This window comes from Papio anubis, chromosome 2 (genome assembly GCF_008728515.1).
Source record: "Papio anubis isolate 15944 chromosome 2, Panubis1.0, whole genome shotgun sequence".
NCBI lineage: Eukaryota > Metazoa > Chordata > Mammalia > Primates > Cercopithecidae > Papio > Papio anubis.
In genome coordinates, this window is record NC_044977.1 from 106,810,060 (window position 1) to 106,931,955 (window position 121,896).

A 121,896-nucleotide genomic window follows, 5' to 3' on the forward strand; every position below is an offset into this window, starting at 1 on the left:
CTGCTGTATAAAAGAACTAGTGCCAATGAACTGTCAAATAAGAGAGGTTATCAAAGGGAAAATCAGAAATAGAAGAGGAGAAAAAGGACAGGTTTGAAATAATGCCTGTGGCTGCACACCTTAGAGTAGACCTGAAGGAAAGGGCAGGGGAAGCAAACATGATAATGAGACAAATATTCTAGCGTGCGGTTAATCCGGAGCCAAAAGAAAGATTAAACATGGAAAAATGATTTTTTTTTTTTTTTTTTTTTTGAGACAGGGTCTCACTCTGTCACCCAGGCTGCAGTGCAGTGGCGTGATCTCGGCTCACTGCAGCCTTGACTTCCCAGGCTCAAGAGATCCTCCCGCCTTGGCCTCCTAAGTAGCTGGGACCACAGGTGCATGCCACAGTACCCTGACAATTTTTTTGTATTTTTTATAGAGTTGAGGTTTAGACTGTTGCCCAGGCTGGTCTCGAACTCCTGAGCTCAAGGGATCCGCCTGCCTTGGCCTCCCAAAGTGCTGGGATTACAGGCGTGAGCCACCATGCCTGGCTGAAATACTGCTTATAATGGTTTAGCTAATGAGAAAGTGAACATGTGAGAACCACAGGATAGCACAGCAGATAAATGTACAAAGTGAGGAGCCGCCAGGCAGAAACGGGCCATCAAATGCAAGGTGGCACAGGCAGGACCAGTGCCTATAAGCAAGGTTTCTAAAGAGGTCATAAATTACCTTGCAAAGCCTTTCAGAGGTTTGCCAGATAACAAGAGGAAAGTCATTAGCACAAAGTGTACTTATCATATGATTCTATTATAGGTGGAACAGCGAAGCAGCAGGCACACCTGTTAATTTTGTGGGAGAGCTCCAGATTCAAAGGTTCTGTACGATTACCATTGATGTTAGGATCACATGTTCAGATTTTGCTTGTGGAGAAAATAAAATCACTATAATTATATCATGCCTTACTAAAAGGAGATATATAGAATCTTAATCCATGTGTCAAAAAAGATAAACTGCAGACTTTCTGTTAAAATAAAACTTAAAGCTACATTTTGGGGAAAATGTGAAGAAATGAAGCAGAGAAATATGTACCCGGCTGGGCACGGTGGCTCCTGCCTGTAACCCCAGCACTTTGGGAGGCCAAGGTGGGCAGATCACCTGAGGTCAGGAGTTCGAGACCAGCCTGGCCAAAATGGTAAAACCCCATCTCTACTAAAAGTACAAAAAAATTAGCCAGGCATGGTGGTGCATGCCTGTAGTCCTAGCTCAGGAGGCTGAGGCAGGAGAATTGCTTTAACCTGGGAGGTGGAGGTTGCAGTGAGCCAAGATTGCACCACTGCACTCCAGCCTGGGTGACAGAGTAAAACTCCTTCTCAAAAAAAAAAAAAAAAAAGGAAAAAAGAAAGAAAAAGAAAGAAATATGTACCTGAAGATGGGGGGAAGACAAAATAATGCAAATTGATCTTAAATAATTTCAGAGCCCCTCAAAAGCTGGGTAAACAAGCTACTCCGAAAAAGTTTAGGATGAGTTTCTAAGTGAGAATGACCAACTCAGGATGGGGTTATAGGAGTGGAAGGTCCACAAGGGTCTGGCAGTAGAACGTACATTAGCAGCAAAAAAACTAAATCCAGAGGGAGCACAGAGAAAAGATGGATTGCTCAGAGTCGATTTGGGAAATACACTCTCCAGAAAGGAATGGAGAAAGTATAAATAGTGAACTTAGGTGCTGGGTCTTATGACACAGGTGGGGAGGTAGTGGGTAAGGGATAGGGGTGAGACTCGGGGAAGTAGGGGAGAGAGTAAAAGGAAATGTAAAAGAAAGTTTGTCTTTGGGATCCTGATCAGGGCCTTGCTCTTCCTGTTTTAATTCTCCTCAAGTGTCAACCGATAGAGACTTGAAGTGATACTGATGTCTCCACATGGGACTCTGAGCACCTCTCTGGGTTTCCTCCTCAATTTGGAAAGCAGTGTAGCAGACAGGTTAGGAGTCCAGCCTCCAGGAGTCAGCCAGCCTCGGGTCAAACTGCAGCTCTGTCACTTAACTAGCTGTGGAGCCTTGTGAGACCACTAACTGGCCTCTCTGTCTTCATTTTCTACGGGTAAAAAATGGAGACAATAATACGAAACCACAGTTCTAAAATCTAAACGGCTTGGAAAACCAAATGATTTTTTACAAATATTTGGTGGCGGCCGGGCGCAGTGCCTCATGCCTGTAATCCCAGTACTTTGGGAGGCCGAGGCAGGTGGATCACCTCAGGTCAGGAGTTCGTGACCAGCCTGGCCAACATGGTGCAACTCTGTCTCTACTAAAAATACAAAAAATTAGCCAGGTGTGGTGGCGGATGCCTGTAATCCCAGCTACTCGAGAGGCTGAAGCAGGAGAATCGCTTGAACCCGGGAGGTGGAGATCACGCCGAGATCCCGCCATTGCACTCCAACCTGGGAAACAAGAGCGAAACTCTGTCTCAAAAAAAAAAAAAAAAAAAAAAAACGCCAAATATTTGGTGGCAAAATCAGACCAGAATTGACGCAAAGCTATTCGTAGTTTTATTTTTTCCACCTAGTGTGAATATTCATATATTTCATTGCAGAAATATTAATGTGCTTGGTTACAGGGTGCTGCTCCGTACCCTAGTTGGGGTGTCAGTAATACATAGTAAATAAATACACACTTATGACCTTTTTAAAACGTGAAAAATTCTGAACTCCAAAACGCATTTGGCTCCAAAGGTTTTTGAATCTATGGTTCCTACTTCATAGGGTTACTATAAGTATTCATACAGCGCACTTAGAGTGCCTGCCACATATTAGTAACTCAATAACTGGTGGTTATTATTATTACTATTACTGTGTCTTTTCTGAAGGCCCACCTTTTAGAAAGCTGTGAGTACAGGAACTGCCAAAATAATGACAGACACAGCAATTTACTTAGGTGAATGTGAGGGTTGTATTCTCCAGGTTGTGGATATGCCTGGAGGATGGTGATGGTGAAAAGAATGTGTGACAGCGTTCTGGAAACTGAGGAGCAAAAGACCTTCGAAACAAACAAACAAACAAAAATGCATCCTACAAAGAGAATGAAGGGACACAATTTGGTTTGAAGACCATGGGCCTGAGTGACAGGAAGGATTCAGAGTATTGCAGGGTATTTCTGACTTAACACCCCAGATGCTCATGGGCCCCTCCGGAGTCCCAGTGGAACTGAAAGAAAAGAGCAAGTGACAGCTGGTCCTGGGGTTGCAGCATCCAGTTGGGAACCTCTGTAGCTCCAGGATCCAGTCCCCACCATGACTTTGGCTCTGAGAGAGCAGATCCTCTTGCAGCCAACGTGGGGTAGAACTTTTGGCAGGCACTACTAGCAGCACCTCTAGTGGACGTTATCAGCCTTGCCACCCTTTGGGCATCTACAGTGATCAGAGGGAGCTGAAGGAGTTTGGGAAAGAGCAGTGGAGAGGAGAAGCCAGAGAAATATTATTTAGTGAACCATTTTGTGAGTCTATTTTTACTCCTAGATGGTCATGATTTGGGAAATATAAGCTACAGACAGAAAGTAGCAGAATAAAGGAAAGAAATGGAAATAAATCGTTGCGAAAAAGAAAATATGATGTTCGAGTTGTAGTTAAGTTGCTCTCAAATAGGTGCTTTCTGAACCAACAAATGCCTTAGCTCGCACGTCCAAGGGCACAGTGGAGCCTCTACTTGTGCAAGGCAGCTAGTGGTCCCTAGGAAGAGACCTTCAAAATAATAAGGCAAGTGTTAGGAAAAGGCACTTTCCAGTTCATACAAGGGCATTTGTGTTCCTCCCAAGTAAAGTAGATGTCATTTTCAAATGTGCTTCCCTTGACCTTATGTTCTTTTCTTAGCATGATTAAGGGTAGATCAACTCAAATTGCAACACAGACACTTTAACGGTAATGCAGGATTATGTTAACACTCTAAGTACTTAATGATGAATGAGTCACATGTCAGGCTGTGACAAAAGGCTGTGCTCCTTAAGCAGGAGAGGCCTAGTTTTGGCACATTAATTTCTGAAGCTTAAGTCCAGAGTAACTGGATTTAGGAAGTTAATCTCTGTTTTACTGTAATTCCTTCTAATAGATTTTGGCCCCTTCTTTCTCTTCCCTACACTTTACATGTTGTCTGATAGACTTAAAAAAACACACATAAGAGAAAATCCTTCTTACTTTGGCTAATGAAGAGAAGTTTCTGCAAGAAGACTCTCAATCCCAAGATTTTTCTTTTTTTACCGTAACAGAATTCAGGGAAAAGCCAATACTTTCTGCAAATGGGCGTATTGGGGTGATTTAATCAAGGACGTACCCTAGGAACCTGAATCCTGAGGAGCAAGGGAGGTATGGGAGGGCTGAGTGGGGCTGATGGCATGCAGTAGCAAGGACCCAACTTTTGGAGGGCATAGGAGACTATTCAGGTCTGGTCTGAAACTACACAGAGGACTGGGTTAAAAATGAGGTGGTTGCCAGGGCTGCGAGGCTGAAATTGGGACAGGCGTGAGAGCCTGGCTGGTTTCTGGAGGCAAAAAGAACTCCAGACTGAAGTTGGCAGCTGAGCACCTGCCTAGGTGTTCCAGAGGCATATGACAGTGAGGATGGAGGAGGCCATGAAGAGCAGGTAGAGGCGGAAGAGCAGGGCGTCCATCACGTGACTGAACTGCACCCACAGCTCCACCGAGTGCTGCTTCTGGGCCTCACGTTCCCACTGGGCCCTTGTCCATTCTGAGCCCCCTGTCAACTCTGCCTCCTCAGGGCCTGGCATCTGCCCTGCTGATACTTCTGGCTCCTTCACACTTACAGAAAGACAGAGACTCAGCCACGGGCTGCAAATGTCACCTATACAGGGAGGGAGACAGGGAAGGAGGCAGGAGCAGAGAAGTGGAGGTGGGGGAAGGGGAAGTGTGACTTCCCTCACCAGGCAGGTGGGTGGGGGTGAGACCCAGGCCCTTATTTCCCTTCTGGGGCGCAGTGGGACAGCATCTCCCTGGGCTGGTGCAGTGGAGCAGCAGGGAGTGGAGCCACCGAGGCAGGGGTGGGGGATGGGTGGTGGCCACGTGCAGCAGGTGGGTGATGAAGATGGTGTCCGGCAGGCTGTCTACCATCAGGGAGAGGCACAGGGCGAAGTAGACACCTGCAGGCAAGGGGGTCTGCAAGAGGGCCAGAGGCGCCACCTAGGATTTCTTGTTTCTTTCCCAGAGGATCTTTTTCTGGGATCCCTTTTCACTTCACCTGGTTCTGCCGGTCCCTCTCCCCATCCAACCCACACCTCGCTTTTGCTCTCTTGATGGAAGAGGACGTACTGATGAAGTGTGTGATGAAGTGCCAGTGGCTGGGAGCAAGTCATTCATCATGAGCAAGAAGACGCTGTAGCCCAGCAGAACAGTCGTCTTGAATGGGGCATAGTTCCTACTTTCCAGTGGCAGGTAGAAACTGAGGATGTCGATGGCAACCAGAATGGCACTGGGCACCAGAAAGTTCACCACGTAGGGGCTGGGCCTGTGCCTGCACCTGATGACCACCTGGTGGGGAGGAGAGGGAGGGGCAAGTGAGGAGTAGAATGGGAGGCTGTCAAGACAGGTAATAGCAAGAACTGGAATTTGTCCCAGGCCAAACTGTCTAGTAAGGAAATATTACCTCCCATCCCTTTCACTATCCAGTCTCTCCATCCAAAGGCGTCTCACAAGGTTAGAGTCTTCCATGCTGCTTACCACTGAAATGTATCTCATTGCTTTTGGCCCAAGGTGTCAACTTTCTCCACTTAAATTTTTATTCCTACCGATGTGCTCTTAGCCAGACTGTGGAACCACCGACTTAGGTGTCACGTGCATTTTATCTTTTCATTTCTAATTGCTGTTCTCATCAAGGTCTAATCTCTAGTGACTTTGCAGGAGGACATTTGAGACCAGTGGGAGGGAAAGCAGAGAGTAGCATATATTTTGGGGTTATCAGAATTTGGAATCATAATATCCCTAAGACAGTGTTTGCTAACTCTTTCTACCATATCTTTTTAAAAATAACAAAAATTCCTGCCTTCCAAAAAGTTCTGACAGCCACTGCGGAAGGGGGAGCTCACCCTCGCTGTGAATCACCGGCATAGAGACTTTGTTTCTTCCTCAAGGGATGCTTTGTTTAGTAACTATTTACTGAGTGCCAGGCATTGTTTCAGTACTGAAGGTTTATCAGTGAAAAAAGTGACAAAAGGCTGGGCACAGTGGCTCATGCCTGTAATCCCAGCACTTTGGGAGGCCGAGGCAGGCAGATACCTGAGTTCAGGACTTCGAGACCTGCCTGGCGAATGTGGTGAAACCCCATCTCTACTAAAAATACATAAATTAGCTGGGCATGGTGGCGGGTCCCTGTAATCCCAGCTACTCAGGAGGCTGAAGTAGGAGAATCACTTGAACCCGGGAAGTGGAGGTTGCAGTGAGCCGAGATCACGCCATTGCACTCCAGCCTGGGTGACAAGAACAAAACTCTATCTCAAAAAAACAAGAGTGACAAAGGCCAGGCTCTGTGGTTCACGCCCGTAATCCCAGCACTTTGGGAGGCGGAGGCAGGCGGATCACCTGAGGCCAGGAGTTCAAGACCAGCCTGGCTAACATGGTGAAACCTGGTCTCAGCCCCTGAGCTCACATAGAAGATGGCTTGTTCATACCGGTTAGTGGCCATGGTCACTTTTATTGCTCTTTGGTAGATACCCAGCAGTACGCACTCCCTCCCTGCTCTGAATGAGGTTCTGTGATGTATCTGAAAGCTCCTGGACGTCCTTCTCCATGCCCGGGCCCGTGTTCTCCACTGCAAAGCAGGCCCCGATGACTCAGCCTCCCCAAATGCTCCCAAGTCCCTTGCCCAGACTGTTGGATCCCTCACTCCTTAGCATCCAGGCCCTTTTCAGCAAGATTCCCTCACTGTTCCCAGCTTTCTGTCCTCTTCTCAATCAAAGCCCTCTCTCTGCCTCTCAACAGTCTACTTTAGTGAGCCCCACTAACCTGTGTAGGTGAAAGAGTTGAAGGAGAGCATGCAGCTCTGTTCATGGAAGGGGAAATAGAAGGTGTCCAGTTTACAGATGCTGACCACCCCCATTGGCTTATTGTATTTGATGTGACCTTCACTATTGACATACAGCCCTGAGACCTGCAGGTGTCTGATCCACACTGATGCTGTGTGGGAGAAGGACAGAGAGGTAGGTGCTGTGGGTTTCCCCATCAGACTTGACCTTCTTTCTCTCTCAGGTCATCCCATTCTTGAGCTCCAGTCCCACTCAGATGACTTCTTTCTTCTACCTATAATCATATTCTGGGGGTTTATAAGTTCTTCAATTCAGACCCGGCTCTTTTCTAAGTTGAGTCTTTGTGTGGCCTTATTGGTAACATCATGTCCTTCCCTGTAGATGTGGTTTCCATTTTGCATTTTTGGCCCTGAGACTCACGACTGCTCGATGAAGACATCTGAAAGCCATAGGTTCTTAGTTGCCATGCCGGACTTCTTGATGCCTCTGCATTCATCTGGGTTCCACTGCACAAATTGATTGTGCCCAGGCCAGGCACGGTGGCTCATGCCTGTAATCCCAGCACTTTGGAAGGTTGAGGTGGGTGGATCACCTGAGGTCAGAAGTTCGAGACCAGCCTGGCCAACATGGTGAAACCCTGTCTCCACTAAAAATACAAAAATTAGCTGGGTGTGGTGGCAGGCCTCTGTAATCCCAGATACTCAGGAGGCTGAGACAGGAGGCAGGGAAATCGCTTGAACCCAGGAAGTGGAGGTTGCAGTGGCCTGAGATTGCACCACTGCACTCAAGCCTGGGCAACAGAGTGAGACTCTCTTTCAAAAAAAAAAAAAAATTGATTGTGCTAGATCTGTAGGAAACCATGGCATGAGAGAAACACGGGGAGGGAGCTAGTTTTAGTTTTGCTCTGTCTTCTGCACCTTCCCATTCCCTTTTTTCACCCATTTCTTTACTCTCCCACCACCTATCTAGTGACAGCCATCACACTAACAAAGCCTTGTTTGTTTACCTCAGTATTCTCAAGACAGAGCTTGAGCTCGGTTCAGGATTCCCTGAGATGGAGCCACATTGGCTCCCGTGGCCTTAGTGTATGCCACCTTCCCCCTGTGCCCCTTGTCTGCCCTCCTAAACCAGCAGAATAATCAGAAAGTTTTATATTTTCATTATTGGTCTGATCATTTGACCTTGTCTAATTTATGGATATTTTCAGCTTTATCCAATATACTCTGCAAAACTGGACCTAGCAGTGGAAAAAAGGGAGGTACCCTTTTTTCCAGAAGTACCAGAGTACAGGAAAGGGGAAACTGAGTCTGTCATACCATATTTAGCCACAGGAATGATGTCACCAGTTGAAGATGTGAATCCTGGAAAAGCAGCTTTCATCTAGATGATTAACTCCAGGAAGGCAGGTCCCATGCCGCCACCCCCTCCTTGCTCACTTTCAAGTCTCTTCCATGTGGCAATAATGATTTTTGATCTAAGCCATGGAACTATACAGGTCAAAACAATTCAGTACATGGAAAATATAACCAAAAAACCTAGTAAGAAGGTCTATTGGGAAAATGTTTCTTGACAGCAGTCTAAAAAAAGAACAGATTTACCTGCAGTACCACAGGCAGCATTTCTCATGCCTTCCACTCCCAGTTTCCAGCTCTCCCACTTTTTTTTTTGAGACGGAGTCTCGTCGCCCAGGCTGAGCGTGTGCCTGATCTCAGCTCACTGGGTAAGCCCCGCCTCCTGGTTCACGCCATTCTTCCTGCCTCAGCCTCCTCCTAAGTGAATGCACTGCTAGGTTTCACCACCTCGGGCTAGTTTTTTTTTGTATTTTTAGTAGAGACGGGCTCCCCTGTTAGCCAGGATGGTCTCTGACCTCCTGACCTCGTGATCCACCCATCTCGGCCTCCCAAAGTGCTGGGATTACAGGCTTGAGCCACCGCGCCCGGCCTAGCTCTACTTTTTAAAACACTTTTAAGTGTCATTTTTTCTTTTTTTTGAGGCAGAATCTTGCTCTGTCTCCCAGGCTGGAGTGCAGTGGTGCCATCTCGGCTCACTGCAAACTCTGCCTCCCGGGTTCAAGCGATTCTCCTGCCTCCTGCCTCCTGCCTCAGCCTCCTGAGCAGCTGGGATTAGAGGCATGTACCACCATGCCCAGGTAACTTTTTGTATTTTTAGTAGAGATGGGGTTTCGCCATGCTGCCCAGGCTAAAAATAATTTTTTCAATATTTTATTGTGACAAAAATATATAACGTAAAATGTACTCTCTTAACCATTTTAAGTGTACAGTTCAGTGGCATTAAACACATTCACATTGTTGTCCAGCCACCACCCTCCATCACCAGAGATCTTTTCTTCTTGCAAAATGGAAACTCTACACCCATTAAACAGTAATTCCCTTTTTCACCCTCTCTCCAATCCCTGGCAACCGCTATTCTACTTTCTGTCTCTATAAAATTAGACATATACACCATTTGTCCTTTTGTGACTGACTTATTTCACTTAGCATAATATCCTCAAGGCTTGCCCACATTGTGGCAAGTGTCAGAATTTTGTTCCACTTGAAGGCTGCATAATATTCCATTGTAAGTACGTACCACATTTAATCTGTCCATTCATCTATCAATAGACACTTAGACTGCTTCCGAGTTTTAACTATTGTGAGTAATTCTGCTATGAATGTAAGTGTACAAATATCCTGTTTTCACTTTTTTTGGGTATTTATCCAGAAGCATAATTATTTGGTTGCATGGTAATACTATTTTTAATATTTTGAGAAATAGCCATACTGTTTTTCCACAGTGGCTACACCATTTTACATCCTCACATGCAGTGCACAAGGGTTCCAATTTCTCCACATCATCACCAACACTTGTTATTTTCTGATTTTTTGTTTTGTTTTGTTTTTTTGAGACAGAGTCTTGCTCTGTCTCCCAGGCTGGAGTGCAGTGGCACAATCTTGGCTCTCTGCAACCTCCACCTCCTGGGTTCAAGCAATTCTCCTGTCTCAGCCTCCCTAGTAGCTGGGATTACAGGTACCTGCCACCACACCCAGCTAATTTTTGTAGTTTTAGTAGAGACAGGGTTTCACCATGTTGGTCGGGTTGGTCTTGAACTCCTGACCTCAGGTGATCCACCCACCTCAGCCTCCCAAAGTGCTGAGATTACAGGCATGTGCCACCTTGCCCGGCTTCTGTTTGTTTTTAATAGTAGCCCTCCTAATGGGTGTTAGATGGTATCTTATTGTAGTTTTGATCCGCATTTTCTTAACTATTAGTAACATTGAACAAACATCTTTTCTTGTGCTTATTGGCTATTTGTATATCTTCTTTGGAGAAATGTCTTTTCAAGTCCCTTGCCCATTTTTGAATTTGATTGTTTGATTTTTTTGTTGTAACCAATTTTACAAAATCCAATCAGAGGGCCGGGCATGGTGGCTCACGCCTGTAATCCCAGAACTTTGGGAGACCAAGGCAGGAGGATCACCTGAGGTCACGAATTTGAGACCACCCTGGCCAACATGGTGAAACCCTGTCTCTACTAAAAATACAAAAATTAGCTGGGTGTGGCGGCACATTCCGGAGGCTGAGGCAGGAGAATCGCTTGAAACTGGAAGGCAGAGGTTGCAGTGAGCTGAGATTGCACCACTGCACTCCAGCCTGGGTGACAAGAGCAAGACTCCATCTCAAAAAAATAAAAACAAACAAAAAAAAATCCAATCAGAGGGTCCACTGCTCACCACTAGATGACTGCAGTGTTGGGTGAGGACTTACCACTTCCAGATGGCAGACAGGGTGAAGGTGATGTTGACATGAATGGGGATGCTGCAGTTGGTGACTGGACCGACAGCCTTTCTGTCAAACACTGCTTGAAAGGCAGCAGGGGCCGGGCGCGGTGGCTCACTCCTGTAATCCCAGCACTTTGGGAGGCCGAGGTGGGCGGATCACAAGGTCAGGAGTTCGAGACCACGGTGAAACCCAGTCTCTACTAAAAATACAGAAAAATTAGCCGGGCGCAGTGGCGGGTGCCTGTAGTCCCAGCTACTTGGGAGGCTGAGGCAGGAGAATGGCAGGAACCCGGGAGGCGGAGCTTGCAGTGAGCCGAGATCGCGCCGCTGCACTCCAGCCAGGGGACCAGAGCGAGACTCCGTCTCAAAAAAAAAAAAAAAAAAAAGAAAGGCAGCAGGGTCCACCCCATGCTGGCCAAAGCCTGAGCAATTGATAATTAAAGTGTTGCCCTTTCCTGTAGTGAGCAGAGACTCTGAGAGAGGAGGGCCAGGGCTGGGGGGCCTGGAGAGTGTTTCTGCATGGAGAGAAAACAGGGGGCACTGGGAGAAGCAAGTGAGCTCCTCCTTCCTGGTCCAGGAAGGGTGGGCTGGGCTGGTAGGCAAATGGTGAAAGTTGATGAGGTGAGCTGAGTCAGGGATCCATCCTTAGTGCCACTGTTTTATCCCCATGCAAAACCTGTCCAGATGTGTACGCAAACTCAACCCTAACCGCCACTTTACAGTGTCCTGCCACGTCCTTAAAAATCTCACTGCAACCTCTCCACCTTCCCCCAGGGTCCTTCTCTTGCTTACCTCCAATGTGGAGCCATGCGAGTGATGTCAGTGACAAATTTTGCACTCACAGTTCTCCGCCTCACTGTATTAATATGTCATAGATGCTAATAAATTAATGATAAGGGAGGTAATCAGGTAGGTAGTGTGAGACATATGAGATCTTAAGAAAACAAATCAATTTCAGTTTTTCAATTTAATGAGTATTTACTGTGTCTTTACTATGTGCTGTGATTGTTCTAACATTTAGTAGTCTTCATCACTGAGATTATCTTAAAGAATTCTCAGGCTGGGCTCAGTGGCTCACGCCTGTAATCCCAACACTTTGGGAGGCCGAGGCGGGTGGATCACCTGAGGACAGGAGTTCGAGACCAGCCTGGCCAACATGGTGAAACCCCATCTCTACTAAAAATACAAAAATTAGCTGGGCGTGGTGGCGGGTGCCTGTAATCCCAGTGACTCAGGAGGCACGAGATCGTTTGAACCTGGGAAGTGGAGGTTGCAGTGAGCCGAGATGGTGCCACTGCACTCTAGCCTGGGTAATAGACCAAGACTCCATCTCAAAAAAAAAAGAAGAAAAAAAAGAAAGAAAGAAAAAAAAGAAAAGAGTCAACTAAATGTTAGGATCCTAGGAAGAGGTACAAAGTTGTCAATGACATGAGCATCATTTTTACCATAATGAACATCCAATCATTGACTATCTAGGCATAACAAATATTAGCCTGTTTTCTCGGCTTCCCAGGAGTTACATGTCTGCTCAGCTCTTACTCTTATGTTATGGTACCTTGCAGCAGCAGGTGGAGGATGAAGCCGAGGAGGAATCCTTTCCCATGGAACCAGCCTCTTTCCATCTTCCTCTCTTTGGCACTTCTCTGGGTACTTGATGATGATGTTAACCTTAAAAAAACTCAGACCACAACTGGAGCCCTACCTTTGAATAATACATATATGAGCTGGCATTAGCCACCTCTCTAACAAGACCCCTTGGTGACAAGAGAATGTCACAGAGGAATAACTCACCCGGTGCTTTAACTGGGCCTGAATCTAGCCTCCAAAAGTAATATGGCAAATCAGTTTGGAGAAGAGGAAGAAAAATATGTGGTCACTGGAGCAGTGCCAATGGCTTCCTCATACTTTAAAGTCACTCTGGTGCACAGTGCATCACTGAGAAGGCACGTATGACTACCACTGCCTCAAGGTGCCACATGCACTTGTTAGACCCTGCTGCCACCTTTCTCTCTCTCTCTGTCTTTCTTTTCTTTCTTTCTCTCTCTCTCTCTTTCTTTCTTTCTTTCTTTCTTTCTTTCTTTCTTTCTTTCTTTCTTTCTTTCTTTCTTTCTTTCTCTTTCTTTTCCTTCCTTCCTTCCCCTTCCTTCCTTCCTTCTTTCCTTCCTCTCTCTCTCTTCCTTCCCTCCCTCCCTCCCTCCCTTCCTTCCTTTTTTTTTGAGATGGAGTCTCGTTTTGTCTCCCACGCTGGAGTGCAATGGTGCGGTCTTGGCTCACTGCAACCTCCACCTCCTGGGTTCAATTGATTCTCCTGCCTCAGCCTCCCAAGTAGCTGTGATTACAGGCACCTGCCACCATGCCTAGCTAATTTTTTGTATTTTCAGTAGAGATGAGGTTTTACCATGTTGGCCAGGCTGGCCTCAAACTCCTGACCTCAGGTGATCTGCCCACCTTGGCCTCCCAAAGTGCTGTAATTACAAATGTGAGCCACCACGCCCGACCCCCTGCTGCCATCTTTCAAAAAAGAAAAATGTTGGGGGGGTCCCCATTAATATAAGCAACTTCATACATTGAGGCTTTAAACATGACTTCAGTATAGTTAAGACTTTAAAGTATGAGGAAGCCATTAGCACTGCTCCAGTGACAACACGTTTTTGCTTGCTCTTCTCCAAGCTGATTTGCCATGCCTTTTTAGTGTTTCAAAAGCAATCTGGACCCAGGTCTACCCAAAGAAGGGAGTGATTAGTGGATAGGGGGTGGTAGCAGAGGTAATACTTTTTTTTAAATAAAAGCTGACTTATGATTTTTTTTCTTTTAAAACGGAGTTTCTCTCTTATTGCCCAGGCTGCAGTACAATGGTGCGATCTCGGCCCACCGCAACCTCTGCCTCCCAGGTTCAAGCAATTATCCTGCCTCAGCCTCCCGAGTAGCTGGGATTACAGGCATGCACCACAATGCCCAGCTAATTTTTTTTTCATTTTTTAAAATTATACTTTAAGTTCCAGGGTACATGTGCATAACATGCAGGTTTGTTACATATGTATACATGTGCCATGATGGTGTGCTGCACCCATTAACTCGTTATTTACATTAAGTATATCTTCTAATGCTATCCCTCCCAGATCCCCCCACCCCACGAGAGGCCCCAGTGTGTGGTGTTCCCCACTCTGTGTCCAAGTGTTCTCATTGTTCAGTTCCCACCTATAAGTGAGAACATGCGGTGTTTGGTTTTCTGTCCTTGCGATAATTTGCTCAGAATGATGGTTTCCAGCTTCATCTATGTCCCTACAAAGGACACAAACTCATCCTTTTTTGTGGCTGCGTAGTATTCCATGGTGTATATGTGCCACATTTTCTTAATCCAGTCTATCATTGATGGACATTTGGGTTGGTTCCAAGTCTTTGCTATTGTGAATAGTGCTGCAATAAACATAAGTGTGCATGTGTCTTTATAGCAGCATGATTTAAAATCCTCTGGGTATATACGCAGTAATGGGATGGCTGATGCCCAGCTAATTTGTGTGTGTGTGTGTGTGTGTGTGTGTGTGTGTGTGTGTGTGTGTGTGTTTAGTAGAAACAGGGTTTCTCTGTGTTGGTCAGGCTGGTCTCGAACTCCCAACCTTAGATGACCCGCCCACCTCGGCCTCCCAAAGTGCTGGGATTATATGCGTGAGCCACCGCACCCGGCTGCTGACTTATGATTTTAAAGAAAAGGTCATGAGCTATTAGCCTGAAAGTTTATGTTGTTTTTGGCCCTGCTAGTGTTTTTTTCTTTCTTTCTTTCTTTTTTTAAAGTTAGTTGTGTAACACTTAAACATTGAGAGATTTCATATAAAAACTGTTTCTGGCTTCGTTTGAAAAATAAGATCTAGTAACACGAGGCTCATGTTTCTGCTTGACAACAATCTGCCAAAGCTCAGAAGTGGCAAAACCCTTTGGATGGTTCATATTTGCTCTAGATCACCACAGTCTCCATCTCCCCTCCTGTCTCATTCCTGAGCAGCTTTCCTCATTTATGTTACCTCCTTGGCCTCTGTAGATGTTTGACTTTGGCTTCCAATGTTAAGATTTTCTTGCGTGATTCTTTTTTTAACTTTTTTTTTTTTTGAGGAGTCTCACTCTGTAGCCCAGGATGAAGTGCAGTGGATCTCTGCTCACTGCAAGCTCCGCCTCCTGGGTTCACGCCATTCTCCTGCCTCAGCCTCCCGAGTAGCTAGGACTACAGGCGCCCGCCACCACACCTACCTAATTTTTTGTATTTTTAGTAGAGATGGGGTTTCACCATGTTAGCCAGGATGGTCTCAATCTCTTGACCTCGTGATCCACCCGCCTCAGCCTCCCAAAGTGCTGGGATTACAGACGTAAGCCACCGTGCCTGGCCTCTTTTTTTAACTTTTAAGTTCAGGGGTACATGTGCAGGTTTGTTATATAGGTAAACTTGTGTCGTGGGGGTTTGTTGTACAGATTATTTCATCACCCAGTTATTAAGCCTAGTACCCATTAGTTATTTCTCCCTCCTCCCACCCTCCACCGTCTGATAGGCCTCAGTGTGTGTTGTTCCCCTCTATGTGTCCATGTGTTCTCATCATTTAGTTGGTACTTGTAAGTGAGAACATGCAGTACTTGGTTTTCTGTTCCTGTGTTAGTTTGCTAAGGATAATGGCCCCCAGTTCCATCCATGGTCCTGCAAAGGACATGAACTCATTCCTTTTTATGGCTGCATAGTATTCCATGGTGTGTGTGTACCATATTTTCTTTATCCAGTCTATCATTGATCATGTTCCATGATCTTTGCTATTCTATGTCTTTTCCATTTGCTATTCCAGGTCAGTTTCATGTCTTTGCTATTGTGAATAGTGCTGCAGTGAACATATGTGTGCATGTGTCTTTATAATAGTGATTCTTAAATAGCCTTGGGAAGTAATTTCAAAATACCATTTCATGCCTAGGTAAGCATAGGTCTTATCAGATTAATGTATGTAATTAATCGGTTCATGATGGAAGCCAGACATGATAAGATTAATTGGGCCAAGGTCATCAGTGGTTTAACCTGTTTTATTCTAGAATTGTTTCTGGAAGGGAAGGCTTTAGGGAAAGTAATAAGTGGCTTACAGAGCAAAGAGAGAGCAGTTGCCTCAATGAAGGTTTACAGATTGAGGTAGCACAATGCAGTAAGAAATGTCTAAGACCAAATCCTTTCTACAAGAATCATGTCACTCTCTCTCAGCCTCAGTTTCCTTATCTCTAAAATTGGGAGGGTAAAATCTATCTTGCAAGAGTCTTATGTGGTTTGAGATAATGTATGTATAGTGCCTTGCCCATCTTAAGCAATTAATAGCAGTAAATTGAAGCAGAAATAACAGTAAAAATGGCAGTAACAGTTATCCTGTTGAACCTAAGATTGCCCAGGTTGCTTCAGCCTAAATGGACTATTCTGGACTTAAAATGTCTGGGTTGACTGCAGCAACCCCAGTTCCTGTAAGCATAAGGCCCTTCTCTCTTAGCCTCGCTCAGCTGGATACTGATAGGATTCACCCATCTGCTGTCCTCAGCATCACTCTTTATCCTGGAGAATCTCTGACCCTTTGGGAAGTTTGTTGTAGCTGTTTTTTCTTTTTTTAAAAGGTGACATTATTCTTTTTCGCAACAGGTTTGCCACCAGAACACAAGTGTCATGAAAACTACCAAGCCAAATGGGAAAAGAAAAGACTCATATCAACATTAGTGTCATTGGACACGTAGATTCAGGCAAGTCCACCACTACTGGCCATCTGATCTACAAACGCGCGTCATCGACAAAAGAACCATTGAAAAATTTAAGGCCGGGCGCGGTGGCTCAAGCCTATAATCCCAGCACTTTGGGAGGCCGAGACGGGTGGATCACGAGGTCAGGAGATCGAGACTATCCTGGCTAACACAGTGAAACCCCGTCTCTACTAAGAAATACAAAAAACTAGCCAGGCGAGGTGGCGGGTGCCTGTAGTCCCAGCTACTCGGGAGGCTGAGGCCGGAGAATGGCGTGAACCCAGGAGGCAGAGCTTGCAGTGAGCTGAGATCCGGCCACTGCACTCCAGCCTGGGCGACAGAGCGAGACTCCGTCTCAAAAAAAAAAAAAAAAAAAAAAAAAGAAAAATTTAAGAAGGGGGCTGCTGAGATGGGAAAGGGCTCCTTCAAGTATGCCTGGGTCTTGGATAAACTGAAAGCTCAGCGTGAACATGGTATCACCATTGATATCTCTTTTGTGGAAATCTGAGACTAGCAAGTACTATGTGACTATCATTGATGCCCCAGGACATAGAGACTTCATCAAAAACATGATTACAGGGACATCTCAGGCTGACTGTGCTGTCCTGATTGTTGCTGCTGGTGTTGGTGAATCTGAAGTTTGGGCAGACCTGAGAATATGCCCTTCTGGCTTACACACTGGGTGTGAAACAACTTATTGTTGGTGTTAACAAAATGGTTACACTGAGCTACCCTACAGTCAGAAGAGATACAAGGAAATCATTAAGGAAGCCAGCACTACATTAAGAAAATTGGCTACAACCCCATCACAGTAGCAGTTGTGCCAATTTCTGCTTGGAATGGTGACAACATGCCGGAGCCAAGTGCTAACACACCTTTAGGTTTAAGGGATGGAAAGTCACCAGTAATGATAGCAATGCCAATGGAGCCACACTGCTTGAGGCTCTGGACTGTGTCCTACCACAAACTGGTCCAACTGACAAGCCCTTGTGCCTGCCCCTCCAAGATGTCTACAAAATTGGTGGTATTGGTACTGTTCCTGTTGGCCAAGTGGCAACTGGTGTTCTCAAACCTGGTATGGTGGTCACCTTTGCTCCAGTCAACGTTACAACTGAAGTAAAGTCTGTCAAAATGCACCATGAAGCTTTGAGTGAAGCTCTTCCTGGTGACAATGTGGGCTTCAGTGTCAAGAATGTATTTGTCAAGGATGTTTGTCATGACAATGTTGCTGGTGACAGCAAAAACGACCCACCAATGGAAGCAGCTGGCTTCACTGCTCAGGTGATTATACGGAACCATTCAGGCCAAATCAGCTGGTTTGCTGGCTATGCCCCTGTACTGGATTGCCAAATGGCTCACATTGCATGCAAGTTTGCTGTGCTGAAGGAAAAAAATTGGTTGCCGTTCTGGTAAAAAACTGGAAGATGGCCCTAAATTCTTGAAGTCTGGTGATGCTGCCATCGTTGATATGGTTCCTGGCAAGCCCATGTGTGTTGAGAGCTTCTCAGACTATTCAACTGTGGGTCGCTTTGCTGTCCATGATATGAGACAGACAGTTGCTGTGGGTGTCATCAAAGCCGTGGACAAAAAGGCTGCAGAAGCTGGCAAGGTCACCAAGCCTGCCCAGAAAGCTCAGAAGGCTAAATGAATGTTATCCCTAATACCTGCCACCCTCGTCTTCGTAATCAGTGGTGGAAGAACAGTCTCAGAACTATTTGTTTCAATTGGCCATTTCAGTTTAATAGTAAAAGACTGGTTAATGATAACAATGCATCATAAAATCTTCAGAAGGAAAGAAGAATGTTTTGTGGACCACTTTGGTTTTATTTTTTTGCATGTGGCAGTTTTAAATTATTAGTTTTAAAAATCTATACTTTTTAATGGAAACACTTGACCAAAGATCTGTCATAGAATTTTGAGACCCATTAAAACAAAGTTTAAGTGAGAAAAAAAAAGTGACTATTTTATTTTATTTTTTGAGACGGAGTTTCACTTGTCGCCCAGGCTGGGGTGCAATGGCGCAATCTCGGCTCACTGCAACTTCCACCTCCCGGTTGGTTTCAAGTGATTATCCTGTCTCAGCCTCCCGAGTAGCTGGGATTACAGGCACCCACCACTATGCCTGGCTAATTTTTTGTATTTTTAGTAGCCATGGGGTTTCACCATGTTGGTCAGGCTGGTCTCGAACTCCTGACCTCAGATGATCCACCCACCTCGGCCTCCAAAGTGCTGGGATTACAGGCGTGAGCCACCACACCTGGCCTAAAAAGTGACTTTAGATAAGCATTTGCTAAAGCATTTTCTGTAAAACACTAATTCCAGAGGGTGTTAAATTCTGTTTCTAAAATAATATTTTTGTTATTTCATGTTTGATATGGTTTGGCTGTGTCCCCATCCAAATCTCATCTTAAATTGTAGCTCCCATAATCCCCACGTGTCATGGGAGGGACCTGATGGGAGGTAATTGAATCATGGAGGCGGGTTTTTCCCCGTACTGGTCTCCTGATAGTGAATAAGTCTCATGAGATGTGATGGCTTAAAAAAAGGCAGTTCCCCTGCACATGCTCTCTTGCCTGCCACCACGTAAGATGTGCCTTTGTCCTTCCTTTGCCTTCTATCGTGATTGTGAGGCCTCCCCAGCCATGCGGAACTGAGTCCATTAAACCTCTTTTTTCTTTATAAGTTACCCAGTCTCAGGTATTTCTTCACAGCACTATGAAAATGGACTGATAAAATATTCAAATAAGTCTGAGAAATGCTGAACTAAACAAGACTAACCAGCTTTCATTGTTGCAGGATTTCTCAGAGTATTTAGCTTATATTATAAATATATATTTATATATTATGTATATTTATATTTACATATTATATAATATATATTTATATATTTGAAAAATATATTTTACATATATTAATATATAAAACATTTTATATAAATATATTAAAATGTATAAATATGCAAATATATATTTACTATATACAATTATATATATATTTACTATATACATAATATATATATATATTTAGATATGGAGTCTCACTATGTTGCCCAGGCTGGCCTTAAACTTCTGGGCTCCTAGCAATCCTCCTGCCTCAGCCTCCCAAAATGCTGAAATTACAGGCATGAGCCACTGCACTTGGCCTAGCTAATATATTAATGTAACTTTTGACTATGATATACACAATTTTCCAAACTTAGTTGATTTTGGAAATTCTCTCTTTTTTTCAGAATATCTTGCAGGGCTAGTATTTCATGGATTATTTTGTGGAAATACTGTTTTAAGTAAATAGGAATGTAGAAAAAAACTTGAAATAATTGTCTCAAATGTGCTACAGATACAATATAAAATGCAAAAAGCATATATACAAATAAATGAAGAAATTTTTAAAAACTTGATAAGTATTTTAAAACCTAAAGATTGTTGAGAACTATAAGCTGCAAGCAAGTAGAAAGTAAAATAGACATAAATTTTAATCCCTGAATCCTTGAGCAATTTAAACTTAGACCGACTCAAGGAGGAATCTTTTTTCCCCTTTTCCTTTAGATCAATGACCTGACAGCTGCAGGCCACATGCCATCTACCTAGATTTAATATTAGGATGAAAGTTTAAAAAGATGCTTTGGTATCATGACTTATCAAATACACCTACATGGCAACTTTAGTTGCTGAAAAACAATGTTGATTTTTTCTCACTGGTGGTCTCCTATAATCAATAAAGTATACAATTTCTGTTTTAAGAATACATACGTTTTCCTCAGGGTCTCAACAATTGAATTGTTTTGATTGAAGGAAACTGTAGCCTACCGGGTGCAGTGGCTCTTGCCTGTCATCCCAGCATTTTGGGAGCCCGAAGTGGGCGGATCACTTGAGCTCAGGAGTTCGAGAGCAGCCTGGCCAATGTGGCAAAACTCCTGTCTCTACTAAAAATACAAAAATTAGCCAGGCTTGGCGGTGTATGCATGTAATCCCAGCTACTCCAGAGGCTGAGGCAGGAGAATCACTTGAACCCAGGAGGCAGAGGTTGCCGTGAACTGAGAGAAAGAGAGAAACAGAGGGAGAGAGGGAGCGAGGGAGGGATCACTAGTGATAACAATCTTTACACCAAAGTTGTTTATCTCTTCTTCTGGTCAAAAGTCCATAGTTATCAAGGAAAACGCTTAAGAGAAGTATTGCGGAATGACTGGGATTGACCATTCTGTCTGACAACGCCTGTTTTTTGGAGAAGGCTCTGTTTTGTCTGGACTATTGGTCCTGCTTCTCTGGCTTAGAGGGATCCTATTGATTCCCAGGTGCTCAGTCCATTCTTCACAATATGATGTGGCAGAATTCTCCATATACATCTCATCATGAGATGTCAGACATATTCTACCATTTTATTCCATTGAGTAAGTAAGTATCTAATTGTCATTCTGGGAGGATTAAAATCCCAAGACCTGCCTATGGGCTGTGATGTATTATTTTAGCTGAGTGGATTTAGAGGGGTGTTCTGGGGAGAGGGAACAGCTAGAGTAAGAACATGGAAATTACGTGGACTTCAGGTTTGACTAGGAGAGTGACAGGAGACGAAGCAGTGTTATTATGAGGGCCAGATCACAGAAGACCTTGTATACCCAGCCAAGGTTTGCTTTAATTTTATAACCCAGTGTTTCCATAACTCAAATAAGGCTCAGACCCCTTTTAAGACAAACAATTCTCTCAAACCCCTATGTTGACTTCTTATTTACATTATAATATTACTTAAATATATCCATTCATAAAGCTGTGTGCAAAGTCATTATGCTTATAGTTCTTATAGCACTATAAAGTTAAAATGAATTTACAAATATTGTTTTGCTAAAATTAGATAATTGCTGTCAATTTATTTCCTGTTTTTAAAAAGGAGCTAGTTTTTGAACACCTATCTGTTATTGTTGGGCCAATGAATTCGATAGTGCTCAATGTAATAGTACTTTAAAAAAATTTTAAAGCAGGCCGGGCCTGGTGGCTTATTCCTGTAATCCTAGCATTTTGGGAGGCCGAGGGTGGCAGATCACCTGAAGTCAGGAGTTTGAAACCAGCCTGGCCAACATGGTGAAACCCCATCTGTACTAAAAGTACAAAAATTAGCTGGGCGTTGTGGCATCTGCCTGTAATCCCAGCTACTAGGGAGACCGAGGCAGGGGAATCGCTTGAATCTGGGAGGCGGAGGTTGTAGTGAGTCGAGATCACCCCATTGCACTCCAGCCTGGGCAACAAGAGCGAAACTCCGTCTTAAAAAAAAAAAAAAATTAAAAAGCAACTCTTCATACTAACTACTACCCATATTGCTAATGAAGTAATGTAACAATGAAATAACAAGGGAAGTTGCTACCACAAAGGAAATGTGCAATGCTTTCCTTTATAATGATGAATGTGCAATTATGACTGATCATAACATGCCTATACTTCTGTGTACTTTAGGAAGACTTGGCTTCTCTATGAAAATATGTGAACCCTTTGGCTGTAGAACATGCTATCACGTCATCTGGCTTTCATCTGATATTATTTAAAACTTAAATTCTCTTGTTTTCTGATTTGCCTGAGGCCATTAAAGAGGTGCATTATTCTTTTACACTACATGATTTCCATGATGTCAAATATAAAACTTAGGTTGGGCATGGTGGTTCATGCTTGTAACCCCAGCACTTTGGGAGGCCGAGGCCGGCGGATTGCCTGAGGTTAGGAGTTTGAGACCAGCCTGACCAACATGGTCAAACCCTGTCTCTACTAAAACTACAAAAAATTAGCCGGGCATGGTGGTGGGCGCCTGTAATCCCAGCTACTCGGGAGGCTGAGGCCAGAGAATCATCTGAACCCGGGAGGCGGAGGTTGCAGTGAGCCGAGACTGTGCCATTGCACTCCAGCCTGAGTCACAAGAACAAAACACAGTCTCAAAAAACAAACAAACAAAACAAAAAACAAATATAAAACTGATTAACTAACTTTAAAAAAGGTCTTATTCCATGAAAATGCCTTTCATTGAAAAATTGAACTGCAAAGGGAGCTTCTGTCTTGATCACTGTTAGAAGAATTCAACATGAGTATCAAAGCAGATATAGGGTGATTGTTAGCATTTGACATTGGCTCTAGACAAGCTAGGTAGAGGAGGGTGTCAGGCTATTGCAGTAGAGCGCTTCTGCCAATGAATAAACCACCGTCTATCCAGTTCCACAACCGCCCACGTGTTATCCTTGACATTTCTTTCTCATTCCCCTGTACCTAATCCATCCACATGTTCTGTTGATTTCACCTCTTAAATTTCTCTTGAGTTCACCTTTTTCTCTCCATCTTTTCCATCACAACCTTAATCCAAGCCACCATGATCTCTTTCCTAGATAACAACAGTCGCTCCTAGGTGGCCTCTTCTCTCCCATTCTAGTGGTCTCAAATTTTTTCTCGTCTGCCAGCCACAGTGCAGTTTCCAAAAGGTACTTTTTTTTTTTTTTTTTTTCTGTTTTTTGTTTGTTTGTTTTTTGAGACCGAGTCTTGCTCTATCACCCAGGCTGGAGTACAGTGGCCAGATCTTGGTTCACTGCAACCTCTGCCTCCTGGGTTCAAGGGATTCTCGTGCCTCAGCCTCTAGAGCAGCTGGGATTACAGCTGTGTGCCACCACGCCCGGCTAATTTTTGTATTTTTAGTACAGATGGGGTTTCACCATGTTGGCCAAGTTGGTCTCGAACTCCCAACCTCGGGTGATCCACCCACCTCAGCCTCCCAAAGTGCTGGGATTACAGGCCATGAGCTGCCACACCCGGCCCCAAAAGGTAAATTTAATTTCTCAACTCCTAACATATTCACCCTTTTAAAACTTTTCAGTGGTTGCCTTTTGCTCCTGAAGACCTGTAACAATATCTACATGTTTGGAGATGCTCCCTTCCTTCTACCACCACCTGGTCTTCATTGTTTCCTCTACTTCAACTGCTCTCTCTGCTGCCTACTTCCACTGTCTTCACTTCACAAACTCCTCCTTCCTTCAGATGAAACACACACCTCCTTTCCTTGCACTTACTACAATTATTTAAATTTTGATTAGTGTTTATTTGGGAGTCTAAGCCCCACGAGGGCTGGAAATGTGTTTGTTTTAGCTCCATTGCATCTCCATCAAATACTTAATGAATATGTTTAGTACATTACACAACATAAATATTATTTAGAAATACCCACAATTCTGGCCGGGCGCGGTGGCTCACGCCTATAATCCCAGCACTTTGGGAGGCTGAGGCGGGTGGATCACTTGAGCTCAGGAGTTCGAGACCAGCCTGGCCAATATGGTGAAATCCTGTCTCTATTAAAATTACAAAAATTAGCCGGGTGTGGTGGGACACGCCTGTGATCCCAGCTGCTCTGGAGGCTGAGGCAGGAGAATCAGAATCACTTGAACCCTGGAGGTGGAGGCTGCAGTGAGCCAAGATCTAAAAAAAAAGAAGAAGAAAAGAAAAGATATACACACAATTTTACGCTGCAACATAGATTCTCTAGCCCTGTTGCCTGAGGTCCGGGAAATATCGCCCCTCTAAACATTTCACAATACAAACATTTTTAGGGGGTAATTTTGTAAGTATAATTCTTTCACTCAGACTATACTTGGACAGACCAAGACAGTACTACAGTGTATTGAAGCCTGCCACCAGGGCTGTCTGGTGTCCATCTATTCTTTTTCAATAAAAAACAAACTATAATCGACATATATGAAGTATTTCAGGGGGATTTAGAAGCTTTTTAAAAAATATGACCATATCAGATCTGCAGTTTTGGGTGTTACAGTGTTTGAGGCATTGTTGGAAGGTACTAGAATCTTTGGTGAGATGGTATCTCATTACTATTTTAATTTACATTTCTGGACCAGGCATGGTCTCACACCTGTACAGGGGTCACGTCTGTAATCCCAGCACTGTGGGGGGCCGAGGTGGTCAGATCACAAGGTCAGGAGTTCAAGACCAGCCTGGCCAATATGGTGAAACCCCATCTCTACTAAAAATACAAAAATTAGCTGGGCGTGGTGGCGGGCGTCTGTAATCCCAGCTACTCCAGAGGCTGAGGCAGGAGAATTACTTGAACTCTGGAGGCGGAGGTTGCAGTGAGCCGAGGTCGCACCACTACACTCCAGCCTGAAGGACAGAGAAAGACTCTGTCTCAAAAAAAAAAAAAAAAAAAAAAGAAAAGAAAAAAAAATTTCCATTTCCCTATTAACGAGATTGGGTGTCTTTTCATATTTGAGTGGCTGCTTAAGTTTCCTATTCTGTGAGCTGTCTGTTCAGGTTATTTACCTATTTTCCTACTGGGTTATCTGCCATTTCTTACTGAACTTAGACATTATTTTGAGTATTTTTTATTCAAAAACTTTGTCAGTTGTAACTTGTGGTTTATCTTTTCAATTTATGCCATCTTATACAGAGGTATTACTTTTAATATATGAAAAATTATCAACCTTTCTTCCTTTATTTTTTGTTTCTTGTTTAAAAAGTTATTTCCTACTCCCAACTTCATAAAGATATTTCCTGCCTTCTTCTAAAAGTTTTTAAGTTTTCCCTTTCACATGTAAGCGTTTGAGCTACCTGAAATGGGTTTTTTTCTGTGCAGTATGAAGCGGTAATCCCTGATTGTTTTTTCATATGTACAAACAATTGTTCCAGTACTATTTATTGACTGTTCTTCCTTTCCCACAGATTTGTAAGGTTTTCCGTCACAGATCAAGTTACATGTATGCAACAGTCTTTTTGGGGGCTCTTTATTCTATTGCATTGGTCTATCAATCCGTGTGCAAGAATACACTGCTTTATGATACAGTAGTGTCTTCACACTAGCTAACTAGCTAGTTGTTATAAAGATGGACAAATCACTTTACCACCTTCTTCTTCTCCTTCTTCTTCTTTTCCTCCTCCTCCTCCTCCTCCTCCTCCTCCTCCTCCTTTGAATTAACAAAAAATACGGCAGGGTGCGGTGGCTCACCCCTGTAATCCCAGCACTTTTGGGAAGCAGATTACCTGAGGTCGGGAGTTCGAGACCAGCCTGGCCAATATGGCGAAACCCTTCTCTACTAAAAAAATACGAAAATTAGCCGGGCGTGGTGGTGGACGCCTGTAATCCCAGCTACTCGGGAGACTGAGGCAAGGAGAATTGCTTGAACCCGGGAGGCGGAGGCTGCAGTGACCCGAGATCGCGCCATTGCGCTACAGCCTGGGCAACAGAGCGAAACTCCTTCTTAAACAAACAAACACACACAACCTCATAATACCTACTCATAGGGCTGTAATGGAGATTAAAGGAAACAAGAATGGTATGTAAAGCATCGGATACAGGGTAGGGAAGAACTCAACAGTGGCTTTTATTTAATGATGCTGAAGGTACCGATGAAACAGGGATCGATCTTTGATAAAGGGATCAATCTTACCGGGAGCCTCAGTTTCATTTATAAAAAGAAGAGGATGAGTTAGCATACCATTTCTAAGTCTCTTGCCACTTCTAAGACTGTGATCCTGGCATTTTTATTATCTAGAGACCAGGCAGCGCGACATTGATGGGCAGTTGGTGTTAAAGTGAGAAAGGCGGTATCTGCGCAGAATGCAGGGGCGAACCATGAGCAAGCAATCATATCTGCCACAACAGACAAGAACTGGGGCTGGCCGGCCTGACGACTCTCAACGGGTTAGACGCGGGCTACGATGACCTTCACGATCTTTTCTGGCAGCTGCACGGCCACGCAGGGTCGGGACTGCCCTGCCTACGAAGAGCACTGTGTGCGAACACAGGGCTACGGTTAAGCCTCCCGGCTGACTGCCCCCGGGAACACGACCCCAGAGAAGATTCCAGACAGGCTCGCAGAGGCACGGGCAAGGATGGAACGGAGCCGGGAGCTCGGTGGGAAGAGGGGCAGCCCGCACCGCCCCCGGGATGTCACCGGCGCTTCTGGGAAATGTAGTTCTTAGCCGCATCCGCAGCCCCGGGCTCTCGGAAGGCGGACTACAGTTCCCTTCAGCCTTGGGAATGCTTTGTGCAGCGCGCTTGCGCGGTGTGGCGGCCGATGCCGCTATAAAGGCTTGTTTTGCTGCGGGGCTCATGCTCGGGAGTGTGGTTGAGCGGCCGGCGCGGCTCTCCTGGAGGAGGGGCGCAGGTAGGTGATGGCTGCTGCCGCACCCCTGCCCTCCAGCTCGGTTGTCACGGGGATCACCGCTTTGCATTTCCTTGGGGCGTGGCGGGATGTGGCCAGGGCTACGAGCAGTTCGGGGGATACTGCAGACTTGGGGAACGGGGTATGGCCTCCCCTTGGTCTCCTGCCGCCGCCTCCTAGGCCTGTGAGCCCGGGGTCTGGTGACGGGGTCGTGTGCTGGAAGACAGGCAGGTAGGGTTGGGATGAGCGGGCAGGGACGCGGGCTACGTCTCTGGCCGCAGCCGCCAGGGGGCGCTGCGCCCGTGGGCCGTGGGTGTGGGTCGCGCTCGCCTGGCCAGGCCGGAGCGGGCTGTGGGAACGCCCTAGGGCCCGGGCATCCCAGGCGAAGCCCGTCTGAGAGAAGCGCCCACCCGGGAGGCTGTGCAGCGGGCGGCTCAGGGCACCATGCTCAACCCGCAGCGGAGCCGCCAGCGACCTTCGAAGTAAGTCATCCCCTTCGTTTTTGCAAGCGGGTAAATGGAGGTACGTGACATAAGCACGCGCAGCAAACCCGTGGCTGAGCCGGGAACGCAGCCCAGATCTCTCCACGGTCATCCAGTGCTCTTTTCGCTTCTGCCACGCAGAGCTGCGGGTGGCTTTGTGTTTATCACACAGGGGTCATTTGGTTTCTGCACAGACGGAGAGGCTGGAGGCAGGTGGGCACAGGAACGACCGGGAAAGTTTCAGGAGGTCTTGGAGGAGGAGATGGCTAGGTTTTACTGGGGTCTGCAGCGTGCATGAAAGGTGAGGCTGCTTGGAGACGCAACAAGTGGATTACAGTGGGTGTGGTAAATACGTATCCCTTTAGCGTGGTGTCTTCCTTGTGTAGCTTGAGGGCCTGGAGGTAATGGGAACCTACTCAAGAGTGTTGGGATGACTGCAGCTTGCACACACCAGTCTGGCTAGGCAACAGTTCGTGTAGTCCCGTGCAACTCTCCTGCTGCCATGCAGTTGAATCAGTATCATTGTGTAGGGAGACTGTCTACACTTTAATCAGTGGAAAGAGAATCTTGGTAAAAAAAAAAAAAAAGGGCAGCTAAGTGGCCTCAACCCTGTTGGGACTTCTTTGGGGTTCTCCCACTTTGATTATTCTGCTTCTACCCTTGTACAGGTCTGGACAACAAGTTTGTTTTCTACAAACAAAAATCCCTTCTCTTTCTTCCTCTCTTGATAGCTGAGGCAAGCGACCATTTAAAAAAAGATTTTCCAACAACTTCAAAGGAGAACACGAGAAGATAGGGAAATATAAATAGTATCAATAAAAAGGCTGACCTGGGGATCCATCCTTGCTTGCTTGCTTCAGACTGGGGCTTTGTTTCTTTCCAAACCTGTCAGGATTCCCAGCTCTTCACCGGCCTCCACGTGGGGTGCCCTCTTTTATGTTCCAGATACACAGACGATGGTGTCCTTATGTTCAAGGCCATAGACAGTAACTTTGTGCCTACTTTGGGCCTGCCTGCTCCCTTGATTGTGCCTCTTTTTCCAGGAAAGTAGAGATGAGTGTGTTACAGATAATGGAACACTGTTCCCCACACCCTTCATACATAGAATAACTTAGTCCCTTAGGATAGTTTAGCAGTGTCTACCACAGCAGTCACTCTGGGCACAAAACAGTCATTATTTGTGCCATAACAGGGAAGTCGTTTTGTCCCTGCCTCTCTCTGCTCCTGTGCTCCACTGATTCTGCCTTATCCTTTGAAATAAACGTGGTTGAAAGAATCTTTGGTTATCATGGGTGCTTAGATAATTGAGATGATGTTCGTGTTCTTCTTGACATGGCATTTTGTATAGTGGATGAGTTCCAGTGACCACCTCTCTTTCAAACCGCTCACCGCCCCAACCCTCACCTTTAAAAAAGGTAGCACTAATCTTTTCCTTTTCCAGATAATCAGCTAAGCTAGGGAACCCTTGAAGGGGAAGGTTAGACTTCCGTGATTCTCATAACAAGAAGGTTACTCTGATCTACAGCTACAGCTCAACGCTGGGGACACTGGCAGATGCCAGGTCTGTTTATAGTTTAGCCTTAATGAGGTCTCAATGACGTGATTGCTGCGCTCTGGCTTGGTGAGCCGCTGTTCTTTATGGTGTAGTTTGTCATTGGACAAGGTGACTTTTTTTTTTTAAAGATAAGTAACAGCTATAACAACTTAGGGTACTTGAACCAGAATTCTGAAAGGTAAGAAGTCAAGCTTTCTTTGGACTGGAAACCTGTCTTTGCGGAGGAGATTTAGTCTTTTTTATTTAGAGGATTACTAAGTGTTCTCTTTTTATCTGACACCCTCAAAAATGCATTATAATGGTTAGAATTTTGTGCTGCAGAAGTAGTACTTTTAAGTCACAGCGATAGCTAGGGATTTATGGAATCCAGAAAGCAACATGGCTACACGTCTTTAATTTCCGTTGGAGGCTAGTCTGAAAGGTGTTTTCTCAGCTTGTCTCTGGAGGGCTGTGACCCTTCTTAGAGGGGGAAACATTTTAGAGAAGTATGTATGTGTTTTTTGTTTTTAAGTGACCTGAGTTGACACAGGATATTGATTAGACTTAGCCAGGCAAGCAGTGGTTTAGAACAGAGTTTCAGGTAAAAACTAGGTAAGACTTAGTAATACAGGGTGGGGAATTTGTTTTTGTTATTGTTTTTTAATAACAGCTTTATTGCCGTAGGATTTATATGCCATGAAATTCACTCTTCTAAAGTATACAATTCAGTGGTTTTTTTTCAGTGTATTCACTGCATTGTGCAACCATTAGCACTATCTAGTTTTAGAACATTTTCAGTACCCAGGGAATTTGTGTTTGAAGTTAAGTTATAATATTGTTTTAACTGTGTAACTTCATGGAGCTTTAAAATAACACCAGCTAACCCATTAGTTAATTATAAAAAGGCAGAGATGGAATATATCATTGGTAGAATAAGTGTTCGGTAAGTTTTTATTTAGTAAAATTTAGTGGGAGAAATGATATCCACTTTAAAATTGTGGAGTTTTTAATACTTGGGACAAACTGAAATTGTTTCTATGAAGTCTTTAAAAAAAAAAAACGAACCTATCTATATGCTGTATACACTGGATTTGAGCTTAGTTGAAGAGAGTGGGTGTCTCTTTACTAGTGTGTTTACTTTTTCTAAATTTTTTTCCCTTAGAAGTGGGAGAAGGTAATTTTTCTTGATTCTCTTATACTGAATCTTTTCCTTTAAAAAAAAATGAAACGAAAATCTTTGAACATTTTTTGAAAATTAATTTTTGTAGCTATAACAGTAGAAAGTTTTAGTACTTTTGCCTTTTTTTTTTTTTTTTTTTTCCCCGTATTTTAAGGCACTTGAACATATGGTTAAGTACTGTTTAGGAAATAATCTATTTCTTGATGAATTTTTAATTTCAGGAATTCTGATGTGAAACTAAGAGTCTATGAGCTCTGGAACCTCCACTCAGAGAAGATGAAGGATATTGACATAGGAAAAGAGTATATCATCCCCAGTCCTGGGTACAGAAGCGTGAGGGAGAGAACCAGCACTTCTGGGCCGCACAGAGACCGCGAAGATTCTAAGTTCAGGAGAACTCGACCGGTCAGTTTCCTTTCCTAAGAGTCTCTTATCTGCTTATTGTACTAAAACACGTCTTCTTTTTTTCATATAATGCGTAATTTAGAAACTTATTTTTTGGCCGGGCATGGTGGCTCATGCCTATAAACCCAGCAGTTTGGGAGGCCGAGGTGGGTGGATCACCTGAGGTCAGGAGTTCGAGACCAGCCTGGCCAACGTGGTAAAACCCTGTCTCTATCAAAAGTACAAAAATACCAGGCATGGTGGCAGGCGCCTGTAATCCCAGATACTTGGGAGGCTAAGGCACACGCATCGCTTGAACCCGGGAGGCAGAGGTTGCAGTGAGCTGAGATGATGTCACTGCACTCCAGTCTGGGTGATAGAGTGAGACTCAGTCTCCAAAAAAAAAAAAAGTATTTTTCTTTATTGACTTTAGGTTACTGTTAAGAATTTATGGTTATTTATGAGTCTCTGGTCCATAGTAAGCACTCAATACGTGGAAGAGAGGCTGACTTTCAGCCTCCCACCTGACCTGTGCTGAGCATTCTCCTCTTTTTCGCTTTTACTCTATGTTGGTGCCTTCTGAAAAGGCTGTGCTTAAGAGAAGACAACTTATTGAGGAGGAGGGGGTCGTGGGGGCGACGACAGAGAATATAAAGCCAATTAAGCTTCATTCATGTACCTAAACAAACTTGGTGTTTTCTTCTACTTTCTGTCATCCGTGTTTAAAATGTGAATCTGGCCAGGTGCGGTGGCTCACGCTTGTAATCCCAGCACTTTGGGAGGTTGAGGTGGGTGGATCACTTGGGGTCAGAAGTTCGAGACCAGCCTGGCCAACATGGTGAAACCCTGTCTCTGCTAAAAATACAAAAATTAGCTAGGTGTGGTGGCAGGCACCTGTACTCCCAGCTACTCAGGAGGCTGAGGCAGGAGAATCACTTGAACCCAGGAGGTGGAGGTTGCAGTGAGCTGAAATCACGCCACTGCCCTCCAGCCTGGGCAACAGGTGAGACTCTGTCTCCAAAAAAAATGAAAAATAAAATAAAATATGAATCCTTTGGAGAGACTCAGATTTCAGAACAATTCTAGATAGTTGTGGGATAATCAGTATGATTTTCAAGCGAATTCATAAGTTAAGCAGTCTTTAGATAATTAGTTTCCTCCAAGGGAAATAATGAAGATGCATTTTCACCTGGAGAAAATATTCTTTTTCCTGAGGAAAAAAAATATATCTTTTCTTACAAAAGTACCTAATAAAGCAGAATGGACTAGGTTTAGGAAGTTGAGGTTTATGTTGGTGTATTTGTTATGCGAAAATTTGAGAAAGGTACAGACTTTGCAGCTGGCACTGGCCTTTCTTTAGCCTGATACTATGTTTCCCTCTTTGGTTGTGTTAAAGCCATTGCTTTATTAATTAACATTTTCTTGCTAATGAGTCTTCTCTGTACCCTACTGTGTATTATCAAATGCTTTTCCGTTCAGGTTTAACTTCAAAGAAACAGGCTCAATGTAATCAGTGTCAAATACTTCTCGTGGTGCCAGTTTTATAACTTCCTCATGTCCTTTTGTCTAGACCTTATGTTGATTAAACATCTATCGAATACCCTCTGAGTGCTAGACACAGTTAGTGTAACAGTTAAGTCTAGAAAATGTTAGAAGGTAACATTGGGGCAGGGCCTTAAAGGGCAATTAGGTGGGGAGGCTTTTTAGGCAGTACAAGTATAGACCCAAAGGTATGGAAAGAGCATATGGCATGTTGGGACTTTGGATAAGCTACTTACGTCATTTGTATATAAAATGGTGTTGACAGTAGTACCTGACTCATGGGATCACTGAGGAGTAAGTGAGATAATACATATAAAATATTTAAAATGGTACCTGGCACATGGCCAGTGCCCAATAAATGTTAGCTCTTAGAACTAGTTGTTTAGGGTGTAGGATGTATAAAGGGATTATAGGTTGGGGGAAATTCTGCATGCCATGCTAAGAAATATTTCACTGTGGGCATTGGGGAACTATTGGAAGTTAATGAGATTAAAAAAAAAAAACCTTCTTATTTTGAGCTAACTGTAGATTTATATGTAATTATAAAAAATAATATAGAGATCCTGTATATCCTTCATTCAGTTTCCCCCAGTGGTAACATCTTGTATAACTATAGTCCAATAAATATCACAACAGGATATCAATGATTGACATTGATATCAATGACATTGATTGACATTGGATATCAATGATTGACCTTGATACAATCCATTGACTTTAGGATTTCACCAGTTTTATATGCACCCTTTTTTGTGTTTGTGTGTGTGTGTTCTATGCATTTATTTAAAGGTGTAAATTTGTATGACCGCTTCCACAGTCAGGATGCAAAGATTCCATCACAAGGATCTCTCGTTACCCTTTTATAGCCACAGCCATGTCCCCTCAACCTCAGTCTCTGGCAACTGCTAATCTTTTCTCCATCTCTGTAATTTTGTCATTTTAAGAATGCTATATACATTGAATCATATAGTATATAATCTTTCGAGATTGCTTTTTTCACTCAGCTGAATTCCCTTGAGAGCCACCTAATTTTGTTGTGTGCATCAATAGTTCTTTCCTTTGTATTGCTAAGTAGCATTCCATGTTATAGATGTACCATAGCTTCTTTAACCATTCATCTGTTGAAAGACATACGGGTCATTTCCAGTTAATGGCAATTATAAATAAAGGTACTCTGAACCTTCAGTTATGGGATTTTGTGTGAACATAAGCTTTTATTTCTCTGGATTAATGCCCAGGACTGCGATTGCTGGGTCATATGGTAAGTGCATATTTCGTTTTGTAAGAAACTGCAGTACTCTTTCCCAGAGTATCTGTGCCATTTTACATTCCCACCAGCAGTGATCTAGTTTTTCCACATTGTTGCCAGTACTCAATGTTATCATAATGTTTATTTAAGCCATTATTATAGATGTGCCTGGTATCTGATTGTGGTTTTAATTTGTAGTTCCCTAATGGCTACTGATGTTTGAGAGTAGATTTTTATCTTAGATTAGTCTTGAAGCAATGCAGAAAAAACCTGTACAGGAGAAAGAGATCAAATATAGGGAGCAGTCAGGAAGCGGCTCTGCCCATCCATGTCAGAGAGGCCAGGCTTCTGTTGTAAAGCATAAAAGTGAGGATGGAGGAAAGGCGTTTCTAGAAGATAGGGAGGCATTGGGGTGTCTGGGATTGATGGTAAGGATTTAAACCTATTCATGGACATAAGGGAAGAAAAGGAGATTAGGGAGATATTAAGAATGAGTTTGGGCTGGGCACGTTGGCTCACGCCCATAATCCTAGCACTTTGGAAGGCCGAGGCTGGTGGATTGCCTGAGCTCAGGAGTTTGAGACCAGCCTGGGCAACACAGTGAAACCTCATCTACTTGGGAGGCTGAGGCAAGAGAATCTCTTGAACCCAGGAGGCGGAGGTTGCAGTGAGCTGAGGTCTCACCATTGCATTCCAGCCTGGGCAACAGAGTGAGACTCTGTCTCAAAAAAAAAAAAAAAAAAGAATGATTTTGAGTTTGAAGATGTTGAATTTGAAGTGCATACAGGTAAAATTATCAGTAGGTAGCGCATAGACAAGAAGTAGGGTACGAAAAAACATTTAGAGCCTTTAGTGTGTCCATGTAGGTGAAGCTGTGAGAGTGAGCAGGCTTACCCAAGGATGGCTTGCAGAGCAGAAGGCGGAGGCTGTGGAGCTGGTGTGTGGTCCTGTGAAATTTCTGAGGACAGTGTCCCCAGCTTGTTAGAGTAGAGTTGACATCAGGGTGTGCAGTGGCAGCAGTGAGCTTTTCTTCTACAAAGTGGAGAAGAACAGCAGTTAGGCACCGCTGGGCCTTGCGTACCCTAAAGGATACAGAGTCAGTCATCACTGTAGCAGGTTTTCAACATGCCACTGAAGCCTTATCTCAGAGAAATACGAAGGCTAATACCACTTTTATAAAATTTCAGGAATCCACATGAATTTTATTTTTATTACTCTTTCATGTTTCCTAAACTTTTTTTTTTTGAGACGAACTCTCCCTCTGTCGCCCAGGCTGGAATGCAGTGTTCTGATCTCGGTTCACTGCCACCTCCGCCTCCCGGGCTCAAGCAATTCTCCTGCTTCAGCCTCCTGAACAGCAGGTGCCTACCTGCTGTTCTCTGTTACCATGTTGGCCAGGCTGGTGTCAAACTCCTGAGCTCAAGTGATCTGCCTGCCTTGGCCTCCCAAGGTGCTGGGATTACAGGCATCAGCCACCACATTGGCCATGAACTTTTATTTTTTATTAAATTTTTTGTTTGTTTGTTTTTTGTAGAGACAGTCTCACTGTTGGCCAGGCTGTTCTTGAACTCCCAGCTTCAAGCAAGCCTCCCGCCTCAGCCTCCCAAAATGCTGGGATTACAGGCATGTGGCACCACACCCTGCTCCTAAACTTTGAAATTTGAGTACTGTTTTCCTGATTTTACTGTATCCTTGTAATCTCTGAACTTTTAAAAAAGATTTCTTTTATTCTACTCTCTTTCTGTTACTTAGCCTAGACCTAGCAAAACAACAACAATAAGCCCATAGGTTTATTCAATCTATTTTTGTATATACATTAAAATGAATGCATAGCTACTACGTATTTTTGTAAGTTCAGACACCATTACCTGCTTGACCATTACCTGTCAAAACACAAAATTTCTCAGATATATTTATCTTTAACTTGTCTCATGATACAAGTTTGCTGACAGGGGGAACTAGCAAGATGACAAAACATTTTCTGGCCTGAGATGGTATAAAAATGGATAACATAAGTAGTTGGGAAGCAGAATTCCTATATAAGCATATAGTTTTGTTTTTTAAAGTAAGCAGTTAATTGGGCAGAGATTGCAATTTCATGTCACATCATGATAACCATCATTTTTGTATTAGTTGTTAGAGACGAAATCTGGGACAGGATCTCCCAGGATGCCAGGTATGCCTACTACCCGTCAGAAATTTAAAACAAACAAAAAAATGCCTCTAAGTAACAAAAGATAAGGATACATCTGTGGCTCTTATGTGGAAAGCAAGGTTTCATTCACCACTATTAGCCTTTGATATGTCCAGTTAACCGGGAAGCAGGAGACCTGTGCTGCTGGTGTCTCATGCCTGTAATCCCAGCACTGTGGGAGGCCAAGGGAGAAGACTCGCTTGAGTCCGGGAGTTCACAACCAACCTGGGCATCACAGTGAGACCTGTCTCTACAAAATATAAAAATAAATTAGCTGGGCATGGGGGTTTGTGCTTGTAGTCCCAGCTACTTGGGAGGCTGAGGTGGGAGGATCACTTGAACCCAGCAGCTGTGATTGTGCCACTGCACTCCATCCTGGGTGATAGAGCGAGACCCTGTCTCGCCAAAAAAAAAATAATAATAAAGAAAGAAAAGAAATGGTGTCAAACAGAAGTCAGAAGCAAAGTACCAAAGAATAAGTTCTGACTTTAAGCAGGCCAGTGCTTTTTTCTTCAAGGTGTGAAGAAGTGAAGATGCAGATTACATGGTTTGCCCATTTCTTAGTATTGTGACCAAATCATTCTCTTGGAATATGATTTGCAAAAATTGCTCTAATAGTCACATCTTCAAATATTTGTAATTTCTCACATATGCTTAGGGTTGAAATAAAGCATTCACACACCTACGCACTTTCTTTGGGACTATAATGTTAATACTTGTGACACAATTTGAGGCTTAGCAGGCGTCCTTTAATCCTGAAGTGTTAATAAAGTGGTGGCTTCTGTTGCTGTTAGTTCTTTGAGCCTGAGTACTAACTTTGGCTGGCATTAGGCTGGCGTTATTTCGGCTAACATGAAGATTTATGCCTAGGCTACTCCTAAACACTGTTCCTGTGCCTGAGGCATGATTATTCAGGCCTAGGTATTCCTTTTTTTATCCTATTTGTGTATGCACATGTAACTCATATGACTGCACAAGCCCTGATTTTTTTTTTTTTAAGATGCAGTGTTTATTCATTTTTTTAATTTAGCAAATATTTGAACACTCTTCAAGATGCATGCACAGCACTGAACCAAGTGGTCTGGTGCAGATAAAGATAAATTGGTGCTGGGCCTGCCTGTTCACCAATAGAAGCTTAAACTCACAAACACGTACTCTACACAGATGACTATAATTTAGATGCTGGGGGAATTAGTAAAACGAGAAAGTGCTTCTCAGGGAACACTTTAGGAGGAGGTATCATTTGACTGGAAACTTGAGGAATGGGTAGAATTTGGAGAAATGAAGAACTTGCCAGGCAAAAAAAGAGTTGTGGGTTTTAGGGATACCTAGTCCCTGTTGGTATTGAGCATAAAATGTATGATGTCTTAGCTATAGTACAATACCTCAGTGAATTTCACATTATGTGTGTTTTTTGTTTTGTTTTTTATTTTTGTTTTTTTGAGGTTGAGTCTCCCTCTGTAGCCCAGGCCAGAGGGCAGTGGCGCGATCTTGGCTCACTGCAACCTCCGCTTCCCGAGTTCAAGCGATTCTCCTTTCTCAGCCTCCCAAGTAGCTGGGATTATAGGCAAATGCAACCACACCCAGCTAATTTTTTGTATTTTTAGTAGAGATGGGGTTTCACCGTGTTAGCCAGGCTGGTCTCGAACTCCTGACCTCAGGTGATCCCTCCACCTTGGCCTCTCAAAGTGCTGGGGTTACAGGTATGAGCCATCGCGCCTGGGCATGTGTGTTCTTGAATAACGAGCCAAGGAGTTTGGATTTTAATTGCTTTAATATTTAAGCAAAAGCAAGACAAAGCTTGTCAGATGCTTTTATGCGCTTTATCTTATTGGGGTGGTGGTTTGTTTTCTTAGTGCTCTCAGGCAAAGCTAAGGGTGCCTTGTTTTTCATTAGCATGTCTAATCTGGGAAAGGAGGAAGAATGGAAAAATAAGCAGAAGTGGGCCAGGCGCGGTGACTCACGAGGTCAGGAGATCGAGACCATCCTGGCTAACACGGTGAAACCCTGTCTCTACTGAAAATACAAAAAATTAGCTGGGCGTGGTGGCATGCGCCTGTAGTCCCAGCTACTTGGGGAGAGGCTGAGGCAGGAGAATCGCTTGACTCTGGGAGCCGGAGTTTGCAGTGAGCTGGGAGTACGCCATTGCACTCCAGCCTGGGTGACAGAGCAAGACTCTGTCTCAAAAAAAAAAAAAAAAGCAGAAGTAAACTAAAGTTCATGTACCCTTATTACTGGCACATGATCTTTAGTTATTTTTCCCCTTCTCTCAAAAATGTGTCATTGGTGGGATTTTCTTCCTACCAAATTAGAATGTTCTGTGTCTAGGAAAGGTAACAAAGCAAGTATTCATAAAATCCAGGGCTCTTACTTAGTATTTCCTTAGTTCTGTGGTAGGCTGACCCTTTAACCTTGGTTGGAGTTTTCATAATTAGTGATTTGAAATATTTTGGTGAGCTCAAGTTATATCTTAGGGATCAAAGATGTGGGTCTAATCTCTTACCAGAAATGATTCGAAGATGTATTGTTAGGAAAGAAATATGGGCTCATTATAGAAAATGTACAAAGTGTGTAAAGTTATGGAAAAAAAGTAACCACCCTTAATTCCTCTACCCAGAGACAACCATTGTTTTCATAAAATAGTTTTGTCTAGTACATTGTACTTTTAGAGTTTGCTCCTGAAAGCTTTTCTTTACAGACTAAGGATGTGTGAATTTGTTTATGCCCTTGTGTTTTCCGAGTCAACAGTATTACCTGTGAGTCGGCTTGCTGTTAGAAAGGAGAGCAGGAGGAAGGAGATTAGCATTTTGCAGCTCTGCATTATTTTTCTCTTGATTGATATTCAGTGACTCAGCAGATTTTCTGGACAGGGTTAATATGAGTAAGAATACCTGCATTTTTTTTTTTCTCTCCCTGTAGGCATCCATAAAGCTTTATGAGGCTCAGTAGTCTCTTAGGCACTGCTGGGTGTGACACTGTATCTGGTCTGGTGCCAGGTGTTGGTTTCCAATAGCAGCCCAGAGCTCTCCGGCTGAGATAACAACAGTGCTGCGATTGGTGCAGAGCCCAAGTGGCTCTCATGCTTGGTAACTGCATGGACAGCTCGCTGGGGCTCTTGAGGTTGGGCTGCTGCCGGGGTCATGAGCTCTCTTATGCTGTCTGCTGCAAGACTGCTGCGGCTTTCCTAGGAAGTGCTGCTTAAGGGAAATAAATATAGCCTGTTGGCATGAGTTAAAGGAGCTTTCTGTCAAAGGGGAAGAAAAGTGTTGGAATTAGCTTCCCGGTTTTTTGTTTGTTTGTTTGTTTGTTTAAGTACCTAAATCTTTGTTAAGATGACTTGGAAGTTACAAATGGTTAATGGAAACTTTTTCAATGAAATCTTGTTTCCACCGTTAGGTAGGTTTCTGTTAATGCTTTCTTTAATGTCTTACCATTTTTCCCTCTCTCTTAGTCAAAAATAAAAAGGTCAACGCAAGAAACAGGGCCTCCGGAAGGGTTTGCAACTGTCATTGTTAAGCTTACAGACTAAAGTGAAGTTAATTTGGTGCACTGAAGTCCACTAATGAGCAGAATTAAATTTATCCTTTCCCTCCCTGCCCCCTTTTTAAGGAGTTAGCCAATTTAGATGATTAGATGTTATATGTGTTTTAACTGCTTAAGATTATTTTCTGAATTAGCTGTTCAAAGAATCAATTGTTATTAGATATCAGATGAGAACTTCCACTTACCAAAGCCTGCTCGTGGAGGCAGAAAGCAAGACTGACATGTGTACTTTAAAAGATGGATGGAACCTCAAAGGCCATCCTGCCCAGTCCCCATTTAGCCTCACCTCTCTGTAGGTGAGGCCCAGGAGAGACACTTACTCGGCAGACTATGCTGGGGCTGGGTGAGCTTCCAGGGATGTTCTTTCTGGAATCCAGTGGCTCAGAACACAGTACTTGGCTCCTCTTTGAAGCATGATGGCTCTGTTGCCTGTCTCTGGCCCAGTGTGCTGGGCTGCCAAAAAGAGCATGGAACCAGCCAGGAGATGCCACGACACTGACAGCTGTACCTGACCTTAGAGTTCGGGGTATGTTTTCAAAAGCAAATCTCACTAAAAAGGATTTATATGTTATTATGAAATCTGTATTTATGTGGTGGAAATAGACACACTCAGGCTTTTAGAGATAAATAAACTACACAGAATGGGTTCCAATAAATGGCTATAGTTGTTTGACTTTTTTAAGAATCCTGTGAACTTGACAACCTTCTGTTTACTTTTAATTGGTATTATGCAGGTATGATGTTGAGCAGTCACTTAGTTTTCTTCAATGTTGTGTCTCCCAGTAGAAAAATAGCCAAACCGCTCAGCCCCTAACCTTTGTGTTTGCTTCTCACCGTGGTCAGCAGTTCTGGCTGGCTCTGCAGTACAGCGGTCACATGATGGAACCCTGAAAGCCTTGTACTACGCATTTAACACACATTGTGTTAGGCACTGGAGGAAGTTTTATTTACAAATTATATTTTGGCCTTTGTGGTGTTGTTTTTTTTTTTTTTTTTGGGGGATGGAGTCTCTCTCTGTCACCCAGGCTGGAGTGCAGTGGCACGATCTCAGTTCACTGCAACCTCTGCCTTCTGGGTTCAAGCACTTCTCCTGCCCTCAGTCTCCCAAGTACCTGGGATTACAGGTGTGCACCACCACGCCTGGCTAATTTTTACATTTTTAGTAGAGACATGATTTCACCATGTTGGCCAGGCTGGTCTCGAACTCCTGACCTCAAGTGATCCACCTGCCTCAGCCTCCCAGAGTGCAGGGGTTACAGGTGTGAGCCACTGCACTGGGCCTTCCTGAAAATCTTGTTGAAGGGATTTTTGTCAAATGCAAAAGAACAATATTCACAACTCTCTAAATCAATGGTTTTTAAGCCAGGCTGAATGTTAAAATCACTTGAAGAATGTTCAACAAATACCAATGTTGGGGTCCTATTCCAGACCAATTAAATCAGTCTCTGGGATAGAACCCAGGCATCGGTATTGTTTTAAAACTCCCCTGGTGATTCTAGTAGGTAGGCAGTGCTGAGAATCTCTAGTCTGGATCTCATGGAATAAAGTCTATTCTCTCCCCTCACCCATTGGCTCCAAGTGTTTCCTGTAAATCCCCCTTTACCCCTGTGATTCATTTTCAGTTTAATCCTTTGAAACTTTACCATGGTATTAACAAAGTTAATCTTAGACCCAACGTAATAGGAACTTTGAATAAGTTCCTTGGAATTTAGCTTATGAAACAACTGAAAACCCTCAAATTCCTGCTGATTATGGAGTAATGCTAGATTATCAACTGCAGACAAATACCTTGTTTTACCGTGGTGGTGGAGGGATGCTTGTGAATTGTATTGCTAGCTGATCAACGTAACAGCACAGTTATTCAGAGTAACAGCACAGCTACAGGTAAGTGAGCTGATGCTCAAGTTAATTCTTTTCTCCGTGTAGCATAGCTGCTGGTGATGGGACTGAGTTTAGCAGCTTCCCTGACTTGGATTAATAGCTCTTTCTTTTGTATTCTGCTTCTTCCCCATAGAGGTTGGGTTCTAGAATTTTGCTGATCCTCTTGACTGAAATGGCTACTATTTGGAAGTTCTTAAGGGAAGAGCTTAAGATGGTCAGGGTCATGTTAACAGCCCACTGGGGAGTAAGGATGTGGTGGGAATTAGGAGAGGAAACGTGCTTGGTAGGTTTCTTTAACTTGTTGGAGATTAGGAAGGGCGGGAAAGCCTGAAGTCAGCTGGTCTTGGGAGGACATCAGTTTTTGATATTTTTTAATTTAAAAGTGAATTTTAGTTTCTTTTAAATTTAATTTCTAATATTCTGAGTCCCTTAAGAACTGTATCTGGTGGCACAACAGTTCCCCTTAAAAGTTTGTCTTTCTAGATGTTTGTCATAAAGGCTGCATGGGCCTGGGACATCTGTAGAAATGCTTTTCTTGGCCAGAAGGATGTATTAGAAGAGGAGCCTGTTCTCTTGTTTGTCTTAAGGTCTTGTGAATGACGAGAGGAGAGGAAGACAGTGTTGTGAGATCTGAGGCCTGTTGATTCCAGTTGTGCCCCAGATACCACTTTCTTTGAGGGGTGTGCCAGACAGGATCAGGCAGCCTTTAACCCCCCTTGGAAACCGAGGTGCCTCTGTGTTGCCAGTTGATACCTGCAGTCTCTGCCTTCAGGAAGAACTTGGTTGAATCCTCAGCCTGAGGCTTATTAGGAAGGCTACCCTGCTGTCGTCTGGCCGTCAGGAAGGGATTGGATTGCTCAGACGGGGAATGATTTCTGCCCCCTGGTATCTGTCCCAGTGGCCTCCGTGCAGGGGAAAAGCCCTTGGTTGCACTGTCAGCAGGCATTCACTCTGGCAGCCTGTTAAAGTGAGATGGGACAGCTGGAGAAGTGGCGGCCATGGGGTGTGGTAGGTGTGCTGATTATCTGAGGCCTGAGGATGGTGTTAGGGCCTGCAGAGGCGTCTTTTGCAAGAGCAGATCTGTCTGCTTATGGATCGAATGTTACTTGTTTTTCGTACCAGAGGTGTTTATGAATATGTATTTCCCTGACCTTTGTTTGAACCTTGACAGAATCTGAATTGCTTTTTGTTTTGTTGTTGTTGTTGTTTTTATTTCTCTCTCTCTCCTTTTTTTTTTTTTTTTTGAGACAGAGTCTGGCTCTGTTGCCCAGACTGGAGTGCAGTGGTGCAGTCTTGGCTCACTGCACCCTCTGCCTCCTTGGTTCAAGCGATTCTCCTGCCTCAGCCTCCCGAGTAGCTGGGATTACAGCCATGCACCACCATGCCCAGATTATTTTTGTATTTTTAGTAGAGATGGGGATTTCACCATATTGGCCAGGCTGGTCTTGAACTCCCGACCTCAGGTGATCCTCCCACCTTGGCCTCCCAAAATGCTGGGATTACAAGCATGAGCCACCCCACCTGGCAGAATCTGAACTTCATTGTCCCTTTTTAGCTTCCCTATGACCCCGCTCCTGCCCCATTGCCATTACCTTGGTAGGAAAAATGCTGAGTCTCCTAGTCACATAGTCATGGGAAAGATATAAATGGCAATCATACTTCCTTATTTAATATTTTTCTCAGCTCCTAGATCTGCCAGTATTTTTCCCTTTGAGACAAAGCAGCTGGTGTAGATGCCTTTCTGTGTGGTCGGGCCGTCTGGCCACTGACAGCCTTTCAGTGTGCCGTGCTCCTTAAGATAAATAAGAGAAATGGGTCCCCTCATCTTGTTTCAGGGGAAGCTTTAAAAAGTTACTTGTAAAAGGGATTGACAGCATCATAACAAAAAACAAATGGCCTCATAAAATACATTCCCCTAGGTCAGCCTATATCAGTACCAGCTGTTTATCTATGTAGGGTTACCTTAGTACTATTGACATTTTGGGCCATATAATTCTTTATTGTGGGGGCTATCCTGTGCATTGTAGATGTTCAGCAGCATCCCTGACCTTTACCCACTAGAGCTAGTAGCACCCCTCCAGTGGGGACAATCAAAAACGTCTCCAGCTGTTGCCAAATGTCCTCTGGGCAAGCAAAACACCCTCACTTGTGAATTCCTGGGCTGCACCATGCGACATAGTACTATTGTGGCTATTGAGCGTTTGACCTATGGCCAGTCTGAACTGAGATGTGCTGTAAGCATAAAATACCTGATTTCAGAGACTTAGTACAAAAAAAGAAATACTTCATTTGTAAAATACCTAATAATTTTTCACATTGATTATATGTTAAAAAAGATATAATACTTTTTATTGGGTTAAATGAAATACATTATTTAAATTAATCCACCTTTTACTTTTTATTTTTAGAGTCAGAGTCTCACTCCATCACCCAGACTGTAGTGCGGTGGCATGATCATGACTCACTGCAGTGTCAAGCACCTGGGCTCATGTGATCCTCCTGCCTCATCCTCCTGAGTAGCTAGGACTACAATCTCGTGCTACTATGCCCGGCTAATTTTTAAATTTTTTGTAGTGATGGGGTCTTGGAGGGTTACACAGGCTGGTCTCAAATTCCTGGCCTGAAGCCATCCTTCCACCTCAGCCTCCCAAAGTGTTGTGATTACAGGCGTGAGCCACTGCACCCTGCCTACTTTTTACTTTTTAAATATGGCTACTAGAAAAATTTAAGTTACATTATGTGGCTTACATTTGCAGCTTGCGTTATATTTCTGTTGGACAGTGCTGAGCTAGAGTGTTGATCTACTGTAGGTTAGCCATTGATTTTGTATTAGGCATTTAGATCCCTATAAACTGTTGGGTTTAATGGTTTTTTCCTTTGGAAGATTTTCCTTTATGCAGTAAAGTTATGGAGACCCAGAGTATGTGGTAGTACATATTACCAGTTTGCTCTCCTGAATTCCTGCTGGTAGCATATTAAAAATCAGTTTAATGTTCAGACCGTGTATGTTTGTCTATATTTCCCTCCTTTCCATATTGCATTTTCTTTTCCATATTGGATTTTATCTCTTTTAAGGCATATACGGTTGTATCTTAAATTTAATTTGTGTTTCTCGATTGGTGACATTGGGTCTGTGTGTTCTCTCCTGTATCTAGAACAGTGCCTGGCACATAGCAGGCTCTCAATAAGGACTGGTTGAATGAATGGATGAAAAAAAATACTGTATTTTACTTTTTCAGTAAAAGTCCGCTACTTGAAATATATTATTCTGTTAGTTACTTGGTTACTTCTTATTTTTATTTATTTATTTATTTATTTAGAGACAGAGTCTCACTCTGTCACCCAGGCTGGAGTGCAGTGGCATGATCTTGGCTCACTGCAGCCCGATGGCCCCGGCTCAGGCCATCCCCCCACCTCAGCTTCATAAGTAGCTGGGGCTAATAGCATACCTTTTTTGTATTTTTTTGTACAGGCGGGGTTTCATCATGTTGCCCAGGCTGGTCTCAAGCTCCTGGGCTCAAGCAGTCTGCCCGCCTCAGCCTCCCAAAGTGCTCGGATTATAGGTGCGAGCCACCACACCCCACCACTTGGTCACTTCTTTAGCTTTATCTTCCCTTCTCTTAATGCTAATTTCCTTATGCAAAAAAGTTTCCTTCTCATGTTCTAACCTCTCTTCCCTTTGATACATTTCTGATTGTTGGGGGTAAATGGAGGCTGTCCCCCATCATAGCTGGACTAAGTATGCTATGTAATTTATGTCATCATTTTTAATGTAATTTTTGGGAGGTTAATTCCAGATGGATTAATGTATGATATGAAACCTGGATCTCAATTAATTCATCTCCAATCTGGTTAGTTGTTAGGAAGGTAGGTAGGTAGGATGTGAGTGACCGTCTCACTGTGTCACACAGGCTGGAGTGCAGAGGTGCAGTCATGGCTCACTGCACCCTCGACCTGCCAGGATCAAGCGATCCTCCCACCTTAGCCTCTCATGTAGCTGGACCACAGGTGTGCACCACCATGCCCGGCTAGTTTTTAAAAATGTTGTATATAGACAGGTTCTCACTTTGTTGCCCAGGCTGGTCTCGAACTCCTGGGCTCAAGTGATCCTCCCACTTTGGCCTCCCAATGCTGAGATTACAGGTGTGAACCACTGCACCTGGCACAATCTGGTATTTATTTGTTTCAACAATATTCACTGACTCATGATTCCCTACCTTATTATATTATTTATGCTTTTGTATAGTAAGCCCTTAAAGCTTGAATATATTAAGTCTTTTCTCTTGGTTCGTTGCCATTTTCTATCCATTCAACCTTAGAATGTTGATAACTCACTTCATGGAATGTTAACTGTGGTAGAAAATATTTATTTTTACCTTGAAATAGACACACTTTTTTTTTTTCCTGGCATGCTCAGGCATGTGAGCTTTTTTGGGAAGCCTAGAGAGGAAGAGAAGTTAGACATCCAAGCATATAGTTAGTTACATGTGGGAGACATCTGTGCAGTTACTGGCAGGTTAGTATAAAGATGCTGTTATGTTTCCTTTTTTTTTTTTTTTTTTTTGAGACAGAGTCTCCCTCTGTCACCCAGGCTGGGGTACAGTGGCGCAATCTCAGCTCACTGCAACCTGCACCTCCCAGGTTCTAGTGATTCTTCTGCTTCACCCTCCCGAGTAGCTACAGGCATGTGCCACCATGCCTGGCTAATTTTTGTATTTTTAGTAGAGACGGGGTTTCACCATATTGGCCAGGCTGGTCTCGAACTCCTGACCTCAGGTGATCCGCCCACCTCAGCCTCCCAAAATGCTGGGATTACAGGCGTGAGCCACTGTGCCTGGCCCTGAGTTATTGTTTATCTTAATCTGGTATTCACCCGGGGAATAGAGAAGAGCCGTTTATGAGGTACACCTGGGATAATTTTGTACAGTTATGGTTTATTTGCTGTTTTTGTTTTTTTGTTTGTTTGTTTTGTTTTTTTCTTGACAGGCACACAGCAGAGTGATGAAGAGCCTTAGCTCAAGGCTGGATTGAAATCCCTGCTGTGACCTAACATTGGTGTGCTTCGGTTTCCTTAGCTATAAAATGGGGATACTAGTACCTACCTCAAAGGGTTATTATGAGGATTACATTAGTTAATATCTGTAAACCATTTAAAACAGTGTCTGTTGGTTTGTTATAAATTTGTATACATTTTCTGAATTACCTTTAAGTGAAAAGCTTGCCTTTATAAATGCATACTAGTCATGAGATTTGGCTGTACACAAGGAAGATTGCTATAGCTTCCTTTATTTCTTGCTGATGTCAAGACAACCTGAGGTCCACAAAATGGAAGTGAAAGTACTAAAGTTAATAGCAATTCTCTTTTGCAATAATCCTGGAGCACATATCCTGTAATAAAGTTAATTGGAGCAAACTGGGTAGAAGTCTAATTGCTAGGACCTACATTTTTTAAATCCTGTAACCCCAATGATAGAATTTATCCTAAATAATCCAGAAGGAGAAAAATAAAACTATAATTGTATGTTATACTATTAATAATAAGCAAAAGCTGGGTGTGGTAGCTCACACCTGTAATCCCAGCACTTTGGGAGGCCAAGAATGGAGGATTGATTGCCTGAGCCCAGGACCTCAAGACCGGCCTTGGCAACATATTAAGAAGCCGTCTCTACAAAAATAAAAAAATTAGCCAGACATGGTGGTAGTGCATGCCTGTAGTCCCAGCTACTCTAGAGGCTGAGGTAGGAGGATTGCTGGAGCTGGGGAGGTCAGAGCCGCAGTGAGCTATGATTGTGCCACCGCATTCCAGCCTGCGTGACAGCAAAATCCTGTTTCAGACAAAAATAATAATAAGCAAAACAGCTAGAGAATCTAAACAGAAGTGGAATGGGTAAGATTGCCTCAGTGGTATATCATGTAGCGTTAATTGATGATATGTAGAATGTAAGGTAAAGAAGGTATTTTGAAGGTATTTTCATTGACATGTGAATACTAGGTGCCAAACTCTCTACTATGCCAGAGGCCAGGGATACAAACAAGAGGAAGACAGCTTGCCCTCTAGGACCTCTTACCAGAAGCATCCTGCTGTGGTGGTATAGGTGCAGGGAAGACATAGGAGGAAGGAAATGAATGCCCCAACCTTGAAAGAGTCAGAGAAAACTAAAGGAAAGAAGAAATAGTTGAGATAGACCCTAAGATTTATTGGCTAGCTAAATTGGGATAATATAGCTAACATGTATTGAATGTTTATTATATACCCAGTATTTTGCTAAGCACTTTTAATTATCCCATTAATTCCTCTCATCCCTATGTGGTAGGTGCATGTACCACTGTAAAAATGAGTAAACAAACTTAAATCTGTATCTGTCTTCTAAAATTCATGTTTGAAATTACTATGGCCCCCAGCTGTGGGAAGATTCTGCCTATGGAGATCTTCATACTTTAAGGCCATAAGAAAGAAATAGTTTTGTTGGAGTAAGAGAATTCTTTTCTCTTGTTGTTATTATTATTTATTTATTTATTTTTCATGTTAACATTTGAGAGTTCTTGCCAACAGCTGAATGTCTGTTGCTTACTGTTTTGAGAGACCTGTCTCTGAAGGAGCTAGATGCAGATACGGAGTGGGACAGTGGTTTCTTCAAAGGAGAAGATCCTGTATCATACCTGTGTTTCCATCAGATAGTTCATTTTCCTGACTTGGTTAATGTGTAAAGATATGACAACAAGATTGACAGTTTGGGAAAACGTTTAAGAAAGAATAGCAGGGTCAGGATGCGACTTGGAAAGTTTGTTGCTTAGTGTAGCAAGGTTTGATTCTTTTAGATCAACAATATAGACTTTTCCATACTCTTACTGTGAGAATTTCTACTCCATGCTTTGTTACATGAGAATTCTGAGATTAGTGCTATTTCAACCGCTCTTAGGGGGTTTGTCAGGATAAAACTGCACCGAGTGCCTTGTTCTAAAACCAAAGGCAGCAGGAGAGCCCTGAGTGTCTGCCATCAGTAGTGCCACTACAGTATTCATGAGAAACCTGGGAAATGAAGGCTTGCCTGGCAGCTTTCATTTGAATCTCTTAAAAAAGAGCCTTTGAATTTGATGTTTTCCAATATAGGAAGTAAGTTACTACCTAGGTGGTGGTGAAACATGACATAGTTATATATAGTAAAAGCAACAAAAACCATGCAATCAGAGGATTTAAAAAGAATTATTAAGTCCATTTACTTTTCTATGAATAGGTTTTAGTGAAAACTGTCACTAGGCATTTTAGAAATGAAGAAAATGAAATTAGTGTGTTATACACATAGGAATTGGCATTTGTTTTGTTCCCACCATCTGGAATAGTCTTACAGGAGGAGGCACTTGGTAAGTTATGTGTTGAAAGAATGGATGAAAGATGTGAAGATTCTGGTTTCCTATTAATGCTAATATGCCATGCACCTGTAAACATACTGATGGATTGCATGCCAAGTTTTCCTCTTCTGATGCTTCTCAAATATCAAATGATGTTTATAAAACCCTTCTAACTCTTGAACTTGGTTCACCTGGAAAAGCAGAAGAAATAGAATAGCTAAAACAGATTTGAAAAGGAAGGATAAAGTTGAAGGCATCACACTATCCTATTTTAAGACTTAGTTTATAGCTACAGTAATCAAGTCAGTAGTATCAGTGGAGGGATAGACAAATAGATCAATGAAATAGAGTCTAGAAATAGACTCAGACAGGCATGGCCAACTTTTTGACATAAGTGCAGAGCACCTTACTGGAGAAATGGTAATCTTTTCAACACATGATATTGGAACAGTTGGACATCTGTAGGTAGTAAAGTGAACCTTTGCCAAAACCTTACACTTTATACAGAAGTTAACTAAAGATGAACCATAGAATTAAATGTAAAATGTAAAACTATAAAACTTTTAAGAGAGCACATAGGAGAAAATCTTCATGACCTGGGGGTTGGAAGAAGAGTTCTTAGGCATGACACTAAAAGCACAATTGTGAAAGAAAAAAATTGGTAAATTAGACTTCAAAATTACAAACTTTTGCTGCATGAATGGCCCTAATTAGGATGTAACATGGCCATAAGATGGAAGAAAATATTTGCAAATCATATGACAAGGAACTTTAATCCAGAATATATAAGGAACTTGCTAAACTCAACACTAAAAAAAAATTCGCTTAGAAAATAAATTGTAATTTCAGCACTTTGAGAAGTCAAGGTGGGAGGATCACTTGAGCCCGGGAGTTCAAGACCAGCCTGAGCAACACAGTGCTGTCTCTGCAAAGTAAAAATAATTAGCTGGGTGTGGTGGTGTGTGCCCGAAGTCCCAGCTCATTGGGAGGTGGGAGGATCACTTGAGCCCAGGAGTTTGAGGCTGCAATGAGCCATGATCATGCCATTGCACTCCCAGCCTGGGCAACAGAGCAAGACTTTGTCTTTAAAAAAAAAAAAAAAAAAGAAAGAAAAAAAAAACATAGAAAATGGGCAAAAGACTTGAACAGACACTTCAGCAAAAAGAATGTAGGGGTGACATATAAGTACAGATAGATGTTAAACATTATTCATTCACCATTAGGGTAGTGCAGATTAAAACCACAATAAGATTCCATACCACACCTATTAGAATGGCTAAAAGAAAATATAATGCCAATACTGGCCAGGCATGGTGGCTTACGCCTGTAATCCCAGCACTTTGGGAGGCCAAGGCAGCTGGATCACAATGTCAGGAGTTCGAGACCAACCTGACCAATGTGGTAAAACCCCGTCTCTATTAAAAATATAAAAATTAGCTGGGCATGGTGGCAGGCATCTGTAATCCCAGCAATTCAGAAGGCTGAGGCAGGAGAATTGCTTGAACCTGGGAGGCGGAGGTTGCAGTGAGCCGAGATTGCACCACTGCACTCCAGCCTGGGCGACAGAACAAGACTCTGTCTTGGGGAGGAAAAAAAAAAAAGCCAATACCAAGCACTGGTGAGGATGTGGGGAAACTAGATTTCGCATCCATTGCTAGTGGGAATGTAAAATGGTACTGTGGTCAAGTAATTTCAATGACAACTAATATTTGAATCATAAATAATGTCAAGCTGTTTTATATACTTCTTGTGCTGTCAAAAGTTAAACAAGAAGTGAGATCTCCACTTGAAGTCAGGAGTTTGAGACCAGCCTGGGCAAAATGACATCTCTACTAAAAATACAAAAATTAGTCGGGCGTGGTGGTGGGTACTTGTAATCATAGCTACTTGGGAGGCTGAGGCAAGAGAATTGCTGAAACCTGGGAGGCGGAGCTTGCAGTGAGCCAAGATTGCACCACTGCACTCCAGCCTGGGTGACAGCAAAATGCCGTCTCAAAAAAAAAAAAAAAAAGTGAGCTCTCCGTTCCAATACAAATTTATAGTGGATGTATTTTCAAACCGCAGTTATAGTTCTAGCAGTGATTTTTAGACCTCAATGATATACGAAGCCAATTTCCATATTTCAAGATCTATGTATTTTGGAATCAGTGGCAATGGTTGTATAGTATTGGGAATATAATTAATGCCTCTGAATTCTATACACTTAAAAATGGCTAAAATGCCAAATTTTATGTTATATATATTTTACCATGTAGAAATAATCCATTTAACTGCGGCATTTGGTAGCTTCCACATAACTTTCCATTGAAAGTGATTAATCTGCAGTGTAATAACATGGTAAAGGTAAATGTCAAGAGAGGACTCTAATATAATTCTATAATGTCTTCCATGAGATAAAAGGCTCAATTAAAAGTGTATATTCCTGGATTTAGCTCAGTATTTGGCAGTTCCTTTTTTTTTTTTTTTTTTTTTTTGAGACAGGGTCTTGTTCTGTTGCCCAGGCTGGAGTGCAGTGGCGCAATCTTAACTCACTACAATCTCTGCCTCCGTGGTTCAAGAGATCCTCCTACCTCAGCTTCCCGAGTATCTGGGACTACAGGTGTGTGCCACCAGGCCCTGCTAATTTTTGTATTTTTAGTAGAGATGGGGATTCACCATGTTGACCAGGCTGGTCTCAGACTCCTGACCTAAGGAGTCTGCCCACCTTGGCCTCCCAAAGTGCTGGGCTTACAGGTGTGAGCCACTGCACCCAGCCCGGCAGTGTACCTTCATGAAGACATTTGCAAAAGTGGAATTGTAGAATCTCATTGCAAATCAGTATTCATAGATGAATATTTGCAATCAATTTTGATGAAAGGGAAAACTATTTTAAACCCCAGTTAAGTGAAATGTTATTCCCCCATAAAAGAATTTCATTCTTCTCATCAGTAGATGTGTATTATAAAAAATTGTACTCAATTATTATAATCTGAATTGTGTCAACATTTTGTGGAGATTTGTTTTCTCTTGTAATAGGAGTACCTACTTAATATCTTTGATTTTGCCTCTTAGCCCACAAAACTTAAAATATTTACCTCTGGCCTTTTACAGAAATGTTCGTCAACCCCTAGCTTAAAACATTAATTTTTCTCTTTTTCTTCTTTTCTGGTATATGCTTTAAAGGCGATGAAAATCTCACTCTATTCTCTGTTTTAACTGCATCCCAGAGATGCTGATGTATTGCAGTTTCATACTGTTTAGTACAGAATATATTCTGGTTTCCGTTTAACGCATTATTTTTATTTATTTATTTAAAGAGAGTCTTGTTCTGTTGCCCAGTCAGGAGTGTAGTGGCGAGATCATAGCTCACTGCAGCCTCAAACTCCTGAGCTCAAGCAATCCTCCCACCTCAGCCTCCTGAGAAGTTGAGATTATATAGGTACAAATTGTCATGCCTGTTTGATGTCTTCTTTCACTTACATATTACTTAGAAGTATATTGCATAATTTCTGAACATTCGGAGATTTAAAAAATCTTTGTTACTGAGCTCTAATTAAATCCTAAAGTGGTCAGAGTGCATGTATACATGATGTCAGTCTTGAGATTTGTTGAGGTTTACTTTATAGCCCAGCGTATAGCCCATTTTGGCAGATACCCAATGTATATTTGAAGTGACATTTTTCAGATCTTTTGTCATCTTCTGAAGCTTTGGCTATCCAAATAAGGTTGGTCCCTGTAACATTCTGTACCTACTCTGTACAGATTCCCAGTTTCTACTCACTTAAAATAGGTGTGCTTGTATTTTTAGTGTATATTTCTGCTTTCTCAACCCAGGAGTTTTTTTCCTTCCCCTTGTGGTTATATGCAGCTTATAGGTAAGAAAAACCTTTGTAATGTACTTGAATCTCAGCAGTCCTCAGTTCATTATCCAGTGCCATAGTCCCTAACCATTAAATTAAGTGTTGACCTTATACATAAGGACTTCGTATAAGAATGAGTTCGTTTCTTGTTGACTCCTGTCATGTTGTACCATTGTTCTCTTCACACTGGTCTGACTTGCCTTTGACAAAAGGAAGGGAGTGTGCTTTGCATGGCTGTGTGCTTTCCTAATACCAAGAAGCTATCTAAAGATACTTAACTGTGCTGTGAACTAAAGCTATTGTGTTTGATCTACCCAGCCATCCAGCTGACCCCTGTATACACAATTCTACCTGTTCAGTTCTGTTGATGTTTAAGTTGCCTCTGTTCTTTGGTGGGAAAAGAGGTGATGTATAAAAATTGACTGCTTTGTATAAGGCTTGGTGTGTTAGGTGCTAAATCACTTAACTTTTTCTTGATTTGGGGATCTATTCTCCTTGTTTTTTTTTTGTTTGTTTGTTTGTTTGTTTTTTCCCTTCTTTTAGAGACAGAGTCTTGCTCTGTCACCCAGGCTGGAGTGCAGTGGTGTGATCATAGCTCATTGCAGCCTCCAACTCCTGGGCTCAAGTGATCCTCCTGCCTCCACCTCCCAAGTAGCTGGTACTACAGGCACACATCACCATGCCTGGCTGATTTTTTTACTTTTTGTAGAGACGGTGTGTTGCTGTGTTGCCCAGGGTGGTCTTGAATTCCTGAGCTCAACCGATCCTCCTGCCGTGGCCTTCCAAAGTGTCAGGATTATAGGTGTGAGCCACCATGCCCAGCTGAGATCTGTTTTTTACTATTTCACAATAATTGCTGGAAATATTTGTAATAATGTGACTTTCACTGCTAAGACAGAAAAGGAAGATAAGGAAATTGAGGAAAATGAAGCTTCTGCTTCTATAACAGGAAAGCATAAACTTTTGAGTTACTTTTAGAGTAAACGGAGATAAGCATGTCTAGATTCTTGACCCACCCTCTTCTGCCACAGTCAGACTTAGAATGCACTTTTGCATGCACTTTTGTTAATCTAATTAATGATCATTTATATGCTTTCTAGTTAGTCAATACGTGTAACTTTATATTTCAGCTCATGAGAGCTTCTGCCCCATGCTGCAGGGAAGTGTATAGCTCTTCAGCTGTGCAGCCAGGATGAGAACTCATGTTCTGTTCTTCCTGCTACTGATGAGACAGGGGAGGCACATGTACATCCAGGCTCTTTCTGCATGGCAGGGCTGTTTAATTAGGGCTGATGGAAGTTTTTGTCATAGAAAATGGGCAATCAGATTTGCAGTTAGTAGTGAAATAATTGATTCTCAATCCATATTGGGAAACAGAAGATAAAACGTTGGTAATAAAAATGTAAATTTTAGAACATAGAACACAAAGAGTGGACCATAAACCGGGCGCTGCAACTCACACCCATAATCCCAACACTTTGGGAGGCCGAGGCAGGTGGTTCATGAGGTCAAGAGATCAAGACTGTCCTGGCCAACGTGGTGAAACCCCATCTCTACTAAAAATACAAAAATTAGCTGAATGTGGTGGTGAACGCCTCTAACCCCCGTACTCGGAGACTGAGTCATGAGAATTGCTTGAACCAGGCAGGCTGAGATTGCAGTGATCCAAGATCACGCCACTGCACTCCAGCCTGGGCAACAGAGCGAGACTCCATCTCAAAAGAAAAAAACAAAAACAAAAACAGGGCCAGGCACGGTGGCTCATGCCTGTAATCCCAGTACTTTGGGAGGCTGAGGCAGGCAGATCACAGGGTTAGGAGTTCGAAACCAGCCTGACCAACATGGTGAAACCCCACCTCTACTAAAAATACAAAAATTTGCCAGGCTGGTGGCACATGCCTGTAATCCCAACTACTCAGGAGGCTGAGGTAGGAGAATTGCTTGAACGTGGGAGTTGGAGGTTGCAGTGAGCTGAGATCGTGCCACTGCACTCTAGCCTGGGTGACAGAGCGAGACTCTATCTCAAAAAAACCCAAAAAAACCAAGAGTGGACCCTAATGTAACCTATGGAACTTCAGTTAATAATGAATCTGTATTGGCTCATCAATTGTAACAAAGGTACCACACTAATGGAAGATGTTAATAATAGGAAAAACAGATGGGGAGGATGGGGGAGGTACAGAGGTATATGGGAACACTCTGTACTATCTGATCAGTTTTTCTGTAGAACCTAAGAGGCCAAAAAAAAGAAAACTGTTTAAAATTTTTAAATATCTAGCTTACTGTTCCCCAGTGGGTTCAAATCATACAAAGTTAGTGTTTAACCTCCTGACCCTTGCTTGGGATTTCTCAGTTACGATGGGTCCAGTTTGCAGTTTGAGCCCGTTTCATCAGTTCCGTTTGCCTCTTGCCCGTGTGTTAACTGTGCTCTTGCCTTTCTCCCTATCTGCTGGAATAGTTGGAATGCCAAGATGCCTTGGAAACAGCCGCCCGAGCCGAGGGCCTCTCTCTGGATGTCTCCATGCATTCTCAGCTCAGAATCCTGGACGAGGAGCATCCCAAGGGAAAGTACCACCATGGCTTGAGTGCTCTGAAGCCCATCCGGACTACTTCCAAGTAAGACGCCCTGCCGGCTGATGACATGAAGCATCAAAGGCATTTTTTTTTTTTTTTTTTTTTTTTTGAGACGGAGTCTTGCTCTGTCGCCAGGCTGGAGTGCAATGGTACGGTCTCGGCCCACTGCAATCTCCGCCTCCTGGGTTCAAGTGATTCTCCTGCCTCAGCCTCCTGAGTATCTGGGACTACAGGCACCACCAAGCCCAGCTAATTTTTTTGTATTTTTAGTAGAGACGAGGTTTCACCATATTGGGCAGGATGGTCTCAATCTCCTGACCTCATGATCCGCCTGCCTTGGCCTCCCAAAATGCTGGGATTACAGGTGTGAGCCACCACACCCGGCCCATCAAAGCCGTTTTAGAACATTCAGGCCAAGATTAGATCAGCTGGGGAGACCTGTCTTTAGTTAAGAGCTCTGTTCACTAAACTCTGTCTTTTAAACACGGGCTGCCCTCTCCGTGCGTGTTGATAGCTTTGTGATTTCGGTTTTCTCTCCTTAGACACCAGCACCCAGTGGACAATGCTGGGCTTTTTTCCTGTATGACTTTTTCGTGGCTTTCTTCTCTGGCCCGTGTGGCCCACAAGAAGGGGGAACTCTCAATGGAAGACGTGTGGTCTCTGTCCAAGCACGAGTCTTCTGACGTGAACTGCAGAAGGTAGGCGCCTCTGGTCCACCCTCATCTCCCCCATGCTGGGTGGGCAGGGCCTGAGCTAGGAGTGTGAAGTCCACAGCTCTGTGTCTTTAAAGAGCCAAGCTGTCCAGTGGAGGGTGGGCGGCCTGGGGATGACTTTCTCTTTGCTCTTTTGCTTTATCTCCTATTTCACCTTTGATCCTGTTTTAACCACGGGCTTTCTCTCTCTCTCTCAGCCCCGCTTCTCTTCCTGAGTCTGCAGGGAGATTATGTTGCTGCCTTGTGACAGAATACATTTTTGTGGTAGCTGATTGTCATGATTAAAATCTAGTTTACAACTTCACATTTTACTACAGGAACCTTCAGAAAGGGTCGGGGGCCCCTGAAAAAGGAAGTTCTTATTCACAAATTGCATTCAGGGATCATTTCCTGGGTGGAAAGAAAGGCTTTTGCTCTCATCATTTTCTGTATCCTGGGAGGCTCCCTATACAGGGTAAATATGTAGTTCCCCAGGAAGGGTATTTTTTCCCAGAAGGTGAAGACTGTGTACATAATTTTAAAGGAGAGACTTATGTGAGTGGTGGCAAAACCTGGAGACAAAAAGTGGTGGCAGGCGGGGAGCTAGGTGTGCCTTTCCCCCGGGGAGATGTGTAACGAGGACGTGTGCCCTTATTAAGACTAGAGAGACTGTGGCAAGAAGAACTGAATGAAGTTGGGCCAGACGCTGCTTCCCTGCGAAGGGTTGTGTGGATCTTCTGCCGCACCAGGCTCATCCTGTCCATCGTGTGCCTGATGATCACGCAGCTGGCTGGCTTCAGTGGACCAGTAAGTTCTAACCATCCTTTCCGACAGTCTCCAGGGGCCCGGCCACGGCCAGCTCTAACACTCTTATTCTGTTCCAGGGGTTGTGCTCAGCTTTGGGCTAGGTAGCAGTCTTAGAGATGCCTTCAGGACTGTTGAAAGGGGTCGATGGATTTTGGAGTGAATGGTGGCTTGGCAACAGCTGGAAGGATGAAAGGGCAGTGTTGCCAGAGAAGAAATGGAACTGGCTTGATTTCTGGGCGGGGGTAAAATGGAACTGATTCCAGTTCTGCACAGGACTGTGCTTCTCGGTTGTGTGTTGACATGAAATGATAGTCGGTGCAGGCAGATGTGTCTTGCAGTGCTGTGAGTGGGTGAGAGCACATTATGTGGCCTGGGCTGGTGAGCCAGCGCTGGGGACATACCGAGTGCCTGGAGGCAGAGTTATCACACGTTTGGCGGGTCCGTGGCAAATAAGCCCTGAGAAAACTAGAGGACTGTCGAGGATTTTAGAGTCTGACCTGGAGTCCATTTAAATTTGACTTATAGTGTAACTGTGTGGCAAGCGTTGGGGTGGCAGCCGTGGTTTTCCCCAGTCTGTACTGATGCAGAATAGACAAGAGAGCCTTTGACATTCACTCTGTTTCCTGGGCACCTGTTTCTTACACTTGCTGTGCTGCCTTACACTTGAGACCTTGATTAAATCTATTCTCTACACATTTGCCTTGAGGCATCGGAGCAGTAGTACTGCTTGTACTGTGCGTTTTCCGTGTGTGGGTAAAGCTGGAGGTTCATGGTTTTGGTAAGTATGTGCCTCAGATGCATGGTGATTAGGTAAAACTAATTTGCAGTTTTGTTTTTGTTTTTGTTTTTTTAATGTTTGATGCCTCTTGTTAAAGTTTTGATCTCTTTTCTGAAGCAGAGAACACTACTTTTCTGGTATTGGGTTTCTATATTATTAATAATTGACCAACTAACATACTTTATATAAAAGTTTTAAGTAAGAAGGACCATGTAACTGAAATGTTGTGTTATGTAATTTACCAAAATGGCAAACACTTTCATAGAGCCAGCTTCCCCCAAGAAGAGCTTCTGTCATTGTTTCACTACAGGGCTGGTGGCTGCTCTTACCTCATAGAATTCATTCCTCTGGGTAGCACCCTATGCAGGCTTTCCGAATAAAGTGATCATGGGCTTTCTTGATTCCATTTGGCCAATGCAAGAACTTCATTGACTCCCCTCTAAAAAAAAATTCCATGGATTGTTGGGATTTTTATTTTTATTTTTTGAAAAAAAGTTACCTATCCATATTCAGCTTGGTGGCTTCACGGTCACTCCCCCTGAACATTCGTATATTCCGTAATCTCTCATTTATGGTGCAGAACACTGGGATATTAACCTCTAGGAAACTGTTCTAGCTGCCAGGGAAAGCTAAGAGCCCTCCTTTCACAGGAAAGCAGCAGCGTGCTTTTTCTTCTCTCTGCCCTTTCAGGGAAGAGCATCTTAAGGCCAGTGTTATTTCATGGGATTCTGTCCTGGAACTGAGAAAGCAATGGACTCATCCGTAGTGTCTTATACATTTAAAAGTGTAAATAATACACACTTCCTTTTTTGGAACTCCAATTCTAATATGTTTCTTTTCCATTGGAAATTGAAAAACCAGGCTGGTTTTGAGATTAGTACTAGCAGTGAGTAAACCTCCTCTCTGTGGCCTTAAATCCTTTTGAGGAACATTCGTTTTAGATTTTTGCAAGTTTCCTAATCTGGCACGACTTTCAAACTAGCTTAATCTGTCCTTACAGAAACCTGTATAAGGACAGACTGCCCACATACGGGCTCCCCAAATAAAACGGCATTTTTATTTCTTGTCCCTGCTCGGGTTTCACCGAACCTTGGTAGCCATACACAGAACAAATGAAACACAATCAAGTTTTTGTGCTGTGTTTGTTTTTACCTACCGGCCAGCTGATGCTGACATTTATACACCAAGATGATCCAAGGCTTTGGTGATGCCAGTGGACTAGCGCCATATGTGCAGGGTGCCTGGGGGTCATAATAATGTTCATGGAGTACCAGACTCTCTAACAGTATGGTCCTGTGTAGCCACATTGCTACACTTACAGAGATGCTTTGGGGCCTTTTTGGATTAAGACAGTTCTAAAAGACCAGGCCTCACCTGTGATCTGTGTATAAAGAATTAGCATCGCACCTAGATCTGCAAGAGAAGGCCGCCTCCTGCAGTGCTATCTCTTGGTGAATGCTAACTCTGCCCGAGGGCCTTTTGGGGAAAGGACAGTGTAAAACCCTTAGAGAGGTAAGTTTCCCACCCTTCCAACCTCTCTCCACCTGCAGCTTGCTTGGTGCTGTCAGGATCTGGATTTGGGGGGAGTCTCTCTGTAGTGGAACCAGTGACAGAAGCTGTTCTTTAGAATTTTCAGGATGGCTGTATTCTGCGGTCAGAATGAGAGAGTCAAGCTGGGCAGAATCTCTCGCCAAGAGTTCAGGTAAGGTAATGTTTATTCACTGGGAATGCTTTCCACAGCCAGACAGCTATGCTAACAGTCTCAAGTTTTCTTCCAGTTTGTTTAGATTTAAATGATACGTTTGTAACTTTTTAAAAACTAAATTTTGGTTGGATTTTTCGTGGAAATCTCTTTTTTCTTTATCCCCTAAAAAATGGTTTGAAATGTCATTGTTATTTAAAAACCCGATGTGTTGGAACTTCTTTAATCTGCTGTTTCCTCTTTTTCCCCCCCCCCTTTAAAGTTTCGCATAGTATAAACATTCACTCTGTCTTTTACCTTCCCTGCTCCTCCCCTCTGGGAGGCGCTGATGCTATTACCTGGTGCTGAAAAATGGCACTCTAAAGGTATGGGAAGGAAGGAGCCCAAGGCAACCACCTGCTGTCCTTTCAGCCTTCCTTTGGAGACTGCTCCATCAGTGCTGAGGTGTGTGGGAACAGGCGTCACTGCACCGCCATCTTACTGAGTTGCTTCACGTGAGGAAAAGGGGGCTTTGGCCCTGTGACTCAGTTCCACATTTTGGATTGCATACTGGAAAAGAAGCCAATCTTCTTGCTAGTAAACCAGCAACCCGGCTGTATACAGTGGTGACCCAAGCAATGGATATAAATCTAAAAGTCTGAGGGAGGGGAGAGGTGGAATACAGTAGTTCTTGGAATCTGAAGTCTCCTATTTGATCAGGTTATTTCCTGGGACTTGGCAAAAATCTGATTGGTGGGGATCTCCTAGGACCTAGTGGACATCTGGTATTAATTTAATCTCAGGAAAAACAAGAAATTAACCCAGAGAGATTCTGGGTTCTGGAATTCAGCATAGCTACCTCCGGACCGTGGTGTCTGGCCTCCATTTTTGTCTGTCATTCAGCTCTGACTTACAGCTGCAGTCACCTTTGCTGTAAGGAACCTGGGTATAGGGGTGGATGGGCTTCACGTTAATTTTTTTCTTCCTTTAGGGTGGGGGATTGGTTTGGCTTTCTTTTGTTGTTGTTTTTTGTTTTATTTTTGTCAATCAAGATTGATTTTTAGATGCAAGGACTTGAAAAGACCCAGAAGGATGCCACCAGTTTTTCCTTGAGGCCTAGGATTTTTTTTTCTGTCCCGAGCAGAGGTAATTCCTCACAGCTTAGTGCACCCGTGGCACCAGCCATTTTGAGCAGAGCACCTCTTTGGGGAGCTTTTCGTTTTGTTTTGTTTTTAATTCTCTTTCCTTAGCAGCAAGGTCTTTTTTCCTAGAGAATCTACTCCATTGCAGAATCATTGCAACCTCAGGAGCCCTCACTGATTGAGTGCTGTCAGCCTGATATACTACTTTGGACTCTGGAAACAGATATGGGTTCTATTCTCTATTTCTACTGTGTGTCGTTAAACAACCGTCGGAGGCCAGTTGACCTGTTAGATGGCTAGTCCTGTATAATTTGACTCTGTATGTTTCAATGTATGTTACTGCAATGCTTCACCTGCTGTACAGTGTTTGTGAGATGCTCTTTGAAGATGGTACTTTTATATTTTTTCATTTTCAATAAAAGTACATTCCTTCCCACTTCCTGGTATTTAATACTGTTGCTGAATGTGCCTTGTGTGAGTGTGTGCTCCGGCGTTGCAGGACCTCAGCTGGAGGTGGCACTCGGTGGTTCTTGGGGGCTGGCCGCCTTCCCTCTGCAGGTGGTGTTAGACATATACTGCCTGAGGTAACATGTTTTCATTTTTGGGAGGGAGTTGGGAGTGGGGTGGGCCCATGGGAGGGTCTCTGGAGTTTTGATAGCCTGCTTTGTTTGCTCTCTTCTGTACTATTAAACTGCTGATGTTTATTTTCAGGAATGTTTTGCAAATGCACTTCTCACTCTTCCCCAGTACAACTGTAGGTACACTGTTCCTTTTTATCAAATAAGCACGTTTGAAATGATCCAAAAAAAGGTCTTAATTTCATGTAAAGAAATGTATCCATGTGTGGAGATACTGGAATAAGGTCAAAGTTGTACTTTTGAATGACCATGTGTTTAGAGTTAACTTCAGCTCATTGATAGGTTTATGTTACATTAGAAAGAGTAATGGTTTTGATGGTGTCCTGTAAGGAAGAAAGTTTTCAATTAGACCTAGCTCCTGCAGAATGCCCTGAGGAAATTACTGCAGGCAGCTTGTAATAACTGGGTCCTCCAAAGTTTTGTTTTGCTTGCACACTGGTCCCTGAGTGGAGCTGCCTACTCTTTCCAACTTAACATAAAACTATGGCATTGTGTGTGAGTGCCGTGGAGATGTTGACATTGGTGTGTATCTCTCCCTGTAGGCCTTCATGGTGAAACACCTCTTGGAGTATACCCAGGCAACAGAGTCTAACCTGCAGTACAGCTTGTTGTTAGTCCTGGGCCTCCTTCTGACAGAAATCGTGCGGTCTTGGTCGCTTGCACTGACTTGGGCATTGAATTACCGAACCGGTGTCCGCTTGCGGGGGGCCATCCTAACCATGGCATTTAAGAAGATCCTTAAGTTGAAGAACATTAAAGAGAAATCCCTGGGTGAGGTGAGTGAGGGGTGTTTGCTTCACAGCAGAGGGCAACTTCCTAGCTTGAGGTTCGTTCCTCTAGGGCCCTGCCTCCTGAGGTGAATGAACCATGTCCTTGCAGGGCTCCCTCACTACTCTTTGTATCTTACAGCTCATCAACATTTGCTCCAATGATGGGCAGAGGATGTTTGAGGCAGCAGCCGTTGGCAGCCTGCTGGCTGGAGGACCCGTTGTTGCCATCTTAGGCATGATTTATAATGTAATTATTCTGGGACCAACAGGCTTCCTGGGATCAGCTGTTTTTATCCTCTTTTACCCAGCAATGGTGAGTAAGCCTCCCAGCTGAATCTTGGCAGTTTCTCCTTAGGAAATGAGTTACTTCCATTGGGTTATAGTAGGCATTGCTGAGGTGTCACATCTCTGATTGGAAATTTCCTCAAAGCAGATTAAATCTAGAGCTAGATAGCGCTTGCTCCGTTGGGACAGAATTTTGACTTGAGAGGAGGTAAGGTGTCATTTGCATGAAAAAGAGTCTGAATGAGAAGGCCAGCCAGTGAGCCCTGTCTCACTTGACATAGGAGTGTTTGAGTCACTGCGCTGGAGTTGGTGCTAAGTGATAGGGCCCTCCTGCCTCCCCTTTGGAAACACGCAGTATCTGTGGTCACTATTGAGAATAGATACTTACTTGTCTTCATTGCCTTACAAAGAGATAAGAATTCAGTAATGTTTTATTACAGTTCAATAGGTCACTTTTATGAAAGACAGTACAGCTACATAACATCCTAGGAAACAGGATTATATGCTCATTTTATTGAGAATGACCTTAAGCAGATTAGGTAGTTCTCAAGTTTGAATGAGCTTTAATTTGGTGCGGCATCGCTTTTCGTTTCAGATGTTTGCATCACGGCTCACAGCATATTTCAGGAGAAAATGCGTGGCTGCCACGGATGAACGTGTCCAGAAGATGAATGAAGTTCTTACCTACATTAAATTTATTAAAATGTATGCCTGGGTCAAAGCATTTTCTCAAAGTGTTCAAAGTGAGTTTAAAGATTTCGTATGTGCATGTGATAGAAGGACTTTGGATTCTTTGGGTCTTATTCGCACACTTGGCTTTCTGAACACATTACATATTAGGACTAGTGTCTAGTATATCGTAGGACATAATATCATAGAATCTTTGTGTTCAAAAGGGATGTTAGAGGTTTGAACCCATAACCTCATCTCACTGATGAGGAAATTGAGACCTGGGAAAATGGATTTTTCCCAGTTAATACACAGCTAGTTAGGAATAGTTCAGTTTCAAAGCCCCCTGTGTATATTCTCATCATGCCCATGATTTCCCAGCCTGGTCATGAGGCTTTGAGGTAAGCTGGGAGTCAGGATGGCTGGATGCTGGTCCTAGCGCTGTCAAATATGTAAGTGCCAATAAAGCTAGGAGAAATAGCACAGATGGGGCATTCAGAAAGATCTCCACACAAGTTGAACCAGTGTGCCTTAAAACAGATGAAATTGAAGCAGGAGATACTTAAAACCAAATGCATAGATACTTAATTTAAATAAAAGAGATGGAGCTGTTGGTGGACCTTAACCTCATTAGGAGCTGAGTCCAATGCTGTAAAACAGTCAGTACATTATAGGTGGAGTAGAAATACAGTGTTCAGGTCGGGCGCCAGTGGCGCACACCTGTAATCCCAGCATTTTGGGAGGCTGAGGGAGGAGGCTCACCTGAGGTCAGGAGTTAAAGACCAGCCCAGCCAATATGGTGAAACCCCATCTGTACTAAAAATACAAAAATTAGCTGGGTGTGGTGGCATGTTCCTGTAATTCCAGCTACTTGGGAGACAGAGACAGGAGAATGAATCACTTGAACCCAGGAGGCAGAGGTTGCAGTGAGCTGAGATCATGCCATTGCACTCCAGCCTGGGTGTTGCAGTGAGACTCTGTCTCAAAAAAAAAAAAAAAAAAAAAAGAAAAAGAGAAAGTGTTCAGAGCAAGGCAGCTGTTTTCCTTTCATTGAGTAACCTTCAGGAACATGATGTCCAGTTCTGGAATCTACATTTGATTTATGAGGGCTGTTAAGCTAAGAAGCATCCAGAGGAGGTGACCACTCAAGAGGTGCCCCCCAGTGGATGGGGCTGCCTTGTTAAACAGTGAGTTTGTTTCTACTGGAGTGGAACAAATGGTTTCTGAATGGACAGCTGCCAGCAGGTTGATGGCAGCATGGCTGCCAGTGGTCCTTCTGGCTCTCTGATTCTATAGTTTTATGGTCTTTTTTCTGAGATTCCCCTCATCCATCAGCCCCTGACTGGTATCTTTACCTGTAGGTATTAATTTGAAGAGAGTGTTCTTACTCATTATAGACATGGCCAAGGTGTATAATAAATGTTAAAGTAAGGAGTTCAGTGTTTTTATGTGACTTACAAACTAGCTGTGAAGATAGTTCCCCAATGCCTTAGGCAGTGGTAACACCTTTAAGGTCAGTGCATAGCCTCTTAGAAGAATTAAGTATTTGCCAGGTGCGGTGTTGCATGCCTGTAATCCCAGCACTTTGGGAGGCTGAGGCGGGTGGATCACCTGAGGTCAGAAGTTCAAGAGCAGCCTGGCCAACATGGCAAAACCCCTCCTCTACTGAAAATACAAAAATTAGCCAGACGTGATGGCACAGCCTGTAATCCCAGCTACCCAAGAGGCCAAGGCAGGAGGATCAGTTGAACCCGGGAGGCAGAGGTTGCAGTGAGCTGAGATCACACCACTGCACTCAAACCTGGGCAACAGAGTGAGACTCCATCTTAAAAAAAAAAAAAAAAGTATTGTCCGGGTGAGGTGGCTTATGCCTTTAGTCTCGACGCTTTGGAAGGAGAGACAGGATCACTAGAGCCCAGGAGTTCGAGACCAGCCTGGGCAACGTAGTGAGACCTCATCTCTACAAAAAATAAAACTTAACTGGGCATGGTAGTGCACATCTGTGGTCCCAGCTACTTGGGAAGCTAAGGTGGGAGGATTACTTGAGCCATGGAGGTTGAGGTTTCAGTGAGCCATGATTGTGCCACTGCACTCCAGCCTGAGCAACAGAGTGAGACCTCGTCTGAAAAAAAAAAAGTATCTTATTGTTCTGCTTCCTGCTCCATGGTCTTCAGTACTGTATGGTTGCTTTGCTAATAAGGGGGTTGATTTTGCAAATATTTAAGAAAAATCATTCTGCCTATAGAAATTATATTTCACCTATCTTCCAGTTGTCGTTACTGCATTTTTGTATGGAAGCTTCTATGCCACTGCCAACATACAGCAGGCACTCTACGAAATCTTAGTTACCTCCCCACCGCCTTTCTTTTTTTTTTTTTCCTTTTGAGACAAAGTCTGGCTTTGTCACCCAGACTGGAATACAGTGGTGCAATCTTGGCACACTGCAACCTCCACCTCCCGGGTTCAAGCGATTCTCTGGCCTCAGCCTCCCAAGTAGCTGGGATCACAGGCGTGTACTAACACACCCAGCTAATTTTTGTATTTTTAGCGGGACGGGGTTTCGCCATGTTGGCCAGGACGGTCTCGAACTCCTGACCTCAGGTGATTCCCCCTGCTTTGGCCTCCCAAAGTGCTGGGATTATAGGCGTGAGCCACCACGCCCGACCTCTTAGTCCCTTTTTAATTCTCCAGTGTCATTGTGTTGTCTTTCGTATTAATTCCTTAGGCAAAAATTAAACAACAACCGGGTAAGCAAACGCAACTGCCAATTACAGATACAATTAATGTGTTCATTCTTTCTAAACCTAAGAAACTGACAAGAAGAATCAGAAAAAGGTATCATAGAAGATGATCATTGTGTTCATGTATAGTGATTGCTTTCTGTTAGATTCATTCCTGTCACTTGATCCATTTCAAACCTCAGCCTTTTATACCAGCTGTAGTGGTAAAGTTGATAGTCATAAGTGTTGAAGAGTGGCTGGAGACCTACGGAGTCTTGTTTGGAGGTGGAGGAACAACATCCCTAGGCTGCTTTTAACTTGCTTTGAAATTGGCTTGCTTTTTCATAGAAATCCGTGAGGAGGAGCGTCGGATATTGGAAAAAGCCGGGTACTTTCAGAGCATCACTGTGGGTGTGGCTCCCATTGTGGTGGTGATCGCCAGCGTAGTGACCTTCTCTGTTCATATGACCTTGGGCTTCGATCTGACAGCAGCACAGGTCAGGCAACCCTCAGGGATGGGGAACATTTTAGAAATACCACATTTGCCGGAGGCTGAGGCAGGAAAATCGCTTGAACCCAGGAAGCAGAGGTTATGGTGAACTGAGATCGCACCACTGCACTCCAGCATGGATGACAGAGTGAGACTCCATCTCAAAAAAAAAAAAAAAAAAAAAAATACCGCCTATGGAGATGATGCTCTGATCTTCTTACTGGACCTGGAGGTTTCCCCAAGAATTAGTAGATATTTTTTCATTCATGGGATTAAGCTGAGAAGCAGAAGAGTGGGGAGCCAGCCCTTATGCACAAATAGTGTATGAGTTATTTTTAGTCAACCTAAATTTGAGTTTAATTCTGAAATTACAGATCATCCTGTGGTTCATATTTACTGGCAATTTCAATTGAAGGTCTCAAAAACTCTACTTAAAAAAAAAATGTGGCCGGGCATGGTGGCTCACGCCTGTAATCCCGGCACTTTGGGAGGCCAAGGTGGGCGGGTCACTTGAGGTCAGGAGTTTGAGACCAGCCTGGCAAACGTGGTGAAACCCCATCTCTACTAAAAATGCAAAAAATTAGCCAGGCGTGGTGGTGAGCGCCTGTAGTCCCAGCTACTCGGGAGGCTGAGGCAGGAGAATTGCTTGAACCTGGGAGGTGGAAGTTGCAGTGAGCCGAGATTGTGTCACTGCACTCCAGCCTGGGCGACAAAGCGAGACTCCGTCTCAAAAAAAAAAAAAAAAAAAGTAATTGACTTGTAATAACATCTGACAGTCAAGCTGCAGCCTTCCTAGCACCTGAGAGGAAATTGATGGTGTCAGGTTACTTTAGTTGCATAGCATAATTAAGCACAGTTTCTTCTCTTCTCCTATTTTCAGGCTTTCACGGTGGTGACAGTCTTCAATTCCATGACTTTTGCTTTGAAAGTAACACCATTTTCAGTAAAGTCCCTCTCAGAAGCCTCGGTGGCTGTTGACAGATTTAAGGTAAGTGGCTCCTTTCCCTGCCCCAGTGTCAGGAGCCCTCCCCACACAACTAACTGCTGGCTCTGTTCAAGGGGCCGCACAGGCTGGCCTCACTGGATTTAAGCTTGGCTTTGGCCTTTTGGCAAGTCGGTAAGAAAAAGGGGGCAGTGGAGGAGACTGAATTGAGGGACGAGACTTACCACCTTTTTAAATTAATGTGAATTTTTACCTTTTGTGGATGGCCATGATCTGAGCTCCCAGGATTGCAGAGTTCCCCTTTAGAGCTAGCCCCTTCCACCTGGTCCTGACATGGATGTGTCGCAACTCACTGGGCCTTGAAGTGGCTTAAACCTAGAAGACCAGCACTGTGGGGCATCTTCCCCTTGATCTTTGTTACTGTCACTTTGATTGGTTGACACGCTGAATCCTTTTTGATACTTTCTTTTTCCTGCCCTGTGGTTGCTACTCACGATGCAGGGAAAGCAGTGACATGGAAATAGTTGTAAAACTAGATCATGTTGAGAAGTGCAGTTAAGTAAGTATCAGCTTCTTTTTTTTGCAGGTGGTTAGTTGATCATACCTTGGCTGTGTTCCTTGTTCCTTCAGGATAATACACATACATGATATGAAAGGGAGTATATTTGGGAGGGTGGAGAGAAATAGATATTTGACAGTGGTTAATACTAAACAAAAAAAAGGGGACGCCATGTGGGCTGGAATTCTTTGACATTGTCACTGCATAGATTAGCTCCTATGTCCCTGCTTGTCTTTATTGGCTGGTGAGAGGAATACGAAAGCAATTTTGGTGATGTGAAGGCTTGAAGCTCACACGTTTGAGGAATGGATATAATCATCCTGGAGGTTCAGGAGAAAACAAATTGGATTTTCTTCTTAAGAAATGTGGAAACTCAGTTCCTGGGATTTGTTTATATTCTACTTGTTTACAGTTGACCAGGTGACTTTTATTTGGTCAAGAAAGCCAGTCCTGGCCAGGCATGGTGGCTCGCGCCTGTAATCCCAGCTCTTTGGGAGGCTGAGGCAGGTGGATCACTTGAGCCCAGGAGTTCAAGACCAGCCTGGGCAACACAGCAAGACCCCATCTCTACAAAAAAATAAAAAAATAGCCAGGCACAGTGGCATGCACCCATAGTCCTAGCTACTCGGGAGGCTGAGGTGGGAAGATTGCTTGAGCCCAGGAGGTTGAGGCTGCAGTGAGCTATGATCATGGCACTGCACTCCAGCCTGGACAACAGAGTGAAACTCTTACCTTTTTTTTTTAAAAAAAAAAAAAAAAGAAAGAAAAAGGAAGGAAGGGAGGGGAGAGAGAGAAGGAAGGAAGGAAGGAGAGGGAGAGCGAGGGGGAGGGGGAGGGGGAGAGGGAGGGGAAGAAAGCTAGTCTTCGAATATGCCCCTCCCCGACCCCAGTGTGGCTGCTTAGAAAACCAAGAGCCAGAGTCATATGAAAAAAAATGGCCTAATGGGACTCTGAGCTTTATTTTGCTGAATCCACAATAACCAGTCGTGGATGAAAGGCAAATGTTTGACCATAAGTTCTCCCTGCTGTTCATTTCTATATTCTTGTTAGTGAATGGATTTGGTAGCACTTTGAATAAAGTAAGGGCCTATAGTGTAGGTTGGTCCTCCCCTTGTTTTTCGAGGACTCTCATCTCTTGCTTAGTAGTGAGGACTTGGATTAGCAGGTGGCTTTCACATCATAGGTCCCTCCTCTTTCCAGGAAGCTTCAGAGTTAATAGTAGAAGCAGCACCACCCACAGCTCTATTTGATGCCCCATGAGACTTTAGACCCCTGCTATTTTATTCCTCTTGGCGGTCTCAGTCTCTTTTTTTCCTTCTTATTCTTTTTTTAATTAGATGCTTGGCACAAGATAGCAAGTATTTATGGCCAGGCTTGGTGGCTAACACCTGTAATCCCAGCACTTTGGGAGGCTGAGGTGGGTGGATCACTTGAGGTCAGGAGTTCAAGACCAGCGTGGCCAATACGGTAAAACCCCATCTCTACTAAAAATCCGAAAAATTAGCCAGGCGTGGTGGCGTGCGCCTGTAGTCCCAGCTGCTCAGTAGGCTGAGGCAGGAGAATCACTTGAACCTGGGAGGTGGGGGTTGCCATGAGCCGAGATCGCGCCACTGCACTCCAGCCTGGGCAACACAGAGAGACTCTGTCTCAGAAAAAAAAAAAAAAAAAGAAGATAACAAGTATTTATTACTTAATTCCTCCCCAACTCTAAGCCGGTTCTTTCTTCTTCTTATCTTCAGATGTTTGTTAATTAGAATTACGTTGACTTTATGAGGGTTGGAGGGCTGTTTTTTAGGTGTAAGGCAACTGTTTATTATGTTTCTGAGTACATTAAAGGAAGTCTGCCACAATTGGGGGCCCATCTAAGGCAGCCTTTTGAAAACAACAAAACTGTTCCTGGGATTGTATCTCCCCAAAAGCATCTGCCCTCCCATCATTTTTAGAAGATGGAATATAGAATAACAAGGATGGGACTTGCTTCTTTGATTCATTTTACAGACCTTGAAACTCATTAATGATGTTACAGAGCCCTGCTTTTCACCCTGTGTCTTGTTTTACATCATTTTCTTTCTTTCTTTTTTAAATTGGAGTTGGAGATCTGATAGATTGGCAAGTATAGTGTTTTCTCTATTTCACCTACCCTGCAAGTGCATCTTGCAGGAGAACTTGTTGCTTCCTGTTGGGTAGTACGCATAAAGAATAGGAAAAGAGATATAAAATTTATTTATGTAACCTGTAATTTATAGATTTGATGACCTGTAGAAAGGCAGTTTGAAGCTGCACTGATTGTCACCAGTGGAATAGGGTGGCTTGTTCTAGCAAATACAGACACAGGACGCCCGGTGAAATACTGCATGGAATATACTTATACTGAAAAATTATTATTGTTTTTCTGGAATCTAAATTTGACTGGGGCCGGGCATGGTGGCTCATGCCTGTAATCCTAACACTTTGGGAGGCTGAGTAGGTGGATCACTTGAGGCCAGGAGTTCGAGACCAGCCTGGCCAACTTGGTGAAACCCCATCTCTACTAAAAATACAAAAATTAGCTGGGCGTGGTGGTGGGTACCTGTAATCCCAGCTACTCGGCAGGGCTGAGACAGGAGAATGGCATGAATCTGGGAGGCAGAGGTTGCAGTGAGCCAAGATTGCACCCCTGCACTCCAGCCTGGGTGACAGAGTGAGACCCTGTCTCACAAAAATAATTAATTAATTAATTTAATTGGGCATCTTATATTTATCTGGCAACCCTGTGAGTAGTCCCCTCTTCTGCTCTCAACAGATTCATTCTGATTTGATTCTTCTAGTGAATAAATAGTGTTTTCATGGTCAGTGTCCTATGATAAAGTTGAGGCTTATGGTTTATAGGTTTATATGGTTATAGGTTTACGTTATATCTAAGATTCTGTTGTTCTGACAGGTGCAAATTCAAGTAGATACAAGTTCAAGTATGGGGAGGCCCTTGTCTGTCTCTTAGCACATCAGGACAGAGTGACCTAAAGCCAAAACTCTCCTGGCAGGAGGGGGAGGGTAAGGCTGCGGGGAGTAGGAAGGAAACATGGGGCTGGAGCTGTGAAAACCAGTAGGTACTGGCATGTTTCTTAATAGTTCATTGAGGCCTAAAAGACCTTTGTCCTTTGAATAACTCTTTAGGGGAGAGAAATGATGGAAATTCTGTTGTCATGTGGTTTTACTCTGTGAAGGTGATCAAAATGTTTGGCATGTTACTCTTAGCTCAGTCTCTCAGGAAGGCTTTGAACAAATGAAACCAGCAGCCGTTTCAGCAAGCAGGGGCTACACCTAAGGTTATTCAAGAGTGAAGATTATCTCAGAAGTTTAGAATCATGACACTGCGGGGAAGACAGGGTCAGGGATGAATGGGAGATGGGGGCTTAAGGGAGAGCTTAGAAGTTTAGAATCCAAGAGAGAAAGGGTTTGTTCTTGGGGAGAGGGATTATGTATGATATTTTATAGCACCTGCAAAATTTAAGATAGCTGCGGGGTTCTCAGTAATTAAGCAGAGTCCTGACCCTAAAAGCTATCTTTTCTCTAAAGATTTTGTAATGTTTAAAATTTTTAAAAATTAAGATAAATATGTTTTAAATCATACTGTGAATCCAACTGGTATAGCAATCTGTAGAGAAGATCACTGGCTTAAGAGAATTGTTAGAAGTGAATTCGAAGTCTTATGGGAACATCCTGGGCTGCGATATATTATGATCAGTGTTTTACATCTTAATTTCAGAAACATTTCCCTCTTCAAGAATTCATTCTTCAGCTGGGTGCAGTGGTTCACACCTGTAATCCCAGCACTTCGGGAGGCTGAGGCAGGCAGATCACTTGAGTCCAGGAGCTCAAGACCAGCCTGGCCAACATGGCGAAACCCCATCTCTACAAAAAAATACAAAAATTAGCCAGCATGGTGGCGCATGCCTGTAATTTCAGCTACTTGGGAGGCTGAGGCATGAGAATCTCTTGAACCTGGGAGGTGGAGGTTGCAGTGAGTCGAGATTGTGCCACTGCACTCCTGTCTGGGCAACAGAGCAAGACTCCGTCTCAAAAAAAAAAAAAAATTGTTTCTTTTAATGTAACTCAGGGGTCTCTGGGAATGAGTGGGAGGAAAGTGTCTTGTTCTCTTCCCAAGGGATGTTTCTCAGGGAGATACCCTTCACTTCCATGCAAGCCCGTTCATTTGGTTGTTGAACTCTCAAGTTCCAAGGCAAGGCTTTGAAGACATGAGAGTTTCTTGGCAAGAAGATGTTCTCTGTGGTAGATGAAACTTTTAGATACTGTTTTCTGACGGTAGCAATGTAAGCCTGTGACAGTCTGTACTCCTAGATACGTGCGGCGCTGTGAGTGTGGGAAGTGGGCAGGCTTTGGGATTCTGCAGGAGGGGTCTGGAAGGAAAACACATAGTGAGCATCTGTACTGGAGATCAGCATGCCCTTTGCTTTTCCTACCTGCTTTTTACTACTCCTTAGAACAAGGGGCTACATGCCAGTCAGTTAAATGTCATTAGGTCCGCGTTAGGCTGGCTGAGGGGGAGAGGCAGTTTAGCATGTAATTTGTCATGTAGAATATTGGGTCATTGACAAGGCCCCTGGACCTCTTGAGGTTGCCCCACACTCCCGTGACCCCTTGATGGGCCTGAGACTGGCTGCACTAATGAGCTACCTTTTGCCCTTCAGCTTCCTTCCACTGTATAGCCTGATGTGTTTTGCTACGTGAGTGTGCGCCCTAGGCTTGTCTCCCTGGTCTTGATCCAGTGTCTCATCTTTGCACCTCTCTCACAACTCCTATCAGAGTTTGTTTCTAATGGAAGAGGTTCACATGATAAAGAACAAACCAGCCAGTCCTCACATCAAGATAGAGATGAAAAATGCCACCTTGGCATGGGACTCCTCCCACTCCAGTATCCAGAACTCGCCCAAGCTGACCCCCAAAATGAAAAAAGACAAGAGGGCTTCCAGGGGCAAGAAAGAGAAGGTGAGGCAGCTGCAGCGCACTGAGCATCAGGCGGTGCTGGCAGAGCAGAAAGGCCACCTCCTCCTGGACAGTGACGAGCGGCCCAGTCCTGAGGAGGAAGAAGGCAAGCACATCCACCTGGGCCACCTGCGCTTACAGAGGACGCTGCACAGCATCGACCTGGAAATCCAAGAGGTAAGCGGCCCGCCCCCTGCCTCCCCACCCGTACCCCGCAACCCCATGCTGATCTGCCACCAATAGGCGGCTGCTGTTCCTTTTCACAAAGTGCTTTGTGGCTAGGGGTGATTTTGAACTAAAGAGCAAATTAGACCAGCTCTAACTCTAAAAAAAACCAATTAAGCATTTTGCAGCAGAATTGAATAACAACTGATCTTATGAAGTGATAGTTTTATAAGCAAGGAAATGAAACATTCAAGAGGATTTTCCAGGATTTTCCCCTAAAGAGGATTCAGTTTTAGTTGTATGTGAGCTGTGACAGCTATTTCTGATTGTTACCACTCTGTGAGGGTCCTTGTGCAGGAGGCTGTGCACCATACCTGGCGCGTCATAGGTAGTCTCAGGGCTACTGTGACAACAATCGTGTTGTAATTATTTATTCTTAATATAAGTTAAGGATCGTTACAGTAGATGATGTCACAGCCCAGGTAGCATAAGATTAGTCTCAGAGGGCCTCCTATAGGGAATGGTGGAACAGAGATGCCAGGTTCAAGGCTTTTAAAATATAGACTATGTATTTCGGAACCAGCACCATGTTCACAGGTCTGTGTCATTAGAGGGCCCCAGATGTGTATATATTCATTCATTCAACAGCCATTTTATGAGTATCAAATTCCATGCCAGATGCTGTGGTAGGGCTGGGCATAGAGCTACAAAAACCCAAACAGACAAAAATCCCGTCCTTCATGGAGTTTACATTCTAGCAGGCACAGACAGGTCATGAGCAAATAAAATATATTACATATCAGATGGTGATAAGGGCTATGACAGAAGGGGACAGAGGCTGGGCATGGTGGCTCATGCCTGTAATCCCAACACTTTGGGAGGTCAAGGTGGGCAGATCGCTCCAGCCCAGGAGTTCAAGACCAGCCTGGCCAACATGTTGAAACCCTATCTCTACAAAAAATAGAAAAATTAGCCGGCTGTACGCCTATAGTCCCAGCTACCTGGGAGGCTGAGGCAGGAGAATTGCTTGAGCCCAGGAGGCGTAGGTTACAGTGAGCTGAGATCGCGCCATTGCACTCCAGCCTGGGTGACAGAGTGAGAGACTCAGTGAGACTCAGAGTGAGTCTCAAAAAAAAAAAAAAAATGGTGGGCAGGGAGAGAGTGTGCTGGGCAGGGAGCAGGTGTGGTTACGACTTGAATAGCTGCCTGAGGGAAGGCGTCATTTAAAAAGTAGTATTTGGGCAAAGATCAAAGGAGATGAGGGAGAGAGCTACCTGGGTATGGGGTGGGTGGGTAAGAACATTCCAGGCCAAAGGAACAGAAACACAGAGACCGCAAGTGGTGAGTGTGCCTGTTATTGGAGTGGAATGAGCGTGGGAGAGAGTAGTGGATGCCAAGGGCAGAGGTGGTGCCTGCCAGAGCCTCTGGTGAGACTTTGACTTTACTCCAAGTGGGAAGAGGAGCCTTTGGAGGATTCACAGCAGAATGACATGATCAGACTTATGTATGAAGAGGATCATTCTGGTTGCTGCAGGGGGAGACAAGGAAGCAAGGAGAACAGTCAAGGCTCTGTTACCACAGTAACCAGGAGAAAGATGAGGATGTCTTAGATCAAGGTTGCTGGTGGGAGGTGGTAAGAAATGTTTGTCCATGTAACTGGAAGTAGGGAGGAGGAGGTTTGAATGCAGTGTTTATCAAAATCAGCAACTGACCAGAGGCATGGTAAGCTGATCCAGAACTAGACTGAGAAGAGAACAAAAAGCTTCCAGCTTTTGAAAACTACGAGCAAGAAGGGAAGACAGTCTTTAGCGACACCACTTGAAACTATTAGTGTCATTGAAGGGCATGCAAGTCAGTTTTTTTACGTCAGTTAACTCTTTTTTTTTTTTTTTGAGATGGAGTCTGCCTCTGTCGCCCAGGCTAGAGTGCAGTAGCATGATCTCGCCTCACTGCAACCTCTGCCTCCCGGGTTTAAGTGATTCTCCTGCCTCAGCCTCCCGAGTAGCTGGGATTGTAGGCATGTGCCACTGTGCCTGGTTAATTTTTGTATTTTTAGTAGAGACAGGGTTTCACCATGTTGGCCAGGCTTGTCTCGAACTCCTGACCTCAGGTAGTCTGCCTGCCTCAACCTTTCAAAGTGCAGGGATTACAGGCGTGAGCCACTGCACCTGGCCTTACTTCAATTAACGCCTAACAGGCTTTTTATTTAGTAACTATTAGCTTGATTATTGAGGCAGCTCTAATACATTGCTAATCAGCTCTATTAGAAAATGATTCCACACGTGCAGCTAAAATGTATTCTTTTACTTTGTACATTGACCCTCATTCTGCCCTTCAGAGCCCACAGACACATGGGAGACCTTTAGCCATTTGAAGAGAAATCCCTTAATTCTCCCTGGGCCTTCTTTTTAGGGAAGGGAAGGGGAGGTGATGTTTGCCAAGTGTCTTCTGTGCACCAGGCATTTTTCTCATTTTTGGTGTCTCATTTAGTCTTCATTTAATCATCAGAATAGCATTTTTCTCACGTAAACCTAACTGGCCTGAGCAGAGGTTGAACCTGTAAGTTGACCTCCTTGTTGCCACCAGGCAGTAAACCATTCAGTACTCCTGGACCACGTCAAAAACTATTTGTTCAACTATCAGACACTGTACTTAGTTTTACAAGGATACTGCCTTTCCTCAAGGTGCTCAGAGTCCAAAGAAGGAGACAGACACAGTATTAGGTTAAGTCACGGGGCCTAGATCACACAGTTAGCAAGTGCTGGTGAAATTGGGATTCAGATAAAGACCCATCTGCCTCCAGAATCCATGCTCCGTCCATACCACCACTCTCCCTTCCTTCCTGGGGATGCTTGAACCAGCACAGGGCTGTAAACAAGTGACCCTTTTGAAGTCATCTGTCTGTCCCTTGAAAACTTTCAACGCGACTTTGAGAACTCTGTGTCTTGCCTAAGGATACTCATTTAGTCATAGACTTGGTTTTCTACTTTTGTGTGGGATTGATGATATAAATAGTCCTCAGATTTTTGGAAATGTTTTGCAGAAAAATGGAAGCAACAGTGTCCATGGTTTTTATTGAAAATACACGATGTATACACCTTAGAGAAAAATCATAATAAAATGATTTTTTAAGAGTCCTGCCCTCTCTTCTGGAAAACAACAAAAACAAGTAAATAAAGAATATGGGTGGCCAGGTGCGGTGGCTCACGCCTGTAATCCCAGCACTTTGGGAGGCCAAGGCGGGCGGATCATTTGAGGCCAGGAGTTTGAGACCAGCCTGGCCCAGAATGTGAGAATGATGGTGGGCTACCGGAATGTGAGAATGATGGTGGGATACTGGAGTGGGTGGCGTGTTTACTTTCCCCAAAGGGCTTCCATTCCTGTTATCTCAGGTGTCTCCACAGAAACCCATGAGATAGGCAGCTAATGAGTGAGAAAACAGGTAAGTGGCCTGCTGAGTTATCAGGGTGACAGTTTTATATGCGTAGACTACAGTTAATGTGTTTTTTCCTCAAGTCCTTCAAGATGAGTGGTTAGTAGTATCTCAATGACCCTCCTCTCTGTGTACCTTGTCCAGGGGAAACTGGTTGGAATCTGCGGCAGTGTAGGAAGTGGAAAAACTTCTCTCATTTCAGCCATTTTAGGCCAGGTAAGATTTTTGTTATTGTCCTTTTCTGCTTCTTTGTCTGATTCGCAAGAGTCTCAGGAAAAAATGAACAAATTTCCTGAAGAGAGTCAGGAAAGGTAGAAACAAATGAACCCTCAGCCTGCATTGTACTCCCCCAATTCTCCCCAGTTCCACCCCTTCACAGCCTTCTGCCTGGAAGGAGGCTTGGTGGGCGCCTGATGGATGACTGACTGTTGCCTCAGCTGGAGCCATTTGGTTTCATGCCTTCTTTCATTCAGCGTGTATCTATTGAATGCCACAGGTACGCCTGTGTGTTGAAAATGGCAGAGATAAGAGATGAACAGACACCCTACACTGCAGTGCTGCCAACAGAGTTAACCTATAAAGAAGCAGGGCTGACAGCACTTCCAGCCAGTCTGTCAGACAGGACTGTCAGGGTTTGATCTAGAAGCAAAGCCCCTCTGTTTTCTGCCTAATCCCTGAAAGAGTCATGCCCTTGGGGAGTTCATGGTCCAGTGGGGAGCAAGGCCTTGAGGACACACAAGCACATCTCCAGGCAGGGAGTGAACAGCACGCAGGGCCCAGCACACGGTGGCCAGTACTGAGAGTGAGGGACAGGATGGGGCTGGAGTCATGCCGCTGAGACCCACTATCATTGCTGTGTTTTAGAACCAAATAATCCAGACCAGAAAAAACAAACAAACAAAAAAACAAGGCGCCCACATGCTTTTAAACTAGAATTAAATTAACTTGACTTAGATGGTTGAGATGAGCATAAACTTACGATTATCTCTACATCCTGATGGATATGCTTTTGTAGTCTCGTGCTTTCTTGTCTTGTTTGGCATCAGCTATCACAGTTGGTGAGTTGTGGTCCTCCTTGAGGGTGGTGGTGCCTGGGGCTGTCTGAGTTCAGATCATGGCGGGCAGGGCCGCACCTTCTGCTTTATGACACTCTCCAGTGGTGGGGCCCAGCCTTTGGTCTTGTAAAAAGCACCAAACTTCCTAGGTGATTTCTGATGACCAACCAGATCTGGAGGGCCAGTGAGGAAAGACAGAGATGGTGGGAGGGGGAGCAGGAAAGAAAAGGTCAATTTGTAAGTGCTGCTCTGCCATCTACCAATGTGCTCCGTTTTCCAGGGTTGATTAGGCAGTGGTTAGGTTGAAAACCAAGTCAGGCTTTGCTTCTGGACAAATCCTGGCAGCCCTGTCTCTGGCAGGGAAACGGGTTGTGCTGGTCAGCCCTACTTTAACTGTAGTTTACCTCCATTGATAGTGCTGCAGTGTGGGGTGTTTGTGCAGCAGTCGGAAGTGCCAGCTTTCCACAGTAGACCCTCTGAGGGCTTCGGAACCCTTTGAAGTGCACATCAGAGTGCTACCAGTTTGTGGTGTGCGTAGGTACACCTGTGTGTGTACACGCTGCGTGAGGGTGTTTGAGAAGACCAGCTTATATGAACAAGTACTGCACAGGCTGGTTAGTGAAACTTTGCTTCAAAGCTGTAGCATCCCTAAACCAAGACAAATGTCTACTATCAGTCTCAAACGAAAGAAATCATGGAAGAGGGTAAAATGGATAAGTCAATTCATATCAACCATTGCAACTGAACACAAAATTCAAAGCACATGGCTCATCACTGCTTGTGGGCAGGGAGGGTCCATCATTGGTAAATGGACACTGTGTAAATATTATAAATACTAGGTGATGTCTAACCTGGACTTTTTTTTCCTCTTGGTCCTCATTTCATAGAAGCAACTGGTCTAGCCAGCATCCTAGATAATTGCCGTGGATGAGTTGGCCTACCCCCATGTTGAGGCAGGGATTAGCTGGAAACCCCTACAGCATCCTCTCCAGGAGAATTCTGCAAGAACCTCTTGCTTGTGCTTTTCCTAATTTAAACAGTTTGCACACAGCAAATAGCTGCAGAGGGAAGTGTTTGCTCCTTCAAGTTACGGGTTATGCTGGGCTCCCGTCACACATAAACAAGGAGAACTTTGATTTTTTTTGCTTCTGTAGCTCTCTTTGGAATAAAGGTGGGATCTGGATTTGGGTCCAAAAAGCATCCAGGGAAATTACCAGAGCTAGATTCCACTGTGGAAGGTGGGAGTTCTGTTGGCATGGGGTGATGGTTTTGAGTTATGATGTCATTGGATGATGTCGCTCTCCCTAGATGACACTTCTAGAGGGCAGCATTGCCATCAGTGGAACCTTCGCTTATGTGGCCCAGCAGGCCTGGATCCTCAACGCTACTCTGAGAGACAACATCCTGTTTGGGAAGGAATATGATGAAGAAAGGCAAGGAATGTTTGGCTTCTGTCATGCTTTCCATCTTGGCCATGTGAGATGCAAGACAGCCCTAGTCAGCAGGCTCTGCTCCCACCGTGTCCCTGACGCTGTCTCTTTGTGTCCTCCAGGTACAATTCTGTGCTGAACAGCTGCTGCCTGAGGCCTGACCTGGCTATTCTTCCTAGCAGCGACCTGACGGAGGTACAGGCCTTCTGCCCCTGACCAGGCATTTAGCAGAGTGGCGGACCTGGGCCAGAGCTGCTCCTGGGAGTGCATCTGAAGTACTTGGGAGAAGAGCCTCACAGGGGGTTAGGCTGTCATTAGGCCTTTGTGTTAGGAAAGCATCTGTTAGGGCAGGGATGTTAACACTGCTTGTTTTAAGGTTGTAAGCATTTTCTATGTCTTGGGGATTTTAAACAAAATCCCATTGTTGACTCAGAGTTGTTTTTTACTCTATCCAGATATTTTTAAAACTACAAGTAAGCGTGTGCATGTTGAGCTTCTTCCTTGAACTTGATTTTGTCAATCTCCTTAACTCAGATAGTTTGTAGAGAGCCCTTTTCTGTTAGAAAGAGCCCTTAGAACAAATCCACATTTCTTTGGGTCTCTGTCCTGCAGCAGTTTCCAGAAGCGTGTCTTTGGAACTAATTTGTGCTCTTCAGTGTTAAAACTTGTCTCCCATGAATTGCCCTGAAGGTCTCTGGGATTGGCACCTTTATTTAGCTGACTTCAGTTAAATCCCTCAAACCAGATTTGGTGAATGGTTTAATTACTTTAGAGATCCTTAAATCCATGTCCCCAGATCAGCAGCATCAGCATCAGCATCACCTGGGAACTTGTTAGAAACAGAAATTCTTAGGCTGTTCTCCAGACCTACTGAATCAGAAACTCTAGGGGTGGAGCGCAAAGGTCTGTTTTAACAAACCCTGCAGGTAATTCTGATGCAACGTCCAGTTTGAAAACCTCTGAATTAATTGAATATTTGACAACTGATTCATTCATTTGATCATTTAGTAACATTTATTAGGTGCTTATTATGAGCCAGTGACATGTGCAGACACTGTTTGGCACTAAGAATTTAAAGGAATAAGACAATAATCTGTATGTAAAGAAGTGTACAGTTAAGAGGATGAGATACCCAAACAAACAGGCACAAAATAATCTGATGGAAAAGAGCCCCATCTCTTTGGGGTACTAGCGGGAAGGAAGTTAGGGGAGATTTCAGAGGAGATGATGCCAGAACTGAGCAGACAAAGTAGAGGCAAGCACATGACATTGTCGTGTTCATAATATACACATAATTTCAAATGGCTTAGGTCCCAGGATGTGGAAGGGGGATTGTGCACTGGAGGCTGAGAATTGCTGGGGAACTGGGTGGCAAAGGGTCTGGTTTGTATGCCATGTTTGAATAGTCGGGGTTTATCCTTTGGGGCTCTTGAAGAATTTTAAGCAGGGGTGGGAGATGGTCAGCTTTGTGTTCTGGAAAGCTCTTCCTGCCATGTGGAGAATGGATTGGAGGGGGGGCATCCGGGTGGAGTGGCAAGACCAGATGTAAGATTGATTGGTACCCAGATGGCAGTGGTAGAGGAACAGGCATCTGGGCCAACTCCCCCCTTCCTGGAAGGATCAGCGTGGCAGTTCATCTGCGGGGAATTGAGAGAAGGAGCTGGTCTGGGTGGGAAAGAAGAGAAGTGACTGGGTGACCCCTACGCGCTGTTGTGGACTGACTTGCGCTGGAGGCTTCACCACACTTCTGGGCTCTTGTAGATTGGAGAGCGAGGAGCCAACCTGAGCGGTGGGCAGCGCCAGAGGATCAGCCTTGCCCGGGCCTTGTATAGTGACAGGAGCATCTACATCCTGGACGACCCCCTCAGTGCCTTAGATGCCCATGTGGGCAACCACATCTTCAATAGTGCTATCCGGAAACATCTCAAGTCCAAGACGGTTCTGTTTGTTACCCACCAGTTACAGGTATGGTGCTTTCTTCCCTCGGCTGCCTACCTGACTTTGGGAAATCAGAAACAGGGAGGTAGGTTTGCTCCAGGTATCCTTATGTTATAACTAGAAATTCCTGGAATCAAGGTTTCATTTTCTTGGCAAATTAGCCCCCTGTACCAATAAAGCTCACTGTACCAGTGTAACAGATGGCCATCTAAATCAGAGATCCTTGGAGCATATCAGCTTCTGCATATAGATCAGCAAGCAAAAGGGCTGAGAGGAGCGGGCCAAAAATGGAGTTTGGGTATAAGATAGTTTGGAAAGCATTGTGTTAACATCTCTGTGCAAGTGGGAACTGTTTTGGGAAAACAAGCTTTTCTCCCTCTGTCATTCCATGATAAGTAGCCACTTTGGAGAGCAGCTCAAAGATGTTGCCATCTGGTTCACATATGTTGTCATGTTTGGGGGGCAAACCCTCCATTCTGCCAAAGAAAGTCATAATTTTGTGTATTTGTGAGTGCAGTGAAAGGGTGTAAATTTAATGCAGGGCTCATGTGGCTCCATCAGCAGATTCATGTGAAAAACTGGAGGAACTCGGCCAGGCGTGGTGGCTCACGCCTGTAATTCCTGCACTTTGGAAGGCCAAGGCTGGCGGATCACCTGAGGTCAGGAGTTCAAGACCAACTGGTGAAACCCCATCTACTAAAAATACAAAAATTATCCCGGCGTGGTGGCACATGCCTGCAATCCCAGCTACTCAGGAGGCCGAGGCAGGAGAATCCCTTGAACCCAGGAGGTGGAGGTTACAGTGAGCTGAGATTGCACCGTTGTACTCCAGCCTGGGCAACAAGAGCGAGACTCCATCTCAAAAAAAAAAAAAAAAAAGAAAGAAAAAAACTGGAGAAACTGCTCCTTATGCTATGTCACGAGGCGCAGTACACTAAAGTGGGGTTCTCAATGTTGGCACCACTGACATTTTGGACCAGATATTCCATTGTTGTGCGGGGCTGCTTTGTGCACCCCTGGCCTCTAGCCGCTAGATACCAGTACAGACGGTCGCTGGCTTATAGTTCAACTTACAGCTTTTTGACTTTATGATGGTTCCCATACAACCATTCTGTTTTTCACTTTCAGCGTAGTATTGAAAAAAATTACATGAGATATTGAACACTTTATTATAAAATAGGCTTTGTGTTAGATGATTTTGCCCAACTCTAAGCTAATGTCAGAGTTCTGAGCATGTTTAAGGTAGGCTAGGCTAAGCTCTGATATTTTCAGTTTACATTGGGTTTATCAGGATGTAAGCCCATCGTAAATTGAGGAGCATCTGTGTACCTCTCCCCCTAGTTGTGACAACCAAAAATGTCTCCAGCTGGGCACGGTGGCTCAGACCTGCAATCCCAGCACTTTGGGAGGCCGAGACGGGTGGATTACCTGCATGGCAAAACGCCGTCTCTACTAAAAATAGAAAAAATTAGGCAGGCATTGTGGTGCGTGCCGAGGCAGGAGAATCGCTTGAACCCAGGAGGCAGAGGTTGCAGTGAATGGAGATTGCGCCACTGCGCTCCAGCCTGAGGTACAGAGCAAGACTCTGTCTCAAAAAAAAAGGTCTCGAGATACTGCCAAATGTCTTCTGGGAGGTTAACTCGCCTCCTGTAGAGAACTACTGAACTAAGGTATGGATGTTTGAATGTATTTGCACAAATAGCGTATTGTATTGCCTCTGCCTTTGCCTTCAGTACCTGGTTGACTGTGACGAAGTGATCTTCATGAAAGAGGGTTGTATTACGGAAAGAGGCACCCATGAGGAACTGATGAATTTAAATGGTGACTATGCTACCATTTTTAATAACCTGTTGCTGGGAGATACACCGCCAGTTGAGGTAAGATCTGATGGTGTTTGCATGTGTCCCGTTGTCTCGCTGCAAGGGAAACACATCTGGAGTGAGTGATGGAGAGATCTCAGCTGAATCCAGTGTCTGTGTCTTATTGGCAGGGGCTCTGTTTTCTGGTGAACAGATTGCTATGCCTTAGTGCACATACTGATTCTGCTCTAGGAGAGCAGGATTGTAGGGCTGGTGAGTTGAGGTCTTCTGTCACTAAGAACTTATTAATATGACAATGGCAGGGAGAAGGATATGGGCTCAGTGAGGGCAGAGAAGATGTGTGCTGCTGTTCAGTCACAGTTTCATAAGCTCCATCCCCCTGATTGAAGCATTATGAAGCTCTTTTTAAATAAACAAGTGAATAAAGTGCCAAGGTGGGGAAATTAAATATTGCGTACATTTAAAAGCACTCAGATTGGGCGCTGTGACTCTTGCCTATAATCCTAGCATTTTTGGAGGCTGAGGTGGACAGATTGCTTGAGCCCACGAATTTGACACCAGCTTGAGCAATGCACATGGAGAAACCCTGTCTTTACAAAAAAAAAATACAAAAATTAGCTGGGCATGATGGCGGGCACCTGTAATCCCAGCTACTTGGGAGGGTGAGGCAGGAGAAACTTGAACCCAGGAGGTGGAGGTTGCAGTGAGCTGAGACTGCTCAGAGAGCGATCCCATCTCAAGAAAAAAAAAAAAAAAAAAAAAGACATAAAAGAAACTTGGAAAGGGGAGCACTAAGTAGTTTCTGTTGTCTCAGGCAGAACCTGAGGCTGTTTATTGAGTTCCTGTGTGCCCTGTTACAGGCAGTTCTCAGGGGTAGGGCCTGTGTAGGTTGTCACCATGTGAGAGACATCATCTCTGTCCTTGAGGGACTCACAGTGTTCTAGGGAAGACCAATGTGTTTATGCTTTTACAAGCACTTACAAATGTGGCTTAGAACACCATATCACATGTATAGCACTAATGGAGTGCTAAGGGCAAATGGGAGGGTGAGCTTTCCAAGGAGTGTTGCCTCATGAAGAACGGAAGACTTGAATCTCTCTGAATGGGGACAACTGTGACTGTGATTGGGAGAAGGGGAGGGGCATTCCAAGTGGAGGAACAAGTGTGGACAAAGGTAGAGAAACGGGAAATTGCAATGTGGTGTAAAGAATGGTGTGAAGTCCAGTGTGGCTTGAGAGTAGGGGCCGTGGACACCAGTGAGATGGGAGAGGAGCTTGCAGGATTAGGGTAGGGCCAGAATATGGAGGTTCTACAGAACCAGGCGGAAAAGCTTATGTTTATCGTGTGGTAGCGGTGGGAAATGATCAGATCTATAGATTTGATTTAGTGATGTGGGGGCTCAGAGATAGTAGGAATAGAAATGACCCCATCCCTAAGACCCCGCCCCTAATACTTTGAACAACTTGGAATGGACAAGAACAGAATATAAAAGTTACTGTGTTTGGAGTTTAGTGGCTGGGGAGAGCAAATGTCAGTGGACTAAATTTTAAATCTTAAAAATTTAAGGAGATGAGGAAGTACAAGAAATGAGTATAGGTGACCCTTTTAAAAAGTTGGATGTATCTTTCTTCAGTAATAGCAGCTTGATTGATGATTTCCTAATGTGTATCCTGTGGACATTCATCTGGATGGCTAACGTGACTGGAGACTTTTTTTTTTTTTAATATTATTAGATCAACTCAAAAAAGGAAACCAGTGGTTCACAGAAGAAGTCACAAGACAAGGGTCCTAAAACAGGATCAGTAAAGAAGGAGAAAGCAGTAAAGCCAGAGGAAGGTAATGGCTTTTTTGAAATTTTTAGATTTGTCATCAAAGTTTATCAGAAATTACTTGTGTGGTAAGTAATCCATGATGTTTGATAGCAGTATGTGTACAATAGAAATACCTGGTCTTACATTTCTGGAAAACAAAGTTCTTATATAATACTGGGAGGCCACGAGGCACCTTCTGTTTGCTTAAACAGACCAGGGCAGTAAGAGTCACCTTCAGACCCATGCCTTCTCCTCCTGTGCAGGATGGGGTCAGGTTTAGGTAATTAGAACTGAGTCATCCTGAGTAAGGAAAAATCGAATGGTGGGTACAGGTTCATCCTTGCATCCGGTGATTCACCTCTGCTCATGGAAAGTCCCAACCAGAGCAGAGGTGTTCTGGCTCTAAGAATACCCGTGTCCTCAGAAGTGCCCGTGTTAGGACAGAGACTCATCACCTTGTCCTGACAATATAGCATCAGGATTATGAGTAAGAGTGACAGAGAGGGGTTTTTCCTACTTGGCGTTTCCTGTCCAGAGCCCTTGATCCTGTTTCTTAAGCCCTTTATGTTATCAACAGTAACAAATCTTGAGAGTTAAGGGAAGCTATTTGCAATAATGTGGGCATTTTCACCTTTGAATTTTAAGTTGCATGTCAATTTAAATACACACACACTATATATATGTGTGTGTGTGTGTGTGTGTTTACTGTAGAGATGTAGATATGTGTGGTCTTGTTTTAATCTCTCTGTTACTTCACCTCCTCACCTCACTGTTTTGAATCCAGGGACTTTCTTGGGTTTGCCATTGCTTTGGAGACAGGGCCTGTTGCCACTTCCTTATCCTTAAAACTGCAGGAGGTCAGGCATAGGTGGCTTACACCTGTAGTCCCAGTACTTTGGGAGGCTGAGGTGGGAAGATTGCTTGGGCCCAGGAGCTCAGGACCAGCCTGGACAACATGGTGAGCCCCACTTCTCTACAAAAAATATAAAAATTAGCCAAGCGTAGTGGTGCATACCTGTAGTCCCACCTACTTGGGAGGCCAAGATGAGCCACTGCACTCCAGCGTGGGGGCCAGGTGAGATCCTGATGAAAAAAAAAAAAGGAAACTGCAGGAGATATTTGGTATCGGGAGTTGATCATTCTGACTTACTGCCTCTTTTATTTCTTTTTTTAAAAGGTATGGGATTTTGAATTCAGATGTGGTTTATGATACCTTATTGACACACCCCAAAAAACAAACAGCACAGAAGGCTGAGACATTTGTTAGTTTTTACCATAGGCAGTAAAAATCAGAATATCATTAGCAAACATTTGTTCTTCTCTACATAGTCACTAACCTGGCTACTCACAACTCTTAAAGTGCTCAAGGCATGTGTGAGGGAGGCTTATTCCAAGATTTGTAAACATTATTTGGGTAAAGAGGGAAAAGCTGGATACTATGCTTAGTACCTGGGTGAGAGGATCATTAGTAACCCAGACCTCAGCGTCACGCAATATGCACACAGATCTGCATGTAACAGATGTAACATACACACAGATCTGCATGTAACAGATGTGATATACACACAGATCTGCATGAAACTGATGTGATATACACGTGGATCTGCATGTAATCGATGTGATTTACACACGAATCTGCATGTAACTTATGTGATATACACACAGATCTGCATGTAACTGATGTGATATACACACGGATCTGCATGTAACAGATGTGATATACACACAGATCTGCATGTAACAAATGTGATACACGGATCTGCATGAAACCGATGTGATTTCATTACTACCCAATCTGCATGTAATCCTATGTGTGATATACAATAATAAGATCTGCATGTAACCGATGCGATATACACACGGATTTGCATGTAACAGATGTGATATACACACAGATCTGCATGTAACAAATGTGATACACGGATCTGCATGAAACCGATGTGATTTACACACGGATCTGCATGTAACTGGTGTGATAGACACACGGATCTGCATGTAACAGATGTGATATAAACACAGATCTGCATGTAACAAATGTGATACATGGATCTGCATGAAACCGATGTGATTTACACACGGATCTGCATGAAACTGATATGATTTACACACGGATCTGCATGAAACCGATGTGATTTACACACGGATCTGCATGAAACTGATGTGATTTACACATGGATCTGCATGAAACCGATGTGATTTACACACGGATCTGCATGTAATGTCATATGCACATGGATCTGCATGTAACAGATGTGATATACACACGGATCTGCAGAAACCGATGTGATTTACACACGGATCTGCATGTAATGTGATATGCACATGGATCTGCATGTAACAGATGTGATATACACACGGATCTGCATGAAACTGAGTTGATATACACACGGACCTGCATGTAACAAATGTGATATACACATGGATCTGCATGTAATGTGATATGCACACGGATCTGCATATAACCGATGTGATATACACACGGATCTGCATGTAACCGATGTGATATACACACGGATCTGCATGTAACGTGATATGCACACGGATCTGCATGTAACAGATGCGATATACACATGGATCTGCATGTAACTGATGTGATATACACACGGATCTGTATGTAACGTGATATGTACACGGATCTGTATGTAACAAATGTGATACACACACGGATCTGCATGAAACCGATGTGATTTACACGCGGGTCTGCATGTAACAGATGTGATTTACACACGGATCAGCATGTAACTGATTTGATATACACACGGATCTGTATGTAACCGATGTGATATACACATTGGTCTGCATGTAACAGATGTGATATACACACGGATCTACATGTAACAGTTCTGCAGTTGTACTCCCTAAATCTAAAATGAAAGTTCAAAAACAAAACAGAGAAAAGCTTACTGTATAGCTGTTTCTCTTGCAAATGAAAAATTAAATTCTGTGCCCTGTAACTAACTGAATAAACTCTCCTCTAGGCCAACGGTACCCAATGGAACCTGAAAATCTGTTCAGACCATGAAGGGAAGACAATGTTGGATGTGCCTTATTATACTCCCCTGCCTTTAGAGTTCAGGCACACAACTGACCAACATTAACATTTGTACAGAGATCCTAAGATGCATTAACATTTATATAGAGATCCTAAGACTGACAGAACAGTCTCTTTGTAGCTATAAGATACCTAATTCCAACCTGACTCTGTTAAAATAATAGAGCATCACATGACAGATAGCAGGGCCCTGGAAGAAATGCATATTTTGAAATGTCCCTGTAAAGCTGTCTGTTGAAGGGGAAATTCTGCATTCTGTAGAGAATCTCTTTCCTTTACTAGGTCTCTCCAGAGGGTCTGACACCTTTGATAGGAGACATTCACATCTATTCTCTCTGAAGTCTGCTACTGGGAGGCTTCATCTACATGACAAGAGCCTTGGCGTCCACACCCTGTCCCCCACCACTCCCTGACTGACTTACCTCAAGCTAATTTCAACTCTTTAGGCCGAGCTTAGCCCTTTCAACCAATTGCCAATCAGAAAAAAATCTTTGAATTAACCTTTGACCTGTAAGCTGCACCTCCCTGCCCCATGTTGCCCCACCTTTCTGGATCAAACCAATGATTACCCCACTTACATTGATTGATGTCTCATGTCTCCCTAAAATATAAAACCAAGTTGTAATCCAACTGCCTTGGGCCTGTTCTCAGGACCTTCTGAGGCTGCTTCACTGGTCATGATCCTTAACCTTGGCAAAACTAACTCTTAAATTGATTGAGACCCATCTCAAGATACTTGGCTGGTTTATACTCTGTATTCTCATATTAGTGTCAGGAATCTGACTGCGCCAGGGAAACCCTCAGGAATATATTTGAACCTTTTCTATCCTCCAGCAGCCAGCCAGTTACTATGTCCTACTGAATTTACTCCCGAAACTCCATGCCACCATCACAACCCTAGTTCAGGCCTTTATCATCTCGTATATACAGTGTTACAGCTGCCTCCTTTTAAACTTGTCTTCCACACTGTCAGCTGCGAGATCTAGTTAAAAACATGAGACCAGCTGGGTGCGGTGGCTCATTCCTGTAATCCCAGCACTTCGGGAGGCTGAGGCAGGTGGATCGCCTGAGGTCAGGAGTTCGAGACCAGCCTAGCCAACATGGTGAAACCCTGTCTCTACTAAAAATACAAAAATTAGCCAGGCGTGGTGGCAGGTACCTGTAATCCCAGCTACTTGGGAGGTTGAGGCAGGAGAATTGCTTGAACCTGGGAAGGTGGAGGTTTCAGTGAGCCAAGATCACGCCACTGCACTCCAGCCTGGGTGACAGAGCGAGACTCATTCTCAAAAAAACAAAAACAAAAACAAAAAACCAAAAAAACAAAAACCATGAGACCAACCAACTTTTCTGCATGGAGTCTTTCAGTAACCTTCCATTTTCAAAGCTACATTTTTCTAATCTTTTTCCTGATAGGGCACACATAGAAAAGGCTCTTTGTGTGGAACACGGGAGGCATGAAAGAGGCTGCTCGCTCCCAGAGTCAGCTGCTCTGGCAATATCGGCCATCCCAGGTCCATCCTAGCCCAACGGAAGTCAGACAAACCTGTCACCCTTTCTCTTGAGAAGTTCTTTGTGGGGCCAAAATTCAAAGCCGTCTGTGACCACAGCCTGCTTAGTCGGCCTCATCTCTTGCCACTCTTTAAGTGCACATCTGTTCCAGCTGTGCCGAATCACTGTGATTGTGTGTTTTGCTACCCCTGTGCCTGTGCTCATGTTGTTTTCTCTGCCTGCTATCTCTCCTCTCCCCACCTGGTCACCTGTGGGTTACGTTTTGAGAAGCAATACAGAAAGTATTACCTGAAACGTGTCTGCCAACCACCCCCACCTAAGCCAAATAGGTCAAGTATACCTCCCAGGGTTTCCCATGCTGCCCTGCATATAGCTCTTATCATCACATTGAGCACATTTTACTATAATTATGTGATTATTGATCTGCCTATCCTACCAGTCTGTGGTAGGTTCCTCAGCCAGGTCCCTAGGGGTAGGGACCTGGTCTTCATCCTCTTTGCTGCTCCTGGACTTCATTCTGGGCCTGGTTCATGGTAGGTGCTCAGTAAATGTTAAATAGATGAATGAATGCTTCTGACAAAGAGGAAATTGAATCTAGAGCCCTGTGAAGCTGCAGGCTCTCCGATTCTGCTGCTCTGCAGGTGACTTAGTTTTGTGGAAATAGTTCTTCCCTTCTGAGTCCATGTTTCTTTTTTTCTTACCTAGGACAGCTTGTGCAGCTGGAAGAGAAAGGGCAGGGTTCAGTGCCCTGGTCAGTATATGGTGTCTACATCCGGGCTGCTGGAGGCCCCTTGGCATTCCTGGTTATTATGGCCCTTTTCATGTTGAATGTAGGCAGCACTGCCTTCAGCACCTGGTGGCTGAGTTACTGGATCAAGCAAGGAAGTGGGGTAAGGTTACTCATAAATGGGAAAGTTCTATGTCTAAGAATGTGGCTATTTCTCCCTATTCCCTGGCTATTCTTAGGGAAACTGTTCTAGTTTTCACTTAAAAGCCATGAAGAGAGATTTTTCCAGGATGAAAAGATGAGTCCCTAATGTAGCCTCACCATAAAGAAAAAAACCCTGACCAACCCACAGGGCAGTAGGGCATGTCAGTAGGACACCTACAGGCTATCTGCTCTCATCCATTAGATATTAGTCCATTTTTGCACTGCTATAAAGAAATACCCAAGAGTGGGTAATTGATAAAGGAAAGAGGGTTAATTGACTCACAGTTCCACATAACTGGGGAGGCCCCAGGAAACTTACAATCATGGTGGAAGGCAAAGGAGAAGCAGGCACCTTCTTCACAAGGTGGCAGGAGAGAGAGAAGAGAGCATGTGTGTGCAGGAGGACATCTTAAACACTTCTAAAACTGTCAGGTCTCGTGAGAACTCACTGTCACGACGAGAACAGCATGGGGAAACCACCCCATGATCCAGTCACCTCCCACCAGGTCCCTTCCTCAACACCTGGGGATTACAATTCAAGATGAGCTTTGGGTGGTGACACAAAGCCTAACCATATCACATTAGAATGGTGAGAAAGAAGGCTAGGTGTGGTGGCTCATGCCTGTAATCCCAGCACTTTGGGAGGCCGAGGCAGGCGCATCACTTGGGGCTAGGAGTTCGAGACCAGCATGGCCAACATGGCAAACCCCTGTCTGTACTAAAAATACAAAAATTAGCTGGGCATGGTGGTGCACACCTGTAATCCCAGGTACTTGGGAAGCTGAGGCATGAGAATTGCTTAAACTCAGGAGACAGAGGGCGCAGTGAGCCATGATTGCACCTCTGCACTCCAGCCTGGGTGACAGAGCGAGACACTGTCTCAAAAAAAAAAAAAAAAGATAAAGAGGTGGACAAAGCCATGGCCAGGTCTCAGGGTCATTATCCTGTACCCTGCCCTGCCCTTGAGCTGAGAATGGCGCTGAGCAGGGGCTCTTGGCAGTCTTTAGGAGTCTTGCCTCATAGAGCTTTGGCTCCAAACAGAACACCACTGTGACTCGAGGGAATGAGACCTCGGTGAGTGACAGCATGAAGGACAATCCTCGTATGCAGTACTATGCCAGCATCTACGCCCTCTCCATGGCAGTCATGCTGATCCTGAAAGCCATTCGAGGAGTTGTCTTTGTCAAGGTACGCAGTGGTGGGTGGTGTCTGCCCTCCTCCCTGGTGACCTGTGGTCAGGCTTCGGTGTGGCATCCCTCAATTCATGCTGAGTAGGGGAGCTCCCTTAAGCAGGATGGCCCTGGCTGAGATGACTCATATTCCATTAGCCTTTGCCTTTTCTCACTTGCCACCCGTCCCTCCTGACCCCTCGCACCTCCCCGCTTTGGGAGAGGATGTGCTGTGGAGCGGTTCTCTGGACCAGTAGGAACAGAGCCGTCCTGGGCCCTGACCACTCTGTGCTCTGCTCCTCAGGGCACACTGCGAGCTTCCTCCCGGCTGCATGATGAGCTTTTCCGAAGGATCCTTCGAAGCCCTATGAAGTTTTTTGACACAACCCCCACAGGGAGGATTCTCAACAGGTTTTCCAAAGACATGGATGAAGGTATTTCTCACTGAGCCTTTTTTTTAATGCTCTGGAGCTCACTGTGCTTCCAGCCTTCTAGATGATTCTCCAAATGTGCAGATCTGTCTGTCTGTAGATCCTGAGAGCACAGTAGCTGCTGGTGTTTTCACCAGGAACATTGCATCTGTGTTTTCTGTCTTGTTTGACCTGAAAACAAATTCAATGGTTTGAGTTAGCAGAAAGGCTTTGGACAGACGCATCTGAGATTCTGAAACACACACAGATGTTAAAGCAATGCATTGGTTTCTGGATGTCTACAACCTGGCAGGTTTTCTGGCTGTTGTATGGGCTGTGCCTGCACCAGAACTGAAATACTGTACCCTCACAGTTCAGAGTAACAGTAAAGCCCCTGACATTGATGGAGGCCTTCCTGTGCAGCAAGCAGCGTGCTCAGTGTTTTATGCATGTTATCTTAATCCCTGCAGCAGCCCTGTCTAGTGGGTGTTGTTTCACTCCTTGAATACATGAGAAAGCTGCTATCTGGAAAGGTCAAGGAACTGGCCCAAGATCTACAGCTATTGAGTAACAAAGCTGGAAATTGAGCCCAGATCTTTTGACCCCAAAGCTAATGTTTTTAATTGCTGCACTATAGCTGCCTTCATAGAAGGAGTGTGTTTCAGGCATTGATAGGCCATTGTAAACCCATGGCCAGAGGTAACAAGGAATCAGAACTATCCCTGATATTCGAACTGATGCATAACATGTTCCCATTTCTGCTAAACACACATATGCGTGCTCACACATGAATGGAAAAAAGAAAAAAAGTAAATAATAGCAGCATATCTGGGATTTGCATGAAAATACTTCAGCCAAAAGAAAAAAGGGGGTATGGTGGGGAGATAGCCAAAAAGAGATGAAAGTTGATTAACTGTTGAAGGGTCTGTGCTCTTCCTTTAACTTTTGTGTATCTTTAAAAATTTTGCAAGACAAAAAATGTCTTAAATGTTAATGGCAGTTCATTGGTATTGGTAAGAATATAGTTTTTGTTTTCTTCTTCACATATTTATATTCCAAATTTTTAAAACAAGCGTATGTTACTTTGTAAAGGGGGAAAATGTTTAAAGCCATGGGGCAGGAAGCGAACCAAGAAAAAGGAGTGGAGTAAGAGGATTTTCTTGAGACCAAAAAAAAAAAAAAAAAAAATCAGAGCATCCAGATTTCTAAATTTTTCTTTGATCAGACTGTTTAAAGACAACACAAACTTCAGATAGAGATTTTGTGGAACCTCTTTTTGTTTTTTTCCATTTTCAGTTCCATTTTTCCAAACTCTCTGACACTTGCTGCTTTATTGGTTTCTGCAGTTGATGTGCGGCTGCCGTTCCAGGCTGAGATGTTCATCCAGAACGTTATCCTGGTGTTCTTCTGCGTGGGAATGATCGCAGGAGTCTTCCCGTGGTTCCTTGTGGCAGTGGGGCCCCTCGTCATCCTCTTTTCAGTCCTGCACATTGTCTCCAGGTAAATAGGAAGCATTCATGTCTGCTGGGGTCACGGAGAAGCCTGAGTTGCTGGGCAGCTGCTGTGACACAGAGCTCATTCTCTCTCCAGGGTCCTGATTCGGGAGCTAAAGCGTCTGGACAATATCACGCAGTCACCTTTCCTCTCCCACATCACGTCCAGCATACAGGGCCTTGCCACCATCCACGCCTACAATAAAGGGCAGGAGTTTCTGCACAGGTTTGTCCTGATGGGGGCTAGAGGCCTCAAAAGGGAGTCAGCATCCCAGCATTTGATACATGTCTGGGAGGCTCTTCAAGGCCAGAGATGGGGATTATAAAGCTCATTACCAAGGGTATTCATGATTTAATGGAATAATCTCTGATTAAAATCCAATTGTTTGGTGGGACTCCTTTCTGAGCAAGTGAGAAAACGAAAATACAGATTTGGGCCGCGTGTGGTATCACGTGCCTATAGTCAGCTACTCAGGAGGCTGACGCTGGAGGATGGCTTGAGCCCAGGTGTTCAAGTCCAGCCTGGGCAATATAGTGGACCCCATCCCAAAACAGAATACAAAGAAAAAACCCCACAGATTAGGAGTCTATTGGCCTTTGGTCCTGAAAAGCTATCTTTCATAGAGTTTTGCTTTTTCTTTTAAGTAGTAAAAGGTAGTCATTGACATTTGAGTAGATTTTATTTAAGCATTAAGTATTGTTTATTTGTGAAACGTATATACATTTCATTGTAGAGCTTTGTATTAATAAGAGATTGGAACTAACTGAAATGTTCTTCAATATAAGACAGGTTGAATAAGCTATGGTATATCCAGAGTACTATGTGGCCCTTAAAAAGAATGAGGCAGCTCTATAGGTATTGATAGGGAATGAATATCAGACTGGGTACAGTGGCTCACGCCTGTAATCCCAGCACTTTGGGAGGCTGAGGTTGGTGGATCACCTGAGGTCGGGAGTTTGAGACCAGCCTGGCCAACATGGTGGAACCTTGTCTTTACCAAAAATACAAAAAAATTAACCAGGCGTGGTGGCAGGCGCCTGTAATCCCAGCTCCTTGGGAGGCTGAGGCAGGAGAATCACTTGAATCTGGGAGGCAGAGGTTTCAGTGAGACCAGACGTCGCCACTGCACTCCAGCCTGGGCGACAAGAGTGAGATTCTGTCTCAAAAAAATAAAAATAAAAATTTAGAATATCTCTGAAAGGATTTAAAAAAACCTGTTAGTTGCCACTGGAAGGGAGAACTGGGTAGCTGGAAGATGGGAAGGAGACAGACTTGACTTTTCATGATAAACCTTTTGTAACTTTTAAATTTTCTATTCTGTATGTATGTCGCCTATTGCAAAAGTTAGATAACTATTTTTAGAGAGAAAATTTAGAATAGAAAGTTTAGAAAAAAATGTTTTCAAAATGTTAAATGACTCAGAAAAATAATTCCTAAACTTTAAGCGGAAAGGAAAGTGAAATGTACTAAATACATACATGTGTATATACCTACACACAGTAAATGTAAGTGCATTGAAAAAAACTGCTGGGAGGACATGCAGCAGAATATCAACTCTGGTTTTAACAAGGTGATGAGATTATTGGAATTTTACATCTTCCTATTTTTATTGCATTTTCTAAATTTTCTCTAAAGATTACACATTTTATTGGAAAGAGGAAAAGTGATTTTTCAAAGCAAAGCACATCTGCACAGCAGAACTTCCTGCTCTGGAGTTCTAGTTGTACATGGTGCACTGAGCCTTCAGAGGGGTCTGTTCTGCTCTCTGGGACCCCTACGGATGGCCATGCCATGCTCCTTCAGTAGCAGTCAAGGTTGCCTGAGTCCCTTTTGCTGTGGTTTAGCTCGTTTCTCCTGGTGCTTGGCTCCACAGCTGGGGAACAAGTGCCATTCTGCACAGCGGTGGTGTGAGCACACACTTAACAGTGTTCCCATATTCCCTCTGAGTTTCTTTTCCCTGGTCTTGAACCATTTCTGCTGTTGGCGTTTGTAACCTTTCTTTCTTTCAGAAAATGCCCTCTCACCTAAGACATTTTTCTAAACTGTGACACAAGCCTCTTTATTCAGTCTTTTCCCATGCTTACTCTGTGCTGAGGTAGATGTTTTTCCCTAACATCTTTAATAGGATTTTTTTTTTAAAGAGTAACTAAGATTAGAAAAACTTAATGTCCTCCTGTGCATGTGGCCCAGAATACCTCCAGAATTCCTAGAATACCCTCCTTGAGTTTCCAGGGCATTCTCTCAGTTAGCAACAGGACATATGTAAACATGTGCCCTCCATCCTGTGATCACTGAAGCTTTGACCGTGTGCGGGGTTGTGTGGTACTTTCTTTGCTCATTAGGTGTTGTCTTTCTCACAGGTACCAGGAGCTGCTGGATGACAACCAGGCTCCTTTTTTCTTGTTTACGTGTGCGATGCGGTGGCTGGCTGTGCGGCTGGACCTCATCAGCATCGCCCTCATCACCACCACGGGGCTGATGATCGTTCTCATGCATGGGCAGATTCCCCCAGCCTATGCGGGTCTCGCCATCTCTTATGCTGTCCAGGTCAGTCTCTGGGATAGGAGCGTCATCTTTGCTTGTTTGAGTCCTTCCTGTGCTGACGTAAAAGAGGCATGATTGGTGGAGACTCCACCCTGAGCCGTTATTTCACCTCTGGACCCCTAGAGTTGCTTGTGGTCTGATTTAACAGTAACAATCTGGATTTGACTGGGGCAGGTAGGGATAGGAGAGAGGTAAGTGTGGAATCCAGGAATAAAGGAATTGAACTCTGTTGCATGTGTGTAAGAAATAGTTGCTATTTTCTTCAAAAAGAAATATGATCTTGAAAATAGTTTCTTACTTGTGGGTTTCTATGTTCACCACCATTTTCATCTCTGGCCTCTTTCTAGTCTTCTAAGAAATATTATAGACTCAATGTGCTTCTTATATGCATTTTCTTTTCAGGGACCTGATTTTCCCAATACTGTTATATACATAAGCCCTTCTGGCCCCTAGGGATGATTGAGGGTCTTCAAATAGCTCAGAGAATAGTTGAGAACTTGAGCACTGACTAGATATTTTAAGATGTTGAGTAATTATTATTACTCTCTAATGATATTGGAATTGTGTTTTTAAGGAGTCTATATTTTAGAGAGGTACAAGCTGAAATATTTGTGGATGAAATAAGCTATCTGCGATTTGCTTCCAAATAATATGGGGGGTGGGGGTAGGAATGGAAGGGAATACAGATGAAACAATATTGGCTGTAAGTTGATCATTTTTACAGTAGAGTTTTGATACCTGGGAGTTCATTATACTACTCTTTCTACTCTTGTGTGTTTGACATTTTTCTGTGTCGAAAAGATAAAAATAAGTAAGTAGTAAAAGGAACCCCAGAGATATATGTCTTCACAGATACCCCAAGATGTCCAGCCACATTTTGCAATTTATTTGACAATTGGTTGGGGAAGACAGTGCGTTATATAGACTGTTTTTAGACTCCCCAGTCTGTGGAGCACGGGGGCTCCAGATTCACTCATTTGCCAGCATTATGTATCTGATTTGACTTTCCTGGAAGCATTCTTACTAGTTGCTCATAGGCTGATATCTCCATTTGTTGTGACTCCCACAAACGGGCTCAGATACAAGTAGGAAGTCCGGAAGTGAATCAGCTGCAGATATGTGTTACTGGAAATGTAAAGATGAATAGAAAGCCTTTGGGTACAAGAAAGTGGTTCCAGCAGCACCATAATACTGCCCGCATTCACTGAGCATTGCAGTTGATGGGGTAACAGGTATGTCTTCAAAGCTAAGAGAACGACTAGGTCCCTAAGACCAGCTGCTGCAGGTGCTCAGTTCTTAGTGATCCTATAGATGAAGGAAGTTCTCCAGCATTGGCCTGGCACGTATTGAAAATGAATTATCTCTTTGATTGTTGTTTTCCATTATCAGTTAACAGGGCTGTTCCAGTTTACGGTCAGACTGGCATCTGAGACAGAAGCTCGATTCACCTCGGTGGAGAGGATCAATCACTACATTAAGGTCAGAGTCAGACTGCTGTAGGCCTTTTACCGTGATCTGACTCCTCCTGGAGTCGGTTTACCCTTTGCTACCTCAGCTGGGTGTACAAGGAAGAGGCTTGTGTTCTCTGTGTATCTAATCCCGCAGAATCTCCAGCAGTCTCTCCACTGTGCTTGGAATAGGGAAGAGATTACCGTTAGAGTTTCTAAGTATATTTGTAATTTATGTCGAGTTGAGAACTTCATTGGCTAATTTCCAGAATGTTCAGAATCGTGTCAGTTCAGCTTAACTGACTAATGGAGCATTTTCCTTGCACTGTTTAAAACCATGTATTGTTTTAATTCTTACTGTAGTCCAATTGTTCTTAATCAGGATGGCCATCAGGATCCCTGAGCTTTTGACAGGACAAACGTGGCCTCAACTCTGGATTCTGTTGCAGTGAATTGGGGTAGGACCCAGGCTTCTATAGTTTGAAAAACTCTAGCTAATTCTAAACTGCTCTCCCAGCTTACAAACAAGTAAATTTAATTGATACTGAGAGTATCCAGCTCTTCCCACTTTTCCCCAGGAATCCCTTCTGTCTCGCCGTGGGTGGCAGGCATCTTGCTGCTGTCCTAATTGGAACTCTTAAAGCAATTTCCTACAAGGGTGTCTTAGTCCATTTCACACTGCTATAAAGAACTACCTGAGACTGGGTAATTTATGAAGAAAAGAGGTTTAAGTCACTCACAGTTCCGCAGGCTTCACAGGAAGCATGGCTGGGAGGCCTCAGGAAACTTACAATCATAGCGAAACGTGAAGGGGAAACAAGCATATCTTCCCATGGCAAAGCAGGAGAGAGAGAGAGAAGGTGGAAGTGCTACACACTTTCAACCAACCAGATCTCCTGAGAACTCATTATCATGAGAACAGCAAGGGGGAAATCCGCCCCCCATTTCAGTCATCTGCCACCAGGCCCCTACCCTGACACATGAGGATTATTATACAATTCAAGATGAGATTTAGGTGGGGACACAGAGCCAAACCATATCAAGGGGTGTCCAATCATTTGGCTTCCCAGGGTCACACTGGAAGAAGACTTGTCTTAGGCCACACATGAAATAATACTGATGATAGCTGATGAGCTTAAAAAAAAAATTGCAAAAAAGTCTCATAATGAAGAAAGTTTACACATTTGTGTTAGGCCACATTCAAAGCTGTCCTGGGCTACGTGTAGCCCAAGGGCCGCAGACTAGACAAATTTGCTTATAAAGAAGCAGCATTGTAAGTAGTTAGATTCTCAAATTGAATTCAATTCTTAAGAGTTATCTATTTTATTGAACTGCTGTGAGACTTTACAAGCATCTGTGTCATTGTTTATATGTGAAGAGTATATTCTAAGTTCCCAACACTTGACTTTGAAACATAGTTTTGAAAAATTAACTTTTTTCTTTTTTTCCTTTTTTTTTTTTTTTTTTTTTTGAGAGAGGGTCTTATTTTGTCACTCAGGCTTGAGTGCAGTGGCGTGAATATGGCTCAGTCCAGCCTCTATCTCCCAGACTCAAGTGATCCTCCCACCTCAGCCCCCTAAGTAGCTGGGACTACAGGCATGCACCGCTAGGCCCAGCTCATTTTTGTATTTTTTGTAGAGATGGGTTTTGCCACGTTGCCCAGGCTGGTCTCAAACTCCTGGGCTCAAGCGATCTGCCTCTGCCTCCACCTCCCAAAATGCTGGGATTATAGACAGGAGCCATAGTGTCTGGCCTGAAAAATTACTCTTTCACTTGGGAACTGAGTGTATGTAAACTGAATTTTCTAATAGAGATGTGTTTCACTGATTTGCTTTGACAGTGAACCTCCTTAGTGGTGGAATATTTCTTAAGCTTACAAATGCGTAACTTTTTTATTCTCAGAAAGGATGGCAGGTGGCTGCCCAGTGTATCTAGTAATAGCTCTTCTTTAATATTTAGAAATTAGCCTCTTTGTACACTATCCTGGTATGTAGATGACCCGTGTATGTACATGTGTGCAGTGTTTGAGTTAAATGTTATGGTTGATGAGAGCCTCATGCTGGAGAGGTCAGGATTACGGTCAGTGGTGGTACAAAGTGGACTCTGCTGAAACCGGTCACATTTCAGAGGCCTGCCCTCCCATTGACTGTCCCAACACAGAGTCCTTCCAGCTTGGAGTTTTGGACTTCAGGCTTAAGCCCCCAGAGTGCTACAGTCTTTGACCCTTACTTCCCCCATAAGGCTATATAGTCCATGGACAATTGCCAGAGAGTTTTAAAAGATCATGAAATACGATTGTTGATGACAAAAATTACCCAAGCAGTTATATCACAGCATTTTGAGCTGAAATAGATTCTCAAGATCATCTAATCCAGTCTCCACAATTTGCAGATAAGAAACTACGATGCAGGAGAAGTGGTGATCTGTCCAAGTTACACAGTGGCAAGATTAGAATTAGAGTCTGTGTCTCCTGGATTGACCAAGATGTGCCAGAATGCCAGTATCCAATTAGATGTTCAGTAAATATTAGTTTTCTTCCACCGGATTTAAGCCAATGGTTATCAAATGGTAGAATCCTATCTCAAAGAATTTCAGTAAAAACTGCTATGGTGGAGTGGCGGAAGGCCTCGTGTCTGCCTGTGTCGGTTTTCCCTCGGCCCCCAAGGCAGCTTTGTGGAAGAATTCCTTGAGACAAAAGGTAGTCCAAACACCACTTCCCTCCCCAGGCTGCCGCTAGTAGCCATAACACTTAGTAGCCATTGTGCCCTGTCTCTGTCTGGTTTAGTGATAATAAGCATTTACTGCCAAGGGATTCTTTCCTAGCAAGGTGACAGAGTGGCAGCTACCTCGGTGTGGCTACTATGGTTGTCCTGGTTTTATTTCTCTGTGACAAAGCCTGCAGCTTCCCAAGAATCTGTGGTCAGTCTGAACCGGCCACTCCTGTCTCCCCAGACTCTCTCCTTGGAAGCACCTGCCAGAATTAAGAACAAGGCTCCCTCCCCTGACTGGCCCCAGGAGGGAGAGGTGACCTTCGAGAATGCAGAGATGAGGTACCGAGAAAACCTCCCTCTCGTCCTGAAGAAAGTATCCTTCACGATCAAACCTAAAGAGAAGATTGGCATTGTGGGGCGGACAGGATCCGGTAAGGATGTGCAAAGCCTTCTTTGAATCCATTGGAACGTAGCAGTTTATGAAATACCACTTTCATCCCTTTAAACCAGATCCTTATTTGTTTGATAAGCGATTAGTGTCTCAGCCCCCACCGAAACCAATTGTCTAGGTTTATTGTTGACCCCGCTTTGTTAACATTGAGTGCTGTTCCCAGTCATAAATATGCACATTCTCAATGCAGAACACTGGGGCACACAGCCAAGTACGAAAGAGGAGCAGCACCCACAACTCTGCCACCCAGAGAGAAGCACTGGTAACACTTTGGTAGCTATCTTGTTAGGCTTCCTCTAGTAATATGTAGGTTTACAAAAATGAGGTCATTGACACATGCTGTTTCATGACCTTCTTTTAAAACTGTCAGTAGGCCAGGTGCAGTGGCTCACGCCTGTAATCCCAGCACTTTGGAAAGGGGAGGCGGGTGGCTCACCTGAGGAGTTCAGCACCAGCCAGAACAACATGGTGAAACCCTGTCTCTACTAAAAGTCCAAAATTAGTCAGGTGTGGTGGCGCATGCCTGTAATCCCAGCTACTCAGAGAGCTGAGGTAGGAGATTGCTTGAACCCGGGAGGCAGAGGTTGCAGTGAGCCAAGATCGCCACTACACTCCAGCCTGGATGACAGAGTGAGACTCCGTCTCAAAAAGGGAAAAATGTGTAGATGTAGATCTGGCACAGATTTCTAGGGTCGGGACTTGAGTAATTTACTTCTTTTTTTTTGAGACGCAGTCTCACTCTGTCGCTAGGCTGGAGTGCAGTGGAGCGATCTCGGCTCACTGCAGCCTCCACCTCCCAGGTTCAAGCGATTCTCCTGTCTCAACCTCTCGAGTAGCTGGGACTACAGGCATACCAGCTAATTTTTTTGTATTTTTAGTAGAGACGGGGTTTCACCATGTTGGCCAGGATGATCTCCATCTCCTGACCTCATGATCCACCCGCCTTGGCCTCCCAAAGTGCTGGGATTACAGGTGTGAGCCATCGCACCTGGCCCCTTTTTTCTCACTTTCATTCCTGAATAGCATTTCAAAGATTGAACTTGTCTTCTTTTACTGCCTTTTTATCCTTGTATAAGAGGTCTTTGATTCTGTTTTCATTAACTTTCTAGGCTGTGTGCTTCTTTGGCATCAAAACTCTTCTAGTTTTTTACCTTGCCATTAAAAAAAAAAAAAAGAAAAGAAAGAAAAACGCTTTTATCTTTTCTGGCCAATTTATTTTAAAGAACTTTCTAAGGAAGAAAAGAAAAAAACCATTTCCTCCTCTCTGTTTGAGGGAATGACTTCATGTCAAAACAAGACATTGCTCCAGGTCTTTCATGCTGGAAGGGAATCTTCAGCCAAGCAGAGTGGCTGTCCCCAAGCCTTTTTACTGTTCTCTGCCTTGAGCCCCTCTGCTGCATTGGTCCCCAGGGGTACACGGCTCCCTTGAAAGCTGACCGATGTCCCTTGTTATGATTTCCCTTTAACACAGGTGAGATAGGCAAAACAGGCACCACAACTTCATTAAACAGTAGTTAGTGTCAGAAAAGAAATAAACAAGAAAAAGAACATAGCAGCCGGGTGTGGTGGTTCACACCTGTAATCCTAGCCCTCTGGGAGGCCAAGGTGGGTGGATCACCTGAGGTGTCAGGAGTTTATGGCCAACATGGTGAAACCCCATCTCTACTAAACATACAAAAAGTTAGCCGGGTGTGGTGGACACCTGTAATTCTAGCTACTCGGGAGGCTGAAGCAGGAGAATCTCTTGAACCTGGGAGGTAGAGGTTGCAGTGAGCCGACATTGCACCACTGCCCTCCAGCCTGGGCAACAAAAGTGAAACTCCATCTCAAAAAAAAGCCTGATTTACACTCTGTCTTAACAGAGCTTCTTCCAAGTTTCACGGGAAACTTGGAAACTCTTCTGTGGTCATTCATGTCAGTCGAGGACTTCACTGCCTTTCTTACCAGCACATTCCATCAATGCAAAGATGGTCAGATTCAGAGGACTCTAAAGTCTTCCAGTCCAGGTTGTCCAAATCTACGTGCCTTTTGTTAAAGTGGAACAACTTAACCCATTGCTTCGAGCACCATTCCTTCCTTGGCTTAGATTTTTTTTTTTTTAATTATTTATTTATTTAGAGACGGAGTTTCACTCTTGTCTTGTTGCCCAGGCTGGAGCGCAGTGGCGTGATCTCGGCTCACTGCAACCTCTGCCTCCTGGGTTCAAGTGATTCTCCTGCCTCAGCCTCCCTAGTAGCTGGGATTACAGGTGCCCGCCACCACGCCCAGCTAATTTTTTGTATTTTTAGTAGAGACAGGGTTTCACTATGCTGGCCAGGCTGGTCTCAAACTCCTGACCTCAGGTGATCCACCCACCTCAGCCTCCCAAAGTGCTGGGATTACAGGCGTGAGCCACTGCACCTGGCTCCCTTAGCTTAGCTCTTAAAGCACTGCCTTGGCCCAGAGGGGGTGTCTCCCTCCCCTTCTTCTATCTGGGAAAGGGGCCAGGAACTGAGTCCCCCAACTCTGAACAGAGTCATTCATTTCTTTTCTTTTCTTTTTTTTTTTTTTGAGAGACAGAGTCTCGCTCTGTCGCCCAGGCTAGAGTGCAGTGGTGTGATCTCGGCTCTGGAGTAGCTGGGATTACAGGCACATGCCACCATGCCCAGCTAATTTTTATTTTTTAAAGTAGAGACCGGGTTTTGCCAAGTTTGCCAGGCTAGTCTCAAACTCCTGGCCTCAAGTGATCCACCCACCTTGGCCTCCCAAAGTGCTGGGATTACAGTGAACCACTGCGCCCACCGGCCTGGAGTCATTCATTTCTAGGAGAAGAACTATGCTGCTAGACAAACCAGGTTTCCTAACTTGTTTCTGGTAGAAGCATGTGGGGATTATTGCATTAGGAAGATGGGTCCTAATATACTCTCCTAATACAGCTTTTTCCAAGTTCCTGGGCGTTACTTCTTCCAAGCTTTATGGGTGTTTTCAGGTTCCCATTGGGCTGTAAGACAGAGGTATGCCCAGGGGACAGATCCCGACAGTAGGGCTGTGGCTGTAGACACTGGGGCAAGGTGGGCTGTTTGTGCCCTCCATGAGTGCTGAAGAGACAGCGTCATGGTGATCTCGATGAGGCCCTCATGAGAGGTCTTTTACGACACGGAGGCAAAAGAAGGGTAGGAGGGTCAGGAACCAGGCGTTCAGCCAAGGAAAATGATTCAACAGCTAAAACACTGTAGTTCTAAATCTAAACCATAGAACCAAGTTGCAGAAAGGTAGACAGGACTATGGCAAACTTATTTTCTTTTTGGCACTATAGAGAGAGCACCTTTTAAATGTTTATATCCTTTGACATAGTAGTTTCAGTTCTAAGATTCTTTGCCAAGGAAATCGTCTGAGGTAGCAGTGAAGTTTCAGCACTAAGATATAGGACACAACGTTATTATAAGTTTTACATAAACTAAATGTTCACCCTAAGAAGGCTGATTGATCAAGAATACGTCCACATGATGGAATATTGCAACCACTAAAATTGTATCTTGAAAATGTTTTTTAAAATGGTTGACTGCCTGTTATACAATGCTTTTGTTTTGTTTTGTTTTGTTTGAAACAGAGTCTCATTCTGTTGCCCAGGCTGGAGTGCAGTGATGTGATCTCGGCTCACTGCGACCTCCACCTCCCAAGTTCAAGTGATTCTCCTGCCTCGGCTTCCTGAGTAGCTGGGATTACAGGCACCCGACACCATGCCCAGCTAATTTTTGTATTTATAGTAGAGATAGGGTTTCGCCATGTTGGACAGGCTGGTCTCGAACTCCTGACCTCAGGTGATCCGCCCGCCTCAGCCTCCCAAAGTGCTGGATGGCGTGGGCCACCATGCATGGCCAATACAGTGTTAAGTGAAAAAAAGCAATTACAATATTGCATTTCTGATATGATCTCAACTCTGAGGAAAGACTGAAAGGAAGTATGCCCAAAATGATAGAAGTAAGATTATGGGAGCTTGATGATGTCATCTCATATTACTTATGTAAAATTTTTCAAATGAAGATTCGGTTAACCGGTTCTGCTGACCACTGTAATAACACTGGTCCCCCAAACCTGTTCTCTGCCATAGTTTCCTGTCATAGTAGAGCCATTGACAGCCACTCATTGAGTTGAGGCAAAACCTTCTTCCCGCGCGTGTTTGTTTATCCCTGGAACTTCTTCCATTCCCCAGCTGCTGCCGTGGCAACAAGAGGCCTTGTCTTAGTCTCTCTCTCAGCTGTAATGAGGGGATAGGGGGAGAAAAGGCATCTTGTCCTCTGGTTTGCCCCTCAACTGCTTGCTGTAAGATCTCTGTTCTCCTGACTTTGCCTAAGAAGCATTCAGCTCTGTGCACCTGTTCCTAAGGTAACCAGGAGGCATTTTTCCATTTTACTTTCATGAAAATGGAATGGTCGGCCAGGCGCAGTGGCTCATGCCTGTAATCCCAGCACTTTGGGAGGCTGAGGTGGGCGGATCACAAGGTCAGGAGTTTGAGACCAACCTGGCCAATATGGTGAAACCCCATCTCTGCTAAAAATACAAAAATTATTTGGGCGTGGTGGCGCACGCCTGTAGTCCCAGCTACTCGAGAGGCTGAGACAGAAGAATCACTTGAACCTAGGAGGCGGAGGTTGCAGTGAGCCGAGATCGTGCCACTGCACTCCAGCCTGGGCAACAGAGCGAGACTCCATCTCAAAAAAAATGAAAATGGAATGGTCCCTTCCCCTCCTTCTCAGGCTGAAGCTGTGTAATTTGAAGGTGTCTGCCTTGTATCTCAGGAAAGTTAATCACTTTTTTCTATCATTTTATACATTATCTCAGTTAATCAGTTGAAATAACAACTGACTAGAAATAGAAAAACAGTTGGCATTGCCCTGAGGCTAAACCAGCATTGTCCTCACAGAATTTGCTAACAGCTCCTCTCTCGCATGTCTTCTGACTCATCAGGGAAGTCCTCGCTGGGGATGGCCCTCTTCCGTCTGGTGGAGTTATCTGGAGGCTGCATCAAGATTGATGGAGTGAGAATCAGTGATATTGGCCTTGCCGACCTCCGAAGCAAACTCTCCATCATTCCTCAAGAGCCGGTGCTGTTTAGTGGCACTGTCAGGTGAGGACTTGAGCACGTGCATGCCTCGTGCCTCGCTTAGAGGCTGGGTGGGCATGTGGGACCACACGATGCTAGCACCACACCCTGGGACCATGAGTTCGCCATTTCTAGTCTGGTGCTTTTCCCACTACTCCATGTGCTTGCTGGTGCAGAAGGGAGAGGCAGCCCCACTGCACACGCCACTTGGTTGACTAAAGGGGACAGGGAGGCCTGCAGCACAGCGCTGAAGAGGCCAGAGAGATCTGGGCTCAGAGCTCTGCTCCGTGACTTCGGACAAGTTATTTAACCACCCTTGTGCCTGTTTCCTCGCCCATAAGATGGGGATGCTTTAAAGATCTGTTGCTGTGAAGGTTGAGTAAGTTCATGTACATTATATAAGCACAGGGCCTGGCAAATGGTAAGCATTCGGCAAATGGTGGCTGCTGTCATCAGCCTCAACAACATCATCCTCACCTGCCTCCCACTCCATTCTGTCATCTCTCCTAGGTGTGCTAAAAGTTGCAGTTTTTGTTTTTTTTTTTGAGTTGGAGTCTCACTCTGTTGCCCAAGCTGAAGTACAGTGGCACGATCTTGGCTTAAGGCAACCTTCGCCTCCTGGGTTCAAGTGATTTCTCCTGCCACAGCCTCCTGAGTAGCTTGGATTACAGGCGCCCTCCCCCACGCCCAGCTAATTTTTGTATTTTTAGTAGAGATGAGGTTTCACTATGTTGGCCAGGCTGGTCTTAAACTCCTGACCTCAAGTGATCCATCCGCCTCGGCCTCCCAAAGAGCTAGGATTACAGGCGTGAGCCACTGTACCCGGCCAAAAGTTCCAGTTCCAATGGTGGCTTTCAGGCGTTATTACTCCTTGTGTTATTTCGTTTTCTAGTGTCTTCTTTGATACTCTGGAATTGTGTCACTTTCTGAAATCTGCCAAGATGCCAGAGATAAAATCCCTCTTCTTGGCCTATTAAAACAGACCAAGGAGAAAGCATCACATTATCTTTCCTAAGCTTACCTGATCCTACCTTTACCCTTAAGCTTCTTCCTCCTAAAAACAGTGGATTTCCATCATTTGTGTCCCTATTAAAAAATCATTCTAAAAGTAATTTTTAGCAGTTTTCAGAAAAATTGGTACCAACCTGATTTCAAATAATCATAGGCAGTGTTCAGACTTGTTTTAAAACTATCCCCTCTACCTTTGGAAATGGCATTTGAACTCAAGGAACTTTGGTAGATACCTTAGTCTGCTCAGGCTGCTGTATATAAGAACATACCATAGACTGGGTGGCTTAAACAACAGAAATTTATTTCTCTCAGTTCTGGAGGCTGGGAAGGCCGGGATGGGTGTCTGCTGAAGGCCCTCTTCCTGGTTTGCAGATGGCTGTCTTGTTCTGTCCTCACGTGGCCTTTCCTCGGTGTGTGCCTGTGGTGTGTGCCCTCGGAAAGGAGAGCTCTTGTGTCTCCTCTTCTTGAGGCCCCACCCTCATGATCTCATCTAAACCATGATCTCATCTAAACCCCTCCTTACAGCCCCACCTCCAGATACCATCACATTGGGGTCAGTGTTTCAACAATTTAATTCTAGGGGCACACAAACCTGTAGTCCATAGTAGTAAATCAGCAGAATTCTCACCTGTGTTTGTGTAGAGTCAACACCCTAGGGTATGTTTATTTTGGTATTTCTGTAGTTGAATCTGGACAGCATGCACTGTATCTGTGGTTGATAATAAACCATTCTCTTTGGGTATTGAGGTAATAAGGTCAGACAAGCGATATCAGAAGAAAAGTAGAGTTTATTGGCTAGGTGTGGTGGCTCATGCCTGTAATCCCAGCACTTTGGGAGGCTGAGGCAGGTGGATCACCTGAGGTCGGAAATTTGAGACCATCCTGACCAACATGGAGAAACCCCTCTCTACTGAAAATACAGAATTATCCAGGCGTGGTGACACATGCCTGTAATCCCAGCTACTTGGGAGGCTGAGACAGGAGAATCACTTGAACCCGGGAGGCGGAGGTTGTATTAAGCTGAGATCGCGCCATTGCACTCCAGCCTGGGTAACAAGAGTGAAACTCCATCTCTAAATAAATAAATAAATAAGGAAAATGTTGCCTAATTGGCTTTTCCCATAAATCTCTCTATATTTAAATGCCACAGGAACACCTTGAAAAAAAAAATTGGCCTTACGATACTTGTTTTTGGCCATAAGAACTATTTTTTTTAATCATCATTTGGAAGAGAATTAAGAAATAAAGCATGTTAAATTTGAGAAAATGCTGCCACCAAGAAGCCTCAGTTTTAATTTAAAAATTTTATAGCATTTCATTTGGGTTTGTGAATTGGGAGCTTCTAGAGTTAGTGGTTAAGAATTGACCACGATGCCAGGCGTAGTGGCTCATGTCTATAATCCTAGCACTTTGGGAGGCTGAGGCGGGAGGATCACTTAAGCTCAGGAGTTTGAGACCAGCCTGGGCAACATAGTGAGACCGCGTCTCTGCTTTTTAAAATAATATAAAACGTTTAAAGAAAAAGAATTGACTGTGGGCATGTGCAGCTGGTGTGGGTAGAACATCATAGACCTGTAGCTTTAGTGGAATTGGAATCATTTATCTCCAGAGAAAGAAATGTTGGCTGCTTTGTGGCTAACTCAGTAGTTGGTACACTGCTGTCCTGGGTTTGTAGCTACTGAGCTTAGATTGCAGCTTAGGAAGTCAGCTGTGCAAAGTGAGAAAATCGTTTCAGTTAAATTTTCTGCCAGCTCTAATTTTGGCTTTTTAGTCAGTAGTAGACACTGAGGAAAAATTAAATGCCAGACTTGTCCTTTATCCCCTAAGGTTTCCTTTTATCCTGTCAGGGTTCTTATGGATCCCAGAAAATGTTCAGCTCTTGGTATTCTTTTGTTTTTGAGACAGAGTCTCACTCTGTCGCCCAGGCTGGAGTTTCAGCTCACTGCAACCTCTGCCTCCTGGGTTCAAGTGATTTGCGTGCCTCAGCCTCCTGAGTCGCTGGGACCACAGGCACGGGCCACCATGCCCAGCTAGTAGAGACGGGGTTTCACCATGTTGGCCAGGCTGGTCTCGAACTCCTGACCTCAGGTGATCTGCCCACCTCAGCCTCCCAAAGTGCTGGAATTACAGGCGTGAACCACCACACCCGGCTGGTACTCTTTTGCTTTTCTTAGAAGATAGAAAGCCTATGATGAGTTTCCCAAGGCAAAGGCAGGATACATGAGCTGTTTCCTCAGCTACCTCCTAGAGACTCTGAATCTGGAAACTGCGCCTCCACCACCATTAGCCAGTATTGAGGGTGGGTACCTCTTCTTGAGACACCTACAAACAATTAAAACTTGAAAGGAACTCTTAGAGGAAAAGCAAGGTAAAACCAAAATCAAACCAACAAAACTCAGAAAGTCACAAGATATAAATTTCTGAGTTGTTCTGTGTACTAATATAATTAATCTAAATCATAGGCCAGATCATGTGGGACCACAGCCCTTCCTAGATTAGCCAGAGTGTTGATCCATTCTAGTACCTGCATCCCAGCCCTCCCTTACCTGCCTGTGTGGGCCTGAGTTCTCCGGCCTGTGTTTCTGCAGATCTCTACTGTTTTGCCCTCATGATTGGCTCCAAGAAGAGAGCCCCCTTTTCATCCAGGCCCTAAAACACTTTTGCTGGCCTCTGTCTCATGGCCCTAGCTTTCCCCACCTTCTCCTAGAGCTCCCTGTGCTTCCTGGACCCAGGAAACCCAGCCCTGGCCTCTGTCCTGTCCCCCACAGCTGGAGTGTTTTTCATCCTGAGGACTGTCCGGAGCCTGGCTAGGCTGACGATGAGCTGTCCCCAGCTGTCACTGTGGTCTCTCTTGAGTCTTGGTCCCCTGTGAGTGACGGGTACCTTGTCTACTCGGAGCACTTCTGCCTGGTGCCCATTCATTAGCAAGAAACAGTGTTCGCATTTCTTTTTCTTCAGTTGCCCTCTCCTTTTGATCTGCTCATTAATTTTTTTTTTTTTTTTTGAGGCGGAGTCTCACTTTGTCACCCAGGTTGGAGTGCAGTGACATGATCTCTGCTCACTGCAGCCTCCACCTCCCAGGTTCAAGCAGTTCTCCTGCCTCAGCCTCCCCAGTAGCTGGGATTACAGGCACCCGCCACCACACCTGGCTAATTTCTGTATTTTTAGTAGAGATGGGGTTTCACATTGTTGGCCAGTCTGGTCTTGAACTCCTGACCTCAGGTGATCTGCCCACCTTGGCCTTCCAAAGTGCTAGGATTAGCCATGAGCCACCGTGTCCCACCTGTCATAACCATCTTAATTGTATTTAACAAATGCTCAAAACTTCATGAGACAGACACCATTGTTATGCATATTTTATTTTACAAAATAGTGAGGTTTCACTGTGTTGCCCAGGCTAGTCTTAAACTCCTGAGCTCAAGAGATTCTCCCGGCCGGGCGCGGTGGCTCAAGCCTGTAATCCCAGCACTTTGGGAGGCCGAGACGGGCGGATCACGAGGTCAGGAGATCGAGACCATCCTGGCTAACACGGTGAAACCCCGTCTCTACTAAAAAATACAAAAAACTAGCCGGGCGAGGTGGCAGGCGCCTGTAGTCCCAGCTACTCGGGAGGCTGAGGCAGGAGAATGGCGTGAACCCGGGAGTCGGGGCTTGCCGGCCGGCGGAGCTTGCAGTGAGCTGAGATCCGGCCACTGCACTCCAGCTTGGGCGACAGAGCGAGACTCCGTCTCAAAAAAAAAAAAAAGAGATTCTCCCACCTCTGCCTCCCAAAGTGCTGGGATTATAGGCGTGAGACACTGCCCTTGGCCTTTATGCCTATTTTATATAGATGATGAAACTGAAATCCAGAGAGTGAGGGTAATTTGCCCAAAGACACACAGCTAAAAGTGGTAGAGCTAGGATTTGAACCCTGGCTGGCTGGCTGGCTGGCTCTACTCACTACACTCACTGCGTTGCCTCCTGAAGCATGTGTCATGACCCCACTATTAACCACAACCTTGATATTCCATCTCTCCAAAAAACAGACTTGCCTCTTTATGGATCTTGACCTTTAGTTACATTTCTTTTCCCAGCATCTTCAAAGTCTCATCTGCCTTCCTTATCTCAAAAACGAAAAAAGAAAGTCACCCAATCTATGCCTTTCTCTCTAGTCTTTTTTATTTGCTCTACTTTTGCTCTTAACTTTTTTCACCTAATCTGACTCTTAACAACTAAAAGCCACAATCAGTCCACATTTCTGCATACCTCAAAATAAGGTTTCCTTTAGCTTCCTGATAGAAGAAGGTACATGAGTCCCAAAATCTCCTGCTCTGAAGACTGAGGCTGCTAGAAGCACCCAGCACAGATGACAGGGCAGCGTGGTTTACTACAGTGTTTTCTACTATATCCAGGGTGAATTGCTGTATTGTCTCACACGTTGGGAGATATTCTTGGCTTCATTTAGCAGTGGTCAGTGTTGACTATTGCTAAAAATAAAATATAAAGAACCAAAGATGAAAATGTACTTTTGGCAAGATAGGACTCCAGGGGTTCTGATTGTTAAAAATAACTGCCCTCGTGTTCAGACACTTTTCTATCCAATCGCTTAACTGAAACCGTTTGATTAAGTGGATGCATAACTTTGCTTTCATTTCTGTCTGTGGGTCAGACCCAGGACCATCTGGCTTCTCTAATGAGGGAAGATATTTTTCCATTCCTGATTAAGCTCCCTGTTGAGGTGGGTCTGGTCTGCCTTACTGTGTACCACCTACCAGTGTATGCAAACATTCCTTTTCTATCTGGAACCCATTGTTTAGTGGTCTGAAGCTCCTTCAGCCGGTGTGATGGACCTGGGTGAATTGAATGTTAAGCCTGGGCTGGGCACAATGGCTCACACCTGTAATCCCAACACTTTGGGAAGCCAAGGCAGATGGATCACCTGAGATCTGGAGTTCGAGACCAGCCTGGCCAACATGGGGAAACCGTGTCTACCAAAAAATACAAGTTAGCCAGGTGTGGTGGCACACACCTGTAGTCCCTGCTTCTTGGGAGGCTGAGGCACAAAAATTGCTTGAACCTGGGGGGTGGGGCAGAGGTTGCAGTCAGCTGAGATGCTACTGCACTCGAGCCTGGGTGACAGAGTAAGACTCTGGCTCAAAAAATAAGAATGTTATGCTTGTTGTCATATTCACCCATAGAAAATCTGATAGGGCCAGCTACTCAGTGGGCAAGAGACTGCACTTTTGTGTACAGCAGTTCCTGCTTCTCCGTGGTTTCACTTTCTGCAGTTTCAGTTACCCATGATCAAGCAGGGTCCAAAAATATTACATACTATATTTTGTGAGAGACAGACCACAGTCAAATCATGTTCATTACAGCATATTGTTATAATTATTTGATTTCATTATTGTTAATCTCTTACTGTGCCTAATTTATAAATTAAACTTTATCATAGGTATGTATATATAGGGAAAAAAAACTTGGCATTTATAGAGTTCAGTACTATTTGTGGTTTGAGGCATCTACCAGGGCTCCCTGAAGCATACCCTTGTGGATGACGGGGGACTCCATGCCTGCTGTTTCATCCAGCGGCATCTGATGGACTTACTCGCTGTATTTGTATCCTGGGGCTGTCACAAACAGTTTAAGCCACAAACTAGATGGTTTCAAACAACAGAAATTTACTATCTCACAGTTCTGGGGGCTGGAAGTCTAAAATCAAAGTGTCAGTTGGGCCATGCTGCCAGTGAAACTTGTAGGGAAGGACCCTTCCTTGCCTCTTCCAGCTTCTGGTAGTTGAGGCCATCTTTGGCATTCCTTGGCTTGCGGATGCACCCTCTGGCCTCTGCCTCCATTGTCACATGATGCCCTCCCAGTGTTTCTCTGCCTTCACATGGCCATCTCTCATAAGGACCAGTCATATGAGATTAAGGGCCCACCCTTCTCTATTACTGTGGTATGACCTCATCTCAACTAATTACATCTGCAAATTACCCTATTTCCAAATAAGGTCACATTCTTAGGTACTTAGGTGTCTCTTGGGGAGACACAGTTCAACCCATTAAACTGTATAGTATTAAACAACACTTCCTAGGCCAGGGGTAGTGAGAAGTGAGCATGTTTCCAAGCGGGAAAAATGCTGTGCAAAGGGCAAGAGGCACTGGAGAGCAGGGCGGGTCAGAATCTCCCAGGAGATCGAGAGACGCCCAAAAAGCAGAAATGAGGCAGTGCCGGCCTGCTCTCCCCCTCTCACCAGAGTTCTGTGATAATGACGTGATTGTATTTGCATGCCTGTAATTAGTAACCCCAGGTATGGAGACAGGTGTGTGGCATAGAGCAAAAGTCCATGTTTCTCCCAGAGATTTTCCTGTTTCCCACATGCCAGGCATAATTTTATGAGCAAAGCAAATTATTCTTAATACTTTTCAGATTATTAGACCTCCAAATGTTATGTGTAGATCAAGACAAGACATCCACAATTACTGTAACATCCCAGTTTTCCACCAAATACCTGTTCCACCACCAGCTCTCCACCCTCATCCTCAGTGGCAAAGATAATTTTTTCCTGTCCTAAACATTTCTAGTCCTGGCCGGGCACAGTGGCTCATTCATGCCTGTAATCCCAGCATTTTGGGAGGCCAAGGTAGGCTAATCACTTGAGCTTGAGCGCTGGAATTTGAGACCAGCCTGGGCAACATAGCAGAACCCATCTCTACAAAAAAATACAAAAATAACATGGTGTGCGCCTGTAGTCCCAGCTACTCAAGAGGCTTAGGTGGGAGGATAGCTGGATCTCAGGAGGAAGACGTTGCAGTGAACCGAGATTATACCACTGCACTCCAGTCTGGGTTACAGAGACTAAAAAAAAAAAAAATCTAGTCTCGTTCTTTTGGTATCACCTCTGATTTCCTTGATGTAGATACTGTTGGCACAGTAAGCAAAAATGGCCCCCAAACTGGTCTTCTGTGCCAGGAAATTTCCTTTTTCTTGACTTGTCCTTTATTCTCTCTCTCCTTCTTCCTCCACCCTTCTACTGGATCAATTTCTTTTCCTGGTCAGGCCAGCTGTCGTGGAGCCCCATGCTCAATGACAGGGCTGTGAACCAGGTAGACCAAGAGAAAGAGGGTGCTTTTCTAAGTTTGTATGTACGGAGAGATGTAGTTTAGTTTAGTTTAGTTTAGTTTAGTTTAGTTTAGTTTAGTTTAGTTAAGTTAAGTTATTGAGATGGAGTCTCACTCTGTCGCCCAGGCTGGAGTGCAGCGGTGTGATCTTGGCACACTGCAACCTCTGCCTCCCAGGTTAAAGCAATTCTCCTGCCTCAGCCTCCCAAGTAGCTGGGATTACAGGCACCCACCACCACGCCTGGCTAATTTTTGTATTTTTAGTAGAGACAAGGTTTCACCATGTTGGCCAGGCTGGTCTTGACCTCCTGACCTCTAGTAATCCACCTGCCTCGGCCTCCCAAAGTGCTGGGATTACAAGCACGAGCCATCGCACCCACCTGAAAGATGTATTTTAACAAATACATGCACAGGAAAAAATCTAGAAGGATATTTGCCAATATTTGCATTTATAAATTGTTCTATAACTGGTATTATTTACATAGTAAAAATAATAAAAGAATAAATCAAGTTTTATGGAGATGAGGAGGTGGCCCATTGTGCAGTCAGAGCTCCCATCTGGCTGGTTGGGGAATGAGCCGTCTGTGATTGTCAAGGTTTGGAGTCTTCTCTCCCCGTGCATGTGTGTTAAACATCTTCCACAGACAGCCTTTGCCAGTAGGTCGCTTCAGGGCGGGACCACTGAGAAATTCCTGTGTTTCTCCCTAGATCAAATTTGGACCCCTTCAACCAGTACACTGAAGACCAGATTTGGGATGCCCTGGAGAGGACACACATGAAAGAATGTGTAAGTGAAGAGCCTGGGGGAGCCGTGCTGGGATGGTGAGGGTGGAAGCACGGCAGTGCCATTGCCACACCCTGTCTGGTCTGGCTGTGCCACCAGGATGCCTGTGGACGAAGCCTTCATGGCAGGGCTCTCCAAGTCTTTCAGATACCTAGGAAAAGCTGATCTCTCCCAGTCCCACCTCCCACACTGCCCACGGTCATTTTGGCCTTGCACTATCCATTGATTGAAGGTAGTAATGACAACTACTTAGAATTAAGTGATGCTTTTAATTTGTTTTATTAGTCATGACAGTGTAACATACTTTGAAGCATCCACATGTATGCAAAAGATACATAACGTGGCCAGGTGCAGTGGCTCACACCTGTAATCCCAGCACTTTGGGAGGCTGAGGCAGGTGGATCATCTGAGGTCAGGAGTTCGAGACCAGCCTGACCAATATGATGAAACCCTGTCTCTACTAAAAATACAAAAATTAGCTGGGTATGGTGGTATGCACCTGTAATCCCAGCTACTCAGAAGGCTGAGACAGGAGAATCGCTTGAACCCAGGAGGCAGAGGTTGCAGTGAGCTGAGATCGCACCACTGCACTCCAGCCTGGGCAACAAGAGCAAAACTCTGTTTCAAAAAAAAAAAAAAAAAAAGATACATAACGTATTGAGTCTGCATAAAGCACACAGTGTGCATGTGCAGCTGTAGTGTACAGATTGATACCCCTGGCCTGGGGTGAGGTCTCTGGTGTGCCTGGGTTGAGTCAGGCCTGGGATCCCCTGCCCTAATTCAACTATTAGTAGATGAGCTCTGTTTTTTCCTTTCCTCTACCGGGATTCCTCTCATTTGAAGAGTAAGTTCTGCAGCTTACAAAAAATGTTTCACAGTCACGGGCCTACAGCTTTGGACTTCAAAAGGAGAGTACTTTTCCTTACTCTATTTCCTATTGCATGACCATATTTTCAGAACCAAAACTTAAGGCCCACTATCTGACTGAATTTTGGGGACATGAAATCATTGGAATTTCTGGGATGTTTTAATGGTATAAAGCTAACAGAATAGTCTATTGGAATCATGGACTGCCTTGGAAGTGGGTCCTAGTGCGCATGATCAGTACACCTGCACCTTCGTTCCAGATGAGGCAGGTTCTTGGCTAATAGTTCTTTCATCTGTTTCAGAATAATTTCTTGTTGTCCTTGGATTTTCAGGAAATTCAGCTTAGTTTCTTACCCCTCCGATCTCTACTTTCCTTTTCCCTAGATTGCTCAGCTACCTCTGAAACTTGAATCTGAAGTGATGGAGAACGGGGATAACTTCTCAGTGGGGGAACGGCAGCTTTTGTGCATAGCAAGAGCCCTGCTCCGCCACTGTAAGGTAAGGCAGTTCGTGGTTGGCAGGGAAGGGGCGGCAGCAGAGAATGGCAACGTTTTAGTGCAGCCTTTCCCTGACGCAGTGGGGTCCAAAGGTATTCCTGGCTGTGAACCCTGTTGGCACTTTCTAAGAGCATGGCCAGTGAGAACTCTAACCCTGACACAGTTTGGGTACATCGGGTTCGGGTATGTCGGGTTTGGGTATGTCAGGGTCGGGTTCGGGTGTGTGGGGTTCGGGTGTGTCAGGTTCGGGTGTGTCGGTTTTGGGGTATATAGGTTTGGGTATATCGAGTTTGGGTATATTGGTTCTGGGTATATCGGGTTTGGGTATATCAGGTTTTGGGGAGGGAGAACAGGGATTGCTTTGTTTTTAACTTCATCCAAGACTGACTTTTGTTTCTGGCCATTGAGTAGTTTTGTACAACTGCAAACCATAGACATAGTATTTTTTTTTTTTTAATTTTGAGACGGAGTCTTGCTTTGTCCCCAGGCTGGAGTGCAGTGGCACAATCTCGGCTCACTGCAACCTCCACCTCCCGGGTTCAAGCGATTCTCCTGCCTCAGCCTCTGGAGTAGCTGGGATTACAGGCGCCCACCACCATGCCAGACTAATTTTTGTATTTTTAGTAGAGATGGGGTTTCACCATGTTGACCAGGCTGGTCTTGAACTCCTGACCGCATGACCCGCCTGCTTTGGCCTCCCAAAGTGCTGGGATTACAGGCATGAGCCACGGAGCCCGGCCGATATAGATTTTAAAACTGCAAGAGACTTTAAGGTCATCAAATCCAACCCCTTCATTTACAAACAGGAAAAGGAATGTCCAGAAAGATTAATGTTACCAGCCATACTGGATTCAAGGGAAAAAAAGGATTAATTGCACATACTCACTGTCACAGAGCATGTAGGGGCAAGTATTTGATTAGTTTTGTTAGGTTTTGTTTTGTTTTGTTTTTGAGACAGAGTCTCGCTCTGTCGCCTACACTGGAGTGCAGTGGTGTGATCTTGGCTCACTGCAACCTCCACCTCCTGGATTCAAGCGATTGTCTTGCCTCCGCCTCCCGAGTAACTGGGACTACAGGTGTGCACCACCACACCTGGCTAATTTTTGTATTTTTAGTAGAGACAGGGTTTCACCATATTGGCCAGGATGGTCTCGATCTCTTGACCTCGTGATCTGCCTGCCTCGGCCTCCCAAAGTGCTGGGATTACAGGCATGAGCCCAGCCTAGATCAGTATTATACAAATATGCTGTTATGGAAATCAAGGCAAACATGGTTTTGAAGTTGTATCACTTCTAAGTAAAAGGATATTTTTACATATATGTGTGCTTAGAAAAAAACAGTAGATGGTATAAAACTTAATAATCAAATACATTTTGGTAAAATCTAGATTAACCAGAATGCTTAAGGAATTTAATCGAGTTTCTTTCTCCTCTGCTTCTCTGGCAGATTCTGATTTTAGATGAAGCCACAGCTGCCATGGACACAGAGACAGACTTATTGATTCAAGAGACCATCAGAGAAGCATTTGCAGACTGTACCATGCTGACCATTGCCCATCGCCTGCACACGGTTCTAGGCTCCGATAGGATTATGGTGCTGGCCCAGGGACAGGTACCGAGTCCTTCAGGGACTTTGGCTTGGCATATCTGGGAGGAAACTGGCTCCTGGCAGGGATGGACTGATTGCCATCTTTGTAGCGTTCTGGGCATTCAGATAAGCACTTGCAGCAACTCTATTTAGTTGCTATTGGGAGGGATGCAGCCTCCTAATCACAAGATTACTCAGGCAAACTCTGATGGGGTTCTCATTTTACTTTACTGTTTGTCCTTTTGTTGCGTGTGAGTAGTGACACTTTGACTTAAGTCAGAGAGTACATGTACTTAGTGATTCATTCACATCCACAGTGATCACCCCTGGCATACTTGGGCCAGAGATTATACATACTTAGTGATTCATTCACATACACAATTATCCCTGGTACATGTACTCAGTGACTCATTCACATCCACAATGATCACCCCTGGCATACTTGGGCCAGAGAGTATAGATACTCAGTGACTCATTCACATCCACAGTGATCACCCCCACAGAGGCCTATTGAGACCAGCCAGCACATGTTTGCTTTTTTGCAATCATGTAGCAGTGCCAAACTTCTTACCCTGTTGTTTCAGGCGTTCCCACAGCCTGGCCCTAGCCTTGCCTTCTTCATTTTCCACTCTTCCCTTACAGGCGCCATTGGCTATGGACATCTTGCATTCTCCAAGCTTTTTTGTCTTTACTCAGACAGTTCCATCTGCCTAAAAGGCCCTTTGCCCTTCTCTCCCCCATATCCACCTGCTCACAACTTGCCTGTCCCTGAAGAATGACATGGCCCAGATGCCAAAGCCTCCATGAAACCCCCTGGCTGCCTCAGTTGCCCTAGGCTGTGTCTGTACCTCTCTTGTAGCTCTTCTGCCTCAGCTGATAGGAATTGTGCAATGCCCTGTCTCCCTAGAAAACTCCCTGAATGCTCTCTGAGGCAGAGTCACCGCTCATTCATCTTTAGGGCCCAGCAGTGTTTAGCACTACAGTTCTTTGCACAGGTGATGTTAAGTACATTTATGTTAGACAAATACCTCCTTTGTGTGCCCCTAGGATAAAAGTAAATTAATAATTTGGAGGAAATAGCAAGACATTTATAATGGGTAACATGTCTTCTATTGTAGAAGCTACCACAGCAACAGCTACTATAATGGCTACTTCTATTGAATGTTTACTGTGTATCAGGCACTGTGCTTAGTGCTTTACATATAATCTCTCAAAATTCAATCGGTCATCACAACAACCTAGAGAGAGACATAGCGTGAATTCTACTTTACAGATGAGGAGACAAAGTCTCAGGGAAAGTCCATAGGAAGTGGAGTAGGCCGGGTGCAGTGGCTCACGCCTGTAATCCCAGCAGTTTGGGAGGCCGAGGTGGACAGATTGCCTGAGCTCAGGTGTTCGAGAGCAGCCTGGGCAACATGGCGAAACCCCGTCTCTACCAAAAATACAAAAAATTAGCCAGGCATGGTGGCACACACCTGTAATCCCAGCTACTAAGGAATTTGAGGTGGAAGGATCATTTAACCCTGGGAGGCAGCGGAGGTTGCAGTGATTCGAGATAGTGCCACTGCACTGCAGCCTGGGTGACAGAGTGAGACCATCTCCAAAAAAAAAAAAAAAGCAAACAATAAAAATTGGTGGGATTTTAAAAAAGGAAGTGAAGGAGAAGGAGATGGTACAGGACTCAGGCCAGCAACCCCACTGCCAGCACACTGTCTAAATTGTGGAGAAATATTGAGAAAAGTGTTAAATAGGGCAGGTTCAGCCTGGGCTTCAAAGCTGAATTGAGAGAACTTGGGGGCTAAGGATTTTTCTCCTCATCTTGAAATTATTTGCACACTAGTGTTTTTTGTGACTATCTTTGTTTGCCTTAAACTAAGTGTTTACTGAGATTCTGTCATACATAAGATATATTGAGCTACTACTTTGTACATAAGTGTTAAAATAGAGCCTAGTAAGGTATAATAGATGGGACCAAGAACATCTGGGAAATTCTTTTTTTTGAGCCAGAGTCTGGCTCTGTCGCCCAGGCTGGAGTATAGTGATGTAATCTTGACTCACTGCAGCCTCTGCCTCCAGGGTTCAAGTGATCCTCCTGCCTCAGTCTCCCGAGCAGCTGGGATTACAGGCACGCGCCACCATGCTTGGCTAATTTTTGTATTTTTAGTAGAGACAGGGTTTCACCATGTTGGCCAGGATGGTCTGGAACTCCTGACCTCAGGTGATCCACCCACCTCGGCCTCCCAAAGTGCTGGGATTACAGGCACAAGCCACCGTGCCCAGCCAGAAATTCTTTCTTAAGGACACAAATTGAGATCCCTTTCTTTCTATAGTTGGCTTGATGTTTTGGAGTGGGGAGCCGATTCACTCTTTATGAGAGACTCTATCCTTCTCTTTCCTTAATTTTTTTCTTGCTAATTAAAATTTCCTTGTAATTTTAGGAAAGCCTAAAAAAAAACAAAAACAAAAACAAAAACACCAAAAAAGCATAAAGGCAAAAACAGGATGGTAAGCCATTTACCCCCAGAGATGAGCATTGTAATACACTGACTTACCCCGTGTTTTTCATGCATCTGCACACACAGACTCCAGCAGATGGGATGCTCTTTGCCATAGACACAAAATACCAGACTAAAAGGGGTTTGGAGGATAGGATTTTGTTATCCCACATGGCAAACGGGAGGGCAGAGGGTTGGTTTTTGTGCAGCCCAGCAGTGTGGGGCTCTGCGTCACTCTCAACCAGTACTCACCTTCCCCTGCTGGTACAGGATGCCTGCTCAAGCCCCCAACCAAAGGAAGGACATGTGTCCAAAGAAAGGACACGTTCACGTTCTCCTCGTGGCCTGTCCACTGGGCAGGACACCCTCTCCTAGAAGCACCAAGGAGACTTCCTCTTACATCTCCTTAACCAAGGTTATGTTCCATGCCTTTGCCCTGTGGCGGGGGAGGCTGAGATAGTTGGGTATATGCATTTCAGCCTCTGCCACAGGAGGTGGGTTCTGCCAGCATATCATTCAGGGTTCTGCTGCCACGTGATTTGCCGTGGCTGCATAGATGTCCATCATAGGAATGGCCACTTGACTAAGTCACTCCCTGACTTCCTTTTTTTTCCCTGACAACTAGACATTCTGAGCTCTTCCATTTCCCTCTATAGGGTTAGATCAGCTTGTATAACAAAATGACATTTGTCTGGTGTGCCCTTGACTTCAGCTGCAACTTCTCTCCCCTGCAGTTTATTTAATTTAATTTAATTTAATTAATTAATTTATTTATTTATTCATTTATTTTTGAGACTGAGTTTCGCTCTTGTTGCCCAGGCTTAAATGCAATGGCACGATCTCTGCTCACTGCAACCTCCGCCTCCCAGGTTCAAGCAATTCTCCTGCCTCACACTCCCCAGTAGCTGGGATTACAGGCATGTGCCACCACGCCCAGCTGATTTTTGTATTTTTACTAGAGACAGGGTTTCACCATGTTGGTCAGGCTGGTCTCGAACTCCTGACCTCAGGTGATGCGCCTGCCTCGGCCTCCCAAAGTGCTGGTATTACAGGCATGAGCCACCGCACCCAGCCTGTTGTTTTTTATTTTATTTTGTTTTACTTTTTTGAGATAGTCTCATTCTGTTGCCCAGATTAGCGTGCAGCGGTGCAGTCTCAGCTCACTGCAACCTCTACCTCCTGCGTTCAAGCGATTCTCCTGCCTCAGCCTCCCAAGTTGCTGGGATTATAGGCGCCCACCACCATGCCAGGATAATTTTTGAATATTTAGTGGAGACAGGGTTTCACCATGTTAGCCAGGCTGGTCTTGAACTCCTGACCTCAGGCGATCCGCCCGCCTCAGCCTCCCAAAGTGATGAGATTACAGGTGTGAGCCACCAGCTTCCTGCAGTTTATAGACCTGGTTGGTTGGTTCCTTCGCTCCCAAGGCTGAAGGAATTTGGATATATGTGAAGGAGGTCTGGAAGTCATTTTCTCTCTCTCTCTTTTTTTTTTTTTTTGCTATGAGAATACTTTATTAGGCAAAACCGCATACTGTAAAAATGCTGGAAGTTGTTTTCTCTGTCCTTTCCCTTACACCCTGGATAGTTGAAAATAAAAAAATAAGTGGGGAGGTGCACTCAGGGCTTGTTGAATTGTCCCCAGATTCTACCCTTAGGGGGCATTGGGACTTCCCTCCCTTCCTGAGCAGTGAATCCTCTGAATCACCCTGCATGACCCAGAGCTGCGTCCTGACAGCGTCTCCTTCTTTTGCAGGTGGTGGAGTTTGACACCCCATCGGTCCTTCTGTCCAACGACAGTTCCCGATTCTATGCCATGTTTGCTGCTGCAGAGAACAAGGTCGCTGTCAAGGGCTGACTCCTCCCTGTTGACGAAGTCTCTTTTCTTTAGAGCATTGCCATTCCCTGCCTGGGGCGGGCCCCTCATCGCGTCCTCCTACGGAAACCTTGCCTTTCTCGATTTTATCTTTCGCACAGCAGTTCCGGATTGGCTTGTGTGTTTCACTTTTAGGGAGAGTCATATTTTGATTATTGTATTTATTCCATATTCATGTAAACAAAATTTAGTTTTTGTTCTTAATTGCACTCTAAAAGGTTCAGGGAACCGTTATTATAATTGTATCAGAGGCCTATAATGAAGCTTTATACGTGTAGCTATATCTATATATAATTCTGTACATAGCCTATATTTACAGTGAAAATGTAAGCTGTTTATTTTATATTAAAATAAGCACTGTGCTAATAACAGTGCATATTCCTTTCTATCATTTTTGTACAGTTTGCTGTACTAGAGATCTGGTTTTGCTATTAGACTGTAGGAAGGGTAGCATTTCATTCTTCTCTAGCTGGTGGTTTCACGGTGCCAGGTTTTCTGGGTGTCCAAAGGAAGACGTGTGGCAACAGTGGGCCCTCCGACAGCCCCCTCTGCCACCTCCCCATGGCCACTTCAGGGGTGGGTGGAGCGGGGTGGGCAGCTGGAGACCATGCAGAGCGCCGTGAGTTCTCAGGGCTCCTGCCTTCTGTCCTGGTGTCACTTACTGTTTCTGTCAGGAGAGCAGCGGGGCGAAGCCCGGGCCCCTTTTCACTCCCTCCATTGGGAATGGGAATCACAGAGACATTCCTCCGAGCCAGGGAGTTTCTTTCCTGCCTTCTTCTTTTTGCTGTTGTTTCTAAACAAGAATCAGTCTATCCACAGAGAGTCCCACTGCCTCAGGTTCCTACAGCTGGCCACTGCACAGAGCTCTCCAGCTCCAAGACCTGTTGGTTCCAAGCCCCGGAGCCAACTGCTGCTTTTTGAGGTGGCGCTTTTTCATTTGCCTCTTCCCACACCTCCACAGTTCAGTGGCAGGGCTCAGGATTCCGTGGGTCTGTTTTCCTTTCTCACCGCAGTTGTCGCACAGTCTCTCTCTCTCCCCCCAAAGTCTGCAACTTGAAGCAGCTCTTGCTAATCAGTGTCTCACACTGGCGTAGAAGTTTTTGTACTGTAAAGAGACCTACCTCAGGTTGCTGGTTGCTGTGTGGTTTGGTGTGTTCCCGCAAACCCCCTTTGTGCTGTGGGGCTGGTAGCTCAGGTGGGCGTGGTCACTGCTGTCATCAGTTGAGTGGTCAGCGTTGCATGTCGTGACCAACTAGACATTCTGTCGCCTTAGCATGTTTGCTGAACACCTTGTGGAAGCAAAAATCTGAAAATGTGAATAAAATTATTTTGGATTTTGTAAAACTCTTCGTGTATCAAACAGTTCTCTGGGAAGGGAGTGGGATATCCTGGAATGGCTTTGGGACCTGGATATCCAGCGATGGAGTTGCATCTGGGAAGGGCTGGTAGCAAAGCTGGTTGGTTGCAAGGGCCACGGGGCCCTGAACGCCTGGAATCATCTCTGTGGGCCTTAGTCCCGCTGCCTGTGTTCCTGAGTATGGTCCCCAAATAAAGCTCCTTGGCTGCCCATAAGAGGGTGGGGAGTGGAAAGGTGAGTGGTTGTGGTGAGGTGAGTGGTTGTGGTGAGATGTATTTAAAATGAATAGTTTGTCGAGGATTCTTAG

General features: G+C 44.4%; 2 protein-coding genes and 1 pseudogene across 8 annotated transcripts; 2 read left to right on the forward strand and 1 right to left on the reverse strand.

The window, feature by feature from the left end:
• Positions 1-2,501: 2,501 nt before the first annotated feature.
• On the reverse strand, positions 2,502-12,832 carry HTR3D (5-hydroxytryptamine receptor 3D). The gene is given in 9 exon segments (XM_017955040.3): positions 2,502-4,788; positions 4,910-5,125; positions 5,261-5,513; positions 6,628-6,776; positions 6,980-7,117; positions 7,120-7,148; positions 7,424-7,509; positions 8,320-8,369; positions 12,344-12,832. Coding segments are annotated over 9 exon segments (1,212 nt in total). The 5' UTR covers positions 12,405-12,832; the 3' UTR covers positions 2,502-4,558.
• Positions 12,833-15,459: 2,627 nt separating this feature from the next.
• On the forward strand, positions 15,460-18,538 carry LOC101011032 (annotated as a pseudogene).
• A 7,937-nt stretch (positions 18,539-26,475) lies between these two features.
• On the forward strand, positions 26,476-121,576 carry ABCC5 (ATP binding cassette subfamily C member 5). Of its 7 annotated transcripts, none has more exons than XM_031663532.1 (30): positions 26,476-26,656; positions 30,071-30,254; positions 54,290-54,447; positions 54,948-55,103; positions 55,757-55,904; positions 60,686-60,919; positions 61,053-61,226; positions 61,794-61,941; positions 64,936-65,084; positions 65,958-66,065; positions 71,383-71,739; positions 75,305-75,376; positions 77,524-77,648; positions 77,768-77,840; positions 79,407-79,610; positions 81,317-81,460; positions 83,137-83,239; positions 88,481-88,665; positions 89,748-89,894; positions 90,180-90,309; positions 91,632-91,785; positions 91,876-92,004; positions 94,140-94,326; positions 95,713-95,802; positions 98,724-98,913; positions 103,881-104,040; positions 112,836-112,914; positions 114,163-114,276; positions 115,722-115,886; positions 120,113-121,576. In XM_031663532.1, exons 2-30 carry the CDS (start codon positions 30,126-30,128, stop codon positions 120,212-120,214), a joined length of 4,314 nt encoding a protein of 1,437 aa, XP_031519392.1. In that variant the 5' UTR covers positions 26,476-26,656; positions 30,071-30,125; the 3' UTR covers positions 120,215-121,576. The 7 variants fall into 7 exon arrangements, with proteins under 7 accessions (XP_031519392.1, XP_017811135.2, XP_031519395.1 ...); XM_031663535.1 differs by having other exon boundaries at positions 26,536-26,656; positions 71,268-71,739; XM_031663531.1 differs by lacking the exon at positions 26,476-26,656 and adding an exon at positions 26,952-27,135.
• The last annotated feature ends 320 nt before the right edge of the window (positions 121,577-121,896 follow it).

Excerpts from the sequence above, each read along its gene's own strand:
- ABCC5 (XM_031663531.1), top strand. The coding sequence starts at position 27,098 with ATGCTCAACCCGCAGCGGAGCCGCCAGCGACCTTCGAA. Across the intron at positions 71,740-75,304 it reads TCGACCTGGAAATCCAAGAG|GGGAAACTGGTTGGAATCTG; the intron begins GTAAGCGGCCCG and ends TACCTTGTCCAG. Across the intron at positions 77,649-77,767 it reads AAGGAATATGATGAAGAAAG|GTACAATTCTGTGCTGAACA; the intron begins GCAAGGAATGTT and ends TGTGTCCTCCAG.